Here is a 144,179-nt window from a genome sequence, read left to right on the forward strand (position 1 = left end):
GAGGAACAGCAGATAGTGAACAATTTGTATTCATTTATTTTGTTTTAATACAATAAGGTGGTGTTTGTAACATAGATGAGGAAATTTGGTCTTGCCCTTGCTCCTACTGAATTCAATGGGAGAAAAGTCAGGCCCTTAGTGTATGGTTTCTAAATTATTTTAACCTAATAGTATCATTTTAGACTATTTCATCCCTTCCATTTAACTCTCTTTAAAACCGCCTACTATCAGATTTGGTGTACAAAGACACAGAGATCCTGTTTAGAAAGGGCATCTCTTGAAAGCAGATTGCAGTAGCTCTTGTTCTTGTCAGATAACATCCACGACCTGGTTTGTTTACAGCTATTCTAACAAACGTGTTGCTGTCTCGCGTTCTTGCCCGTCCGGCACTAGGGGCTAGCTGTGAGGGCTCTTCTCTTGGGCCAGCAGGTGCCGCTAGCGAGCTGTGTGCGCGGCTGGGTTTGGGGATGGTTAATAACCGACCCAGGTTAAGTGAAACGACCAGCTGAAGAATTGCATGGCGGTGGTTGTTGATTTTTCCCAAACAAGCGGCACTTTCCGTGTCTGTCTGGACCTGGAGAGCGGGGGATGCATGAAATCCCGGGGGGGGGGGGTGAAGTGATTCCGATCCATGCTGCTTCCTTTAGCAGATGAGAGCCCCCTCCCCAATCCGCAGGCAGCGGAGGCAGGAGCAGCAGCGAGGAGCGAAGTGAGTAGCTTGGGCGGAAGGACGCCCTGTCCTCCAGCTCCCTTCCATTGACTCCTCCCCGAGAGAGGGCCCCGCCGATCGGCCCCCGAGGCTTGGCCGGGCCCACCCGCGCAGCTGATGCCCAGCTGCGAACCAGGCAAAGCCGCTAACCTCCCAGCCGGGCAGTTCGCACTGCAGCCCGCAAGCGCCCCAGCTGGCTCTGCCCCGTCCTGCTGCTCCTTAGGCGGGGCCCGAGAGGCGATCTCCCTCCCTCCCGAGCGCTGTGAGTGTCTGAGCCGGGCCGGGGAGGGAGCCGGCTGTGGTGGCGGGGATGGGTCCGGCTAACCGGCGGCGGGCTCATTGTACGATCCCGCCAGGCGTCTCCGCTCGCCTCTCCCCCCGCCCCCGGTCCACCGAGAAAGTTGTGGGTGCGCGGCAGAGACACCTCGGCTCCCCCGGCCTCGTGCCACACCGCGGCAGCGGCGGGTCCCTCGAGCCGGCCTCCCGCCCCCGGCCGCGGGCAAGTTGCCGCTCTCGGTGGGTTTTGTGGCGCTGGCTCTCTGCGCCTGGCTTGGTGAACGGGTGCTCAGTCAGTGGGGCAGACGCTGTTCTCCTGCCGCCTATAAATGACCCCTGAGCTGAGTCCGAGCCTCACGCTTTTGGGAGGAGTTGGCCGTCACTGGCACCCCACCCCCACCCCCCGAGGCGCACACCTCGGCTCAGTTACGTCCCGCTGGCCGTTGGGCGTTCGGTTGTGTGAGGAGACGTGGTCGAGGGTCTGGCAGTGCGTGTTGTGAACGGGGAAACCCGCTGCTTAGACGGGTGCCCAGGCAGCCCCCTGCCTGTGAGGTGGCGCAGAGGGCTCAGGCTGTGCGGGCAGGCGGGCAAGCCCGGGTTGGGGGCTGCAGTAAACGTCAGCCGCAGTTCGTTGCAGACCCCTCAGGACATTGCTTTGTGCTGGAAACGGGCTGGCAGGATTGTGGCCTCAGCAACGTACGGGGGTTGTGGGGAGGAGGAGGTGAATCTAGAGATGTGAGTAAAATGTGATGTTCCCCAAGTTGGGACAGGCTTCTCAGGCTCCTGGCTCAAACGTTTTCCTTGTTCTGAAGGTCTGACAGGGCCTTGCACATAGACTTAATGATGCAGTGGTGTCTGGGCTGCATGTATAAAGGGCTTTGGGGAAATATTTAGGCTTTAATGTAAAAATATCCTTTGATATAATCTTCCTATTCAGCTACAGAGAATGACTTTATGCACAATAGCTACAAAATAAGGCCCTGATTCTGCAAGTTGCTTTGTGCAGATGGACCCCTGCCTACCTGTGTCCTTCCATGCAGATCAGTTTACAGGATCAGGGCCCAAGTAGTCAAATGAAAAATAGGGTTTATGCCTTTAAAAAAACAAAACAAAACAAAAACCCCCTGTAGACATGGCACTTCCTTGCTCATCAGATGTGCTCCCTATATGGATCTAGAATCTTATCTTTTTTACTCTGGTGACAAAGTTCAGCAATATTTTTGTTTTTTTATTTTTTGTTAGCACTGTGCTAATGAGGAGTGAAATGGGTTCTGTTCCTTTTTGTGCATTATTAATATAACTGTTTACTAGCCCCAGTGGCAGGGTCAATGACTCTCCCCCTCCCCCCGCAATGTCTTCAGCACAGGTGAGGTTGCACAGGTGTAGCTGAAGACATAAGTTGACCTAAAGAACCTTTTATTATAGTTGATAATGAACAAAAAGAAGAAGATTCACAGCTCCTAAGGTATCAGAGGGGTAGCCATGTTAGTCTGTATCCACAAAAACAACGAGGAGTCCGGTGGCACCTTAAAGACTAACAGATTTATTTGGGCTGCATCTGAAGAAGTGGGTTATTTACCCACAAAAGCTTATGCTGAAATAAATCTGTTAGTCTTTAAGGTGCCACCAGACTCCTCGTAGCTTCTAAGGTGGAGTTTTCAGAGCAGACATCTAGAAATCCTCCTTCCTCACCTTTTTAACTTATTAATGAGGTCCAATGTGATTGGCATATAATTACTCATTTTCAGGCTAATAGACTGGCAACACCATAAATGTAGAGTTTTGCTAAACCTCCTGAATTTTTTTTTAAATGTTAAATCTAGTTCCAGTTAAGTCCCAGTCTCTCTCTCTCTCACACTATATTTTCCCAGATTTTTAAAAATGAAATATCCACAAAATTCCATAGAAACTCTCTACGTCAAAATCCTGGTAAATACACAAAGTAATCACACTGGAGGAATGAAGAAATAAGTTTTTTTTTTCTCTATTATAATAATCTTTGGTGTTTTCTAATACTAGATTTTTTTTTTTAATTCTGCTTCTGACTTAAAAAAAAAAAGTTGACTGGATTCATATTTAAAACACAGTTTGAAAAAACCTTTCAATTCCAATTAAGCAAAACATTATCTTTAGAGTGACTAAAAAAAATCTCTCTCAATTTGTATAGTCACATGTCACCCCTAAAACAAACTAATTCCCTAGTGTTGAACTGAATTCGGAGCAGGGTCCTCTGGGATTTGGGCCTGATCCTACAACTGTATCCATGTGTGTGGATCCTTGTGAAAGGAGGCTAAATGGTATGTGTTGATATTTTCCCGAAACCATTTCTTCCATGAGAAATAAACTGAAGGTAGCATATGCACTGGCCAAGTCTATGTGAAGTTGCCTTGTAACGCTTCATTTCTGAAAAATCTTTTACTGCTTTATTACAAACCTGTTAAAGAAAAGTTTGTATCCTTTATTTAGCATATTTTTACATGTATGCCCATTAGTTAATACTACCAGATATGCAAGTTAAAGTAATTTCCATCCTATAAATTAAAACTGAAAAAATGTAAGTGTGACACTGCACCCCATATTCTTCAGTGATATTATTGATATGATAGCATAATGTATTTTATGCAAGATAAATCATGTGAGGTGTAATTGGAAAAGTTATGATTTGCTGAATATGATTATCCTATTTGTATGCATGGATCATTTTTGGATCTGAAGTTATGAATATTGGCTCTGTAGCTGTGTTTCAAATGTAGTTACACCTGGGTAACGCCCACTAGACGGTGGGTGGGGAAGGGCCTATTCTGGGCAGTGGGCCATTAGGAAAAACAATAGGCCTTAGGAGAAGCTTATCTCCCATCTGGTGAGCCGTCCTACAAAGCTACAAACAGCCTCCAAATAATGGCTGCTATGACTCTATAAGCACATGTGATGAAACCACATGTCTCTAGACTCCATCTTGGGATGTCAGTATTTTTCCACAGACTGGTCTGGGAATCAAGCTTTGGGAACATAAACTATATAAGGCAGGGAGTGACATCATCTGGTGCTCTTCACTCCCCACCCAAGAAGACTCCTGGAAACACGTGAGGAACAAAGACTGAACTGGGGGAAGTGCTGGACCCAGGCTAAAGGGGTTTTTAGCCTGTGAGTGAAACACCTGGGAATTCCAAGCTGTAAAGCAAGTTCAGCTTGCCCCTTAAGAATCTGCAGCCTGCTTGTATCATCTCTTAGGGTGGGAATCTGTTGTTCATATCCAATCCATTTAATATATTAAGCTTAGTTTGCGTTTTTTGTTTATTTGCTAGGTAATCTGCTTTGATCTGTTTGCTATCTATCATTTGTAGCTAATAAACTTGGTTTTGCTTTTTCTAAACCAGAGAGTTGGAGTGAAGTGTATGGGGCGGAGTGAAATGTATGGGACAAAGGGTGTTGCATATTTCCCTCCACATTGAGTATTAGGGGGTGAATTTTATAAGTTTATGCTGTACAGTTTCCTGTGCCGCACAAGACAGTATAGTTTTGGATTTATACTCCGGAGAGGGTGTGTACCTGAGGAGCTGGGAGGTGCCTTAGCTGTAGCCTTACATGCAGGCTCTCTGACTAGCCCCTGCATAGAACTGCAGCTGGTGTGATCCCTACCTGTATGTATGCTGGTGAAAATGCAGGCTGGAGGGCTTTGCAGCTTGTCACAGTAGTACAGTGTGAGAGGGAGCCCAGGCTGGTGGGTCAGGGGGCTCAGGGGTACCCCAGTTCCAGGTGGCACCCTACGGGGAACCCATCACAGTAACATTTTTATAAGCTTTATGGCAGGGGGTCGATTGACTGATTTAAATCAAAGTGCTTTAAATCATTGACTTAAATAATGATTTTAATTGATTTTATTTTATGGTAGTGGTTTTTTTGTTTGATTTCCCCCCCCCCACCACCCCCCATGGATTGGTAACCATTTTAACTTGCTGATTTGCAGCTAAAAGTAGCCTTTACACAAAATTTGGTACCTCTTTTTGCTAACTAGAAAGATCCAGTATACCTATACACGTTTATTTAAGAAATTATGTAGCTTAACACAGTTATTCAGATTCTTAATTTTTACATTTTATTATGTTATAAAATGGTGAATGATGCATTTCTTATTTACTAGATTAATTTTTCATTTGTGACTTGCATCAAGCTGCGTTTGGATGGAAATTGGAATTCAGTTAATGCACAATCGGCATTTTAAAATAAATTAAACTTAAATGTGCTGGATACGTAAGACAAAAACTTTAAACTTATCAAAATATGGTTTTGCATTTAAAAGTAGCTGGTTTATTAAACAAAGGCAGTATTATCTGTAGTAGATGAATTGAACCTATTGTTTGTGATCACCATCTCCAAGATTTTAGAACTAGTATATCTCCTCTCTCACACCTAGATTGGAAGGGGAAAACAAGCTTCCTGCTTTTTCAAGACTCTGCTTTTCCCACCTTTCAATGAACTAGTCATTGAAGTGCAAAAGTTGAATAAATTGCAATGAAAAAAAGTCAGAAGAGGCTATAACAACTGATATGGTTTAGCACATCAACGGCTCCAGGTCCAGGGGCATAGCCAGTGACTTCCCGCAGCGCAGTGGTCTAACTGCACTGAAAACTTAAGCATTAAACATGAACTGCTTGAAGATCATTTTATTTTAAAATATTTTAACATAGGTTGTTGTAATTTCAAATTTAATTTAAAAAAATTATTTTTAAACACAAATATATTAAATTTAAATGTCTGTTTTTATTTTTAAAAAGTAACTGCTTTTTTTTTTTTTTTACCCACCCTGGTTCATGGTGTTTTAGAAAGTGGGGGTCCAAATTAAATTCCTCAAGATAATTATTTCTTAAAATGCAGAATGGGATTTGTACTATAATCTCTTAAAGATTCTCTACCTTCAAAGTAAAACAAAACTGATCTCTTTGAACACAATATTTTGTCAATTATTTTCTTTAAAAGTTATTTTTTAGATTTTAAATCTGTCATACGATGAGACTGGGGATTGTTGCAAGGCAACTAAATAATACTCATACTCCTAGTAAGGGCGAAGTTAGAATTAAAGATGGTAAATTCTTTGGGGCAAGGAGCATCTCTTTGTTTATTTGTACAGAGCCTAGCATGTGGTGTTGAGTCCTTTAGATGCTGTTTCAATACTACTATTACTACCACTAAAAAGGAAGACCATGACATCAACCCATGCTGAAGTTATAAACATGTTAAAATTATGTGGAAACAAGTATTTGGTTATATACAGTAGTTAGCATATTTCAGTCTAATTATTAAGAGCCTTACTTAGAAAATATGCAGAGCTCATAGAAACTAGAGTTGGACAAAGACCTGCTAGGTTATCCAATCCACACCTTGCAAATGCAGGATTGCACCTTGTGGTACATTTCTTCCATAGAAGCTGAGAAGACTTTGTGTTTCTATTTCTTGACTGTTACTGTTTAATTCAGAGTCAGGAACCAAATTTTTTTCATTCTTTTTATTCAGGGAAGTTGGGTTCCTTGCTTGGGTTTTATCATCACCTTCTTCCTGAAGGAAGATGAGGCTGTAATTCCTGTTTTTCCATATAGAAAACTGGCATACCTGGAAGTCAGATAAATTTACCTTGAGCCAACAGAACAAATACAGCTCTGAAGCTATCTACTTACCATGCTTCAGCAATTACTTGTACTGTAATCCTGGTCAAGATTCTACCAACAAGAGTGTCCCAGTCCTAAACTTGTGTTGGACTGTGCTCTTTCTGCTAGGTCAATTTCTAGAGTTCTCTCCAGAACATGACTGTGGCTTAAAATCATGGTCCTATGGATTTTTACCCATTCTTGTGTGGGATACTGAGTACGATGGATCTTGTGTTGAAGCTGTAAGCTTAAAGCCTCATTGTGTGATTGGCTTGTGTACAAGAACCTTAAGTGACATAGTAAGGGATCAAGTGGGCTGGCTGTCCATTTTTCAGGTTGATTATATGTACACATCCTTGGAATTCCATCTTCCTCATTCCATTCTGCTTGAGTTAGTTCCATGGGCCCCATCTTCCAAGGGCTTACCCTGGCAGCACAAAGCACCAGCAGCCATATCATATCTGATTTATAATGTTGTATGTTCATAATTGGTTTTCCTATCAAACATGACTGTTCATCAGCATCAAGTATATTGCTTTTCTTTTCTTTTGACCACTTCTCAGCTATTCTAAATTGTCACAGTACTCAGATTATGAAGAAGCAAGTGGCATCATTGATAGAATGCCTCTTAATAAAGGAAAATACTTTCATTATTATTAACTGTTTATCTAAACCAGGGGTGGGCAAACTTCTTGGCCCGAGGGCCACATCGGGGTGTGAAACTGTATGGAGGGCCGGGTAGGAAAGGCTCTGCCCCCCCCAACAGCCTGGCCCCCACCCCCTATTTGCCCCCCCCCCACTTCCCACCCCCTGACTGTCTTCCTCAACTCCCCCGACCCATCCAACCCACCCTCCCCTCCTGGGACCCCCTCTTGACTGCCCCGACCTATCCACACCCCTGCCAGGTCCCCCCGGAATCCCACACCCTATCCAACCCCCCCTGTTCCCTGACCTCCCCAGAACCTCCGCCCCATCCAACCACCCCCTGACTGCCCCCTGGGACCCCCTACCCAACCCCCTCATTGCCACACGTGCCGCCGCCGCCCCCTACCATGCTGCTCAGAGCGACAGGAGCTCGCAGCCTTGCTGCCCGTGCGGCAGCACGGCTGCGGGGGAGAGGGAACAGCAGGGGAGGGGCCGGAGGTGACCCTCCCAGGCCAGGAGTTCATGGGCTGGGCAGGACAGTCCCGCGGGCCGGATGTGGCCTGTGGGCCGTAGTTTGCCCACCTCTTATCTAAAACTATCTTTGTTTGGCACTTGTACCTAGGTGAAGTACCGCAATACCATCTTGTAGACAAGGCAGAGCCATCCTAATGCATTGGCACAAGTATAAGAAGCCAAAAGTCATGTATTTGCATCAATATGGGCTGTTAATAGGCAGGATGGAACTCCACCTGGAAAAGCAGATAACAGCCATTTGAACTGAACTACACCCATAACTAAGAAAATAAATATCCCTTTTTTCACCAGTTCAGAACTGTCTTTGTTTTGGAAACAAAGCATCTACAGTTGCGTGGACAAGGTTTTGGGAGAGTAGTGAATCAAAATTAGTCCACTAGTCCTGGGCAGCAGTCATACTTCACGTTTCCTACATCTGACCTCCTCAGTACTAGCACTTCTATCTCAATTCAATGTTAAGCAATGAAACAATTGACATCCTGAGCCAAGAGTACAGGTGCCTTTTGTTCTTCAGCATCTTAAATTGTGGCTGAAGAAACACTTTGATGTAGTACCGTCGAAATATCTATATCTTCAACAGTTGTCATGAGCAGCCAAATGCTGGGATTGGCACTGTTCTTAGTATAAATCTAAATACATACATTTTAATCCTCCTTTCCCGATGATTAAACTAAGTCTAAACTAAGTAGTGAGTATTACTAGATATACTAGGGCTACACAACATATTGTAAATACTACATATGCTTTGCAGAACTTGCAAAGTATTGGGTGAACTTTAGATAGGAGCTGAAAACTCAAATGTACTGAGAAGTCAGTCTAGCTGCTGTACACCGGGTATATTTATAAGGGATAGCCTTATAAATATTGGAGGGAGTACTATAATTGAAGGGGGAAAATTTAATTCCTTTAGGATTTGTATACCATAACTCTGTTTAAAATATACATAAAGAACATAAGCACAATAATATATACGCTGACTAAGTGTTTGTATGGATAATATACACACATAGATACATTTCCTTCCTCGACACAGATGAGAAGGTACAGACGTGGCTGTCCTTATTCTGTGTCTGTATCTACTGAGAGTCCCTGGCAGAAGTTCACTAGACAGTATTCGAATTCATTTTGGCTCTTCATATGAACTCCCTTACCATGTGACTGTCTTTTGTATTCTCCATATTTTTAAAACTAATAAATCCTTATCTCCATGGAGCCTTAGCCAAGATAGCATTTATCTTTCATTTTTTACAAACCAGATCTCTTTCTAGAAGAAAACAAATTACCATAATTTCTCACTCTTAAATGACAAACTCTCTCATATTGACAGGTTTCAGAGTAACAGCCGTGTTAGTCTGCATTCGCAAAAAGAAAAGGAGTACTTGTGGCACCTTAGAGACTAACCAATTTATTTGAGCATAAGCTTTCGTGAGCTACAGCTCACTTCGTCGGATGCATACTGTGGAAACTGCAGAAGACATTATATACACAGAGAGCATGAAACAATACCTCCTCCCACCCCACTCTCGTGCTGGTAATAGCTTATCTAAAGTGATCACTCTCCTTACAATGTGTATGATAATCAAGTTGGGCCATTTCCAGCACAAATCCAGGTTCTCTCACCCTCTGCCCCCCCCCCGCAAACTCACTCTCCTGCTGGTAATAGCTTATCCAAAGTGACCACTCTCCTTACAATGTGTATGAAAATCAAGGTGGGCCATTTCCAGCACAAATCCAGGTTCTCTCACCCTCTGCCCCCCACCCCCCAAACTCACTCTCCTGCTGGTAATAGCTCATCCAAACTGACCACTCTCCTTACAATGCGTATGATAATCAAGGTGGGCCATTTCCAGCATAAATCCAAGTTTAACCAGAACGTCTGGGGGAGGTGGGTAGGAAAAAACAAGGGGAAATAGGCTACCTTGCAAAATGACTTAGCCACTCCCAGTCTCTATTTAAGCCTAAATTAATAGTATCCAATTTGCAAATGAATTCTAATTCAACAGTTTCTCGCTGGAGTCTGGATTTGAAGTTTTTTTGTTGTAAGATAGCGACCTTCATGTCTGTAATTGCGTGACCAGAGAGATTGAAGTGTTTGTTCTCCGACTGGTTTATGAATGTTATAATTCTTGACATCTGATTTGTGTCCATTTATTCTTTTACGTAGAGACTGTCCAGTTTGACCAATGTACATGGCAGAGGGGCATTGCTGGCACATGATGGCATATATCACATTGGTGGATGTGCAGATGAACGAGCCTCTGATAGTGTGGCTGATGTTATTAGGCCCTGTGATGGTGTCCCCTGAATAGATATGTGGGCACAGTTGGCAACGGGCTTTGTTGCAAGGATAGGGTCCTGGGTTAGTGGTTCTGTTGTGTGGTATGTGGTTGTTGGTGAGTATTTGCTTCAGGTTGGGGGTCTGTCTGTAGGCAAGGACTGGCCTGTCTCCCAAGATTTGTGAGAGTGTTGGGTCATCCATCAGGATAGGTTGTAGATCCTTAATAATGCATTGGAGGGGTTTTAGTTGGGGGCTGAAGGTGACGGCTAGTGGCGTTCTGTTATTTTCTTTGTTAGGCCTGTCCTGTAGTAGGTGACTTCTGGGAACTCTTCTGGCTCTATCAATCTGTTTCTTCACTTCTGCAGGTGGGTATTGTAGTTGTAAGAATGCTTGATAAAGCACAAGATCAAATCCGCACAGACACACCCCTGGAACCCCGACCTGGGATATTCTATCTACTACCTAAGATCCATAAACCTGGAAATCCTGGGCGCCCCATCATCTCAGGCATTGGCACCCTGACAGCAGGATTGTCTGGCTATGTAGACTCCCTCCTCAGGCCCTACGCTACCAGCACTCCCAGCTACCTTCGAGACACCACTGACTTCCTGAGGAAACTACAATCCATCGGTGATCTTCCTGATAACACCATCCTGGCCACTATGGATGTAGAAGCTCTCTACACCAACATTCCACACAAAGATGGATTACAAGCCGTCAAGAACACTATCCCCGATAATGTCACGGCTAACCTGGTGGCTGAACTTTGTGACTTTGTCCTTACCCATAGCTATTTTACATTTGGGGACAATGTATACCTTCAGATCAGCGGCACTGCTATGGGTACCCGCATGGCCCCACAGTATGCCAACATTTTTATGGCTGATTTAGAACAACGCTTCCTCAGCTCTCGTCCCCTAACGCCCCTACTCTACTTGTGCTATATTGATGACATCTTCATCATCTGGACCCATGGAAAAGAAGCCCTTGAGGAATTCCACCATGATTTCAACAATTTCCATCCCACCATCAACCTCAGCCTGGTCCAGTCCACACAAGAGATCCACTTCCTGGACACTACAGTGCAAATAAACAATGGTCACATAAACACGACCCTATACCGGAAACCTACTGACTGCTATTCCTACCTACATGCCTCCAGCTTTCACCCTGACCACACCACACGATCCATCGTCTACAGCCAAGCTCTGCGATACAACCGCATTTGCTCCAACCCCTCAGACAGAGACAAACACCTACAAGATCTCTATCAAGCATTCTTACAACTACAATACCCACCTGCGGAAGTGAAGAAACAGATTGATAGAGCCAGAAGAGTTCCCAGAAGTCACCTACTACAAGACAGGCCTAACAAAGAAAATAACAGAACGCCACTAGCGGTCACCTTCAGCCTCCAACTAAAACCCCTCCAACGCATTATTAAGGATCTACAACCTATCCTGAAGGATGACCCAACACTTTCACAAATCTTGGGAGACAGGCCAGTCCTTGCCTACAGACAGACCCCCAACCTGAAGCAAATACTCACCAACAACCACATACCACACAACAGAACCACTAACCCAGGACCCTATCCTTGCAACAAAGCCCGTTACCAACTGTGCCCACATATCTATTCGGGGACACCATCACAGGGCCTAATAACATCAGCCACACTATCAGAGGCTCGTTCATCTGCACATCCACCAATGTGATATATGCCATCATGTGCCAGCAATGCCCCTCTGCCATGTACATTGGTCAAACTGGACAGTTTCTACGTAAAAGAATAAATGGACACAAATCAGATGTCAAGAATTATAACATTCATAAATCAGTCGGAGAACACTTCAATCTCTCTGGTCACGCAATTACAGACATGAAGGTCGCTATCTTAAAACAAAAAAACTTCAAATCCAGACTCCAGCGAGAAACTGCTGAATTGGAATTCATTTGCAAATTGGATACTATTAATTTAGGCTTAAATAGAGACTGGGAGTGGCTAAGTCATTATGCAAGGTAGCCTATTTCCCCTTGTTTTTTCCTACCCACCTCCCCCAGACGTTCTGGTTAAACTTGGATTTATGCTGGAAATGGCCCACCTTGATTATCATACGCATTGTAAGGAGAGTGGTCAGTTTGGATGAGCTATTACCAGCAGGAGAGTGAGTTTGGGGGGTGGGGGGCAGAGGGTGAGAGAACCTGGATTTGTGCTGGAAATGGCCCACCTTGATTTTCATACACATTGTAAGGAGAGTGGTCACTTTGGATAAGCTATTACCAGCAGGAGAGTGAGTTTGCGGGGGGGGGGGCAGAGGGTGAGAGAACCTGGATTTGTGCTGGAAATGGCCCAACTTGATTATCATACACATTGTAAGGAGAGTGATCACTTTAGATAAGCTATTACCAGCAGGAGAGTGGGGTGGGAGGAGGTATTTTTTCATGCTTTGTGTGTATATAAAAAGATCTTCTGCAGTTTCCACAGTATGCATCCGACGAAGTGAGCTGTAGCTCACGAAAGCTTATGCTCAAATAAATTGGTTAGTCTCTAAGGTGTCACAAGTACTCCTTTTCTCTCATATTGTAAATTCACATCTTAGAATGAGTATGGAAGACATCTTGTTAAATCCTTACACTATGTATTTATAATGTAATACAGTAACTTGCGACTACCAAAAGCTTTGGCTCTTTTACTGCCAAATTTGCCACAAGGGTCACTGGGAAGAATGTTTGTATCAGTGGTGCAAGTAGGGTGGTACGGTCCAGTAAGCCATACCAGTAAGCTATTTATGGCCGGTATGGCGTACCGGAAAGACACAGGAAGAGCAGAACATGGGGTCACCTGGCGGCCCACATGCCAGCAGCTCCTCCGGCATGGCTGTATTGCCCCCGGCCTTCCACGCTGTTGCGTGCCTGCGTCTCCTATCCGAGGTCTGTACAGCTGCCCCACTGGAGGACAGGACTGGGGGCAGTACAGTCGCAATAGAGGAGCTGCCAGCATGGGGCCAGCTGGCAGTCCCAAGTTCTGCTCCTTTCGGTGCTTCAATTCCCAGGAGAGCCCTGCGGTTCAAGGCTCTCCCGGGAAGCATAGTGATGAAAGGAGCAGAACCCCATGCTGGCAGCTCCTCCAGCACAGCTGTAATGCCCCCAGCCTCACCCCCACCCCCAGCCCTGTCCTCTGGTGGGGCTGCTGTGCAGACCCCCCAGACAGGACTCAGACGCAGCTGCGTGGAAGGGCAGTGGGGGGGGGGGGGGGGTACCAGTAAATGAATTCTACTTGCACCACTGGTTTGTATACATCTTGTTACAAAAGTTCCATTTCCCTCTCCAGTGTCATCTGCTCTTATACCAACTTGTAAACAAAATGCTTTTTTCCATCAGCCTTTGGGAGAATCCATGCTCTTGCAATTGTGAGGTAGTGTGACCGGATGGCTCATGGATTTGCTATTTAGGAACCTCTCTGGGAAGACTGAACAGATCCTTTGTTTTTCCTCTTCTCTACATTTGCTTTTGATTTAGTTTGTTCTATACAGTATATCTGTGTCAGTTGGCTGCTCTTACCTCTCATTGTTAGTCTCTGAAGAGCTAGGATTTATTTGAATGCTAATATCCTTGATCACTTTATTCACAGCTTGGCCTTGGAGATATCTCTGACTCTAAAGGTAAACATGAAAGCTTGATGAGACTCTTAAAATCACTGAGTGGAAAATCAGGAAACTGTGTGTGAAATTGGAAGGTGACCAAGGTAGGAAAATCACTTTCCAGGCAGATGCTGTTTCTTTAATTGCTGCTTTTGAGAAGTGCAGCAAGTTCTTTAACTGCTTGGAGGGCAGATTGATATTTTTTCCAAAGACCATCTTGAGCTGCTGTACACTACAAAGCTAGGTTGACGTAAGCGTGTGCATGTGTCTACACTTAAATTTGTCTCCCACCAATGTAAGTGCCCTGTTATGGTGACACAGTAGCACCACCTGTGTGCAGCGTTGAGCCATGGTCAATGTACTCAGGTCAATGCAGAGTGAGTGTAGACACTGTTACCTATGTTGCCCCAACAGTGCTCCATCAGCTGACTCACAATGCCTGACACTGACCATTCTGGTCACAATTGTGAACTGCATTGTCCATGGGTAATCTGGAAGCCCTTCGCCCCCACCCCCACCCCATACACTTTAAAACCCCGCAGATTTTGAAATGCTCTTTCCTGATTGTCCAGTTTGGTGAGCACACTTAGTAGCTCTCCATTGTTGTGTGCAACTGCCCAGCTGACTATGCCAGCTACACTCTCCAGACGTGCTCCAGCCTAGCGTAGACAGGAGATATTGGATCTCCTGGGCCTGCAGGGAGAAGAGGCTGTGCAGGCACAGCTACGGACCAGCTGTAGAAATGTGAACGTCTATGAGCAGATTGCACAAGGGATGCAGAAGGGGTACGGCAGGAATCAGAAGCAGCGCCACACGAAAGCAAAGGAATTGTGGTAGGCATATCAGAAGGCAAGGGAGGCCAACGATTGATCCAGCACAAAGCTGCAGAGCTGCCACTTTTACAAAGAGCTGCATGTCATAGTTGGTGGAAACCCCACCACCACCCCTTGGATCATTTTGGATACCTTTTGAGGAGCCTGAGTTGCAGGCCCCTGACGTGAACAGAGAGGAGGATAGGGGACATGTGACTGGAGGCTCCAGCTATGCTGCAAACCATGACCTGTTTGAAATTCCACCACAGTCCAGTTAGTCCTGGGAGTTGAACATGGATGACCCTGATGCAGGAGACGGAACCTCAGGTAAGTGTGTACATGTATTTCCCATTACAATTGATTACTGATGGCACGCCCAACTTAACAGGACACAGCTGTTGACTTTTTGTTAATTTACTCGTACTAGGAGAGGTGGTAATTCTACCTCTCTGCTGCACCACTATCGGTTTTCATTCCCAGGGTACAAAGCAGTTTATGAGCTCAGGGGTATCCCTTGAATCATCCTGAGAGATGACAGTAAACCATTCCTGGAGGTACTCTGCAATCCTTTCCCTAAGGTTTCTAGGGATGGCAGCCTTATTTCTCCCTCCGTAGTAGGACACTTTTCCCATGCCAATCGGCAATTACTTTGTGGTAAACAGGCTAGCAGCATATGGGCCCATGCGGCTTTGGGATGCCATCGGCAGCAGTGCTGGCTGTGCCTTTGTCACCTTCAGCTAAAATCACCACTGCCTGTGGAAAATGATGCCATGATTCGGTGCCAGTGCCCTGAACTCACAGTTTCATGCAACTGAGCAATTTCTTCATTTTCCTCATCCCTGGAGGGCCGTACTCACCATGATTGGTGCTGTGAGTGATACCATGCACAAGCACTCTGAAGCAGAAGTATCCAATAAGCGTGTCTTGTTTACAACGTTAGGGGAGCAAGGGAAGTGAGTTCTGAATCTTAACTCTTGCTTTCTGTTGTGACTATATTGAAAACGGTACTTCTGTGTTGTGTTATCTGCAGCTCTTGCTGTTGCAGCCTTGGAAATTCCCCCTTCACACCCTCAGAACACCCAAGCCAGATGAGGAGGAGGAGGAGAAGAGGACTTGGAATGACATGTTCAGTGAGATCCTGTAAGCCAAAGCGACATCAGACCGTGAGCGGAGGGCCTGGAGGGTGAGTGTTGCAAACTGTATGGAAAAGGAAAGCGTGGACAGGAGAAAAGCCCAGAAGTCCTAGAAGGAGAAGGAGATGCACCAAGCTATAATGGGGCTTCTCTGGCAGCAAAGACAGATGCTACAGACTCTTGTGGACCTACAGATTTGACAATCTTGGGCTTGGCTCCCTTTGCAGTTAATGGAGAACTCCATTAAAACACCCCCCTGTACCCCTCTTCCCATAGCCCATGTGGCATCGAGGGGGTGCATCCCAGCCACTCCACACTGAGGACATTAAGTACACCCACAGGTCAGTGTTTATGTACTTAATTGGCCATGAATGCTCTCTCCCATTCTTAAGCTCTGTTCCAGAAACTTAAATTTTTAATGTATTTGCTTTTAACTTGCACAGATTTGTATTTGTCCCGTGTTTTTGTTACAAAATAAAATTCTGTTGTTTGGAAAATCATCTTTACTAGTTCCAACATATGCTGCAGAATGCCTACCGGTACTAAAAGCCCCACTTCTTCTTTGTTCAGTGTGACACAATTCATAGAACCAGTGAAGAGAAAACAGTGCAGTAATCATAAATGTTCAGCAAGCACCACAAAATTAATCGGTGCATTGACAGTGTTGTATTCACAGATGTGCCCCAAGAACCACACAGTTCCCAACAGGCCCCAAAACTGCAGGGCCAGGTAGAGCCCACTATACCCCAATGCCTTATTGTAGCTCATTTCAAATTGCTCTTTCAAAGCCTCACTGAGCGTTGAGCTCTTCTAATAGCCCTCATGTCTGAATGTTCCAACTCCGCAAACAGCCGCTCTACCTCTGTCCTCCACCACAGCGGCGACTTTTCTTCCTTTGCTTCACAGACATTATGCAGGACACAGTTGGCAGCTATAGCCATTGGGATGTTTTCTTCACTGAGATCCCATCTTTACTCCTGGGGGGGGCGGGATTCTGCACCTAAAAATTCTGTGCCAAAAAATTAAAAATTCTGTGTATTTTGTCAAAATAATGCAATATAATCACACCAGCTTCAGTTGTTTTGGTAATATATTTAAACTACAATACAGAAAAAAGTCACAATAACTATTCAGCATTTCCTACACACATGAAAGTTAGGTTACAAACACTTGGTAACTAATACCCTGTATTCCAGTTATAATCCTGGGTCTTCATCCAAATGATAATTAAGAACACCAAACGGTGCAAAAAAAAAAAAAAAAAAAGTAGAATGTCATTTTAAATTGCTCAGACTTTCACACATGAAAGTCATACAGTTTTGCTAATCATTGTCGTGGACCTGGCTGGGTACTTTGGGAAGTGCTTGATTCTGATTGTCCTGACATTTTATTGACTACTTGATGATGTTTTATTTGTTCTCAAAGTTTTTGTTTTGTTTTGTTTTTTAATGGGTAAGTAAAATCCTGAGCTGTAATCTAACCCCATTTTGCCACTTTGGCACAGGAAAAAAGTGAAAAAGCACAAAGATGATCTTCCTAGCTGACTCCCTTACGGTCATTTATAAGACTTTACATCACTCTCACAATGTAGGGGCCTTAACTTTTACAGGCTTTATGCTCCTGGGGGAATTGACTGAGAATGTGAACAGTTAACTAACAATAGGAACATTAACAATGTTACTCGCAGGCAGGCTGCTACATTTCTGCCTCCAGGAAAGAACCTTCCTTATGCATAATAAAAAGACCTACCCCTCCACACCCCCGGCGAGTTGCAGTAGCAAGTGAGAGGGACAGAGTCTCTTTCGCTTGTTGGCAGGCACGCATGCCCAGGCCCTCTCCCCCTGCAGTGATTTGCATCTCTGAGGGCTTGTCTACACTCCAAAATTAAGTCGACTTTATCTAATTCGATCTCAAGCCTCCAAATTAATTAAGTCTGCTGTGCGTGGCCACACCAGACTCATTGTCTCGATGGAATACATCCTCACTAGCAGTGCCTGCATCAATGCACAAAGTAGTGCATCGTGGGTAGCTATCCCAAAGTGTAACTTGCCACAGTGTGTTTTGGGAAGTTTGTACAATGCCTCATGGGACCAAAACATTGTCGCAGGGGAGAATGGCAGCATTGCGTTGGCATCCCATGATGCACTGTGCTCCCTCGCTGATATCAACGGCAAACAATCGAGTGGTTTTTCGCGCCTTAAAATCTCCGTACGTACACCATAACCCCAGAAGCATGGAGCCTGCTCAGTTGTACACTCTTGCTGTGAGCATCTCAACCACCTCGCACCTTCTCCTGCAGTATTTCCAGAGCCAAAGTAGGGTCCGCCGTGCGGAACATAGGGATGTCTTGGAAGCCGTCCTGCTGCAAGCCATTGAAAAAACAATCCACGGTTGCTGCTGGCAGTCACAGAGCAGCTGCAGTCTGTTGAGTTCCATTTCTGGTCCAGTGAAACAAGCACTGCCTGGTGGGACCGCATCGTTTTGCAGGTATGGGATGATGAGCAGTGGCTGCAGAACTTTCGAATGAGGAAGGCCACCTTCCAGGAACTTTGTTCAGAGCTTTCCCCTGCCGTGCAGTTCAGCAACACAAAAGTGAGATCTGCTCTGACAGTGGAGAAGTGAGTGGCGATCACTATTTGGAAGCTTGCAACACCAGACAGTTACTGGTCAGCGGGGAATCAATTTGCAGTAGGTAAATCAACTGTGGGAGCTGCTGTGCTCTAAGTGTACAGGGCTATTAATCGACTTCTGCTACGAAGGGCAGAGTCTGGGAAATGTGCAAAACATAGTGGATGGTTTTGCTGTGATGGGGTTCCCTAATTGCAGTAGGGCGATAGATGGCACGCATATCCCCATCTTGGCATTAGACTCCCCTGGTTATAGCTGTCTGCTGTGTGCTCCCTAATATCTGTGAAATAAAGGGGGAAATTTTTCCACAGGGGTGGGCAGTTGAGACAGATCGCATGGCAGCCATTTTTGAACAGCCAGACACCAGGGCAATAAGAAGAGCACAACAAGGGGCGCCGCGTATCCGCGAGGCTTTGAAAAGCTGTTTCAATAATGAGTTACAGTAATGTGAGCTGCTTGTCAGTATTGTGCTTTCCCAAACCTTCACCTGGCTTGTGTCACTGTCCCTGTAAAGCCAACCCTCCACCCAAGCCCACTGCTTCTACTCAATAAAGAACATTTATTTCTCAAATCCATTTACTTTAACAAACATAAATAAAGAAGGAGAACAGGAAAAATATAAAAAAAGGTAACCTTGAGGAAAAGGGGTTGTAAAGTTGGAACGGAAGAAACATTTTCAGCTGTGTAATGTAACACCGCATTCCAGACCATCAAAGGTTCCTTGTACCCACCCCCTGAGTTAAGGGAAAAGGATAATGGACTTTTCACCCACGCCTCATGGAACGCTTAGGGGAGGGTGATTCTGCACCAGGCAATGCTGGCTGTCCACCAGGGTCTGCAGAGGGACTCTACTCCTGCTTCTGTTCCTGCAGTTCAACCAGATGCCTCAACGTGTCTGCTTGGTCCCTCATAATCAGAAGCATCTCATCCTGCACCACACGCTCTTGCTCATTGGAAGCTTTCCTACTCTCAATGTCCATGTCTAACTTCTCGGACAGTGAAATCCTCCATGTTCTCAATATTTCCTGGCTCTAGGGGAGAATGGATCCACCGCTCGCTTGTCTCCCATTCTCTTCCTCCTCTATCTCATCCACTATATCATTGTCCTTGTTTTCCCTAGACTCACACACCTGTGAGATGTCCACATTGCTTGTGGAGGTGCTGGTAGTCACCCCCCGAGAATCGTATGCAGCTCGTTGTATAACCGGCATGTGTGGGATTCAGCACCAGAATGACTGTTCACCTTCCTTGCCTTCTGGTATGCTTGGCTAAGTTCTTTTATTTTCACATGGCACTGCTGTGTGTCCCTCGTGTAGCCCTTCTCCCCCATTCCATGAGCGATCTTTGCATAGATGTCAGCCTTTCTTCTGCTGGATCAGAGCTCTGCCTGCACAGACTCTTCTCCCCACACAGCGATGCGATCCACCACCTCCCGTGCAGACCAGGCTGGAGCGCATTTGGGGCGTGTAGTCTCCATGATCAGCTGTGGTCAAGCTGGCATGCTCCCAATGTTGATCAAACAGGAAATGGGAAATCAAAAATTCCTGGGGCTTTAGCAGAGGAGGGGCTGTTTCCTGCGTACCTGGCTGAAGTGCAGCAGAGTTGAGAATCATCTCCAGAGCGGTCACAGATGAGCAGTGTGGGACACCACCTGCAGGCCAATTAAATTGAATTACACAGCGCTGCTTCTGCACTACCTCACGGTTGACCCATGAAAATCAAATTAAGTGCTATGCCTCTCGCAGAGGTGGATTACAGAACTCGACATTAGAGGCGACTTAGATCAGCGTAAAGGATCCGGTAGTGCAGACACATACATTAAATTAACAGGTCGACTTAAGGCGGCTTCCTTCAACCTAACTTTTTAGTGTAGACCAGGCCTCAGGCTCTCCAGGAACACTGTAATAGACGCACTGCCAGGGAAGAGGCATGTATCCTCCTGCAGATTTCTTTTGTATTTTTCTGCGCAGAGGGGCACAGAAATAAGCGGGCCATATGAATTCTGTGCCCCCTGGAGTAAATCTTATGAGTAAACAACACCATCACCCTTTCAATCTACCAAAAACACATTTGATTGTCATACTGCACCTGCTGAGCCTTGGTGCAGTTGAGGAGGCTGGTGCATGTCTTCATGAGCCAGGGGAGTAAGGGGTAGGCTGCGTCTGCCAGAATCACTACTGGCATTTCAATATCGCCAATGGTAATCTCCCAGTCAGGGAAGAAAGCCCAATCCTTTCATGCCTGGAGGGCATGTGAAAGTGCTTTGGCCTTAATTTAAGCAATGCTTCACCACTTCACTAGGAAACAGTCTCTTGAAATTCTGGGGCCAAGGTTAAGGGCTTGTCTAAACAGCAAAATTATACTGGTATAAACTAAGGAGTGAATCTAAACCGATCTAATTAAGCCACGTATCATCCCTCCTGTGTGGACTCCCCTAATTCTGGTATGAGTGGTCTCTTTCAGTGTAGTTGATATTGCTTGGAAAGGGAGTTAAGTTAAATTGGAAAAAAAAACACTTGTCAATTGGAATAAGAATGTCCACCCTGGATTTATACCCATATCTCAGTATAATTAAATACTGTTACAACTAATAAAACTTTCCGGTGAGCACAAGCCCTAAGATTTCTTACTAACCATGTGGCCCATTGTGCTGAGTTCAACTACATTATGGCCTAGGCTTTTTTATAAATATACTTTACACAAAGGTATTGGATACATTTTTTTTTAAAAGCACCTGAATCCCTTCTGAAAATGGGACTTAGGCTCCTAAATTACTTAGGTGTTTTTAAAAATTGTACTCACTGTTCCTTAGCTTCCTCAGGACTAGGCCCGGGTTTGTTTGTTTGTATGACAGTAGTGCCTAGGAGCCCTAGTCATGGACCAGGACTGTGCGGTGCTAGGTGCTGTACAAACACAGAATGAAGATCTTGAATCCCCAGTGATTAAACCTCAGCTGCATTCCAGTCTCTTTCTTTGATGCAAGACATGTTTTTGGATGTTGGCCTTGATGGGGGTGTTGAGGACCGAGTTCTAATCCTGCAGATTAGAAACTAGTTCCTCCCCTTCTCTGAATTTTGCTAGTTTAATTAATTGTTAGGGCAAAGGTTGGAAACTCATGGCTCAGGAGCTGCAAGAACCTAACCTTGTAGCAGGATTGCAGATCTCTATTCTGTGTAAATTAAACCAATTGGGAAAATTTCTTTGCACTCTCTAGAGGACCACAGCTGTGCTTATAAATTCATGGCTGACCCTTTTTGGTGCAGAGTGGAGAACAGTGCTTGTGACTCTTGATTCAAACTCAGCATTTCTGTTTCCTGGGAAACTGAGAGGTATTGTTTTCACTCTACATTGGAACAAAAGTGAATATTTTTGGAATTCCTGGAAAACTTACAAAATGTATTTTTATATTTCATGGCATGTCCACAGTGTAGTGACTGCTACATTATGCACTTCTACTACTGACATATCATTAACTGGAAAAACTTTTCTTCGTTTTTTATATTTTTATAAAAAACATTTAAAAAATCCAACGCACAATTTTCCAGAATGAGGGGATTTTTTTCAAAATATTTTCCCTATTGGAACCTTCATCAAAATCAGTATGACTTCACACAACTTCAGTTTAATTGAAACAGCTTTTTCTGACAAAAAATTATTAACATTTTCCAGCCAGTTGTACTCCCGACTTAGGGAGAGCAAAGAGCATTGCAAAAACTGATCTGACCATTCAGGAAGCACCAGCATGCCCCGATAGGTACTCGGAGATGTTTGGTGATAGAGCAACTCCTGGCTAACACACTGGACCAACCAACTCAAGGGAACAGAGAGAGAATGAAGCTAGAAAGGGAGCTAGAAAACAGAGGCACCTGCTATCTCTTTTTTCTGCCCTCTGAAGTGTGTGGCCTGGAAGTGATGGTGATCAGAGGCTGGTGGCAGAGAACAGTGATCGTGGGGCCATTGGGGGAGTGAGAAATATGAGGAAGGAAGGTAGAGATGGAGGGAAAGACCTACACGTGGAAGAAAGGAAAAAGCTGAGGATGAATCATAATGGAAACTCATTGCTAGTATGCCTAATTCTAATTGTTTTCTATAAAATATGCCATAACATTACAGTAAGCACACACATATCTGGCTTTAGATATTGGGGCATAATAGCATGTGTATTTAAGTGTGGAGAGACCTGATTATACTGAGGAGCTTAGTGTTTCTAAGTAGGAGAGGGCGATAACCAGCTTTGGTTTTATGCTTTTACAGTGTTGATGGAGGTTTGTGTTTAAGAAATAGAAAGATGGGTGGCTTGCAGTGAGTTGATATTTTAACTTTTCTTGCTTCTGACAAATTACACTAGGACAGAATTCTAGATAAACAGATTGGCTTTTCTGTCCTAAAACATTTATTTCATCATCTGCAGTTTACTGCATTTTGACAGTGTGCAAAATATTCCAGTGGTATTCCCACCAGATCTCCCACCAACCAGCCACTTGTTTCCTTTACATCGCTAACATTCATCCTCTTGGCCAAGTCTAAAGATTGTCATGCATGGTCTTGTAATACATTAAATCACAACTGGGAGTGACATGGCAGGGGATGGGGTGTTGCACGTGTGGACACTGCTCATTGTGATGACTTTGTATATCAAGCTGGCTTGGATATAGCTTGCAAACTATCAAGTTCCTGACCCCAAACTTATAAGAACGTAAGAATGGTCTGACCTAGAATGGCCAGTGGTCCATCTAGCCCAGTATCTTGTCTTCCGACTGTGGCCAATGCCAGCTGCTTCAGTGGGAATGAATAGAACAGGACAATTGAGCGATCCATCTCCTGGTGTCCACTCCCAGCTTCTGACAGAGGTTTAGGGACACCCAGAGCCTGTGGTTGCAGCCCTGACTGTCTTGGCTAATAGCCATTGATGGACCTATCTTCCATGAACTTATCTAGTTCTTTTTTCAACCCCTTTATAGTTTTGGCTTTCACAGCATCCCCTAGCCACAAGTTCAACAAGTTGACTATGTTTTGTGTAAAGCAGTACTTCTTTATGTTTGTTTTAAACCTGCTCCTGTTAATTTCATTGGGTGACCCGGGTTCGTGCGTCACGTGAAGGCATAAAGAACACTTCCTTATTCACTTTCTCCATGCCATTCATGATTTTATAGACCTCTATCATACCCCCCCCCTTCATTTTCTCTTTTCTAAGATGAACAGTGCCCAGTCTTTTTAATCTCTCCTTATATGGAAGCTGTTCCATACCCGTAATCCTTGTTGTTGCCCTTCTCTGTACTTTTTCCAGTTTGACCATATATTTTTTTGAGATGGGGTGATCAGAACTGTATGCAGCATTCAAGGTGTGGGCATACCATGGATTTATAGTGGCATTATGAGAACTTGTCTTATTATCAATCACTTTCTTAATGTTTCCTAACATTAACTTTTTTGACTGCTTTGAACATTGAATGGATGTGTTCAGAGAACTATCCACAATTACTTGAAGATCTTTTTTTTTTTTTAATGCTAACAGCTAATTTAGACCCCATCATTTTATGTGTGTGGTTGGGATTATGTTTTCCAATGTGCATTACTTTGCGTTTATCAGCATTGAATTTCATCTGCCATTCTGTTGCCTAGTCACTCAGTTTTCTGAGATCCCTTTGTAACTCTTTGCAGTCAGCTTTGGACTTACCTATCTTGAGTAATTTTTGTATCATCTGCAAACTTTGCCACTTCCCTGTTACCCATTTTTCCAGATCATTTATGACTACATTGAACAGACCTGGTTCCAGTTCAGATCCTTGGGGAACCCCACTATTTACTTCTCTCCACTGTGAAAACTGGCCATTTATTCCAACCAGTTACGTATCCATGAGAGGACCTTCCCTCTTAAGCAAAGTAAGCATTCATGGGATAAGAGCCTGTGGTGAGGGAAAAGGAGTACTAGTAGCATCTTAGAGACTAACCAATTTATTTGAGCATAAGCTCACGAAAGCTTATGCTCAAATAGATTGGTTAGTCTCTAAGGTGCCACTAGTACTCCTTTGCTTTTTGTGGATACAGACTAACATGGCTGCTACTCTGAAACCTGTGGTGAGGGAACTTGTCAAAGGCTTTTGGAAAGTCCCAATATACTGTAGCTAAGGCTGCAATTTAGTCACAGAAGTCACGGAATCTGTGACTTCCAAAGACCGCTCTGACTTCAGCCAGTGTCAGCTGCGAGCTGCAGGGTCCCTGCCCCAGAGCTCCCCTGCTGCCCCCGGCCACCAGGATTGGCAGAGGGAATCCCCGCTGCTCACAGCCGCTGAGGGTGGCAGGGGGGACCCACTGTTTGGGTCAGTCCCCGCTCCTCCCATGCAACGTGGGCCTTGGTAGCTCCCAGGCACAGCAGGGGGCACCCTGGAGCTCCCAGCTGCCTTCCCTCCCCAGCCACCCAGGCTACCCATTTTGTCATGGTTATTTTTAGTCAAGGACAGGTCACGGGCTTCCGTGAATTTTTCATTATTGCTTGTGACCTATTGACTTTTACTAAAAATATCCGTGACAAAAACTTAGCCTTAACTATATCCACTGGATCACCCTTGTTCACATGTTATGTGACCAATGACACTGGATAGTTAAATATTACTTAATTCTCTTTTTCTCTACCATGGTTCAGCTTCAGAAAAACAGTTGCAGATGAAATCATAATATTGGGTATTTTTTATTGTATGGTAGATATTAGAATTTGATGGGTACAAGATATTCTTTCCGAGGCAAAATTAATATTATCCAAGTGTTTGAATGACTTTCTGAAAACAGTAGCCCCAGTAAATCTTGTGTATGAAAGCTGCTTTGCTTATAGCTACTAGGTAGGCTGTGTAAGCATTTTCTGTTTGTTCAGTGCGTGTAGATGAGGGAAATGGGTATAAGTGGCAATTGTATAGACCTATTTAGGGTTGTATGGTTTCTTCTTGTGAAACCAAGGGATCAACTTGTCCTTTTTGGTTTCCTAATAATGAATAAGCTCTGGTAATCAGTGTGTTTTGGAGATCCATAGCTCTTTTCTGAGTTTAGTAAAATTACAAACTTTATGATGGTACGATTTAAGTTTATAGGCTTAGTGACTAGTCTCTAATTCTAAAATATGCTGCCAACAACATGTGTCTTCCGAGAAATTCAACTGCTTGAATTATTGTTAAAATGCCTGTATGGAATAGGCTATAAAAACAATGTCTGCAAGGAATGGCTGGCCTGTCTGGTAAACCTTGAAGAAACTTTTATATGTAATTCTTACTAGAGTAGACAACTCTTCTCTCCTTTTCCTATTTCCGTCATAAAAGTATCTCACCAGAGCTCCAGTCCTGTAATCCGATCCATATGAGTGAACTCTTATGCCCAGACAGAGCCCTAATGACTTAGAAATGGGACTCTGGCTGTAAGGATCTTCCTACAAGGATCAAGTGGCAAGACTGGATCCTCTATTCCAGTATTTTCCAAACTTGGGATGCCGCTTGTTCAGGGAAAGCCCCTGGCGGGCCCGGCTGGTTTGTTTACCTGCCACGTCCACAGGTTCGGCCGACTGCGGCTCCCACTGGCTGCGGTTCGCTGTGCCCGGCCAATGGGGCTGCAGGAAGTGGCGCGGGCTGAGGGACGTACTGGCTGGTGCTTCCCACAGCCCCCATTGGCCGGGCACAGTGAACCGTGGCCAATGGGAGCCGCGATTGGCCAAACCTGCGGACGTGGCAGGTGAACAAACCGGCCCGGTCCACCAAGGGCTTTCCCTGAACAAGCGGCGTCCCAAGTTTGGGAAACACTGCTCTATTTCCTCTGTGCTGGATAAGACAAATGAACAGGGCTTTTTATAAGCCACTGCCATGATTACATGTGGTTTTCTTTTAAGACTAATTACAGAAAAATGTTGAACTTTGGCTGGCCCTAGTCACTGAGATAAGCTGCAGGGACAGCTGGTTTCTATGTTGGGCACTCTTTATTCTTGTTGGCAATTATATCCGTCCTGACAATCAGTAAGTTCATGCCAACTGAAATCAGGCACATGCATGAGATTCTGCACAGGCAAAGCAGAGGAAATGGCCTGAGAAATTGTTTCACATCTTAGTAAACTTATCGGCATACACGAGAATTCACTGAAGTTCTCCTGAGTCTTGGTATCTGTGCTTTCAAAGCCAGGGGCAGACACCCACTAACGAGTCAGATAGAGGGGCAATGCTGTAGTGAGAAGCGCATCTCCCCTTCCTTCCCCCCACCCCAGCCTGCTTTCGAGAGAGGTGCTGGGATTTCTGCCAGAGTGCTCTCTATGAACCTTGCTTGTGGCTGTATTAACTTTTGCCTAGTACAGCACTTCCTCTTTTGAAAGCTGAGCAGCCCCCACCATGGGTTTGCATCTATCCAGCTTGTAGCCCTTGAACATTCTCTGTCCCACACTGGGTAATGCTGGCGTGGGAGGTGTTTGATAGATTTACAGCCCTCTTCTGGATAGTCGGAAAGAAGAGCAACCACTTCCTTCCTCACTTCCCTTTCTGTATCTCCAGCGTTGTCCTGCCTGTTGAGGACAGAAGTCTCCGCTAGTCCTATGCCAGCCTGCTGCGTGCTGCTTCTCTATTTCCCGAAGCTTTTAATTTTACAATGGCCTTCCTTCCCCAGGAATACCTCCCAGTGATCGCCTCTCTACATAGTTTTCTTGAGCAACAGCAAAGTGACACTGATATTGTCAGTGTCCCTCCTGTCCATTGGGCTCTGAAGAGCAGCAGTGAAAACTAGGGTCTTGTTAGCTTTCCTGAGCAGCAGCAGGGCCACTGCAGGTAACTTGTATTTATTTACAGAATCAGGAAAAGAGCACCACATCCATCTGTGTTTGCCAGGCTACCTCTGTAAGGCATCAGGGCTGGGAAATCAATATAAAAACACAAAACAAAACTCTGCAGACACCAGGCAGCCTACAATTCACTTCTCACAACTGGCAATTGAACTTTTCAAGGCCTGCTTGATAAAAGTCCAAAAAAAAACCCAGTTGTATTAACTGTAATCGATGGACCTTACAAATGAAAACCAATATAAATCTCTGTGCTAGTATGTGCAAAATGTTTCTCTTATAACCTGCTATGGTGAATTAAGCTTCCAATTGTAGCTCTGTTGTTCAATATTAAGAATGATGTAATTTCTTAAACTGAAATTATACAAAACATTATTTTGACAGATCTCTATAGATGTGAGGAGGCACAAAAGGGACAGTTTATTCTTTCGAAGTTGCTGGAACTACTTGCAGGAAGAAATAAAAGCTCTGCGTCAATCAAGAAAACGATTTCAATTGTTCAGAACATGCTGCTAAACTAACCTTTGCAGCTACGTTTTTAGACGTACCATGGGATGCATCAAGTCCAAGAACGCTTTTCCAGGCTCAAACACTATCCTGGATGAGAGGAGCAGGGAAGGTGGTGAGGGATGCATTGGGGAGAAATCTTCACTGATTACAGTGAAGCTGGATGAGAGAGGCTCATCAAGTACCATAGTGCTGGATTATGCTCACCGTCTCTCTCGTGAAATTCTTGATCAGGCTGTGAAACAATGGGCAGTGACTGAAAGCAAATATAGTGACATTCCTTTCATCGAAAGTGATGTGCCCTGAATTCCAAGGATTATCTTCTCAATAAGCCTCCATTTGTCTGTTAAACAATTCACGTTTGGTGCTATTGCAAATAAATAAGTTCAAGCAAAAGCAGTTGTGATTTAAGCATAACTCTAACTACAGTACTGTGTCTGGAAGGTCAGGGAGCATAAAATGTCCTTTTATTCACGAGCAACTGGACCACAGCAGAATCCATTAATCCAACATCAGTTGTGATCTGCCATAGGTTGTGTGTGTTCTATCTGCTTTGTATGTGCTGAGTCTGGTCGTAATGAATGTCAGGAAAATGGATGTGCAAAACTGCTGCAACTGTAACCACCCCCCAATGGTTGCAGCAACATCAGCACCAAAGATTCTTAAGGATAAGGTACAAGTTGTCTTTTTTTTTTTTAATGTGCTGCATAAAAGCTATTGTGACAATGGATTACTTTATAAACGTGTAAGCCTTGCATCTGCCTGTGATCTTACGTGAGAAATTGCACGTATGATAAAATGCTCTAACTTCTGTTAAATGGGAATCAGGATTATAGAGCTATAGCATAGATAACTGGAAGGGGTTCAGTCATAAATTTACCTTTGATCTTTTAGGGTGACCTGACTAAATGTGTGAACTGCTAATTGACTGTTAAACCAAGGCAATGTGCTTTGTAACAGTGAAAAGTAGCAAACCAACCATATGGATTATGCTGCCATTAAATCTGCCCTTCTTAAACGCATCAATAGCACCAATAATCTAATTATCCTGATGAACCATTTAACTGATGCCTTGGCCTCTGCAAACTAGGTGAAGGGTATTGACTAATCCCTAAAAGCATAAATTAAGGTTGTTAACAACATTCATTGCTGTAGCAATCAGTTACATGATTACTATACTCAGACCAAAGATACTTAGTTTAGCCAGAAAGGTGAGGGAAAATAAATATGCCTGTGAAGATTCATTTTATTAATCAGTATAACTGTGAATGGCTGAGAACATCTCATCTAAATATTATGCTGCATTGTACTGAAATACCACTGACAGGATGCCATTTGGAGTAGCAGGCCTTTCTCATGCTACTGTGAGGGGCCATCTCTTTTTTCTGTTAATTGAATAGTGAGTCTGACTAAATGATGATTAAATGCCATGGGTCCAAACTATATTGGAGCCAAAGGGGCTAAAGCATTAAGGGAACATTCTTCATTGAGAAAGTGCCCTTCTTCAACAGGATTTGTAGTCTGGCCCGTCCAAGACACAGCTGGGGTCTTGTAGGTTAAGCAAGAGATGCAAGAATGGATTTTGAGGATGGGCGATTGCAATGTTACCTAAAGCCAATGAGCATAGTTTTGCACTCAAACACTATATCCAGCTGCATGCCTCTTAGGAGTTTGGTTTCTTTGCATTTGTTTCCTCCTCCATCAAAATCCATTGTCAATAATAAAAATGCCTAGATAAGGCAGTCAATAAAGTAGGTGCATATTTCCATTCATTCCACTTGTAATTTAACAGGCAAATAATGGGTTTGCAACTTTTTAAATAGAAAACAGCTTCTCCAGGCAAGTTAAAGGCATTTTTGAAAATTTTATTAAATAATACAAAAAATGATAGTTTGAGAAATATTTTTGGGAATTAGAATGGTCATCTCTTGCTGCAGTTTTCTTGCTGCTGCTAAGATTGAGCCACAATCTGTCCATGTAGGAGAGAGAGAGAGAAAATATGGACATTTATGAAGCAAACTGAAAAAGGAGTCAAGTTATTTTGGGTTAGTGTATACAGGTAAATGACAATTTACCAGGAGTAAATTTCATAAAGGAAGAGTATTTCCAATAACGCAGCCCAAGACTGACTTGAAATAAAGGTCTCTTATTCACACTGAAGTTAATTCCATAGATCACACTGTGCTGCTATTTAGAATATTTTCCCAAGCCCTTGAAGAAAAGGAAAAACAATTTGGATCCACTCTATTGAATACTATCATCTTCTCCATCTCTGTATTTAAAATGGGTCATTGTGTTAATAGACGGTCTGTGATACACCACGTCCAACCTAAATCTAACTGAATCTCCCTGAAGTTATAGTGAGTACAGTACATTCAGCCATGCTCTACAGGTGCCCTCACTAAAAAAGGTGATTCCAAACATGAAGTGAATTTAAAAAAGAAATGGAATAATCAGCCAGAAAAAAATGAATCCTGTCTTAATTTACTGTTTGGTTAATCGGTCTAAAAAGGGAATCTCTTCCAATGTAAGAAAGAGAAAAGGTAGGAAAACAAATCTCTCCCTCACCTAGCATCAGATCATGTGTGGTATGGTACAGCAGGAAAATAACTTGTCCCATTGCTGAAGACAGTGATTTTTTTTTTAAATCACTATTAACTGAATGGCATAGACATTGCTTCTGTGCATCTGCTATTCCAATGGCATTTCCCCGTGATTTATTTTTAAAATACACTTAGCTGTAATCTGAAATTAACAGCACTACAGTTTAAGGAGTAGGAGGCTGTGTTTCATATTACACTTCAAATCCAATTCAGGAGGACTAGATGAAGCTTGTGTTGTAGTAAAAGCTTATTCCTATGTCAAAAGAAACCTCTTAACACCATTAGCCGCATGTTAAGCATTGGTTATGAAATGCCAAGGAACGAGCTACTTTAGATATTAAACTGAATCCCATTTGCAGTGCTGTTCCCTTTTTTGCAGAGATGTTGGCAATAAAGTGTCAGTTTAACAAAGTTTGGAAAAAGGCTGCCTATACAGATCTGTAGTTAAGTACATTCTTTTCATTTCCTGCTTAAGTAGCTGCACTATCTGTTACTAAAATGCTCTAGTTAATGATGTCCTCATTTACAAATTAGTATATATTCGTTATTTCTCTTCTTCCGGTGGCCCCCTACTGCTCTGTGTGCCAACAAGGGGGAAGGAGACTACTTTCATGCTTCTGCCTAGCAGCCTGACTGCATGCTATAAGCCACAAAGAGAGAGTTCCAGGCACTTGAATGCTCAGCTGTTTTACTGGGCTCCTTAATCAATAAGCTGATCTATGAAAACAGATAAATTATGTCTACACCCATAACTGGAAAGGCCAAATGGCTTAAGGAGAGAGGTGATGGAAGGAGTAGCTCATGGGCTATTCTGTCTCCAGCCAGTTGGGTCCACCTGATTCTTGGTAACTGTGAACAGGCTTCAGTGAGAAAGGGGTTTTTTGTTTTGTTTTGAAAGGCTGGGAGATGAGGCACCAGTAGGCACAACAGAGTAAGTTGCCAATGCACTCCCACTGCTGAAGGCACTGCTAAAAGGGAGCAGGGAAGGGTGGGCAAGAAGAACACCTCTTCCTGCCTCCTTCCTTTTCTGTACTGGCTTGGGGTCTGGCACTTACCAGCGCTGGGATAGCAGATAAGCAGCTTCTCTGCCAGGAGGATGGTTTAGTTTGGTTAGTTGCTGAATTGCACCTTTCCCTGCACAAGACACCCAGGCATTCGACTTGTAGCTGAATCACAGCACCCACACCCGTCCATCAGAAACCATGTTAAATGCACAAGAACCAAAGGAGAAAATTACCCAGCTGAAGGTAAACAGTGTATGACACAGAGCTAGTGGAATACTTAACTTTACAGATGCTGTGAACTACACTCTACCTACACATACCACTTACAATAGGCCCCCTACTAAAATTGTCTCCTACTGCTAATCCTTTCCATATCTGAATCTCCTACTGTGATTTCCAAACCTGTTCTCCCCCACTACTTCCTGACAATTCACAGCGTTCTCATATAACCCAGAGTGCTACTCTAGCAGTGTCTGACAGGAACACCACTTTCTAAGGGTTTACCCGCTGGATCAGTGCGCAGCAATTGATCCAGCTGGGGTCGATTTATCATGTCTAGTCTAGACATGATTGATCGACCCCCCCGAGCACTCTCCCATCGACTCCTGTACTTCGCCGCTGCGAGGCGCGCAGGCAGAGTCAACAGGGAAGCAGCAGCCATTGACTCACGCAGTGAGTAGATCTAAGTATGTCGACTTCAGCTATGTTATTCACGTAGCAGAAGTTGCGTAACTTAGATCGACACCCCACCCCCCCCACCCCGGGCAGACCAGGCTTAAGACATTATCACTTCAGGCAAGCACAGAGCAGTTGGAAAATAGGCTCAGGAGCACTAAGGACAGCCGTGTACACAGCTGCATAGCAGGAAAACCATTTGACTTTTTATCCATTTAAATTTTCTAGGACGCTGACCTTTGCAAATGATGCCTGTATCCTTAAGACCACAGGACAGTATTCTAAAGTAACCTCCCAGAATTTTGCAGTATTTTTGGTAAGGATATTGCTACAGGACTTTACCTAAATCATATCTTAAATGAAACTACACAATACCCACTCAATATTAGTTTGTTTTTAATGGTAGTATAATTTTTATGATAGAGATGCAACAGTGGCTCTACAACAAAAGTTGCAACTAGCTTTTTCATTTGAGATTGTATACTGAAGGACTCACATGACAGGCGCGCATGTTTTGGAAAAACATTTATGGATTCTTTTTAATTAGAGTTATACTATACTTTATACAATGTCCATGAGACTGTCCATAAAACAGTGACAGTTGTATCTCGCTAATGCATGTTATCTGCCTTGCTTGATGCTCTACTTTTGGTTCAAACCTAACTACAGCACAACTTTGTAAAACTGACATTTCAGCAGCATGACAGAGCTGGATCTAAACTCTAATATGACCATATATTTTTACAATATTTTTGTGAAAACATTTTCTTAACTGAATAAAATTAAGTTGTAATTAATTGCTTGTAAGGTTTTTATTTGATTAAAATACACATTACATCCCGTTCTTAGTATATTAATTTATACATATAAAATCTTGCAATGCCAGCAGTGTGCTATGTACTTTGCAAGCAGAGAAGGCAAGATTCCTGCCTCAAGGAACTCAAACTCTTGGCCTCGTTTATTAAACACATAATGGATGACTATTACATTTTGCACAAGAATAATGGAACAAACAGAATTTTGCTGAGTAAATGAGAACTTACCTCGTTACTTCAGAGCTTATAATCATTTTTGAAGTTTTTTTGTTTAAGAATAAAAGCTTCAAAAGTGCCTTGGTACTCATGCACTTTTGAAAATTTTACCATTAATAACTGGCAGCTGGACTGAAATTTTACCACTGCACGTTAAAGGCGAGACCACTGAGTAGAGGAGATATTAGTGAACAGTCAAGACACCAGTGCTTTTCTCTTTCTCTCCCTTAATTATTTGCACCAAGAGATTACAGGTCAACTAGCTGCCTAAATTACGTACCGTGTAGGGCTAATTGCTGCACGCCTTTGAGCACCTTGTAAACAATTCTGCGGTCTCTTTCTGCTTCGTCATTCTATTTTATTTTGGCGGTGCCAATTACTGAACACATTTGTTTGAATAAAAGCTCTTCCCCTTTCAGCTCATTTTCCTCCTCTTGACTAGAGTCTTCAGAGGAGTCAAAAACTTACATTTGTGATGACCTCTTCTATTGCCATCGAAATAACTGGAAAAAGAGTCGCTGAAGTTTAACCTGTCAAACTAACTAGAAAAAGCAGTCTCCATTTTGAACAAACAGAACATAGACCAGTGGCCATGTACGACCTACAGAATCGTGGAAATGTTAACTGTACATAATAAGGATATAATTACATCCATTGGCTCTTGTTATTTGTGGAACTTCAGGGCATTATTAACATGAGCAGAAGCCTGAGATGGAACAGCTGTCTTTAATGCACATTTGAGGAGGGTTTTTTTATTAGATGGTTTAAAAAAAGTTTCCTGGTCCTTTTTCCCCCTTCCTTCTCCTCTGCACCCATTTTCTATTATCAAGTTGAAATAGTCAAACTAGCTGCAGCTTTAGCAGCACTGACAGGGGCTTTCTAATCAAGCTCTTAAATATGGGAAACTTAAACTCCCGTTTTACTTTTTGTTAAAGTGAAAATTACATACGAGCTCTGGAGCATGAATGTTGCAGCCAGACAGCAGTTTTCAGTCATTTTTAATAATGGTTTGGTTAGAGTCTTTCCAATTTTTACTTTCAGCTTTTTTCCAGTGGCTGTTGCGGACAAGAAGTGCACTAGCCACTGGGCCTGGCCAACAGACTTGGTTTTCCTGCCACTTAGTTTACATTGTATCATTTCCTTTGCATCCAGCCCTGGAAACTGGGCTAAGCAGGGGAGAACTCAGTAGAACCTGTATGTGCAACAGGAGCAGAGCCATTCTACAGCTGATACTTCAGGCTAAGGACTGGAATAGGCTTCTAAGCCTACCCATACATTCCCCACATCCACTAGTTGAGGGAATGGACTAGGTCAGTGGTTTTCAACTTGTGGTCCATGACCCCTGGGGGTCTGCAGACTATGTCTAAGTTTTCCAAAGGGCTCCACACCTCCATTTGAAATTTTGTAGGGGTCTGTAAATGAAAAAAGGTTGAAAACCACTGGACTTGAGGATCCTTGTAGCAATGTATTCTCCAGTCCCTCTGCTCACATGCTCTAAGCATGCACCATTTAGGGGTGTGCACCCCCTTCATAGCCTCCACAAATCCTGCCCTTGCCCCCATGCAATAGATCTTCCTTGTTAGGCTGCATGTGACCCTTCTACACCTGTGAAGTAGTGACAGATTTATTGCTTATTGGTCAGTACAGCTAAACTGCAGACATGCATTGTCAAGTTCATCTGTGCATGACTAAAGTTAACAGAGCTGCAGCTGCTGACACAGTGAATTTGGCCCTCAATGTTCACCACACTTAGAGGCAATTATTCCACCACTGAATTCAACTGTCATCACAAAACCAGGGAAAGTTCACTAGTGATTTATCAAGTTAAGGTAAATTCCTTGTTATGCAGAGTTATCTTTATAGAGATTAAACTGTAAAAATAACCTAAAGTATGGTAAATGGCAGTTGTATTAAAAATACAGTTAAAACTGGTCAGCTCTGTAAAATACTACTCATACGCTAGGTTGGCTGGCAATTTCATCTGTAAAACTGGCTTGCCATTCCAGACAATGAAGTTCTATCAAATACTAGGTCATAATACTGACCTGATGCTAAATCAGTAGCATAGCAACTTCTTGTTGTCAACCCAAGAAGTTATTAGAATTGTCTGTTTACTTTGATATTATTGAAAATACTACCCACTACCAAGCACTTAGAGTGTGTGTGTACACATACACAGCATTTTCAGCTGTAGCTCTGAGTGCTTTATGAAGTTAAATATTTTTATCTACACTTTATAAAGGAGAAACTGAGGCACAGAACCAATGTAGTGGATCAGTGGTAGACCTTGGAATACCCAGATCTCCTGACTCCCAGACCAATACATTATTCACTGAACCAGGCCGCCGCCTCAGCATCGCCCCACTAAACTAACAGATGTCTCCAAAAATCAAAATGTTCTTTATTACATAATAGCAATTACTAAAAGGCTTTTTCTTAAAGTAGTTTATTCCCCTGATTCAGTTTTCTCCTTATGGTACTACAGATGCAGTAAAAGCTACGGACTGTGCATCTCAAGCAGATTAGACACAAGAGTGTTACCATACCTCCTTCATCAAAGTCTCTGCATCATTATTAATTTTTCTATCCTAGAATTATACAGATGAATACAACCTTGATAGGCTTGTACACCATCATTATAATTTGAGATCGCTGTTTCCCAGTGACTTAAAGCAATTTTCCACAAATTCATCTGTTACTTCTTCTAAGGTACCTGGCTTCCACTTTGGAACTTGGTCTTTGTCAATCAGCACTATCAGGTAAAGTAGAAAAAGGTGAAGTTATTAGTGAATTTTCTCAATCAAGAGGTCTTCAGATCACATCAAGACAGTAGATTATACTGTTGCTATATTTAGTATATATTAGGAGTAAAATCAATATGCAGTACAGTGTATTTGGCTTCAGTAACGGCTTAACTTTTTACCCTTTTATGAATGTTCACTGAACAGTCACACCCTTGAGTTGCATGGCACTGGGAATATTTTATTGCTCCAGAAATCCCCATAATGACCCCATCCAATATAGCATTCACAAACTATGAGTGATGATCGATACTATTATCAAGCAAGCCTCTAACCAGTCATTTATTGTAGACCTGTTGCTCAATCCTAACATATACAGCTCACCTCCTGGAGGTTGGATGTAGGTATAGGGCTCTATGTAGGATGCTTCAGTTAAAAAAAGAATGATTAAATCCTCATGTAGAATCTCAATTTTGAAGACTGTAGAGGGTAGACATTCAGATTCCTATGGGAATGTCATATAAACTAATATAATAATAATGGGGAAAACAATATGGCAGGATATCCTCATAGGAAAATCAACAGTAGTTATATACAGCTATTGAGAGAGAGAGAGAGAGAAGACATATAATTTCTCTGAAGAGAGAGAGAGAGAGAGAGAGAGAGAGAAGACATATAATTTCTCTGAAGAATTACCATTGTAATATGTATATTCTGCACAATACTGGAATATACCCCCAATGCTGTATTTAAAAGTCAGTAATGAATGGGCTATATGCAAAAATATAACACAAGAAAATATGATGCAGAGATCCATTCCCAACAGACCAGGAGAAGAAATGGATCTTAGTTAGGAAAAAAGAGAAGGCAAAATAATAAACTTAAATTCCATGTGGATCTCTTACATGTAGCTGGAGATGAGCTAATCAGAGGCTAATTACTGTTACTGATATGTCAGTAGAAGAGACTTTTACATAACCAGCAAGAGACTGCCCCCATCAGAAAGGAACAATAAACAGTATTATATGGTGTGGAAAAAAATCTGAATGGAATTTCAAGAAGGTCCTTTGATGCCTCTGTATACAATTTCAGGGAACTCTTAAAGGTCTGATTATGTAGCTCAATGATTTGACTAAATATATTATTAAAAAATAAAAGCCCTCCACATTTAAATTTAAAAAATGTATTTCAGATGAAAAGAAAAGATGTTCTTTAGTTTTACTCTGATCATATTGACTTGGGCTTTCTTTATTTTAAGCACCAGTCATGAACGCATTAGATAGTGGGCAGAAAGCCTTTTACCCTTGTTCCTCAAAGGTCAATATTATGGCTACAGGAATTTTAATTTGCATAAGAGGGTAATCTACTGTATGGGTTTGAATGAAGGAGCTATGCTGCTGTTTCTAGGGGAGAAAGACAAATCAATCATTCTGCTGTTAAAATTCAAAGTGTGTGCTGGTTCAGTTTCCACCTCCTGCCTCTAGAACATTCAAGCCAGACTCACAACAACCTGTTCTGTGTGTTGCACAGAAAACTTCCCGTCCTTTACACAACTGTGCAGTTAAACCATTCTCCTTATTTACATCTATGGCCTGTGTTATATTGGAGATCAACATACATAATCATAACGGTCCTGCCTGGACCTCAATCCATGAAGTCTCAGGACATGTAGCTTAATAAGTATTATACACTTTGAGCATCTAGTCATATATTTATTGAAGAGGGGAGGGCTAGTGCCACCCCCAGAGACCCTAGATCTGCCGCTGTAGCAAATATGTTCACTCTCTTGTCCTTTAGGAGGCAGGTTAAGTTAGACCCGAAAGGAATGTGGTAGGTTCAGTGACCACACTTAACGTGGCTGGAATTTTAACAGGGTTACTTATCGACATCTTCAAGCACAGCTGAAACCAAATATGACTTGGCCGGCTAAGGAGTTAGGGTCGCAGAACTTGTTTCCCTACAGCCTCTGCCCTTGGAGATAATGGAGGCTATATGCACAAGATAGGTTTCATCCAGTAAACAGGAGACAAAAACTAGCAGGAAGCTCCTTTTCTTATGCTTAAAACTAGCACTTTCCTTTTCAGGCTAGTTTCAAAACCCTGAGGACTGCCTGACATATCACAACTGACCCTGTTCATCCTAAACATACTTTTTTCTTCCCTTGCTTGTTGATGCAGCTGATTGCCAGTTAGCAATATGCTGTGTTGTTTCATAGGCCAGATTTCTGAAAAACCTTTGACCCCAGGGCTTTGCCTTTCTAAATCTTTGTCCAAGTAGCCACAGTTTGCCTTCTTCAATGGAAGCCAAACATTCCATAATCACAGAATATGGGTTGTTAAAATGTTCTCCAATAGTATCCATTAAAATGACTCAAGAAACAGAAAGTTTTCATCTGGCTTGATATGGGGAGGGAAGTGTTGTTGTCAAACAGGAACAGATGAGAAAGTTGGGAGACTTCCGCAGTTGATTTAAGGCAAGTTCATGACTTGTTATTAAGTTAACATTGATTTAACATGAACTCCACTTTTAATACTAGTAAATATCTGACCTCCAAAGACCAAGTTCTTCCGACTCTCATGCATTTAATTACAGACTGCTGTTAAGAGGTGATTAGCACCTGAAACTTGCATTGGCTTTAATGGGATTTGCACATCTGCTCAGCACTTCTCGGGAGGAGCCCTATGTCAGAAGAATGTCTGTTCTCCAGGATGGAAAGTAGCAGCATTACAACCATTTGCAGTGGCGGAGATGTGAAACCAGTAAAAGCCAGACCTAAACATTGCTTTGAAAATTGCAAACATACATTTCTGCCTAGCTACCTGTGCTATTGCAACTAATCACATTTGCCACCTGATGCCTTCGAATTTTTTTTTCCCATATAGGGCAAAGCTTTGTTATCTATGATACCCCTCTGTGATAACTTGGCAAATGCTGTCTTTTAATGGCAACCACTTAAATATTGTTCTAATTTTTAAATCCACATATTATTAAGGTAGGGCTTGATCCTGTGAGGTGCTGAGCATCTTCATGGGAGTTGAGGGTGCTCAGCACCTTGAAAGATCAAACTGTCAATGATTTGGGTGAGTGTGCGTATATATGAAAAAAATAAAATATTACCGTTCATCTTTAAGGGCCAGTTTCTGCCACCCTTTCTCACATTAAATAAGCACCTTATCTGACAAGTGGTCTTAGTGATTTCAGGGAGATTATTCACAGAGTAAGGTACTAATCAGTGCGAGTAGGGGGCAGCTTGGGGTCAAAAATGATTCAAGAACAACTGATAAAATTGCCAATTATATATTGCACAATGAAATTTGAATATTTTCTATTACCTGTAGGCCTATTCTAATCATATAATCGTGCTATAACACACACAAGAAAGAAATACTATGCAGCCAATGGAAGTTTCCCAGCTGTTGCCTCTTGATGCTTGTTTCTTAATCAGTGGTCTGTTTGATTATCTTGAACAGTATGGCAAGCAATCTGTCTCTGTCCTCTGCCCACTTCCCAGATGATTTTAATGACCTTGTGCATTACAAATGAGAATCACGTCTGCTGCTTGACTCTCTCTCTCGTGGCCTTTGAGTGAGGACTGCCATTTTCCATACAGATATATCTCAGTGATTGTGCATATTTTCCCGTAGATTTAGAACATATTCTAGGAACTGCATCTTTTAAATTGTGCATGTTTCCTTCTCTTGTTTGCTAGCACAATGATGCCATACCTGTTCTTTGATAGATATGGCCTGAGGTTTCTTTATTAATACTTAATACTTAACACTTAACACCCTTAATCCACAGAGCTTAAATTTGCTTTACAAAGGTAGATAAGGATTATTAGAGAAAAGGAAATAATATTTAAATGAATTAAATAGATTCTGAATTAAAATCTCATCTGGGTCTCTCAGTCTTAACTAGATCTGCTGTCTTACACTGTAATCTCTTTAGGAAACCATCTCCATCAGTGTCTCATGCTGTGCTAAGTGCATCAGCTCTTAAATAACCACCGAGTCCCATTTTACAGATGGGGAAATTGAGAGGCTTGCACAAGGTCACATAGTGACTCAATGGTAGAGCTGGGGAGAGAACCTTAGTCTGACTCCCAGATCAATCCAATAGACAAAAGCCCTGCTGTTTGCTGCCACTTCCTTTCCTGCCTACCTAATACTGAGAAATGGTTTAAAAAATTCAAAAGTTTATGTACTGTGACAGGGTCGGGCCAGATGGCTACAGGATAGTCATAGAAAACAGATATATTAGCCCGAGGTTAAGCAGGTCCCTTTCCCCTGGGTAATGTGACAGGGAAGTTTCTAGAACAATCAGGAACCTTCTGGAAACAATTAAGACAGGCTGATTAGAACACCTGCAGCCAATCAAGAAGCTGCAAGAATCAATTAAGGCAGGCTAATCAGGGCACCTGGGTTTAAAAAGGAGCTCACTTCGATTTGTGGTGCGCGTGTGAGGAGCTGGGAGCAAGAGGCGCTAGGAGCTGAGAGTGAGAACGCGGACTGCTGGAGAACTGAGGAGTATAAGCATTATCAGACACCAGGAGGAAGATCCTGTGGTGAGGATAAAGAAGGTGTTGGGAGGAGGCCATGGGGAAGTAGCCCAGGGAGTTGTAGCTGTCGCACAGCTGTTCCAGGAGGCACTCTAGACAGCTACATTCCACAGGGCCCTGGGCTGGAACCCGGAGTAGAGGACGGGCCCGGGTTCCCCCCAAATCCTCCCAACTCCTGGTCAGACACAGGAAAAGCTGACCTGGACGGTGGGTTCACGAAAACGGCCAAACTGAGGGCTGCTGTGAATCTCCAAGGCGAGCAAATCCGCCAATAAGCACAAGACCCACCAAGGTAGAGGAGGAACTTTGCCACAGTACCCAGGAATGTTTTCCATGGTAAGATATAGGTAATGATAATATATGAGACATTTGCCAAAAATAGTTCCTGTGCTAATGAATGTGCTTCCACCCTGAAACAACCAACGTATCTGTTACTAACTTTACCTTTTGATTTTGTGAATCACTTTAGAGCTGTCTGACTGCCTAGCACTCTGGCTGACACCAGAACCGAACTGAATGCATGAGAGATGATAGATCATGCGTCACATCGTCATTGCTCATTATTGCCCACACTGGATATATCTTGTTTCTTTCAGATGACCTGGTACACATGTTTTCATGGTGCTGTACTAGCAGTTAATGGTGCAAGGGGAACATGTCTCCAAAACACTGAAAATACTTTACATTAACAAGAAAGCCTTTTTCTATCGTGTTACAGAATGACAACAGGCCAGTTGGCAATCTATGGCTGCATGGAGGGAATACAATGAGCAGGATAAATTAATGTACTGACCATATTCTCTAAGATGATGATACTGGATATTACTGTAAAAACAAACTGCTGCACGTTTACTTATATCTACAAATGAGCAATAAAGCAATGTGTTTTACCCACTATTAACTTTAAGTGATCTTTCTGGTGTGCATGCTTACCTGCTCGAACACCTTCATAGAAGTCATGGCCACTCTGAAAGACAAAGAAACATGTAAAACAATACATTCCATTTCACCCCCTTTCACTGGGGGCTCCTTGCTTTTGCATCAAGTCCATGCTACCCAAGCCTCTACCCAACTTCCCTTCCACTGCACTCGTCTTTTTCTCTTACTCTTATTACACTGCTCTGAATGTTCTCACCTAACTGCTCCCTTCTCTCTTTCCTTAATTCTGGCTTTTGCACCTTCTTTCATGCTACACCCTATGTTTGGAACAACCTTCTGAGTCAATCCACCAAGTGCTCTCCTCCCATCCAAAATCTTCCTATACTGATCCATCTTACTACCATAGCTCCAAACCTCCTAACATTTGAACTGCTGTCCTGTGCACTGTGGCTGACTGAATTATGGTCACATCATCCTCCCATGGCACATCTCATTGATTTTCCATTGTATGGGAGTTCCACACAATGGGGGCTTACAGGATTGGTCTTTAGACTGTAAACTCCTCAAGGCAGAGCCCTTGTCTTCATTGGTTTTTGATGTACTATGTATGCTTATCACACTTTTCAGTTAAATAATTATGTTCTATCAAATCTTGTTCACATTTTATTAGAAATGGAGTGACAGTACTCATTTGAGGAAAGGAGTAACAATATTTTCAGTATGAATGAGGCATGCCACACATTTCCAAGGTCTATCTTAAACAAAACTATCCATTCAAAAATAATATTTTTATGTCATTTAATATTTTATATGACAAAAAGTGACTAAATGAACAAAGCAGGCTTCCGGTCAGGAATCTTACAGGGTTTCAGTCAGACAACTAGGCTGCTGCGCCAAGCTACGTACTGAACGCGACTTATTGTTTAATTCTCCAGGTTGTAGCTTCACCATATGTTTCTTCGTAAACCACTGTCCCGCCTATAACCTTGTTTTGCTGGCTACCTTTCCTTCCAGTTGCACAAGCAGGCATACAAATGGCAACTGTCATTTTGAACAAAGACACCACTAAGATACTGACAGTTATATATTCGTCAGCTATATTTGTTGATATAATTAGTATGGAATTGCAAAAGTGGGCAACCAGCTTATTATGTCTGGAAGGGGCAAATGTACTGTATTTTTTTCTTACCATGCATGCCTGGCTCAGTCTGTATTCCATAGTTAATACATCTTGCAAGTTCATGGAAGCGCCTTCTCTAAGCTGTCTCAAAGTCATTTTTAAGGACGTAGGTGACATTTTATTAATTGTCTGTGGAAGACATTAAACTTCATTTTTTCTCTATTAGATTTTTGGTTAAATGGTTTTCAAAAATGAAGACAAAAGGTTATTTTATTACAGGTGTAACAATATAAAACAACACTTGGCAATACTCTAGCACTTCCATCCTCCTAAGCTTAACTGCCCGATCCTCTCCACCTCTACGTAACCCACCTCTGCCATGCTGTGATATAAAATCATGTTAATTTGCCCAAAAATCTCTGTTATTCCCCCTTCCCTAAGCTCTTATCTATGGCATATAAAAATAGCACTGAAATCCCATTGATCTCTAGCAGGCTTCCAAGTGGCCTCAAAATTGCCCCTGCTATTTCTTAATCTTTTATTTTTCTCTTGTGCATTGTTTCTCAGTACTACAGCCCCTCTTTCAATGGAGAACAGAAGTCTATCCTGTGAAGACAGGGCTCAGGCACTAAACCAGCAACCTACTCCACACAAGGACCTCTGTGCCCAGGCAGACGCTCATTGTAATCTGAGTTCTATGCAGGCACATATTCCACCCCCAAGGAGTAGTTTGCAGGACTGGGGCTCAAATCTCGACTAATTTGATTTGTCAGTGGACTTCTTGATTCATACTAGGGTAAATTAGAGCAGAATTTGGCCTTTTATATCAGTTCAGTATGAACTATTACACATTTAAGAATTACAGGCACAAGTTAAAAAAACTTCTAAAATTCTGATCATTATTTGCATCATCTACAGCTACAAGAGATCTTGCAGGTAAGCTGTGGATATAGTATTTAAGTTTTGTTTAGTGCAATGATCAGAATAATTTGGGAATATGTGAGTTGGCCCAACATTTGAGTTTAAAAACATGCATTTCTCCTTATACTTATTTGTAAAGACCAGATAATTGGTATGCACTACTGCCACGAAAAAAAAGATAGTGTCTTTTTAATGTAAATAAAAATAATTGCCAGAAGCCTATCACTCATGAATAACTTTCAATTAAAAAAGGAGTACTTGTGGCACCTTAGAGACTAACAAATTTATTTGAGCATAAGCTTTCGTGAGCTACAGCTCACTTCACGAAAGCTTATGCTCAAATAAATTTGTTAGTCTAAGGTGCCACAAGTACTCCTTTTCTTTTTGCGAATACAGACTAACACAGCTGCTACTCTGAAACCTTTCAATTAAAAACAGACCACGTGCCAGATGGATGAAAAAACATAGTTAAGGAATTAGAACTGAGCTCCAAAAATTTCCTTGGAGAAAAGAATGTAAACAAGAATTCTATTTTTTAATTATGACAAATAGGTGATTAATAAGAACATAAGAACGGCCATTCTGGGTCAGACCAATGGTCCATCTAGCCTAGTATTCTGTCTTCCAACAGCGGCCAATGCCAGGTGCTTCAGAGGGAATGAACAGAACAGGTCATCATCAAGCGATCCATCCCCTGTTGCCCATTCCCAGCTTCTGACAAACAGAGGCTAGCGACACCATCCTGGCTAATAACCATTGATGGATCTATCCTCCATTAATTTATCTAGTTCTTTTTTGAACCCTGTTATAATCTTGGCCTTCACAACTTCCTCTGGCAAAGAGTTCCACAGGTTGACTGTATTTTTTTAAATCTTAAAACTGAAGGATTTTATGTAAGCATGAATAAATGATCCACACCATTCATACCACAATAGTGTTCTCTGATTTACAAAAGATTGTTTATTACTACAATGGGAAGTGGCAGATGGTAAGATTTACCTATTCATATTATCAATGAGGATATTAAACTCTTAACCCACAGACTGAAATAGCAGATTTCCAGTCATTAACACCAAGGAATTTTCTGCTCCTCACTGCTCTGATTTCTCATTCTCTCTCCCTCCAGATGATAGCCCCTAGAGAGTAATAACCTTGTTTGCCTGTTTACTTATGTCTATGAACTCAACTGCTGTGCAAGCAGTAGATCCTATAATTGTAACTAGTGATTCAAGTTTTATCACAGTTTTGCATGTATCCATCAGCTGGTTTGAAAATAGAGCTCGGGGAAATAGTTTGGAAAAAATACATCCTGGCTTGAACTGATAACTTTCATAATTCCATTAATTATCACAGACCCGTAGCTGCTTTTTTGTACTTTAGCTCCTCTACCTCCCTCCCTCACCCACCCCGACTGCAATTTGCTGCTCTTCAGACCTGTTCAGCAATTCCTAATAAAGCCGCCTTAATTTCCCTTTTTCCCCTTAATTTCCTTTTCTCTTCCTGGCCCCATTTCCACATAGGGCCCTTTTCCCCTTTGCTCAGTGGCAAACTCTTGTGTGATCTGGAAATCTTTGCTGGGACCAGACCAGATGTTATATTCAAAATTCTGGGCACCTATGAGCTTCCCTGGGTGAAATATGCACAGTGCACCGTGGGGCACCACTGATCAAGGGGAGCACTGAAGCAGGAAAGATTTGAAAACAGCAGTTTACTAAGCTAATGCACACAGAGGCTGCCAAAGAGGCTGGAGGTGGAGAGAGCATTGCTATAAATCGTGCAGGGAATCAAGGAAAGGGAAAGAAAAAGAAGCACAAAAGGTGAGTGTAATGCAGAAAAAAGGAGTCACCAATATATCTATAAATGAACTGATAGTATAAGAGGAAGATCATGTCTGGGGAACAAGATCAAAGAGGAACAAGTTGCATTATGAGGGAGAAATAAGAGAGGCAGATAAGGAAGGGTGTTGCCACTCATTCCATTTTTTAAGGATCATCTTTATTTCAGTGTAGGAGTCCTGCATACTGCAAGTTGGATTTGCAACACCATTAAACATCAGAACTTTATCATCGTACGGTGAGGGAACTAAGGGTAAGGAATGGAGTCCTCCCAAAAATAACAACTGGAATAGCAGCATTGCTCCCTTTCAGTCACACAATATAGGTTGCTAAGAAAGTTTCTCATATGCACCATAGCATCCAGTTTCTGGGAAGAAGAGGGTTGGTTGTTTGTTTGTTTGAGATGAGTGACAGAAGTAGCCCTTTCCCCTCAACTGTAAGGGAGGAAGAAACAAAAGGGTTATTTACAGAGATGAAGAGTTAATTATGTCCTGCAGGGAGAATTGGGAGTGAAAAACCTTACTATATTAAGAGAAACAGGTGACAAAGCTGGGATCCAGAAAGGAACTTAGGCATTGCAACACTGAGGGTCACAGTGCCTAGGAAGTCACAGGAATAACACTGAAATCCACACGGCCAAATTAGGCACTTAGGCTCCCTAGACAATGAATGGGGAGAGACGGGCACCTTAGAATGCACTCCACAAAGCCAGCACACTAGGTGAGGCTCTGCCTAAGCTAGCCAACGAAATGCCAATGAGAAGAGTGTGTGCTCAGCCCCGCCCCTACGTCAGAGAGCTGCTGCAGTCCAGGCTGCAGGGAGGTGCCTATGTCATCTTAGCGATCCACAAATGGGAACCGGCTGTCTGGAATCAGGCACCTAAGCTGTGTTTGAGCAAGAGAATTAGGCGCCTGCCTCCCTACACATAAAACAACCAGAGGAGGTGGTGGAGCGGCTGCTGCTGCCACCTTATAATTTTTAGCCTCCTCTGGCAGAGGGGGAAATTGAACCTGGGTCTCTTACTTCCCAGGCGAGTGCTCTAACCACTTGGCTAAAAGTTGTGGGAGAGCACGCTCCCACACATCAATTCTGAATGGACCTGCTCTAGTAGGCACGTGCAGAGCCCCCCACAAGATGGGCTCTACAGGCAACTCAGCTGCTGAATGGCTGACTTCTCCTGGTTTGTGACTCACTCTGGGCTTAGGCAGGAGATAGGTGTCCAGATACCTACGGGGGGCAACAGTGCATGTGCTCAGCGGCAGAAACGTGGGCATGGAGGGAACTTTTATTCTGAAAAACGTAGGCACCGAGTTTAGGCACCTACAGGGCTTGGCAGGAGTTTTGGATCACAGTGGAGCCACTGGGACTAAGGTGCCTAAACCTGATACTTAGGCACCTAGATCTGGGTATAAATAAATAGGGCCTAAGTACCTTTGTGGATCCCACCCAGAGTGTTTGATTAATCTGAGGTTTCCCGTGTTAACTCATTTTAAGTTTAATTGAGCTCAAGGAATCAAGGCTACTCTCCCCTGTATGAATGAGTAATATGTGGCACTTTCTTTCTTCAAACTATTCAACTTTTTCCAAGCTCTTTCTACCCCCAAGTAGCTAAAGCAGTAAACTCCATACTGCTGTATCAGGAAAACATAATCTTTGCTGGGTCCTAAAAAGCCTAAAGGAAAGTACTGGTGTCTAATGTGGCACTTCTCCTTAGAATAGAGAGGAGACACTCATTACTGGCTTGCTAAAAGAGAGACCAGTCAACTCTATTAATCTGAGATGAACTCATAAGGTTTCTTTTGGTTGAACTAAGAATGATAAGGAAAAAAAACAAAACAAAAGGAAAATGCTGCACTATCCAGCAGAGTAAAGGAAAACAATTTAAAGGGAACTGTATGGCTACAATTTTCTGTTGGCTCATTAGGAACTGCTCTTCTGAAATGCTGACGGGACCTCTGGTAATTTGGGTGCAAGAAGCTTCAAGTTTTGGGGAGGGCTGTGTGTGTTTTCTTTTCTGCTTTTATTATTAGCTTGTTACTGTAATCCAATAGGATCTCGTGATGTGGTATATCTCAATCCTGGCTCTGAAAGGGTTAATGTGGGTCTGAAAGGCCAATTAACTCATCTGGCTGCACCTGCAGGGTGGGTCAGGCACTGGGTGATGACTATATAGAAAGGAAGCACAGATGAGAAGGAGGCTGCAGGGAGAGTGGGAAAGCATACTTCAGTTCCTTGTTTGGTGTGAGAGACTGGAGAGACTGGGTGGGTCACAGACGAAGTTTAGGGGGAGAGTTAGCTCTGGAATCCTCTGCTGAGTAACAAAGGCTGACAAGAGGCAGCAGAGATACAGAGAAGTCAGTGGGGTGGAGCAAGCTCTGGTGGTGAACCCTGATAAGGGGGCAGGACCTGGACTTCCAAGAAGAAAGCCTTGGATGGTGCTCAGCTGAGGAATGGAGATGGATCAAAGGTCAAGTCTGAGGAGGGGAGAAGTGGGTTATGTTTGTACTATTAGTTTAGGATTTTGTTGGGGAATTCCAGAGTAGAGCCCTGTGAGTTCTCGCCCTGAAAAAAGGGTGACCCTAGAGAGGGTGTGAGGAAAAGGCCTGAAAAGAGACTACAAGAGAAAGAAGTCCAGGGAGGCAGTAGAAAGAAGTATGACGAAGCAGCCCTTGGCTTCTAATTATAGGGTCCCTGGACTGGAACCCTGTGTAGCGGGTGGACCTGGGTACCCCAACCAGCTGCCAGTGGAGTTGGTGGTGGGAGGCCACTCATGAGAAGGGAATATGGACAACTGAAAACCTGAGAGAAATGTGTGGGGTCCCTGGGCCTCAAGTCAGGCTGAATTCCTTTGATGCACTTTGTCACCCTGTAAAGGGTAAGACTAAAGCATGATTTGTCCAGAGGGCTGAGTCACAAGAAGAGTCAGTCCACTGGCGGGCCGTAGCCAGCATGAGCAGAGGGTACTATAGAGGACATGAAAGGGTGCACCAACAGAGTCCAGCCTTCACAGATCCATACATTAATGGAGGGAATTCCTGAATCCAGAGCGTTGTGCCTCCTTTATCCCTCTCACACATCTAAGTATCTGAACTTTCACAAGTTGGTGTTTGTCTCCTAACTTGACTTTTTTAAAAAAAGCAATCACCCTAATTTTGACAAGGGGTCCCCATAGCCTGTAAGACAAGTTTATAGGACACTAAAGTGTTTCAAAACATCTTTTAGAGGGAGCAATGTTGGTCGTGAGGTGTTGCTACAGTGCAATACCACTTTATGAACGTCATGACAACACAACACCACTCTCTCATGATGCTGAGGTAAGTTTGTCCTGAAGGACATTTTAAAAAATATCAATTGGCTACAATCAAATGACCGCTCTGACAGTTTTCAGGTTTTGTCATCACTTCTTGATATTGTAGCTCAGTTGCATAGTGGCCTCATTAAGAGTGCCCATTCGACCATATTCTGATTCAGGAAAGCAGCGGTATTGTATGTCAGGACTGCACTGGCAAGAGCTGGATAGCCAGCAGAGCAACTGCCTGCAGTATACCTGGATCACAGCCAGTGCTATTCGTTCCACTTTATTAACACTAAAACAACTCGCATATCAAAGGCCTAATACTTCCAGAATAATATATTCTGCATTTGACTTTCAGTAATGCCTATGGAATAACCATACCCTGCCCACGATACACCATAATAGCTATACATTAATAGATTCTGAGGCCAGAAGGGACCACTGTGATCACGTAATCTGACCTGTCATATAATACAGGCCTTAGAACTCACCCAAAATTATTCCGAGAGCATCTCTCTTAGAAAAACATCCAATCTTGATTTTTAAAATGGTCACTGATGGAGAATCCACCACAACCCTTATTGTTCCAATGGTTATTACTCTCACTATTAAAAATGTGGGGGGAGTTCTACGGCCTTTGATGTTTGAATAAGTTTAATTATATGTTTGCCAGATTAAAGACACCATTATCAAAAATTTGTTCTCCTAGGAGGTACTTACAGACTTTGATCAAGTCACCCTTTAATCTTCTCTTTATTACGCTAATAGTCTCAAGGAACTCAGCCTATCTCTGTAAGGCAGGTTTTCTAATCCTTTAATCATTCTCTTGGCTCTTCTCTGAACCCTCTCCAATTTTTCAATATCTTTCTTGAATTGTGGACACCAGCACTGGACAGAGTATTCCAGCAGTGCCCAATACAAAGGTAAAATAACCTTTAGTCCTACTTGAGATTTTCCTGTTTATGCATCCAAAGATCGAATTAGCCTTTTGGCCATAACGTTGCACTGGGAGGTCACATTCAGCTGACTATCAACCATGACCCCCAAATCTTTTTCAGAGTCATTGCTTCCCAGGATAGAGTCCCCCATCCTGTAAGTATGGCCGACATTCTTTGCTCCTAGAAGTACATTTACATTTGGCTGTATTAAAATGCATATTGTTGGCTTGTCTCCAACTTAAAGTGATCCAGATTACTCTGTAGCGCTGATCTGTCCTCTTTCTTATTTACCATTTTAATTTACCAATATACAAACAACTCACACACAACATTTGTATTTATTCCTGTATACACTGAACAAATTAAAGTTTATCTAAGCTATCTAGACACCAACGGTGAAATCCTGGTTCCACTGAAAAAGATGGCAAAGCCAGGGCAACAGAAATGCACCCAGGGAACTGGAATGACCCTTTGCCAGCTGGGCAAAACTACCAGACAAGGGGCCAAACATCTGCCCCCCCCAGGCCTAGTGTCAGATTCACTTTTCTGCTTCTAATATTTAAAAATGCTATTCTGGGTTAGGAGATTTTTATGGCTCCTTCTGTACCTTGTACAACTAGTCACTTGGGGCCTAATCCAATACCCACTGAAGTCAATGGAAGCTTCTGCTGGATGCAGGATCTGGCCCATGGCAATCTGATGAGGTTCAATAAGGATAAGTGCAGGGTCCTGCACTTAGGACGGAAGAACCCAATGCACAGCTACAGACTAGGGACCGAATGGCTAGGCAGCAGTTCTGCGGAAAAGGACCTAGGGGTGACAGTGGACGAGAAGCTGGATATGAGTCAGCAGTGTGCCCTTGTTGCCAAGAAGGCCAATGGCATTTTGGGATGTATAAGTAGGGGCATAGCGAGCAGATCGAGGGACGTGATCGTTCCCCTCTATTCGACATTGGTGAGGCCTCATCTGGAGTACTGTGTCCAGTTTTGGGCCCCACACTTCAAGAAGGATGTGGATAAATTGGAGAGAGTCCAGCGAAGGGCAACAAAAATGATTAGGGGTCTGGAACACATGAGTTATGAGGAGAGGCTGAGGGAGCTGGGATTGTTTAGCCTGCAGAAGAGAAGAATGAGGGGGGATTTGATAGCTGTTTTCAACTACCTGAAAGGGGGTTCCAAAGAGGATGGCTCTAGACTGTTCTCAATGGTATCAGATGACAGAACGAGGAGTAATGGTCTCAAGCTGCAGTGGGGGAGGTTTAGATTGGATATTAGGAAAAACTTTTTCACTATGAGGGTGGTGAAACACTGGAATGCGTTACCTAGGGAGGTGGTAGAATCTCCTTCCTTAGAGGTTTTTAAGGTCAGGCTTGACAGGGCCCTGGCTGGGATGATTTAACTGGGAATTGGTCCTGCTTTGAGCAGGGGGTTGGACTAGATGACCTTCTGGGGTCCCTTCCAACCCTTATATTCTATGATTCTATGAATCTATGATTAAGGCATGTAGACATACAGGTGGAGTTGTACAAAAAGCAGTGTCAACAGATACGTTTATAATTGCCTAAAACACTTTAAAAATATTTTTCCTATAACATGTAGCACATACAGAATACTTAATATGATGAGGTAGGGTGATGTAAAGGTTTCATCAACAGTCATTTGGGATGACCTTCATAATTCACTCATAAGTAATGTAGCCATCCCAAATTCAGGCCAATAAAACTTATTTAGAATATGTAAACTCCCCTGTAAGTTAATGTCGAGCAGGTTTTTGATCTATATATTTGTACATACTGTGAACTATTTCAACATTTCTGATCCAGTCTGGATGAGCTATGGTTTAAAAAAAGACTGATTTTTCCCATACAAGTAACTATATCCAGCTATGTTTTCCTGTCTTGTCTGCTGTCTTCAGCTGAGTTTAGTAAAAACATTAATTACACAACTCAAGCACAGAAATATCTGGTAAACTTAATACAGATTTTTTCACTTAAAAAAAATCAAACCTGGTTTTGCAGCTTTTTAAAAATACATAGTTTTGGAATTTAAGTCAACAATGACATTATTAAATTATGAAATATTATACAGCTCTTATAAACTATATTGCTCTTTGTACCAGGAACACACTGCCTTGTCTCACTAGATGTTACCCTGTGTTCATATCCTGAATATAAGGTTTCAGCTTTTTCAACTATTTTTGAAGACCACTTGAGTCAATTCCTAGCCCAAAAGAGAGAAGTTTATTGAGCTACCAGTTTAGATCCAGTAAGCATAAGTCATAATGATTAAATGTCTTTTAGGCACATATTTTCAATTAAATACCTATGCTGTTGTGTAGTATTTGACAAAACCATATACTCTATATAGTCAAAATTTCTTAATAGCGAAGATGACCATGACTGACATTTATATAGTCCTTTCATCTAGAGAATCCCAAAGCATTTTACAAACTACGGTACTGTGATAGGGTGCATATCTCACATTGGCACTAAGATTAAGGTTAATGAGAGCTTCAGAACTCCACTAACCTACCTGTTGGCACCTGAACAGATGTTAGAAAGGTTGGTTCGAAGGGTCACCTGGAAAGGAGTCAAGTTTCCTTAAAAAGACAGAATGCTCAGCTAGAGACAGACTCAGAAAAGATGAGGCTGAGAGTTCTTGCACTGTGGGAATGGTTTGATAGAAGTAAGAAGCAAAGTATCTGGGAAGCCTCCAGAAGCACTCACGTTCGAGCCTGGGTAAGGTGGAAGTGGTTTAAGTTTGTACTTTTGGTTTGGGACTTGTTGGAGATCTCCATGGAAGAATCCTGTAAAAGTTATGAAGTATGAAACCTCTGAGGGTATGTCTAACTGCAATTAGACACCCGTGGCTACCTCAGCCTGTCAACAGGCCTTTTCTACAGCTCCTTCCTGGGCCCACTGTGTATCTGTATTTTTCTGAGACTCTCAGGGTACATCTGCACTGCAATTAGACCAGGGCTGATCCATGCCAGCTGACTTGAGCTCAGACTGAAGCAGGGATGTTTAACTGCAGTATAGACTTCTGGGCTCAGGCTGCAGTCTGAGCTCTGGAACCCCCCCCCCCCAACCCCAGGTCCTAGAGCCTGGGCTCCGGCTTGGGCCTGGAAGTCTACACTGCAATTAAACAACGCTGCTGTCGAAGCCCTGTGAGCCTGAGTCAGCTGGCACAGGCCAGCCATGGGTGTCTAATTACAGTATAGACATACCCTGAGAGTCTGAGAAAAAGACAGGTACACAGCAGGCCCAAGAAGGAGCCATCGGAAAGGCCTGTTGACAGGCTGAGGTAGGAAAAAGTGCAGAGAAGGTAGCACAAGGTGGGTCTGAATAGACAAACTTTATCTTTTCACTATAGGGTCCCTGGGCTAATACCCAGAGAAGTGGGAGGACCTAAGTTCCCCTACCAGTCACCAGAGAAGGTGAAGTGAACTTCCCCCTCGTATAAGGGGATGAGAACTCGTGAAAGCCCTGTGGATAAGAGGATGTAAGGACCTGGGGGACAAGAAGATTTAAGGACCCTGGGACCCAGAGTCAAGGGCTGAAAATCTGATGTAAGGTTGTTGGACTTTTGTTACTCTGGAAGGGGCGGACCTAAAATGTGACCTGGCTGGACGGCCAAGTCATGAGAAAAGAGACCCGCACAGGACCAGACTGAACATCGGCAGGAGACACACCATGCCACAGCAGAAAGAGCAGCTACACCACATTCAGCCACGAGGGGAGCACACCAGCAGCGATTCCACCCTTCCACAGGTAGCAGTTCTGCAAACACTTAATACAAGTAAAGTTACTTGTGCGCATAAGTGCTTGCAACACACGGCTCTATTTTATATCATCTGTCCAAAGCGACATATGGGAGAATGAAATGCCATCATGTATAGGGTGAAGTGAGACTACACTGGTTATCAGTTCACAACAGTAGACATAAGAGTTTAGATCAGGAAATGAAGAAGAGTAACATATCCAAATGATACTAAAAGGGCAATCAGAGCTATGCAGAACTGATTACTCAAACTGGAATCTGGCCAGGATACGGGGGTTATGATATTGCTTGGTATTTTTGAAGTATGTGTGCTTTTAACAAGCAAAATGTAAATGAACATCTTCTAAAATATCTGAAATGTTTTTATAAGGGACTTTGAGTCATTTTTGCAGACTAGAAATGAAGTGGGAATTTTGAGAAGCCAGCTCAGGAGAGGGCATCATTGCACCAGCTTTCCAACCACTGTCCCAGCAGCTGACATGTCCATTGTTTCTTCCTTTTGTTTGGCTCTTCTTACCTTTCTAACCTGCCTTTCACTGGTTACCAGGTAACTCTGGCTGAATTGCTGTGAATGTATATTGAGATGTGACTGCTGTCTTAGTTTTTGTTTTTAAAGTATGGTTTCTCCCTGTCCCATTTCCAATATTTTAAAGGAGGAAGGAAAGCAACAACTATTGAAATTTTAAAGTTTCTACAGAACTCATTAACAAGCAGCCAAGAGGGGGCACCAGGGTAAAAATATTACATACAAATAGGATTCAGTTTGCCAAAAGTAATTAATGCATCAGGTAAACTACAGGCATCTATCACTCTGGCTATTGCTGTTGGTGACAATTTCACTCTAAAACCTCTCATCCCTCTACCCTGTAGACAAGCTTTCTATTCTTCAACAACATGGTAGTGGCAACGTAATTTTCCCCACAATGCATCACCACTGTGCCACCATTCTGACCTGGAGATATCACCCTCCTTGAGGAAAAAATGATCATATGCACATTCATTCCTTGGCCTCTGAGCTGCGTCTGCCAGTCAACGTACCAGTTAATGGCAGCAGCAATGGTACTTTAAGATGTCTATAATACTTAGAAATTGACTCATTTCACACAGGCCACCAAACAGCCATCAGATGTTAACGACTTTTGGTCATAATTTTCCTGGGCTGGATTTGAATGACTCTATATTTTATTACCAATTCCCCGAGCTATTCAGTCTTTCAAAATCTCTATTTCTGACCCAGGCGTGACACTGGAATCTCACTGCCTGTAACCTCAGAAGCCCCAAAGCCAGTCATGTTAACAAGAGGCTTTCACACTGGAGTTACTCTAAAACAGTGGAGACCACATACTTCAGTCTTTTTTTTTTTTTTTTTAAACATTGCAGTGAAAAATAAATGGCAGATTGCATGGGATGCCTCCTTAAACCTCTAAGCAGCCCACTAGTTAGTTGATTTTAAAGTGGGTCCAGATAATTTACCCTGGATTCAATCTACAGCCAGGAATTTCTAAATATCAGGAATGTTTTTCAAAAGTATCAAATTAATGTTTTATCTGTGAATCATCTCATCACTCTTCCTTTTGCAACAAATATTTATACTATAATTCTGTTACATCTTTGAATTTTGCAGTTAGTGACACCACAATTGGAATTCTAGTCAATTTAAAAAAAAAAAAAGGTTAAAAGTAGTTTCAGGTAGAATATGGGTCCCATAGTTCCCCCTAGGGAATGTTTGTGGTCTTACCATTTTCCAGTTGTTAAAAATGTTTCTTGTTCCTGTGGCTGTGTGAAAGACTGACAAAAGCAAAAAGGGAAACAAAGGCCCTGATCCTCTGGACACTTACTAGTGGGCACAAGGCTTCTACTGTAATTCAATTGAAATAAAGGGATTATTCACAGTAATAAACACTAAATCTTATAAAGTATTTGCAGGATTCATAGGTTCCAAGGCCAGAAGGGACCATCATAATCACCTACTCTGAACTGCTGTATAACACAGGCTATAGACCATCACCTAGTAATTACTGTATCAAGCCTGAGGAACAAGAATCACCCATTAACCAACCATAGAGGGGAAACAGTATCATCTACTACATACCAAGTGCTATTAAATGCACAAACGAATAGAAGAAACAGATGGGGAAAAAATTCTTTTTAAAGGCACAGGGCCTTTGCTTACTCATACATAGGCTCTTCTTGAAGACACAGATGATACTGCATCAGTTAACCTAAAAGATGTGAAACAAATGTAATCTCCACAACCATAAGGACCAAGAACTTAAATTTTGGCTTTAAATAGGTCAGATTCTGCAGCAAGGGGGTGAATTCTGCAGCAAATCTGGTAGTTATGGGATCGTGGAATATACAGGGCCTGGATAGTGACTATAAACCAATAAGAAAGCACTTCTAGTCTTTATAATGTGAACTGTATTTTGAACGCACAAAACATTGTAACGTCCTTTATACACTATCTTCTCTGTCAAACAATTCCACTAGATTTCATTATTTTTATAGTGCCATAACTATACGCTTAGAAAAAGCCATAGTTAAATAATCTTCGATGGTCTGTCAGCCTCCACAAAAGTTAATTTTATCATCAGCGTGAGGTTAAACATAGTTCTACAATGATATTGTAAAAGGGGTTTACAATATCCCATTGCAGTTCAGCAGATTATAAATACAACTGAGTGGGCTGATCTATTTTAGGTATCTATCTTATATGGCCCTACCACTATAGTATCTAAGCGCCTCGTAATCTTTATTGTATTTATCCTTACAACATACCTGATTGATCTATTTTACTACACAACTTTAAACAAACTTTTTCTTTTAAATACTGAGCATAATGCTTGCTATGCAGGTGGCTTCTAAAATTCCCTTTTTTTGAGATATGTTTATCTTAATTCACATTTCTTTGTGAAGAAGATTGTCAATATAATCTGTGAGAATGCAAAAACATTACCATGGTCAACATTTTGACTGTCCACAAAAACCCTAGATTGGCCAAATGTTTATTGGTTACAACCTGTGAGGCTGCTAAAATATAATTTATAGATTCCAAGGCCAGAAGGGACCATTGTGATCTGCTAGTCTGACCTCAGTGATTACAGATAATTACATCTGTGTTACCTCAGGTACATTCTTTGATAATTTTAAGACATTTATTTCCAGTCTGCCTAGGAAAGTTAATGATACTGTTATGTCTTATACTGTAAGTTCACGGGAGGGTGAGAAGAATACATGTTATACATTTGTACAAGAGCAGCATTTCTTCCCGTAGCTATAATCCTGCATTAGTATCAAAGCTTTCCTTGAGAAATGCATGAATTCAACCCAATATTAAGCAATGTTTTAATAGACCCTGGGAAAATTTTTCACAGGTCAGCAAAGTAAATCTACTTGAGACTAATAAAAAGACAGAAAATTCAAAGATTCCATATGACTAAATACATGAAGAGACATTACTTTTTTCTGAGTACTGGAGTCTGAAATGTGCCACTGAATTAATTTGGAAAACACCGAGTTTGCCACAATTTTTACATATCATTTCAGAGCAACAAAAGTACAAAGAGAACCTCCATTACCACCAAACCTTTGATTATGACGGGAGAGGAGGTGTGTGTGTGTGTGTGGTCAGGAGTAGATATGAAGTAAAATTTGTGCGGTGTAAGACTGTTTTACAATAAATATGAAGACTCAGGTTCTGATCTTACAGTTACGAGTGTGTGTAGTCCTACTGACTAAATCCTAAAGGACTAAGGATTGGATCTGAAGGGCCTGAGCCTGCTATCGCACCAACTTTACACCAGTGTAACTCCACTGACCTTAATGCAGTTGCTCCAGACTTACACAAGTTTCACTGAGACCAGAATCAATCCTTAAGACTTAATTATTAAGGTAAAAATGTATAACTAAACATTACCTCTAGCTGCTTAAGAGCAAAAGGAGAACCATCCTGCTTCAAATTTTGAATGATTTCCTCCATGCAGCTTGCTGAAAACAGACTAAAAAAAACAAGAAAAGCCTCATATGACTAAATGTGTTATCTGATTCCACCCTCCTTCCTGCCTGGAAAGTAATGAGAACTCACAGACATTAAAAACAGAACAGCTTAACTAGACCATCAGCCTGATTCTCTACACTATCTCATCTTAATTACTGCAACATCCTTTTCCCTGGCCTTGACAAATAAAATTTTGCTCTTCTCATATCCATTCAGAATGCAGCAGCAACGGTCATTTTCTTGGGGCATCATTTTGACCATGTCACCCTCTCTTTGCATCCCTCCACGGGCTCCCTCACTTTATCATAACAAATATAAGTTACTTGTCTTCATTTTCAAGGCCCTTTATGATCCATCATCTCTCATTCAGTGCTGAAAGGACAGCTCCCGCCTCTAATCACCCACTTGTAAAATATTCAAATAAGCACCTTTGTGCTTTCTTCTGTGCTCCACTTCACACTTGGGAGAAGCTACCTGTAAACATCCACAAAACTAACTACAGTAGCACCTCAGAGTTACAAACATCTTGGGAATGGAGGTGGTTCGTAACTCTGAAATGTTCATAACTCCGAACAAAATGTTATGGTGGTTTTTTTCAAAAGTTTAAAACTGAATATTGACTTAATACAGCTTTGAAACTTTACTATGCAGGAGAAAAATGCTGCTTTTAACCATCTTAATTTAAATGAAACAAGCACACAAACAGTTTCTTTATCCTGTCAAATCTTTTTTTAAACTTTCTCTTTATTTTTTTAGTAGTTTACGTTTAACACAGTATGGTTCTGTACAATACTTGAGGTGTTTTTTTTGTCTCCACTAACTGATCGTGTACTTCCGGTTCCAAATGAGATATGTGGTTGACTGGTCAGTTCGTAACTCTGAGGTTCTACTGTAATTATCTTCCTTCAAAACCCTCCTTAAACCTCTCCTTTTTTGTGAAGCCTACAAAAAACCTGACAACTGCTATCATGCTGACCAATGCTGGTTCACTGTTTCCTTGTGCTCCCCCATCAGTCTCTCCGTAACCATCTGTTGTCTCTTCTCTTATACTTAGATTGTAAGCTCTTTCGGGCAGGGACTCCCTTTTTTATTCTGTGTTTGTGTCATACCTAGTGCAGTGGGGCCGTGGTCTATGAATGGGGCTCCCAGGTGCCATGGTAGTACAAATAATAAACAACAAAATATTCTCTCCTGCTTTGTTCAAACTACTTTTAAATATACTGATGAGGTTTCCTCCATTTCCCTTTCAAGACTATTTCACATTCAAATAAACCTCAGTTGGGAATACTGATATTAATTCTAAAACTTCTACTTTTGTTTTATGTATGTATTTATAATCCTATGGTATCAATTTCATTCTGACTGCTGTTTGCACTCATAAAATATCTGTAAAGAACTATATCATCTCAGTTATTCAAGATATCCATATATTATTATTTCAGCTTCTCCTCAAATCTATCCTACAAGGCTTAGTTTTTTGTTAGTGGTGTTCCCTGATTTCCATCCATCAACCTCTTTCTGGTACCCAGCTGCACAAAACCGGTCACAGATGTAGCTTCATCTCAATACCCAAAGAATTACATACATATTCTGTCCCTTGCCCCCCAAAACCCTAAATTTCAATTTTCAAGTGTCTTTGTTTTTAGTGTGTTATAGGGCAGTTATGTACAAGAGTGACAAGCTGACAAACAAGGGACTTAATGACTATAGCAACGTTCATCAAAAGTTACTTTTATCACTGAATCAGCCAAGAACACCTGTAATATGTAGAAGACCATGGGTAAGTAATAAGTCTACAAGGTCAAGAACCCTACAAAAACAGACGTTCAGACCAGGCTCTAGCCTTTTCTATTACACAACCTGTTAAATCCAGTAAACATTAATATTAATGCAAATCTTCCACACAAAAGAGGTAAGAGGAAAGAATGATTGCGTACCTGTTAATCTTGTCCATATGTTCATCAAGTACGAACTGCTTCTCTTGATCAATTTTGCACTATTTAAAAGAAAATACATCTTTCACTTGGTTCTGTCTCAGCCTATTTGAAAACTTTAAAAGCCCATCACTGGTACTGAAATACTATATTGATTTGCACTACAGAAAAGCTTACGCAGATAGCTCAGTTAATGCTGATTGCCATGTTTAATCAAACAGTATTTTACAGTACATACAAACTTGTCATTGTGTGTTGAATACTTTTATGTTTTTATCTCATGATGCAGTTAGTTACGAGCTATCAGATAGCTCAAAGATGTTTTGTCAATATTTGTCAGTAACAGATACAGAGAGAGATGATTTAGATACACTTTCAGAGTTCTCTGGGGAACAGTAAGGAAAGGGAAGTAAAGCTGTAATATGAGAGATGTGTAGTTTTCGTAAACATTTTTGTACAATGGTTATTTCCATTTTAATATTAGAGATCCATATCTAACTGGAAGGTATGTACAGATTTTCTTTTAATATATATCCATTTATAAGCGGGGAGGAGGAGGGAAGGAGTAGCAGCTGTTAGCTGAGAGAATTATAATCAAATTATAATATATAATCAATATATATAATTATAATTATATATATAATCAATAATATATAATCAAATTATAATCACAGAGAGAATTATAATCAAATTTGGGTGATTTTTTTTAAAAGAAACTTAGTACGATGGAATTTATTGGCTGATCCCAATTAATTTTATTTTCTCTTTAAGTCTTATAAGAATAAAACTTTTCTCCTCTTTTGTGCTTGCTTCGTTGTTTTGGTTTACAGTATTAATGTTGGGACATCTTCTGAACTTGTAAGATAATCAGGTATGCTTGCATCAATAAATATACAATCTTCTATGAAGATAACACCTTACCAGCAACAATAAAATTATTTATAACCCATCCAATCTTCATAGAAGTACCAGGGCCTCTTTCTAGTCCTTTTGTTTATATTTATAAAATGTTTACACATACACAATTAGAAGACATAACAATTCTGGTTAATTGGTTCACATTAACTGCTGGTATTGACTGACTGCCAGCAGCTGGGACTGCATGATGGGGTGTGTTAGAACTGGAGCTCATGACAAATGTTTTAGACCTGCTAGCACTAGGGGGCTTAGGATACAAACTGATGTTTCACTGACACTAGCTGCAGCTCAAACAGGTTCCTTGTCACTTCTATTCCAATGACTGCCAAAGTGCAGCTTCCATTCCTTTAACTCTCAGCTTGCACTGTACTTTATAGCAACATATTCTATCTCTTGGCTTATAGTTTCCATTTTATCAAAGATATTCAGTGGCGTTAGATACATTAATTTATTCCAATTATTTTTCCACTCAGTGCTTATACAAGAACCTAATAATTCTAACTGGGAAATAGTGGATACGAATCTCATTCTAAAACCAAACAATCTCGGAGGCATACATGGGATGAAGGAACAAAATTAAGCCTCTGTTAACACCAGGGCTTTTTTCTTTTGGAATAAGTACTGTGAAGCTTACTAGAGTGGCTACATTCCTATTGTACAAACTGAGGTGCAAATTATCTAAAACCTTTTGATACATGCATGCAACGTGTTACAAGGAAATCTGACATTTTCTACCTGTTTGATATGAAGTTAAATTCACTGCCAAAGAATTATGAATTCACAGAGAGAATTATGGATTTGTGCTTTGGAAAATAAGTAATCTTTCTCTGAAAATGTAAAACTAGCAATAATTAGTTACTTTAATTTAAAGCATTGCTTTAACGTTCCAAATGCATTTCACTAGAGCCTATCTAGAGCCTGATCCTGTTAACATACACTATGCTTGGTAGTATTTGCCAAATTGGGCCTCAAAAGTTAAAGGGACATCATTAATCGCTGAAGTCTGGGCTCAAAATTTAGACTCTGCCGATGACTTTAAAGGAAATAAGGATGAAATTCATATTAAGCCAGAGTAAAATGGTTTCATGCAGGTAAAGTGGGAATGGCACAGGTGGGAAGGCAAAACCCACCCCAAACTGAGGGATATGTCATGGCATTAAAATGAATGGGAGTCCCTCACAATTCCTAGTTTGGTCTTTAGGCTGTAATAGCAGTTTCGGTGTCACGTGGTGGGATGTCAGAGCCACTGAATCCACATAATTCCAGATTGCGTGGCCACTTCCCCTGCACCCAGTGCCTCCCTCAGTGCTGGTCTCATTCTGTCAGTGGCTGTCCCCAGGCGCTGAACATCAAAACTGAAAAACAATGAATAGTAATAGCTAGCACTTACTTAGAAATTTACATGTTCAGCACCACTGTGCCAGTGGATGAGAACCACCAAATAAAACTGACTAGTCTAACTTCATTGTCCAAATCGAAAGAAATGCAAAAAGTGGTGAAAAGTAAATTAGATTTTTAAAATTCTTTCAATTTTAATCACTTATTTAATGTTAATATATAAATTATTAACATCTTGCAGTAGTGTGTAGAGGCTGGGAATCCATTCTGTAGGGTGCTACACAAACATACAGCAAATGAGTGTTATGTAAATAAGATTATTTAACTTTAAAGTTGCCCCTTTAATAAAGTTTGAGATTGTAGCTAGCCAGCAGATTACCTTCATGTGATATGAGTTCAGTACATCGGCAACATTTTCTTTAGAAGGAGATTTTAGTGCTATCAAATCTTCCTCTAGTGCAGGCAGCTACCAAAAAAAAAAAAAAGGCAAATTAAAATAATAGGGGAATAAAATGTATTTCCAGCTAGATTATTTTCACAGTTATGGATTAAAGACTCTTGACCTGATTTAAAGAGGTGATAAGCAGACAATGGGAGCAGCAGATGCTCAGCACTTCTGAAAACTGAGCAGTCTGGACTGAATGACACCTTTGGAGATCAGTACAGAGGACCTCTTCCTAAGCAGAACCTCTGTGTGGTGGGGCAGAGAGCCACCCATACCCCTACCTATCATGAAAGAGTTAAAGAACTGCTGTGGTCACAATCAGCCCCAAACTGCTGCATCTGTGCAGCTTCTCAGGCCTGGGGATGAGCCCTTAAAAGGGAAGAACTCAGGCCAGCTGGGGGTGGTGCTCTGAAACAATCAGATCTAGAGTTCTCAGACCAGAGTTCTAGGCTATGTGTTAAAGAACAGAACACTACCATCCTGAGACCACTGAGAAAAGAAGATGAGCTGGTTTTGTTGTTGAAACTCCCAGTTCTAACTCTTGACTTTTAGCTGCATAGGAGGATCGGAACTGAGATTTTCTGTGGAGCCTGAAAGTCTGCTTCCCCTCCTCTTCATGAAGAAGAGGGTCTCCTACCTGGAGAGTCTAAAAGCTATTTTCTTCTCTGTATGGACTATTTTACAACCCCCTGGAAGGAGGTGCACTTGCTATGATGTACCATTGGAGGACTATATTTCAGACCACACGACTGCTGTTGCTCACAGAACAACATATAAGGTAAGGGAGGTGTCCACCTCCACCTCATGGGGTGACCTTGAGGCATAATCTTTTATACACTGAGACCTGTGGATGAAGCAGGCAAACAATAACTCACAGAGCTTGAGAGGGTACTGGGAGTCCTGGTGCTGTGCTACACTTCAAAGATAGTGTAGCGTTTCATAGCCTAGGCACCTAGTTAACTCTGATAGCGCAAATGAGAAGGTGGAGTCAAGGCCTTGCACCCTCCTGATACGCTTCAGAAAAGATACTGTCAGTAGCTGAACTAGCCTTATGGGGTCCTTCTTCCTGAGTGCAAAGAGTGTCACTGTGCAGAGGTGGAGAGGAAGAGAGTATAGGGAAAGCTGGTTATTTTCTCTTGCCCACTTAACCCATCCATGCAAGGGATAGGCACAATCTCATGCTATGACTTTACCAAATGAGTTGATGATTTAGATTTCTCCCCAGCCAATTTTTAAGGCCCCCATCCTGTAAACACTCAGGAATCTAACTTGCACATTAGTAATTTCCATTGGCTTCACTGAAATTGTTAATGTGTGAGAAGATAATCAGCATGTAAAGTGTCTGTGGGATCTAGACATACATATGTTACTGGGAAAGAGAGCTAAAGATGCAGTTTTGACTGTGACTTGATTTCTTCCCTGTGTTTTGACCACCTAGCAGCTCATCTCCAAGTGGAATCTGGAGTCAGTGGCTGCCTTAACTGCTATCACCTAGACTCATACTTGGCTCTCATGAGGACTCAGGTGTGGGCTTGGACTAGTTTTTGATCGGCTGCCCATTTGCAAGCATTAGTAGATTCTTTCAATAGATGATTCTAGTAAACTGAAGTTTTCACAACTGGCTACCACAATCCAGTGCTGAACATAACTCAGTTACTTTCAGTAGCAAAATATCAATTTAATGTTTTGTAAATAAGAACAGGTGCCTAATACATGCTGAGCACCCAATTACCACTGGCTTCATTGGGAGCTGGCAATGCTCAGTGCCTCCTGTGAGCCAGGCTGCTTGAGTTGAGTATGTTTCTGGACCATGAGATCTGCCTGAGTCAGAGAGGAGTACAGTTACCGCAGGCAAGACTCCATCTCACTGGAGGCAGGAGGGTAAAATGGTGGTTCATGGTCCTGGACACCCTGAGAAAGTGTAATACTCATATTGCATCAAATGGGGTTGATGCTCGAGAGGCTAAATTTAATTACATAATTAAAAATCAGTTTAATCTGTGATATCTGCACAAAGAAGAAATTCAACTTCAAGTAAATCTAACACTTTGACCTATTATCAAAGGTAGTGATTGACAGATTTACCTTTTCTGATTCTACAAAATGTGTAGCAATTCCTGCTTTTTGCAAATCTCTTCCTTTCAGTCTAAATCCTGTAAGAGCAAGGTAATAGCCAATCTTTCCTGAAAGTCTTGGCAAGAAGTAGCCTCCACCTACATCAGGAAAAAGGCCTGTAATTGAAGAAAACAAGAAATGTGAAGGAAAGGTCGAAAAGAATTTACTATCATAACAGCCATTTAACACACAACTCACTGCACACTTTCAGCCTTCCTCCCACTCTCACCTCCATGTTTCTACATAGCCCGTTAGCCTGTACCAGCCCTCTTTGACTTGGTCTGCCAGACCTCTACCCTCTTATCCAAGCCTCTCCCTAAAGTGCACTTCTTCCACAATGCCCTCAAATTCTAGTCCTCCCTCTGGCAAGTATTCACAACAGATAAGCCAGATATCAGTGCTCATTCCCAAGCTTTTCATGAGAAGAACTTTCTCTTTATATATATCTGTAAAACACTTAGCATCATGTTGCCGAATTAGCACAAAGAAAAAGATAGTAATTTGTTGCAAATCAAAAGTGGAAGCTAATCTTTCTCTCCAACTTCATAGTTCATTGAATCTATTAAAATATATAATAAACTCCCATATAGCAAATAATATTCTTTTTAAGGAAAAGTCATGAATGTTTTGTGACCTCTCTAAAATTTTAGGACCCATCAGCTTTGAGACCCCAAAGACTAGTCCTGGGCACCTTTAGAGAAGACCACAACTAACCTGCATTTGGAGGTGGGAGGGGAGGGGGGAATCTCAGCCTTCATGATTAGTACATTTTGAAAGTTTTGTAAGTTCAAAGGCAATGGGTAGAAACTTATTTATTTTAAAAGTAAACAATGAAAGTCCAAGAATCACATTAATATTAAAGAGTTCCAAAAGGACAGATCCTTGGGCTTGTCAAAGGCAAATATATAAGTTTTGTGGTCCCCAAAAGCAACCCTTAATTTTTTTTACATTTCCCATTACATATTTACACTAATATAATGGTCAAATATTTGATTTTTCTATCCTGTAATGTGTGTGTTTACTTCAAAAATTATATTCACAAAGAAAATTATACTTTTGATTTTTAATTTTTTTTACTTTTACTTTTTTACAAAATCAATTTCCAATGGCAATTGAGACAAAATTGCAGCTGGAAATATTCACAATCATTTTTCTGCTCATTAGCCAACATCACCAACACAAACCCAATGGCACTGCAAAGTTTCCTACCAATAACCCACTGTTAAAGTCCACAAGCTACTGCATTCTTCTTTAGGCAAGGAGAGCAATAATGGAGAGGATTTGCTCCCATTTTGGAACATAATTTTACAGCTGCCATGGGGAGGGGGGAATAAGGACTCTGATAAGATCATCCTTTTCATAATGACTTCACAGTGTAATAGGGTATATTAATAAGAACTCCATGTTACAGACGATAGGCAGAAGCTCTTAAAATCTCTAAAAAATGATTCCCCTTGATTGGCTCAAGTCATGGAATTTTCATTTAATGTGAATGGGGTGCCCACTAGCCTGGTTTTGGATAACCTCCTATTAGAGGATGGTTGGAATACCCTTCCTTTCAAAGATGTGCAGATTGGCTATTAAAATCTGCTTAGACACACTACTTGGCATGTTGTGGACTGGGGGTGTGTGCACACCTACCCACACCCACATCAATTGTGACTTCTTAGTCAACTTATGCATGCTGCTCTCCAGCCCACAGAATGCATAGGCAGAAGAGCATTTACTATAACATACCTTCTTCTGCTGTATTGGAGCACCATAGTGTGAATTAAATATCGCATGAAGAAGCCTTAACTTTGGATTTTTGGGCCTTTGAGGGACTACCAAACTCTTAGCAGTAACACTTTCTGGATTTGTATACTGTACCTCTTCTATCAAGCACAACTGAATTCTAATAACTATAAGAACTTTTTGTACAATGATGAATGGGGGGGAAAAAGGTAAGACTAGATTTTATTTTCTATCTATGGCTCAGTAAATAACCTCTTATAATTGCAAGTGATATACACAATCAAACTCTTTTTAAAACTCTATTGCAAAATGGGTTGTAAGTATTATCCAATAAAACAATTACTAACACCGTAGAAATTCTGCAATTTCCCCAGTTATCAAGACACTAAAATTCAGTAAATGTGAACAGTATTATTTGCAGGTGAAAAAGAAATTCAGATGACCAAATATTTTATTTGTATGAATAGTCTCCCAGTTTCCCTGCAAACTATAAACATATACAATACTGATCAAATGTTGCTATTTTAGGGTGTCAACTGTCACAATAACACTGCATAACATTGTAGGGAGTGGGGGGGTGTCTCTGCCCTGTAATGGCATTGACATTTACAATATTCTGACTCTGTAAACTTTGTTTATAAAGTTTACTGCGTCGCATAAGAATGACTAGTACACAAAATAAATAAAACCAATTTTAATATATGGACATGTCTCTTCCCATTCAATCTATACCCACAATTAAACAACTACTTCCACACAGTACCCTGCTATAGGTCTAGTTTTCCACATTGTTCCATAAAAAAGATGGTATGGCTAGAAAGCACAGAGTGTAAGGATTATGGTCCCAAATATTTTATATTATCTATAAAATAAACAGGTAGGGTCACTCGTTGGGGATGTCTGGTTAGATTCCCAGCTGCTTTTAGATCACATATGAACACTGACCAAGACTGCTTTTTTTTTTTTTCTTCCATCGGTATCCGGCCAGAAGAATGCATCCTCTCCTCTCAAATGTGGACCTTGCCACCAGCATTCATACTATTGTCACCTCTAGAATGGACTATGGTACCTTAAATCCACATTGAAGCAAGCGTAGTATGGAGTAGCTTATTTAAGTGGAGTATCCCACTACGAACACACAATGCTGGTGCTTGGTGAGATGCACTGGCTGCTTATTGTCTTCTGTATAGAATTTAAGGTATTGGTTTTGACACATAAATACCTAAAAGATCCTATTTCACTCATATAACCTTTTTATTCATCTTTAGTTGAGTAACCTCAGGTTGGAGAGACCTTTGAATTCCCAACTTGGAATGTTCTGACCTCAAATCTCCCTTGATACCCTCTTCCCTGCTTATGCCTGTGTGTGAAGATCTCTCACCAACTGGCATCTTATAAATGCCTATGTAGACCAACTCCCACATTACCAAAAACAGATTTAAACCAGATCTGAAAATGGGGTATTTAACACTCCCAGAACCTACATGGCACAGGCCATTTTAAATAAGAGTTCAGTTTCATCTACCTCCCTTCTACTGCCAACATCTACAGCCTAGCCAACCCTGAGATAAGTTCCTCAGCTGCTTTCTCCTTAATGTCACTCATCTCACTATCCTCATACTGGCTCAGCTCTCTCTCTCCCTTCCTCCCTCCAGCCCCTCTTGAGTGCTTCTTCCATCCCATCCTTGGCTCCAGAAATCTCCCTTCATAGTGGCCTCGGAAATGAGATTCACATGTGGTAACCACTGGATACTAAAAAGTCACTAATGGTACCTAACAAATCTGGTAACAGTGATATAGTATCAAACATAACAGACTGTTAATCAAGCCCAAAATAAACACTACAGTAGGGGTTCCCAATCCAATTGAGATGGAGAGAAGGCAGCTTAGACTGCTCAAGAGGAAATTGCAATAATTGCAAGATGTGACGAACACCATCACAGGGTCTACAATGAAGATATAAACAAAGGAAGCTTGTGATATCCTGGGCTGGTCCCCTATATCCAATTGGCTCTCTGTGGAGAGTAAAGGAGATTTACAGCACCACAAGTACTGTCCAGTTGAAGGCAATGCCAGAGGGGATATAGAGAAGTCAGTGGTGTAAGCTGAGCTGCTGACTTATTTTCTATTCATGATCTCAAGGTAGTTTCTTTTCCAGCTGGCTGTGGAAGCAACAAGATGAAAGAAAAGAGAACAAGAAGAAAAACCAACAGAATAAAGGAGACAGTAGTAGCTGCATCAGGGCATGGCAGAAGAAGACTTGACAGTGAAGTAGTACCCAGTCATTACAGGACAACTCCAACCAAAACCAGTTAAGAACCATTGATCTATGGCCAAACACCTGTGTCCCTTCTTGACTTCAGAGTGAACACAGCACAATTATGGTCCAAAAGGAAGCTTGACAGAACCTGGTACCCTGAGCTGCGACGGATGCAGATATAAAAAACTGCCCCAAAAATGGGAAGAGTATTCAAGTGCTCTGCTTCTCACACTACTACTTAGCAACTACATTACTGCATTTTCCAAATACTTGTCAAACATTGTAACACTGCGGCAAGGTAGGTAGATTACATAAATATTTTATTTTAGAAATGGTAAAACAGATGCAGAAATATTAAATGGTTTGTTCAAGACAAAGATCAGAATTGGGATTAGAAATCCTGACCTTTAGGATTTTAATACTGTGCTCAAACTACTTTCTTACTCAGGATGAAGATCTGAGTTTGTCATCTGTCTCCAGCTCCAGACTGGCAGATATACTAATCAGTCTCAGAAGTAAAAAGATGAAGCAAAGTATTACACAAGTTACTGTTGTGAACTAGCACCCTCAGCTCCTCTGTTACCCCTGACTCCCCCAAACCTTTGCACTGCTTCTGAGAGGTGCAGGAAATACGGGTCTATATTGTAGTTTAAATAAATTATTACTCAGTTCTGTTCATTTCCTGAATCTTTTTTGTCATCTGTATTGTTAGACATACTTGCTGACAGGTATTTGGAAATAAAATGACCAAAAATAATTGAAACTGGTGTGATGCTATTGTTTTGACAAATAAAATACAGAATTTTGCAGAATTTTAAAATATTGTATGCAGAATTTTTAATTATTTTGGCACAGAATTCCCCCAGAGTAGGGAATGGAGTTTTCTAGTCTACATTCTTAATACAGAGGAATGTATTAAGGTTTCCATTTGAAAATAGAAGGAAGGATGAAACATTCTACGTAAGTGCAATGTGGTAGAAACATCACTGCCAGAACTTGAACTCAAACAAAATTGTGAATCTTTTTACTTATTTGATTTCACAATTTTAATGTTTCATTAATAGTAGGTTTTTATTTTTGTCTTGCATTTAATTTCCTTGGTTGGAGAGGTTGGTTTAAAGAATTGCAATGAGGCAAAGAGAACTTTGCTCAAACTAAAAACAAACTTCAGGGAGAGACCAAACATGAAAAATCTCGATAAGAGAGCACTGTTCTAGAAAGTATCCACAAATGTGGGTTATGGCAAATTTTTCTGTACCTTAACCACACAGGACAGTACTAAGCACCCTCTATAGTACCCCAATCAAGATTATTGCAATAATTCTGCAAACCAGTTCAGATCTTTTCTCTGTTAATGGCACAATGGGATGCCCCATTAATAAATAGCTACCCTTACAATGTCTATTTTTTTTTAAAAGATCCTATTTATGAAAGGAAAAACTGCTAGAATGTTTTATAAAAGGCTGTGCAAGGAGGGGAATTAAATGCAAGAAAAGGGCTGCAGTGGAAATTGCACATCTTCCATTTAAAGAAAGCCCCTGCCCAATTAAAGTTCACAAAGAAATGGGATCTGTGCAACCCTTATTGTAATCAAGGCACTTAATTTCAAAGCACCAACTTTTCAGAAGAATAGGCAACTTATACCTGAGTAAATACTAAGACAATTCAAATTACCAAGCTATTTTTTGTGATTTTAATTTTTAAAAGATTAAACATAACTTGTCCTCTAACAGTTGTTTTTTTTTTTTTGGCCATGCTTTTTATGAATGGTTTACAAAAGGGTAACAAGTGATATAGACACAAATAGAAAGTATACACCTAACCACATCAGTAGAAGGTTAATAAGCCACTGTTTATAAGCAACCTGTTAGTCCACCAGATCGAGCTATTAGTTAGTTTAAATTGTTAAACAATTTAAACTATCAGTTAACCCTTTATAAAGTCTTCATATTAAAGTTCAATTTATAAAGTCTAATAATTTCATTATGAATTCTGCAATTGTCCTGGCAATAAGCAAAAATGGCTGATAATTGCCAGTGGAAAATATGAACTCTAATTTGTCTTTCTTTTATCCTGCAAGTTAAGTATCCTTAACTACCTTTTGGAATCAATTGGAATTGAAGGCCTTCAGCATCTTGAAGGATTGGGCCCGATTAATTATTTCCTTCAGTTTGAATAAGCTATTAGCTTTAAAATAACTGTCTTTAATAAAGTTTATATTTTTCAGATTTTTTCCTTGGTGTCACAGTATGCATGTAAACACTCCCAAATTCCTTCCACTGACTTTTTTTGTTTTGACCATTAAAAAACTGGTAGCATGTTTTCCATATTATGATTTTTAGTTGCCAATAAGGCACACAGGCTAAAGGAATTTTTTTTTATTTAAAAAAAATGATAGCGTTCCAATTGAAATATTTACTTATCTTCACTGAATAAATACTTAGCAAAATGAACTGGGACAAATTCAGAGCTAATATAAGCGAGTGCAATTTAACTAATATTAATGGAATTACACCTGCTTGCTCTAGATCTGAATCTATCCCAATGACAGATTTAGGCACTGCAGTGGGTTAAGTTCTCCTTAAACCTGTGTTTCTAGCATTGGTTTGCAGATCATCATAAAAGCCTCAGATCAATTAGCCCAGTTAATTCTTGTTTAGAACAGCAACAGAGAATGGGAATGCACTGGCACAATTAGATTGGGAGTCTTCTGTAGTCCCTGCTGCGATAGCCAATGCGATCAGTCCCTCACTTCAATTATCAAAAATATTTTATCCCAGTCTTTTATTTTGATCAATATAGAGAGTAGGTGCTGGTTTGAGTATCATTACCATTAGTCTGTCTATTTAATAGAAAATACTTTTAATGTTACATCTAGTCCCTTTTGAAATTTTCTTTCATGGGTTTCTCTACTTTCAATCAAGTACACTTTCTCTTAGTTACATGAACAAACTTAGTATCATTTGAAACACATTAAAAGATGACATTGTATTCAATCTTTACCTATTGCTGTCTCTGGCATTGCAAAAAGTGTCTTCTCAGTAGCCACTCGAAAGTGTCCATGGACTGACAGACCAACACCCTATCAAGAAAAGTATTAAATACAGAAACTGTAATGTTTAAAACCAACACATACAGCTCCACTTAAAGTATATTTCTTACTAAACAATGTCATTGAATTACTTCTATTTGTATAAATACTATAACACTTAGTCTTATGCATAGACTTTCAACATAGTATCCCAAAATAGTTGATAGCACAAACATTAGGCAATCATCATAACAAATTTGGGACTTGGGGAAAGTATTACTAGTTGCCTAAGATGACTCATACAGAGGTTAAATGACTTGCCCAGTTTCGTGGCAGAATAGGTAGAAATAAAAGCCAGGAATCTAGACACTCGGGACTTGCCTAAATGCCACAGACTAAGTGTACAATCAGGGATGTAAATCTTCCCCACACTAGTTTTTGTGGACCCTTCAGATCACACTGAGGAACTTTTAGTGCATGGTAGATCTACCCCGCTTTGAAACAGGAGTAGATTAAAGCACACTAGGGAACTCAGTGTGCAGTAGCAGGCTCTGCGCAGACACTTAATGCACAGTGGGGTAGATCACACCTAAGCTTACTGTGATGTAAGTGTCCATTTAGAGAAGCCCTCATTCTCCTGCTTTTAAACCACTAAAATACAGTCCTTTTTATGGAAAACAATATTTTTTTAAGTGACTTGCAAAGGAAAAAAATGTTTGTGCCTCATTTGCTTCTGTATAGTGTCATGTGTGTATATATTTTTTTTAATCTCAGAAATCAGAAATGTTGAGTCTTTTTTCTAGTTTTCCTATGAAGAACTAATTGGCAATTCAAACTCAAATTTTCAGCATTTTTGTGAAGTCGTCAGCAATGGAGTGTTGAATTCTTAGAACTTTTCTCCCAAGTGTTTTTAAAAAGGTGTTTAAAACCATAACCAGACTTTTAAACAGTCTTAATGACTATCACTCCTTACAATTTAGATTTCCCTTTCTTAGTACTTCCGATGTCAATAAGACAAGCTTTCTAGATATCCTTCAAGTTTTCCCGTATAGACAAAAGCCTAATTTTAAAGTGTGGTGGGGTTTCTTTTGTTTTGTTTTTAAAGGCACAAACCCATTTTTTCTTTTCCTTTGCAGATCACTTTTAAATAATCCAACATTAAAATAAAATGATAGAAGAATCAGAAGAGCAATGAGTGACTAATTTTAGCATAGGCAAAAGGCTAAAAGTGCTAAACTGACAACCAGCCTAGTTTTTTGTAGGATTACTTCCCTCCCAAATTAATTACTGCAATGCACTCTATAGGAGGTTACCCCTGAAGAAACTTCTGAATCTTCTGAATTTAGACAAATTGGAGGATTGGGCCAAAAGAAATCTGATGAGGTTCAATAAGGATAAGTGCAGGGTCCTGCACTTAGGACGGAAGAACCCAATGCACAGCTACAGACTAGGGACCGAATGGCTAGGCAGCAGTTCTGCGGAAAAGGACCTAGGGGTGACAGTGGACGAGAAGCTGGATATGAGTCAGCAGTGTGCCCTTGTTGCCAAGAAGGCCAATGGCATTTTGGGATGTATAAGTAGGGGCATAGCGAGCAGATCGAGGGACGTGATCGTTCCCCTCTATTCGACATTGGTGAGGCCTCATCTGGAGTACTGTGTCCAGTTTTGGGCCCCACACTTCAAGAAGGATGTGGATAAATTGGAGAGAGTCCAGCGAAGGGCAACAAAAATGATTAGGGGTCTGGAACACATGAGTTATGAGGAGAGGCTGAGGGAGCTGGGATTGTTTAGCCTGCAGAAGAGAAGAATGAGGGGGGATTTGATAGCTGTTTTCAACTACCTGAAAGGGGGTTCCAAAGAGGATGGCTCTAGACTGTTCTCAATGGTATCAGATGACAGAACGAGGAGTAATGGTCTCAAGCTGCAGTGGGGGAGGTTTAGATTGGATATTAGGAAAAACTTTTTCACTAAGAGGGTGGTGAAACACTGGAATGCGTTACCTAGGGAGGTGGTAGAATCTCCTTCCTTAGAGGTTTTTAAGGTCAGGCTTGACAAAGCCCTGGCTGGGATGATTTAACTGGGAATTGGTCCTGCTTCGAGCAGGGGGTTGGACTAGATGACCTTCTGGGGTCCCTTCCAACCCTTATATTCTATGATTCTAATCTCCCACTAGTGCAGAAAACTAGCTGCATGCTTATTTAGGGAACACTCAGTACGCTATCCAAAAGTCTTGCACCACCTCCATCTCTGCTTCTGAATGCAATTCAGAGCGCTCTCTATGTTTACACTGCACTTAAAAACCCATGGGTGTCTCGGGCTTGTGGGCCTCAGGCTGCAGGGCTGTTGAATTACAGTGTAGACTTCTGGGTTCAGGCTGCAGCCTGAGTTCTGAAACTCTCTCACCTTGCAGGTGGATCTATAAAGTCCTGTATAGTTAGTCCTGGCTACCTAGAAGGCTGCTTCTCTCCCTCTGCCGCATCAGAACAGCTGCATGCCAGAGTGCTGTGCTTGAACAGTCCCAATATTCAAACATCTGGGACTGGAGGCAAAATGTTCTCAATGGAATACCCTTTCATCTAGAACTCCGGCCCCTCCTGTTAGATCAAGAGAATGACCTTCAAAATACAATGTAAGGTTAATTTATTTGCTCAGATAGTTCCCTGATGATGATGGGTCTTTGGGGGGAACCAAACTTATTCTGGATAAGACTACTAGCTGTAACAGCGCCAGTACATTCTGGTTTTGGTGGTGATTTATTTTTACAAACTGAAAACAATCTTCATACATCTTCATTCTGCCTTCACTCAAATACTTGAACTCTCTTCTTTTTTAAAAAAATAAATAAATAAAAATTATATGGGTCTCTAACAGGAAATTACTAGAACTGAGTGGTTGGAAAATTTCCTAGGTCAGTTTCATTCTGCTACTGCCTGTCCACTGGGTGCAAATTTCGATTTGCAAACATCTGTGTTGGTGTTTCCGAAACAAATTTTTTTCCTGGAATTTCTAGTTTGCAAGAACTTTTTAGGGGAAAAAAATTATTTCATTCTGATTTGGAACAAAACCAAATTTTGAAATGCGGAACTTTCTTGCAGATTTCATCACAAGTGTGTACAAGGACAAAAAGACAAATCAAACAATTTAGGATTGGATATAAAGATTAGGGACTGCAAAGAGTACAGCTACATTCTGCAACATCCGTAATTCACATTATCTCATATTTAAGGTACAAAATGACAAACTAGTGGACAATGGCTTGATTGTTGGCTCAAGCATAATTTAAAGGGTGAACATAAAATATTTTAACACTTCAGTGGCCACCTAACACTTCTGCTGGCTATGGTTGTAGCACAATGTCATCAGAACTTCAGAGGGTTAGTGAGGATTAGCACTCCATTCCTCACACAGACCACTTGAGTTGAAGAAGGTTCTATCTTCCTCTTAGCATAGTGCCTGTGTTACACACCTGAGCTGTTCTGATTCTGGCCTGAGAAGGGAGTAGGGTACATGTGTGCGTACACACATGCCCACCCATCACAGTATTTAGCATTTATATTATATTTTAGGCTGACAGAGGGGGGTCTTACATTTTTAAAGTGTGAAATTTGGTTTCACCATCCTGCGGCAATGGAGTGTCAGGCTGTGATCAGCAGTAAGGCTGGAAATTTTTATTTGAGAATGCAAGTGTAGATTCTGCTGAAGCTGAAAGCATTCGCCCAGGAAAGCTTCCTCATCATATGGAAGTGGGGCATGTGGTTCTCCCCCCCCACCCCCCAAGCCCTGTATGTTGTGATAACCACGCATAAAAAGGAGAAGGCAGTCAGGCGACACAGAATAGATTTTTTTTTTAAACAAAAAAGGAACCCTCATGTAACTGACTAATTAGGCAATCAGTATTTTACAGCTGAGGTCAGAGAATGAATTAGTATAACAGAATAAATGTAGCTTTTTGCACACATGGTTAATGGTACTGATTCTTGCCCTCCCTCCCCCCAAAATAAAGCAATATCCTGCAACACAGCAGTACTGCACCTGTCTTGTACACTAAGGACTTCTATTTCAAATTGTTTAAAAACACTTAAGTGCAGAAAAATATAATATCAGTCTTGTACCATGAAGAAACAAAATTTCCCAATTCCAAAGCCAATGCTTTCTCTACATGATTGTATAAGCTAACTCTAGAAGCCCAGAGAACTAGCTGAACTTTGTAAATTACATACAAGACTTCCTAAGAAATACCACCTTGTACAATTTTTGTGTAGTGAATGCCATTAATTTCCAGTCTCAATTCCCTACACCCGACCTCATGATGGCTGTAGAGCCTTAGGCTTCTCTATGGGAAGAAACTGAGTAAATGGTTATTGTTATATAGAGGAAAAAAATCATACAGCTACACTTTCCATCAAGGGTTACACTGTAGCATGGCCCGTATGATATTAGCAAGTCTGAGAACCTGTAACGTCCAAAAGAAGATGTTTACAAATTGAGCGTGGATTTAGCAGTGCAGCAGTTAGGAATACTAAGAATGGTGATAATCAAAATGACAAAGATGCTGAATGACTGTTGATATTCACCATATTCTGTTCTGATTGTGTATAAAAAATGGCACTTAGTATCAAGTGGAGCGGATTCCTTAGCTGAATTAATACCCTTGTACATATTTAGTTTACAAGCATAAAATGTCTGTCTCACTACAAAACTGTAAAATACTATCATCTGTTTACTAAGCAATCAGAATCAAGATTTCATGGGAAATTCAGTTTGTTAATGCATACCACATCAAGTAGAAGGAAAAAAGAGTTTTCAGGGATGCAGTGCTATAGAAAGAGTGACTGCAGTAATGTAGCATAGCAAAGAGAAACCTAATTCTAATCTCAACTCACATTCATACCAGTGGATATGATTTTAACTGATCAAATAAAAAATCTGACAATATAACTATTAAAATTTTCTGCATTGAGTGTTCCTTTCCGGGGGTTTTCCTCCAGCAATCAGAAAAATGTACTTAAATGATGCCATTCCGATCTTGAAAAGCTAGGCTCAAAGCCCAAAGGTAATGTAGTGATGAACGCAGACTGGACACGAAATAGTATAATCATTAAATACAGATGCATTAAAAGCAACACAGAACAATCTTTTCCAGCTGACAGATTTTCAGAGGTGTTAGTGGTGAAAGCAAATGAGTGGAATTACTCCAAAAAGCTTCAGAACGCAGAGATTTACAATTACATTAGATCAATAACTTTGTCAATGGACTAAGAGCATTACCCAGGCTTTCAGACAATAGTGAGTCTTAATTTAAGATGTATCAAAACTAATTTGTCCACATAAAATGCAGAACAATTAATCATTCATAATGTTATGGACCAGCCCAAAGAGCATAACTCAGTTTTATCTGGTTTCAGAGTATGCAGTTACTAAAAGACCAGATGGATTGGTTTGCAAGATCAATACGGCATAATAAAGTAAACTGAGCTAAGGCTATCATGTGCTGAATGACCAGAGACAATAAACTAAGTCCATTCAAAACTCAAAACACTTATTGAAACAAGCAATTTCTGCTAGTTTGGCAAGAGCCTTCGTATAAACTTGGACTGCTTAATGGAACACAAATTTTACATTTAAAAAGAAAGTGACTATAAAGGAGGATTGTGGGGTGTCCTACGGACTTAATTACACTAGTTATGATTTATAGCGCTGGGATTTAATTGTTGTAGATATGTTGCTGAGAAATACCTGATCAAGTTAGTATACGCTATTTATGATAATACTGAGAGTGGACTGATTTTAAACCAGTGATTTAAATCACCAATTTTAATCACGATTTACATCAAGCAAGAAACCTTGATTTAAATTGATTTAAATTTGTACTTTTTACTGATTTTTTTTTTCAAAGTTCATTCTCATTGGTGGTATAGACATATGTATCCTCCTAGTTAGCCAAAAAGTGCCAAATTTAGAGCAAAGGCTATAAATAGTTGCAAATCAGCATATTTTAATGGATACCACCAATGGGAAGGACCTTTTTGAAAAACCAGTAAAAAGTACAACTGCAAAACATGATTAAAATCAATTTAAATCAAGGTTTCCTGCTTGTTGATTTAAATCATGATTATATACCTTTTTATTATCTTAACTTAATGCACAAAAACAGCATTTTAACTTGTATTAAGTAAGACTACCTTAAATACAGTGGATACGTAAGTCTCTCAAAACATGTTTTAAATATAAAACTAAGGAAGTATTATCCGTAGTTAAATGAACTGATTGTTTCTGCTCACCCTGTTCTTCAAGATTTTTAGAACCAGTGAATCTCATCCTCTCACACCTCGTTTTTATTCTTGAGCTGGAAGAGGAAAACAAACCTTCCTGCTTTTTCAACTCCCAGTCAATGTCTTAACTTTGAATGAACTGGTCATTGAACTGAACAAGCTAACTAAACTGAAATGAAGAAAATATTCTTTTTGAACCTGCAGAAGATTCTACTGCTGTGAAAAGCTAGTTAGCACTTCAGCAAACTCTGGTTCTAGCTGCTTAGCAAGTGATGTCCACCAGTTTGGTTGTTTGACTTTCTTTTAAAACTTGGCAGCAAACACTTACGCCTTAATATTAAATTTTTTTATTTAATTAAGATTATTTTAATAGATTATAAGTAGCTTAGAATGTCACATAGGCTTTTAATTTTAAATGTTTATTTTTAAAAATAAACCTGTACTTAAAAGCCAAGAATTTCAATTTAAATAAAAAATGTTTTTTAATCAATTTTTTTTATCCATGCCGCTGCTGATGACCCACTTTTCAGTTTTAAATGTTTTCTTTCTTCAAACCCTGTTTCTAACTTCAAAAGACAAAGTTTGTGCCATGCCTGATGCTGGCATTTTTTGGACACACTCTGATTCTTTGTGCTCCAGTTCATTGCCAAAAGCCATCAAGTCCAAGTGTCGCATTTTATTTTTTACTGCTTACTTGTATTGTGTTTTATCTATGGCCAAAATCCACGCCCTACTTAGCAAAATTCCAGTATTTGAATCTTCTTATCTGATGAACTACCAGCCTGGCTTTTTATGTGTAGATTCTCTTCCAATATAGTCCTAGATATTTAAACAAATTTGGTCCCACCAAACCCCCTGTAATCAGTTAGATCGGATTGAGCACAATCTATAACTATAATGTATAATTTAATTGTAATATATTATTCATGTATCCGATATAGTGTGTGTATATTAATTTAACTTTAATCTAATTTATAGGTACAACTATATATAATACAGTTTAAAACTGAATTAGAAATCCATTGATATAGTGAAGCTAGCTGGCAATATATGTATTGCCTTAACACAAAACTTGGCAGTATTTTTATTTTTTAGGTAATAGACTGACAAGATTAACATTTGATTATTCAATTAGAATTATTCTGCAATTTCTTATTTTTAGTAGTAAGGGTAAGAGATTTTTTCTTGCTGCAGCTTCAATGTTGTATGTCACTTTCTACCTCTTATCTCCACCAAGCCTACAAAGCTTCATGGCATCAGCATTCAGATATTTCCTTTATCAAAGAGTCTTCCAAGACACTGGGGGAAACAGAAGATTTGAGACTTCCAATGCCACAGAAAGTAGACCCTATATGGCAGGAAAAGACTTAGATCTGGTCTGAAAAAACTTTTTTTTGTGTTTATACACTAGCTGGTGACACTGATCTAGGGTAGCCAGACAGCAAGTGTGAAAAATCAGGACAGGGGGTGGAGGGTAATAGGAACCTATATAAGAAAAAGACCCAAAAATCGGGACTGTCCCTATAAAATTGGGACATCTGGTCACCCTACACTGATGTCAAATGCTAAATTCACCCATTCTTTTTTCTCTATGCTTACCCAACACTCCACGAATGTTAAGGAAGACATAGTACATGACATTTATATTTTCTTCCAGCAGTCTTCGAGCATGGTCAGGATACTGACAATATAAGGGATCAATAGTAGGGCAAATTTCTTCTTCATCTCTATTCAGGGCTACTCTTCGGCTAATGTTTATTTTAAATGAAACATCTGTGGACTTAAAATAATTGTCTGTGTTTAACAATGGTAATGAAATAGTGTATAAGTAGTGCTCTACTGATTTCTGATTTAAAAAGTCTGGATTCATTCAGTTTGTTTATAGGGTTTTCTGCAGCATCTGATGCTACGAAAGGTCCAGTAAACACCAGCAAATCAGTTTCCTCCATACTGCTACCTAGTGGCCATAGAAATAGTTTAGAAGTCTATAAGATGGCAGCTGGACAGCCATTAAAACCCAGACAGATACCAAGGATCAGGAGAAAAAGTAAAATCAAATCGCTTGGGTGGTTAGCTCCAGCATTGTGATCCTCTGAGCCCCACCCCCACACGTAGCATTCTGGCTCCTGTAGGCACCATGTCTGCACATCTTTCAACCTCAACCCCTCTGAAACAAATGCAAGCACAGAGCTAGCGGCCCCAGTGCAGCAAGGTACAGCAACACGTATTTAACTTTAAGCTTGTGAATCATCCCATTAAAGTTAACAGAAATACGTACATGCTTAAAGTTAGGCATGTGACTAGGTATCTTGCTGCATTGGGGCCACAGTTACTTGGTGAACAAGGAATTAATTGAGGAGTTTGTGTTCCTTGTATTTTTTTTAAAGGAAAAAATAAATGGGGAGGGGTCAGATAAGCAAGGAACAGTGAGAATAAGAACAAGGGAATAATGCTGGGAACAAGATAAATCAAGATACAGGTGTGGATGGGGGGGTCACAGGGACACAGAAAGGTGGCAGGCAAGCAGGGGATTCCATCCCCTTCAGACAGTATCACTTTCCTCCTTAAAAACTGAGGAGATCCTGAGCTAAAAGAGAAGTAGAGGGAGAGAGAGTCTGATAAGCAAATGAAAGGTAGAGATCATTCATCGGGGTTTAGGCATAGATTCAATTAGAGAGAAAGAGGCAAAGGTGTTTAGCAAGGAAGATGGTGGAGTTAAGGAAGGAGGAACAAATGTATAAAAGAGGAAGTGTGCAAGATCTCTGGACTGCCTCCAATAGTGCACAACAGCGCAGGAGTACTGCAGCTTCATATGATAAGCAAAAACCAAAACAAACTTTTCAGTACACCAAAGTTTAACTTAAAAAAAAAAAAAAAAAAAAAAGGCAAACTACAGCATGAGATGTGCCCTCTACTCACAAAGCAGACACTAACTTGCAATGTTACTTTGGCCTCTTTGTGTAGCAATAACCCCAGGACTGAAATGGAAATAATGTTTCTCACATTTTGGAATCCTAATATTTGAAGTGCTACATCATGTTAAAATAAACAGATATTTGTATCAGAGAAACAAGGTGAGTGAGGTAATATCTTTTATTGGACCTACTGTTGGTGAGAGAGAGACAACCTTACAGAGAGCTCTTTTTCAGGTCTGGTATTTGTATTATCAGTGTTCATGAAAGCTTTTTTTTTTTTTCCTTTTATCTAAGTGGAAAATGGCGCTAACAATTCTTTCATATTGTGCACTAGTGAAGTCAGTAATTTTGTTGTTTTTTAATCCACCAAGTACCGTTAGTAATCAGGTCATATTTTTTTAATAAAGTGAGTTGTCATGAGTTCTTCCCTGAAAGTACTGCATATGCTAGCATAAATCCTAGAACACTCAATAGCTTTAAAAAAAAAAAAAAAAAACTCAAGAGCTGCTGATATTCTAGTCAGAGATTAGCTACAGAATGAACTGTACCATTTGTCTCTAGGATCATGAGCAGGAGCTTAGCAGTCACGCCAACATGCCAGATGGTAAATATAGTGCAAGATCAGCAAACAATCTTTTTTTAGTCTTGCTTCTACATTGCTTTCAATGTTCTATATTACTAGTGCTACTCAGTACCCAAGTCGATCTCCTATGGACTTATGACTCAGTATAGGAGATAAGTATCTGCAAACTATTCTGCATATTTCACAATAATAAATACCTTCAGTTGTGAATGCATGAATGCAGTAGATTAGGCAAGAAGCTTCTATTTTGTATGTGTGCACATGTGTTTGTGGAGGGAAAGAGAGGGAGGGGTCAGAAAGCAGCTTATCTAGCTTTAGGATGGCAATAACTTTTGCCTTATGGCAGATTTTCAGAGCAGATACGTGACATTCTCCAGGGGTACTCTGGATTCTGAGGCACCTCACCACAACCTTCCCTTAGTGTGAAGCAGTCTTGTCTGCGCGTGCTCTGGCACAGCTCCCTGAGACAATCCATTTCTGGCCATGCAACCAGTGACTTGCCAGTCTGTGCAGAATTCACCCTTTCTGTGCAGGGTAGTGATAGGCATACACCAACCCCCAAGAGTTATGAGTGCTTCCTGCAGTATCTAGCCCCTGTTACTGGGCTGTCCCCGAAGGAACAGTGTACACATAGGTTGACTGGTACAACTCAGGATCAAGTCCTCTAACATCACAGTACTGCGATACACTTACAGTGTTGATTATCAAAGGGTAAAGATTTAAGAGATATCATCCTTACTGACTAAGTGGAAAGAGAAATAGTTAAATATACAAAACAAAACTTGAAACACCTGAAGACTGATTTGCAGAAGAACGGAGCATTCACAGCTGCAACTGACATCAGTGAAAATCATTCTCTGAACAAATAAAGTGCTATAAAATGCTGAAAAAATGCAGGCCAGAGGCATTTCAAATTGGACAACCAAAATTAGTGGATATTTTTGACACTAATGTCTGTGTCTCAGCTCCCCGTCTGTAAAAAGGGAATAATACCACCCCATTGTCAGAGGGGTTTTGTGAAAATAAATTTAGGTTTGTGGAAGCACTTGGATACTATAGCAATGAATTCCAGAGAAAAATCCAGGAAGAAATTAATAATTTTGTATTCAGAGCAGGGTTTGAGTAGTGTGCAGTAAATAAGGCCTGGGGCCATACATTGAACCAAAGAGGAGAAAATGAAATATTGAATAGCTGCTCATTCTGTGAGCAATATCCATCCTGTGCACTCCATGAGGCAGGAGGTCCTGTGGAAAAATAGCATGTGATGATGTAATTAAAGGCCATATTATAATGCGTAAACACAAGGGGTCTAAACAAAGCTCTAAAATGCAATGTTTATACTAATACTTCTAAATTTCTGAGTGCTTGACTTTGTAGCCTTAATTAAAAGAATATTAATTTTTGTATGTAATGTGTCTGTCTATACACACACTGTAAATAGACAAGCAGATTGATATATTGCAAAAACAAAGATAGTGGTCAGCTGTTATCACAATACTGAGATAGGTATGGGTGCTTCACTCATGATTTTCCCATACAGAACTTTATGTATTTGAGGACCATCACAAAATTCCTAATTGAAAAATAAGTGTTACATACTACCTGCACTGTAACTATATTTCCAGCCTCCTACTTCTGCTGATTGCTTATAAACAGATCATTACCAAAATGAGAGAGGTAAAGTAGCCAATCATCCTTAACCTTTTCCTCCTTGCTTCCTTCCTTTACTCTTCAGTCATTTTACCTAAACTTGTTTACATACTATAATCCCATTACTTAAAATCACTTACAATTCTTTAGTCTTTGTTTTAAATAAAAATAGATGCACACAACTTTCATTCAGATTTTTTTAAACATAAAACAGCAATCAAATGTTAAGTTGCACATATATATCGGAAGGTAAATCATTAGTCTGCAGAGACAATGCATATAGACAATCTGAATTTACTGCAAGGCTGTTTTCTCATAACAGAAGAGCCATCTAGACTAGGAAAGACTGTTGGATTAACCACACCCACTAATGCCATGCCACAGAAACAGCTATTGGATAGAATCCTCTGCTTCTGCCATATAAATCAAGAAATGGTATCAGAGGCTCCAGGTCTGCTGCTTATGCGCCATAGTGTTGCCGGTGAACAGTTTATGGGTGAAGGTGGATTTAGTCTGTGGACCCTGGGGTATTGGTGGCAGACCTTCCTCTTTCGTCTCTCCTGGTTTTTTTTCCCTCTATTTCCTTCTTTCCCTGTCAGCAGTCCAACTCAAACTGTGGCTCAAAGAGTTAGTGGTGGGGCTAAACCCTGCAGCATGGGTACAGGCAATGTTTCACTTCAAACAGTGAGGGAAGTGCCCCTCCCACTGGACATCCTTGCAGTCCAGAGAGGATGAGCCCATCAAGAAACAAATTCATTTTTACAAAAACAAAAAAAGTAGTAATTCAAATTAACCCCTCTGATTTTTATAAACACCTGTTGGAGGAAAAACAAGGAAAACTTTAGACTTACCATTTGATGTCAAAACAGTTAAGCACCTGCTAAGAGCAACAAGAGAAGTTTCACAGAGTGACATCCACACAATGTTGAATAAGTAGGAAGAGAACATCACAATAAATGCAGCTATCACTCAAATTATTTTAAGTTCCTTTGCATAACGAAATTCTATTTGCTACAAGTTACTTCATAATATTTCACACTTTTAACTGATTGTATTTCATGCCTATGAATGATATCACTTCTGAGCAATACATCCTCCTAGTAATACGACTACTACCTGACAGGAATTTTGCTACATCCATTAACACAGTATAACAGAACTGCTGATCAAATTTTGCTAAACAACATGTCTATAACTGTATTGATAAAATTTCCATGCTAGTTATGATGAATCTCAACCACTAGTGAGTAATATCACCTAATATTCTGTGACAGGTTGGGGTCACAGAAACCCCGTTGGGACTGCCACCTGATGTACTAAGACTATCTCTGAGCTCGTTTTCCCTGGCAGCTTGAGACTTCAGTACCCTGTCTTGTTGAGCCAGACACACTAGCCTGCTGCAAACACAGACTCAGGTCTGAACCACGTCCCCCAAGCTGCAGGCTTAACTGAAAATGGCTTAAGAAGTGCTCCTATCTCTAGCACCCAGATACCCAGTTCCCAATGGGATCCAAACCCCAAATAAATCTGTTTTAGTCTGTATAAAGCTTATACACATAAACTCATAAATTGTCTGCCCTCTATAACACTGATGGAAAGATATACACAGCTGTTTGCTCCCCCAGGTATTAATACTTGCTCTGGGTTACTTAATAAGCAAAAAGTGATTTTATTTAATATAAAATTAGGATTTAAGTGGTTCCAAGTAATAACGGGCAGAACAAAGTAAATTACCAAGCAAAATAAAACAAAAACACGCAAGTCTAAGCCAAATACAGTAGGAAACTAAATGCAGGTAAATCTCACCGTCAGAGATGTTCCAATAAGCTTCTTTCACAGATTAAGAAAAGGAGTACTTGTGGCACCTTAGAGACTAACCAATTTATTTGAGCATGAGCTTTCGTGAGCTACAGCTCACTTCATCAGCTCAAATAAATTGGTTAGTCTCTAAGGTGCCACAAGTACTCCTTTTCTTTTTGCGAATACAGACTAACACGGCTGTTCCTCTGAAACCTTTCACAGATTAGACTCCTTTCTAGTCTGGGCCCAATCCGTTCCCCAGTAGAGTCCTTGTTCCAGCTCAGGTGGTAGCTAGGGGATTTCTTATGACTGGAGCCTCCTTTGTTTTGTTCCACCCCTTTATATAGCTTTGGCACAAGGCGGGAATTTTTTTTCTCTTTGGGTCCCCACCCCTCCTTCTAAATGGAAAAGCCCCAGGTTTAAGATGGATTCCAGTACCAGGTGACATGGTTACACGTCCTGTGAGACCCCAACCCTCCATTCTTCCCGACCTGACTCACAAGAAGGCTTGCAAGTAAACAGAGCCATCTACAGTCAATTGTCCTACTTGATGAGAGCCATCAAGATTTTAAACCACCATTAATGGCCCACCCTTTGCATAACTACAATAGGACCTCAGAGTTATATTTTAAATTCCTAGTTTCAGATACAAGAATGATACATTCGTACAAACAGGATGAACAAACTTGGTAGATTATAAGCTTTGTAATGATACCTTACAAGAGACCTTTGTCATGAAGCATATTCCAGTTACATTATATTCACACTCCTTAGTGCATTTTCATAAAATCATATGGAGTGTAACATCACACACTCAACCACTGACACTCAACAGCAACTATTTTCTGTAATTTGCTCACTGTTAGAGTTACACTGACTACAGAAACAAAGGCAAATAACTTCCACATAATACAATGTGTTCTTATATTTGCACTGCACATACAGAACACTCAGTTCTCTTGTGACAATGAGTCAGCAGTAGATAATGGTTATATTTAGCACAGAATCAAGTGTTTAAAAAGCATATAGAGAAAATAACTACATCTACTGGAAGTAAAGGACCTGTAAAACACCACATAAGGTGAACTGTGACTCTCTAAATCAAATTGAGAAGCACAAAAATATGCACAAAACTGTAAGGCTATATAGAAAAAAGAAAGCAATACAGAAATTGAGGTCTGGTTTTTGGTTTGTTTTTTTCCATTACAAAACCTTTAAGAAGCTTTATATGGAAGGAAATTTTGGTATACTAGTAATCTGCACAAATTCTGACCCTTTCCTACATCTTATTTTGACCTTGATGATCACATTCAATTCTGAATTCCACTAGTGTCCAGTAGTTTTGCTACTGCCAGGATTCTGTCAATTCTAAACACCAATTTTAAAGATGCTTATCAAACGTGGCCACTTGAAATTTATTTTCTATAACTGAATGTGAGACACACTGGCCTAATATATGTTCTCTCTAAGAAAGGGAAAATTGCATAAACTAATGTATATTAAACACAAAATGTTAAGACTTAAATTTGCAGAGTCAAGCATCTGTTTATTACATCTGTTACCAAATTATTCCTTTTGAGTATGTAACTCCATATTGCAAATTTTAACTTTTATACCACAAAGGAAGGACTCTACTTTTTTGGTTACTGCAATCTGTGTAACTCTTTGCCAGAGGATGTTGTGAAGGCCAAGACTATAACAGGGTTCAAAAAAGAACTAGATAAATTCATGGAGGATAGATCCATCAATGGCTATTAGCCAGGATGGGTAGGGATTGTGTCCCTAGCTTCTGTTTGCCAGAAGCTGGGAATGGGTGACAGGATATGGATCACTTGATGATTACCTATTCTGTTCATTCCCTCTGGGGCACCTGGCATTGTCAGAAGACAGGATACTGGGCTAGATGGACTTTTGATCTGACACAGTATGGCCGTTCTTATGTTCATTCTATGAACTCACTTTCAAGCTCTTAACAGAAACTTAGATATTCAGTATTAAAGGCTCACCTGGAAGCTTTTTTCTATTAGTATTTTGTACATATTCTTCTCCAGCTTTGGGCCTTTTTTTATTTTTAAACAAAGTACTGATATTTACTCTGTTCAAAGAGTAAGAGATTGGCAAGACAGGGAAAATTTAAAGAGTTCACTTTGTCACAGATTTATTGATGATGCACTATAAGTTTTATGGTTCCTACTAGACAAGCTGACTTTTGATCAACTGATTACTCCAATATTAATTTGATAAGAGTCAATTACACTGAAAAATTATGAGATCTTAAAGATGGTTTGGAGTTACGCATAGTGTGAGTAATTGATGGTACAGTTTCAAGTGAGAAAACATTTCTAGATTATGTTGTTTGTTTGTTTGTTTGATGGATATATAATGAATTAATCCATGGACTAGATCTTTCTTATTGTCAGATTACCTGTGCAGTAATAAATACTTTCAGCCATTCGCATAGAGAACTTGTCCCTAGTCAGATAGAGAAATATGAAAAGTATCAATTACATATAGATGACTTACTATTGTATAGGGAGATTATTATATTCATGTTTTTAAACATTTTGGCAACTAACTGCCCAAAATGGAGACACTGTCCTCATAGCTTGATAAAACATTTCAGAGCAGAAAAAGGAAGAGTTACATCACTATAGCTCTAATGTATAACTGTTAATACCATTACCTCTAAATTATAAGATATATGGATTTGTTAGTTTTATTTTGTTAACAGGTACCAGACTAAGACTTTAAGGCCAATTTTTCAGAGTTAGGTGCTCTATTGCACACCTAATTTATAAGTACAATTATTGCAACTGCACCCTGAAGTGACCAAAATTGACTGTGTATGTACAACCACCTGATTAAGTCTGAAAACTCTGGACCTTAAAGACTAACAATTTTTTCCTTGATGCAGTTAAAGAATGGAAAAGAGAACTGGAATACCAAAGAGTGACCAAACAAATAGCATCTTTAATTGACCGTATTTGTCCAGTGTATATTTGAGTCATATTCACTTACTTTAGTGACAAAAACCAGGTAAATACCATTAATACTTCAGACCCAATAAAGCAATGGGAGAGGGAGTGGAATCTGTTCAGACTCCCAGATTCACAAAACAAAACACAAAAAAAGGCAGTTAAATTCTGATAACACTGGTGAAGATGCAAGAGACAAAAGCCCATCTGACTTTCACAACTCTGGCAGACTGTGTCGTGCTAGGAACTACAAGAGTCATATTGACTTGTAAATTGAACAATTTTACTATGGATGACAGAATGAACATGTCAATGTCAATTTCAACCACAATGTCAATTTTCTGAGTACAACTCCTAGCTTTCAAAACTAAATGCTGCAGTTTTATAGCCTAAAATATAGGCCAAATCTGAGAGCTTCCTCCATTGCCTGGTTAGAATTCTAGGGGACTGTCTACATGGTGGGGTAATGCATGCTACAGGGATCTGATTTCTGAAGCAGACTAATCTGTTGCACTTTAATTGGTCTGTGTGGGTCCTGTGGGTGTGCACTAAAAGTCTGAAACAGTACTACATTTAAGCATATTAGGGAACTTTAGACAACAACAGGTTCTATACAGACTAATTAATGTGCAACACGTTGGTGTGCTTTAGAAATCACACCCCTGTCGTTGGCATTACCCCACTGTAGAAGTGCCCTTGGAAGCAGGATGACAGACACATCCTTTGTGCAGCTTGTACAAATAACGTACTTATTTCTAGCTAGCATAACCATCATTTTTATACAAGGGATGTAATTACTAGAAAAAGAACTTTTTAGCACCAGAGAGCTAAACAACAACATTCATAGCTTCATGTAAAGTGCCATAGAATAATAATTACAATGGACAGGTAGCTGGAGTAAAATATAATTAATGGCAAGAATCATCTGTTTAAAAAAACCATGGTGTTTTCTTTTTTTATAGTTCCAAGATGTCACAAGAGCACTGCTGATTTGTTAGTATTAAAAGCCTTCTTCCATCTCAAATCTTTGATTTTATTAAACCAAAGATTTGAGATGAAAGAAGACTTAAAATATACATACACACATTTTATATCTATGTGCTGTTATGGTTTCTATCCTATTTAGCAGCTACTAGATATGATGGTACTACATTTGACATGAGGCAAGAGGATTTTTTTCAGTTAAAGTCTAATATCCATGGAATGGGACAATATGCTAACAAAGGCTCTTCTATCTTCCTGACTTTGAATGATAATACCCATCAATAATCAACTGCCTCAAATTCTCAGTTTAAGCAGATCAGTTAAATGTATAATAGGACTGATATTTTGGGCATGGCACTGGCAAATATTTCTCAGCTTGGTGTGGTTCTTTTCAATAAGCATCAGAAAAATTATACAACTTAAGTTATATATATGCCCCAAACAAAGCAAAGTGGGCAATAATTTTTGCACTTTTCTAAACTTTGATTTCATCTCTCTAAACCGTCTCCTTATAAGAGATTGCCTTCATTACACACATTTCTTCTCACTTCTATTGTAGATTTCTGTCAGAAATATGGAATCATGAAATATGGTTTATGCAAAAGGAATTCTTATTTCAAACTTGTAGCGCAAATTGTATGTCTGGTTTTTGGGTGTTTATCCCAGTCTTGAACCTTGGCCACTTGAGAAGTATGCTAACCTTTTTTCTCTCTCTCTTTTTTTTTTCTTCTCCATACAGGCTTCCAGTGATTGCCAGCTCCTGTTTGGTGTGAAATGCAAGAACACTTTGTTGGCAAGTGAAACTCACCAACGAACAGCAAGGTGCCTGACAGTGGGTATGAACATTGGACATTGTTTTCATCTAAAATATTAATGATTTTCTGGTTGTTTTTTCCTCTGAACAGTTTTCTATTTTATAGGGTAGAAAATAAAAAAAAATTCTGACACTTAGTGAAATGAATGAAAAAAATTGGCTGTCAGATATTATCTCTTCAGCTCAAGTGCTCTGCTATGGATAAAAATAACTGAACTCTTAACAGCATTTAATTTAGAGCTGGTTGTTAAGACTATGTCAGGAAAAATATGCAAAGCACTGCTTAGCAGACTTTTATCATCTATGAAAATCCTTCTGTATATGATGACGGGAAAGTAAGAATGGGCCTGGCATGAAAAAGTTGGAGAGTATTCTGGAATATATTTTAATTTGAAATTTAATGTGAAAACTTTGACAAGTCTGTATTGCTTACATAGAAAACCCCAAAACAGATTAGAAGTGTTCAACATATTGCTGAAAGGGCTTAGCATACTTATTTTCTCATTCTTCCCAAAAATCAGTCTAAACTCTTCACTATGTAAAAAGGACTTTGAATGACTCAAAAACAGAATAATTCTTGAGCAAAGTTTATCACAGGGACTACGACTGAGCTAGTGTCTGCTAATATGATCTGTGTTTTAGAAAGATATCTGATTTATAATGAAAATGGAAAGAATGACTCCTGCCCCAAAATAGGCCATTATACTCTTTTGTTGAAAGCCAGACGTGTTGCTGACATTTTAATACTGCTTAACTCATTATTAAAAAAGAGTGCTGTCTTTTTCTACCACAACAATTACACCTGAGGTCATAATCCATCTTGAGTATTCACACTTCAAAAAATAGTATACAAGTCATTTAATGAGAAAATAAATGAAAACAGAGTCAATTAAGCCAAACTCAATTAATAGGGTGTTTCTGAAATTCACAAGAAGTGTTCTGATGATATCTCAAGATCTTTGTCTGCTTCAAAGGGAAAAAATATGGAGAGAGAGTGGCAAATGGATTTATTCAAGATTACTCAAAATTATGAGATTTTAAAAGTACAAGTTTTGGGTTATACCTTATAATTACTCAAAGTTCTGTGCAATTACTCTTTGCTATGCCTTGGAAGTATTTAACTCTCACTGTTGAGAACCGGTATTACAGTGCATATGAAATACTAATTAGACTGGAAGTTCTGACCTTATGAAGGCAGGACCAGTAACTGGACTGACCAACATAATTAAGTTCCTGTTGCAGCAAGGCCCAATTGGAAGTACGGGTGCTGCGGAGAGAGCAAAGCTCTTGAAGCAACACCTCCATTCAACTGTCCCGATATCAGGGTTAAAGCAGGGGAAAGGGATTTCTTTTGTTCTAGAAAATTCCAAATTTAAGCCATCCCTACATCTTTAACTCACCCTATTGTTAACAAAAAAAACCCCACCCTGCATATCAGTATTACACCTTGTGGATATTATCTCTGGTGTTCTGTACACAGCACTCTTGTCCATTTGCCTCTTGCGTTCCTTTAAAATAAAACGTCTGGATTTTGGCTGGGCAGAAGTCAACAAATGAAATAACCATTTGAGTAGCTGTCATATTACCATAAGCCACACTAATTTTCTACAGGCCCAGTGTGTGCCTTGCACCCAGAACTTGTCCCACTGATTTTCAGTATAAGGTTTCTTGTCAAATTCACTCCAGTTTTTGTTCTATTTTCATCTTATTGTTATTAGCCACACTTCTGTCAGTTGAGCAGGTTATTCTGAAGCCCTTACACATGCATGAAGATAATAAAAAACAAGCAACTTTACGTGGCACAAAAAATTACAATTCTAGAAGAGTACACGGTAAGCTTCAGAAAATTAATAAGCTCTACAACCCCACCTACTGGCTCATTTAAAGTTCTTACAGAAAAACACATCCATTACAAATGTTGACAGCAATTCAAGATTTATAGATAGTTATCATTCACTGTGTACCCAGTTCCAAATTGAATTGTCACAAAGAATAAAAATATACCTATAGATTAATAAATTTCCCTGCCATTTCCACTGTCATCTGCTTATACGTGTCAGAAACGGGAAAGTGATCTGAATCAGGTGTTTGTCTAATTTTAAAGAAAAACCAATTAAGAGTCAGATTTGGCACTCTTTTATATGTGTAGTACTGTAAAAGATAAAGAGTACCTCAATGTACCTTCAAGCAACATTCATATTTCTACATTCTGTGACTTCAAGTAACCCAAAATCTGTTTACTCACATTTTTATATATTGATAAGTGGTCAAAAATTAATAAAAATATAAATCACAGTATGCAAAAAGAATGTTCCCAACATTTATCATTTTTGATTTATAAAATATGCCGAGCCGAAGCTCTAAAGTTTAGGTGAATTTACAGTATAAACACCAAATTCAAAACTTATAAAATTAACCAATGACTTTAATTCCTCTCCAACTCTCCTTACTAGATGGACCAAAATTTCCAACTTCTTCTCTTTACAATGTCTTCAATAGCCTAAGACCAAATTTTTCATATTTAGATGCCTAACGTTAAGTTCTTACATCCATCTTCGAACAGCTAAGTAAGTGGCTTGTTTTTCGTAAGTTGCAAGCTCTTTTAGCTCCTATTGACCTTCAGGTTATGACTTACAGGTTATGACTCCCTAGAAAACAGACAGACCTTGTAGCATAAGTGAAAGGTCAGACTCCAGCTTGTTCAGACCCAGAGTGGAGGTTACATGGGATGTGGACAAGTGTCCTAGATTTGAATGCCCCAAATACAAAACCAAATGTGTGGCAACATAAAATAAAATAAATTTACTATCAAAATAAACAGGGGTTACTTTGATAATTGTATCCATTTCTGTACTGAATTTATTAAAAGCTTTTTAAAAACTGTAAATTGAACATGCACAATTTCTAGTCTATTGCACCAAACAGCTACAGAATCCAGAGAGATGGCCATAACGGTTAGGTCCAGTTTGCCACAGAGCACACAGACCCGTTATTTGCTGACTAGATACAAGCCCTAAATATCATTATTTAAGAGGAACTACATAAAAACAGTTTATGGTATTTTTGCTCTAGCAAAAGAACAACTAACAATGCTGGGCCGTATTCTGCCATTTATCTGTACATAAAACTTCCCTTGACATCAACAGAAGTTTCAAACACAGGTCAATGACAACGTATGACCCTTTCTAATTACATAATACTTTATACTGTAATCTAATTATGCCATATAGATTCAGTTTATAGCTCAGCATATTGTGCAACTTCTCCGTAAAATACAGTTTGCAAGTGTGGTAAATTGCATGGCACAAATATTCTTCTAAAAAGCTTCATATTATTTTAAAAGTGGAGGCAACATTTGTTTACTAAATCATATTTATCTGTTTTGGTTTATGTGGACACTAGAAAATACCTGCATACTAATCTTTTCCTCAACAGATTTACATGACTGTTTAAAAAGGCAAAAATTTAGAGTTTGAAAAATCGCCTAAACCCTACTGAAGTTTCCATTGCACTAAAAATGACTTTTTGCAAATGACGCACACCTTTCCTAATAAAATCAGAAGGCCTAAATTTTCAGAAGGTGCTAATGACTTTGCCCAACTTGAAATCTGATTTTCACAAATGCTGAGCACATGCTTTCTGAAAATGAGCCCCCTTTCAAAGGTGTGTCAAGTCGGACACACTTAAACTGAAGCACCCAAAATTACGAGTCACTTTCCAGAATTTAAGCCAGGATTTTCAAAGTTATTTGGCTCTAAAGAGGTTTCTGTACTCCCAAAAAGAATTTTTGAACTCAAATTATGGCTTTTCTTACAACACTTCCAACCCCTCTCTGCCTGATCAAACTAATAATTTGCACTCAAAACTGCTTTTGAATTCAGTTTAAATTCTGCACATAAAACAACTGCAGGATTAAGCCCATACTCTCCTACTGCAGCATGCCAAAACTGACACCATTAATATTACTGACAAATATGCTTTAAAAGCAAGTGAACCAAATGAAGAAATCTGAGTTCTGTGTGAGACAGAATGTCAGCCTTACTCCATATATTGCTTATCTGGGTATTCGTCTGGGAAAGAAAAGATGTTCTTTAAAGAACGAAAACTAAGTTCTTTCTGGAAAGTAAATTTTTGGAGCTTGTTCATGATTATGCTGAGGTAATCCGGGTGAAGATCCCTGTAAACCCAGAGCTCCTATGTCCCTATCTTGCTGTAGCTCACTGTGAGAACCATTGTTAAAATTACTGGCAATTTGAGCTTGGCGAAGTTGCAGAATCAAGGCTATAACAGAATTTTCCCACAGAGCTCTAACTGTGGGGAGGGTAGAATATTGGCAAAGCTCCCTCTCTTCCCCCAACTTTCTGCTATGCCTCAATTGTGGAAATTTGATACAATGTTGCTATTTTCACATAAAATTACCCTGTAAACTCTTCAATCAGGAACTATGTTTTGCTCTGTAAAGCAGCTATCTCATTTTTGGTTGCTGTTTAAACAAAGTTATAACAGAACAGACAAAGTTTATCATCTAACAAAGTTTAAAAAATTAATCATCACACTTAATTATGCAAGGCAAAAATCTGTATCTGAACTGTATTTTTTCATACAGGAAACGATGACTGAGAATACAATCGTGAAGTGAAATAGGCACAAGAACCTTCCCTTATTTACAAGGCCACTTTTTTCTCTGCCCTATAAGGCAACTATTGACACGTGCACTTAGCACAATTCTGCCCCTTTTTTATTAGGAGACCGCCACTGCTAAGCAATTTTTTTTTTTAAGTCTCTTCAGTGGTTCCTTAAGACAGGATTCACTGAGCATCATTACAAATGCTCTACACATAGAACGTTACCCCATATAACATGCCGTGTTTAGCAATGCTTCATGGCTATCAATATCTAACTTAATTCAGTTTTAAGCTGATGTTAAGCACAAGGACAGTGGTTAGCATGTAAATAAGCAAAAAATCTAGAGTAACCTACGGAACAGCTTTAGAGTATTTGAGATTAATTTCAGTAGCCACTATTGAGGATGCTAGACTCAAGGGTTTTACATGATATTTTTGTTTCTCAATAACCGCCATTAGAGGACTCACAGGGGGAGTTCCCTTCTATCCAAGACTGCAAATCATACATCTTCTAAGTATTTAATTTAAAATGGCATTTTGCTGGCAAAGATGTGATTATAGAATCATAGAACTGGAAGGGACCTCAAGAGATCATCTAGTCCAGTCCCCTGCACTCAAGGCAGGACTAAGTATTATCTAGTTCTAGACCAAACCTGACAGATGTTTGTCCAACCTGCTCTTAAAAATCCCCAATGATGGAGATTCCACAACCTCCCTAGGCAATTTATTCCAGTGCTTAATCACTCTTGACAGTTAGGAAGTTTTTCCTAATGTCCAACCTACACCACACTTGCTGCAATTTAAGCGCATTGCTTCTTGTCCTATCCTCAGAGGTTAAGAAGAACAATTTTTCTCCCTCCTCCTTGAAACAACCTTTTATGTGCTTGAAAATTGTTATCATGTCCCCTCTTCACGTCTTCTTGTCTCCGGACTAAACAAACCCAATTTTTTCAATCTTCCCTCATAAGTCAGGTTTTCTAAACCTTTAATCATTTTTGTTGCTCTTCTCTGGACTTTCTCCGATTTGTCCACATCTTTCCTGAAATGTGGCGCCCAGAAATGGACACAATACTCCCGTTGAGGCCTAATCAGCACAGAGTAGAGCAGAAGAATTACTTCTCGTGTCTTGCTTACAATACTCCTGCTAATACATCCCAGAATGATGTTTGCTTTTTTTGCAACTGCGTTACACTGTGAACTCATATTTAGCTTGTGATCCACTCTGACCCCCAGATCCCTTTCCGTAGTACTCCTTCCTAGGAAGTCATTTCCCATTTTGTATGTGTGCCACTGATTGTTCCTTCCTAAGTGGAGTACTTTGCATTTGTCCTTATTGAATTGCATAATATTTACTTCGGACCACTTCTCCAGTTTGTCCAGATCATTTTGAATTTTAATCCTATCCTCCAAAGCACTTGCAACCCCTCCCAGCTTGGTATCATCTGCAAACTTCATAAGTGTACTCTCTATGCCGTTATCTAAATCATTGATGAAGATATTGAACAAAACCGGACCCAGAACAAATCCCTGCGGGGCCCCACTCGTTATGCCCTTCCAGCATGACTGTGAACCACTGATAACTACTCTCTGGGAACGATTTTCCAACCAGTTATGCACCCACCTTATAGTAGCTCCATCTAGGTTGTATTTACCTAGTTTGTTTATGAGAAGGTCATGCGAGACAGTATCAAAAGCCTTACTAAGGTCAAGATATAAACACACATTGCTACTTTTTTTGGACATTCTAGCTATATGAAATTTAAGAAAGGTAGCCTGATCACAACTGTTTACTCAGTATCTATGCAAAAAGACATATTAGGCTAACATTCCAAAAACTTCTTATTTAAACCTGTCCATAACATCCTGTATACCTTAACTCTAATAAATAAAATTAGAGTTAGCAATCAGTAGCGTGTGGGTAAAAGGTTCAAGCTGTGGTCTCATGCTGCTACACTTAAGTTGAAATGTATTATTAACACGGTCTGTTTTCATTCCTTTTTCTACCTAACCATATTTTATCTTGACAGATGCTTGCCTCTTCCCTGATCTGTTATTGGTCTGGCAAATGTTGTCAACAGCAACTATAAATACAGAAGGTTTTAAAAACATCAAAAAACCATCCGCAGGACTGATTCGATAAGGAGGGAAAAGAAGATTCAATCATCTAATGTTCCATGATGTACTTTAGAGACTTGAAACACTTAAACATCAGCTTCTTGGAATTAGCAACAATCTGTGATAAATGTTTTGGTAAGGATTAAGTACTGTGATACAGCATGGCCAGAGGGCAGCAGGAGAGTGTTAGAAGGAAGCCTTATTCCCTGTAGAGAGAAGAAAGTTTGCTACAGATTAATTAAAGCACCAGAAGCCAGTCACCCGATAAAACCCCCCTGCTCCATTCAGACAGGGGAAGGAGTTGAAGCAGAGAGCAGTTTGGAGGATTGCTGTGGTGGGCTAAGAAGACCAAGACCCTAGGTAAAGGGACACCTGGTTTGTGCGGAGGGAGGACAGGAAACCGCACAAGCTGAAGGGCAGGAGAGAGAAGTAGACCAGGGGAAGGAACTGCTAGTTCAAGCGGTTTACCGCTATCCCTAGGGCCCATGGGCTGGGATCTGGAGTAGAGGGCGGGCCCGGGTCCCTCCCTCTCCACTCCCCTCCTCTAGGACACTAGTTGGGCAGTTAATACCCCAGTTCAGGGGCGAGAAACAGTGCCCTGAACCCTCCCCAAAAAGAGAGTGAGACCCATCAAAGAAATGCCAGCAACTTGCCACAGTACCTAGTTAAATAAATTATTGTATCGTAGCCTTCATCTAAATTCTGTTTTTTGTTAAGCACTGTGAGAGAGTACAAGCATTAAAAAGTTACAGTAATTGTACAGGCCATTTACAAATGCAATAACTTATCTTAAGCAAAATCATAGCATTCATTAAACTTGTAAAAATCTGCAAACATTTTTATTCATTACCGCTCGGGTAAGCTTTCAAAGGGAGCAGGAGCTCCAACAGTGACACAAACTTCCTTAAATTCAAAGTATCTTTGTGGCAAGAACTAAATGATACTGAAATGAGGAAGATACCATTTAAAATGAATAAACGGGACTACTAATTAGTTAATAGCCAGATTGGTCTTGGTCTGTAGGGCTATTTTAAGATCTTGTATTAACCCTGGAGCTCTGCTTCCCTGCAGCATCTGACAGGTTTCCTGTGCACATTATACATGCTGGAATATAGAATACACTAGATCCTGTCAGTAAAAAAAATTCCATTCAACCCACATGACTACATCTTAAAAGTATGTGGCGCTGATTCTAGGCAATGTTTAATATTTTAAACATCCCTACAAGTTTTCAACTCATATTTTAAAAGTTTCATTGAACAGGTGTCCTTGCACCCCAACCACTCAATGTGAAAAGTAAAGGAAAGGCAAACTCTGATAGCTACCAAACAGCAGATGTAATATACTGTATTGCAGCGGTTCTCAACCAGGGGCCGCAAGCAGGTCTCAGGGGCTCCGCCAAGCATGGCCCACGTTAGACTCACTAGAGCCCAGAGCAGAAAGTCGAAGCCCCACCACACGGAACTGCAACCCAGGGCTAACACCAACGCCTGAACAACTTCGCTTTATGGTGCCCTCTGTGGTGTGGGCCCCAGAAAATTACCCTGCTTGCTACCCCCTAATGCTGACTCTGGCTTTTATATGCAGAAAACAGTTGTTGTATCACAGCTGAGCCATGGAGTTTTTAATAGCATGTTGTGGGAGCCTCAGAAAGAAAAAGTTTGAGAACCCCTGCTATACTGAACAAACTTTTGCACAAGCAATCTCCCCATAAAAGTAACCTCACTACATCAATCGGCCTGCTTACTGTAGGTCAGGCTTGACATGAGTAATTGGACACGGGTGAGGCTTCATTTCTGGGAGACAGGATTAGTACATCATACACAGTAAAACCAGTGGTACGTAATATGGAGCCAAACAGCTTGCTCTTTTTTATCGCCATAGAAATACTGTTGCAAGACAATGGAAGGTCTGGAAAGCCCCAGACTTGTACTGCTGTTTGACCTGGGAGATCCTTACATATGCATGTGTAATGTCTTCCAGGCAGAGTTGCCAGCATGTGGGTTCACTGTGGGAGAACAGACTCCAAATTGCACAGTACAGCTGAGATGCTGGAACATTGGTAAAGTAAAAACTGGTTGTGCTGGTAATAAGAATTGTGTGGTGGCTAAAAAGCACCACTTCTGGTAAGGACCTAGGGAGTATTATTTTAATTGGCCTATGTTCTCTTTCACACCTAAATTTCCCATGCTAGCTAGTGAGAGAGAGAGAGAGAGAATGAATCAGTTTTTTATAATATAGTAAAAGCAAAATTACCAAAAAAAAAAAAAAATGCTTTAAAGGCACAGCAAGCAAATAATGTAAAATTACATCCCAGTGGGATATACCAAACAAAGTGAGCTTGCACCTCCTAGTTCGTATTTTAAGCCTAATATTAATGATGATTCAAATAATTACAACTATTGCGGTCTTGGAAATGTACTGCTGGATAGTAAATTTAAAACAGAAACCACAAAAAACCCTCAAAATAAAATACAAATAAAACAAACGCTAATATATTAAAAAAACCAAAACCAAAAGCAGTGGAATGGAGGCCTGGTTTGAGATGAGTAACTGGACCTGGGTGAGGCCTCATGTCTTGGGAGACAGAATTAAGGTGCTAAATGAATCAGCAGGCTGGAAACAGAATGTCTGTACTAACTAAGATAAGGGAGAACACCCAGAGAAACATTTACAATGAACAACATAACAATGGATAAGATAGTCCTGGAATGTAAGATGAGGTAAAGGGTAAGTTGTACATGGACAGTGTGGGCTGTACAGGGATTGGTTCCTACAAAGTGACCAAGCCAATCCCAAAACATATGATGCAATGTATAGTAAATGCAGTGTAATGTGTAAAGGTATATAAAGTAAGAGGTTTACTGTGTAACTCTGGATGTGTTGTACACCCTACACGCACCTCCTATGCCTCAGTTTGATCAACTCAACATAGCTTTATTGTATGCCAAATAAAGGAACCTGAGTGATGAGACTGGAGTTGAACAGAGTTCTTGGGGACCCAAGTGGAAGAGGTCTGGGGGGAACCCCAACACTTGTCTAAGTGTCTGCAAGATATGGTCCTATTTCTTTTTCTTTTAATATGCTACTTTATACTGCCAATGAAGGGGTGACATCAGACTATACCATATTAATTGGGTAGGCTATATTTTTCCTGGAGGAGAGGAGGAAGAGAAGACATACACGTTTTTAAACTCCATCAAGTTTTTATCTTTGCTATGTATAATTTCTAGCCACACAAAATACTATTTGAATGTTACCATTTTTACAGGTATTTTCAATATTTTAATATGAAATTCTCAAGTGTAACATTTGCTTGATAAATATTGACACTGTTTCTTTCCATCCCCTCCACTTTAAACAAGAGTATGAGTAGATTGATAATGCAAGGCAGAAGGTTTGATTAGCTGAAAGGAAAGTTGGCATGTTTGAGGAAACCACTCAATTTCTTATTCTTTGCAAAGTTCCTCCCTATTGTAAGATATAGGCAGGACACTTCGGAATGAACCTAGAATGCACCAAAACTAGATTTCCTTCAGTGTTTCTACCTTAACCTATATGAAAAAATTGATTCTAAATATCACTGTACTTCAGTAGAAAGAAATACTTACCATACTTTATGAGTAATCACCTGAACTCGCTGAAGATTTTACAATCCAAACAGACAAGACAAAAGATGTAGGAAGAAGTTGGGAAAGGGGTGCAACATACAAGCAAAGTGATCAAGGCAATGGCTGACCAATCATCTTTAACTCACTTTATTCTGTCTAGTCTACTTCGATCATCAGCTTGTCAGAACTGAGCACAAAAAAGGCCCTAATCCAGATTCAGGACTTTGGGTTCCACCAGTATCTGAGTATTAAACAATAGTTGGTGTGTTGGAGAACAGCTGATAGTCAAATGAAACAGGCAATATGGTGATCTGAACATAAATCTTGAGCACTTTACTTGCTTTGCATTGCTCCAGGCTCTGTTATAAGGAGAGGGGTTTGACACCATGAGTCTTTTAGTTGTTTATATTATTAATACCAGAAAGCACCAACCACATTGTTAGACACACCAGCTAAACTGAAAGATTTATCATTTTGCAGGACAGGAAAAAATGCAAGAATTTAAACTGCTCTGTAAAGGGGTAAACCTCTGTTTTAGCACAATTTTTTTTAAAAGTACTTTAAACCTCCCTGTAACAGTTTGCTGAATTTGGCCTAATGTTTGGCAAATATCACGTTAATTGTCACATTTTGAATTTAATATCTAAAAATAGGGGATAGGATGAGAGTGGATGGGTTAACAAAAACAGGGGAATAAGAAAAAGTAGAAAGGGACACAAGATATCTAAAGGGTGGGAGGGTTAATCTGTCCCTTTAGAGGTAGTAGCGGTTAGGGGACAGCACACCATGGCATGGCCCCTTAGGAGTTTGGGAGGTCTGATGTATACAAAGACCAAAAGAAATACGAAATACTGGTAGATAGGAAGTAGCCCCAAGAAAATGTAGTGCTTGAGTGGGGAAAACCTGTTACTGTTTCCTTAAGGACCTGGGACTAGGAGCCTTGCAGAGCGGGGAGGGCAAGGCTCCCCTCTTGCCCAGCCAATTGGGATGAACTTCAGGAAGGAAGCCCAGCATATATGCTGCCTCCTGCCTCATAGCAGAGGAGACACTAACAGGAGAAGTCTGGCTTGCTGAGCTCTCCAAGTTGGAGGACTAATTGGGGAAAAAAGGGGCCAGCTGAAGGAAAAGCTAGCTAAGGCCCTACAGTTGGCCTAAATCACAATCACAGATCTAATGAGGAGAGCTGTGAAAAATCCTGTCTTAAGGAAGGCATTACTGACTACCTGAACCATAATCCCAGCTCCAAGATGAGGGCGGTTATGGGGACTCCTGCCTTAAGGAGGAAGACCAGAGAGATTGCTTGAAATATAACCCCAAATCTAGGAAGAGACTGGCAGGGAACTCCTGTCTTAAGGAAAGAGAGACTGCCTCCAGTATAACCCAAGAAGACTAAGAAGGACCTTGAGAACGCACTCAGTAGCTGTCTGGGAAGAAGCCACACAAGGAGAAAACTCCAGAATGGGACTAGCGGAGTCCATGTTCCTGTGAGGGATGCTGACAAACAGGGAAAAGGTAGGAGCAGCCTAGGGAAACAACAAGGGATTAGAAGGTGTGGTTGTTAGTTGCCCAACACAGGGCCCCTGGGCTGGAACCCAAAGGAGAGGATATGGCTAGTTTCCCTTATCTGCACAGTAGAAGGCTACAAGCCTCAAACCCTAGAATCAGATAGATGAGTCCAAAACGGGGGCCAAAGGCCCGGTATAAAAATTACTAGACTTTGTCTGTACTTTTTCTTCCCCCCTGGATGGGGAATAAACTGAGAAGTGACCTGACGGCAGGGTGTGCCCTGTTACAGGTGGGAAGGAAAGGAGCCTGGAGGGCAGGGAGAGCAAGGCTGGTAACAGAAACAGTAAATGAAAGGGGTGAAAAGAGCTCAGGACAACTGTATAACCACAACATGAGCTTATCTCCCTCAACGAGATACCATGTATTTGTGTTTAGTTAGATGTGAGGGTTTGTAAATGGAAAGTTTCCCTTTTTTTAGTTTAACTTAACTCTGGAAAAACTACCTACATACTGGTAGGCACTGGTATAGTAAGCTATGTATATTAGAAGGGATGAAAAGAAGAAGGTAGATAAAACTAGTCAAGCAAGGAACAAACAAAAAAAACTTGCTTTCATCCAGGGACTCTATTAGCCCTATCATCTGCCAAGCAACAAATGCTATCCTCTTTCGGCTGCTAGCAGATTTTTATATATATATGCAAAACTAAGAAATTGATAGTCAATTCAGTCAGTTACTGCCTTCCCACGGCTTATTTCCACAGCTTGCTGTAGTCAGACACGACTTTTACTGTTGGTACTACTTCTGTCAGTGTTGCTGTTCACTCAAACACCACCAGTAAAATTGTTTAAGGCAATGCTATCTCCACGGATAGTTTTAAGATGCTTTATCACTGGGTTGAAAACAAAGATCTTCCAGTGATCACACAGATATTCTTACCTAAAAATGAAAACTCAGCCCATACAGACACACTCCACTACCAAACAAATCACTCAAAGACCCAGGTCTAACCATTTCCAAATTTTATACCACAAACATACAAACTTTATTTTCTATCATGTGATGTGCTCTGCTAGGATTTGAATTATCAGTGAAATCTAAAAAGCCAAATTTAAAGAGAAATGACCACAATATATCTTTCTTAGAGTACTCTGTTCACGGTATTGCATATAATATGGTATCATTAAGAAACAAAATGGGACTAACGTGTGCAGCTAATCAGTAGCTAATCAGTTATAACTAATATTTATATTTCAGACTTCTAACCTTTAAGAAAGTAAGTTAACTATGGTTAGTGTCAAATAACAACAAACTGACCAGAGCTGGAAGAAATTTCTGCAGATTCTGCATGCTAGTGTCCGCACTCTTTCACGGTTCTTATACCAAAATTTCAGCCTCCTTAATAAACTGCAAGGTCCTCTGCTGCCTTCAAAGCTACTACCAAATCCTCAGAGAAAAGCACAGGTTTATCGTTAACAGTAACAGAATCATTAAATATAGCAGTCTGCTCTGCTGTGGCAGAACTCTCTTATATATGATGATATCTCCTTCCCTCTGATTACACTTACCAAATGTGAATGCTATAAAGAGGATAAGGCAAACACACCTTCAAAGAATTTGCAGTGAATATTTGGCCCATGAAGTTATTCTGAGTCACTGATGCATACAATTTCCCTTTAGCCCATTCACTTTGCCTAGTTAGAAGTATTTTTCCCTCCTGTTCCATGTGAAAGAGCAGCTCATTAACAATATGTGCATATAATTCCAATCAGAAAATAAATGTCAACTAGTCTTAACCATATAACTTTTAGAACATACAACTTATTGCTTAGTTTTAGCAAAACAGTAAAACCATCTCTTAAATTCATTTTGGGGCTGCAATGTATCAAGAACTAGATTCTTGGAGTTGTCATGAGCATGCCATAGGTTTGGATGGTATTTTACAGATGAAAAGCAAGTTCCAGAGTTAATGTTCATTATATATGGATTCACATCAGTTTTTTCTATTTTCTGCAATGGTCACTTGAGAGACAGGAACAAAAAGCTGCATTACCTCTTCAGTATATTAATGGGTTATGTCAAAGAGAGACGTTACATTTGAAAATTAACTACTTTCTAAATGATTTGGGCCAAGCATCACCCAATAATATCTGAAAATGACTTATGTTAAATGACTGTTATACTGTAACTCCTCACTTAACATCGTCCCGGTTAATGTTGTTTCGTTGTTATGTCGCTGATCAGTTAGGGAACATGCTCATTTAAAGTTGCACAATCCTCCCTTATAACGTTGTTTGGCAGCCACCTGCTTTGTCCACTGCTTGCAGGAAGAGTAGCCCATTGGAGCTAGCTGCTGGGGCTTGGAACCAGGGTGGACTGGTAGCCCCCCTAAGTTCCCTGTGTGGCAGCCACCCAGCAGGCTATCAATTGCCGGGCAGTTCAAGGGTCCCTCCCCCCACTGCTGTGTGCTGCTCCCGCCCTCTGCCTTGGAGCTGCTCCTGGGAGCCTCCTACTTGCTGTGCGGAGGGGGTCGGGAGGACAGGGGTGCTGATGTCTGGGTATCCCTCTGCCCTGCACCCGATCTCCACAGAGCAGGGGAGGACAGGACAGGGCCCAGGATGGAGGGAGCTTGCTGCCAGCAGCTGTTGTCTCAACTTGCTGATCTACTTAAAAGGGTAGTGTACTTAGAGTGGAGTCAGCGTACTTAAAGGGGCAATGCGCATCTCTCTCTCACATACACGGTGTGTGTGTGTGTCTGTCTCTCTCTCACACATGCACCCCCCCCCATCAGCACTTTGGAAAGTGGAAGGGAGTGGTGCACTTCAGTGGGATAGCGGGGGTTCATCATCACATTCAGTTCCCACAGGGAATGTTTGCAGCCATTGCCATGCATCTTTGTGTCTCCTCCCTCCATTCCTGCTGTCCTGTAGAGTGTGAGGCTACATTAACAACGTGTTAACCCTTGAGTGCTCGGCCAAGTGTTAGTTCATCATTTAGCAGCAAGGCATTCCCTGGAAAATATCCCACCCTCTGACTCCACCACCTCAACCAAGCTTCACAATCATCATAGCTGTGTACAGTATTAAACTGTTTGTTTAAAACTTATACTGTGTATTTGTGTGTGTGTACATATATATGGTCTTTTGTCTGGCAAAAAAAATTCGCTGGAACATAACCCCCCCCATTTACATTAATTCTTATAGGGAAACTAGATTCACTTAACATCGCTTAGCTTAAAGTAGCATTTTTTCAGGAACATAACTACAACGTTAAGCGAGGCGTTACGGTACATACTTCTGTAAATTTTGCTTCACGCAATGTTTTTAATCAAATATTACATTAACATAGACAAGCCATCTCAACTGTCTCACTTATAAAGATATTTTACTTACACCTCCCATTGTAATCCCATCAATAAGTGCCACGTACGGCTTCTGGCAGGTACCTAACAGAAATGTAACAATTAGGCATATGTAATATATTTTTGTACACTTAACCCCAGCCTAGAAGAAAATACCTCTGACACACAGATATTTCACTTAACTGGCTGTAGTTTTAACAAATTACTTTATACAATAAAGAGATAAAAGGATAAAATGTTAAATTCATAATGAATAAAGTTATTTTATGTCACCACCCAACAATACAGGTACTTGAAGTAGTTCATAAATTATATAAAACTTCAGTATGATTTGTCAGTTAATTCTCTAGGGGGCAAGTTCTAGAAACACTTCTACCATCCTTAAGAATGCATTTAAAAAGCAACCAGTGAACAAACCTACATTATTTTTAAGACTGTAAGTGTGTCAATACCTAAACATCCAGGCTAACTTAGGAGGAGCAAAACCAAGGTCCCAGCTTCTTCGAGGACAGCTTTTTTTTTTTTTTGAATGAAGCTATGCTTTTTAGTCAGTATTTTAAATTAAATCTAAGAAACTGCAAAATCCCAACTCATGCAGTTATAGCAACTAGCACACAAAATGCAAGAAAATGTAGAGTTATAGTTCCCACATCAATTTTAACTCTCTCTTTCTGTATATGTGTATATATAAGAGGGTCTTTCACTACAAGATCCCCACGCTGAGTAGTGGGAAATAGTATTTAGCAAATATAACAAAGGACGTGCACTTTAACCCCATCACCCCAGATGAAAATGCAATATTACTACCTGGATTGCTAAACCGATTTTTGTACTACATGTCTACTTTGACTGCATAAATAAGATGCATTATTTGCTGACAACTTTAGATACCCACTAGAGATGCTTTCAATACATAATACAAAATCTCACTCATAGGAATGCTATCAGATCAAAAATATACATTTACTTTATATATGCTTTAATAAAGCCATGATCAATAGAAAAACTTGTATGTGCTTTAAAGGCAATGGAAAAGGTTTACATAAAGTCCTGTGTGTTCTTACTGTACAAACATTGTAGGATTCTGCAAAAGCATGAGAACAAGAAAGTAAAATGATAAAACTGATTTGTGCACCTTTTATAATCAAAGGAGAGATAACAGAAGTTAGATTCGAGAACAACATAAGTTGGATGTTATATTCTCAGGACTTGTTACACTTGAAATGCTAGAGAGATGCCACTGTAACACATCAGTGTAGACCAGTGTTTCCCAAACTTGGGATGCCGCTTGTTCAAGGAAAGCCCCTGGTGGGCCAGACCAGTTTGTTTACCTGCAGCATCCGCAGGTTCGGCCGATCGGCTCCCACGGGCCGCGGTGCGCTGTGCCCAGCCAACGGGGGCTGCGGGAAGTGGTGCGGGCCAAGGGACTTTCTGGCCTCCGCTTCCCACAGCCCCCATTGGCCAGGCACAGCGAACTGCGGCCAGTGGGAGCCGCGATCGGCCAAACCTGCGGACACGGCAGGTAAACAAACCGGCCCGGCCCATCAGGGGCTTTCCCTGAACAGTGGCATCCCAAGTTTGGGAAACACTGGTGTAGGCACTATCTATGCCAACAGAAGTTCTCCCATTGGCATAGATACCCAGAGGCGGTAGGTAGGTCAATGAAGAATTCTTCCATTGACCTAGCATTGCCTATAGGCAAGGTTAGGTCAGCTTAACCACACCCCGCAGAGGTGTGGATTTTTCACAACCATGAGCGACATGACAAGTCAACCTATTTCTTTAGTGTAGACCAGGCCTGTTTTAATAATCTAAGGGTGTTGTACGATAACACACTAACTTTTCAGAAATATGAATTTTTAATCTGAAAACATCTTTTAGCTACACCTGAATTGCCATACAGCATCAAAACAATGGTCCCTCTAGTCAGTATCTTGTGTCTCTGGCTGTAAATAGATTATTCACATAAAGGTCCAATCTTTTTCGGACTCCGACTAAGCTCCTTGCCACAGTAATAATCAGTGGAACTCCTGCTACAAATTGTTATGCAATGAGTAAAGCAGTATTGCCTTCTAATTTCATTGAGTGCTGCCACATTCTTACATTATTAGACAGTAAATATAGGAGTGCCCATTTTATGTATCTTGTCACATCTTCTTTGTGTCTTCTCTAAACTAAACAAATAATACTTCACAATTATCTAAAATACTTCATCTGCAAATCTAGGAATCACTTTCCCCATCACTGAAATATAGTTACTGACAACCCCCGAGATGAAATGGAGAAGCTGTTTAACAGTTTAAAATGGGAAATGAATACCATACTTAGCCGCACCCCTAAAACTATAAGGGATTCCCCACTGCCAAATTAGTGATGGGTTACCAAAACTGGCATTTAGTCAGAAATTAATACCTTCGGATTTAATCTTTACCTGTGTTACCAGTTCTATAAAATTAAATGTTGAATTTATGCTTTAGAGCCACCACTGTGAAAAATCAAAACCACAAATATTCTACAGGTATTTTAGATTTGGAAATTGCTTTGTACACACATACCAACAGCATTGTTCAGGATGTATTCTTCTCTGAAGAAATCTTGTGCTAGCCTATCTCCAACTTTTCCTGCATCTGTGATAGCTAGTAAAATAAGACAAAATTAAAACTAAAAATTGCTTTAAAAATTTGGTCAAATTTAACCAGCACAACAAAAATGACTTTGTAATATTAAATACTGACAATAAGCAAGGTCTTGTGTACTCTGCAAAATGGACTTAAATTCTATAGGAGGGGCCCCTGTTTTCTGCAGCACTCCAGTGCAGCAAATGGAAGTGTGACAATTACCAGTAGACTTCAAAATGTATTTTAATTACTTAAATACAATCAGTATCATCTTCCTTGAGTTATTTTCATTATCATGCATATTTTTCCCCACTAATTTCTTGTCATAATATATCTGATAATCTAAGTCCAGCTCTCATAAATTATGCCTGCAGCATTCATGAGCCTTTCCTACTGGTTGGCAGCTTCACAGTTTGGTTTCACTGGAATGATCACAGGAGGTCATGATCACAGAGGGAAAGCCAATTTCCCAGATAGCTAAAAACATTCCTATGAAAGATTCTGAATATTGGAAAATGAGGACCCAGTGCTGAGAGGACACTAGTTTACAATGAGCAGACAGGCTGTTGCATTTTCAGCCTCTGGAGCATTTTCAGGGTATATAGTTCTTAAATTAGCTAAAGTAATCTAGTAGGGAGTACACAAATGCATTGATCACTGTGGTCAGATCTGTCTAATAGGGTACAATCTTTATAGCAAGTCATAAATATAAGCAGGTGTTTTTTGCTGTCATGACTCTTTGGGTCTTTAATATCAGTGGGTTGTCTAACCGGGCCACCAGACTGCCAGGACAGATGCCCTCAGTAGCAAGGGATATTTTTGAGAAGGCAAGTTCTTCAAAGTGCTTCCCTCTTCCTACCACATTCACTTCAGTCACGCCTATTTTAAGTTTTAGCCAGCTACTCATAAAGAGTTATTTTTCAACCATTATAACAAAATTTAGCTGTCCTAGGGCAAATACAGTTTTGCTTTATCTCTGTATTATCTACTTACACTGAAAAGGAACTCATTTAAGATACATAAATGTTTTGCAGTGGCCACATTAAAACCTTGATGATTCTTGCACAACAGTATCTATTTACCTCTATCTCACTAATTCACATATGCCCTGTACTTAGAATGGGGGATATGAATATTGAAGTAACTGATCACTGAAAGTTGTATGTCACAATTGTAAAACAGTGACCAGGGTGAATTCAGCACATTCTCAAGTCCTTACCTCTGATATCACCCCCTGCACAGAAAGCCTTTCCTCCAGTTCCCTTTATAATTATTAGAAAGGTTTCAGGGTCTTTCTCCCATGTCTAAGAGGAAGGACAAAAGAAATATTATTCCCCAATATATAAAAATTCATTTAAAACCACTTTTCCCAAATGCTGTCTTTGGTCATTCTTCTTACTCCTTCCAGAAAATGAGCCATATCCTCCTTAAACTTCAACTGAGCCCTAAAAACATACAAAAAGCAGGACTTTGAAAATCCACAAATGCAGCTGAGTAGAAATTTCTCCTGGGTCAGTGCCATCAACCTCTGCCGAATCTATTATTTCACTCTTAAAAAAACAAGTTTGTATCCCCTGAAGAAACATTTAGTTCATGCTTGGAAGGTTAATTGATGTAGATAGGTCTTCCTGAATCTTCCAACAGACAGCTTCAGTGTCAATACCATCAGAAGAGAAACGGGAAGCAGCTGGGAAGCACTTGCTGCTATTAGAAGTATGTGCCCTGTGAGGACTATTGTCCTCATTCCTGGTAGGAGTTGCCACACCCTAGAGCAGTCAGCCTGCGAGGAGCTCCTACCAGTACTACCCACAGAAGATTCTGTGATTGAGATGGTATTAACTGGGGCTCAAAGTTCAGCCAGTAGGAGACCAGGGTGTTAAAGGCCCAAACAGACTGGGCAGGAAGTACATGACTTGTAGCACTAATGGATTTCAGCCAAATGAATTGACTAAAGCCTGGTCTACGCACAGCGTGTTGTACCAGTATAACTACATCAGTGTAGCATGTTTTTGTTTTTAACTGAAATAATTATAGTCGAACAGCCTCCCAGTGTTGATGCAGTTTTTAAAAGTGCATTATATTCATCTATTTTAATCCCTTTCCCATATGGTAATAAGCTATATCAATATAAACATTTATACCAATATAACTGCATCTGCACTAAAGAAGGGAGTTGAACCACTTTATGCCAGTATAGTTAAAGTGGTATGATTTCTACAATTGAGGATTTGGAGTAGTTCAAGTACTCCCCACCCCCAGCCCAGCTTACATAACCTCTGGAGAAAGGAACCCATATCACTACATATGCAACACTGTTCAGCATTTCACTAAAATGTAGGAAGTTAGTTGGGGAACCAAACTACCATGCAAATGTGGATTCTTCAACCTAATCTGTAGGTCAGGATGGTATTTAAGGACATGCCTTACTTTAAAACTGTGAGTAGTCTCACTGAATTCAATGGATCTACTCACACGTTTAGTTAGGTGCAAGTTTAAGTACCGGTTGAAGCAGGGTCTTAATGATTGGGTCAGTGACTCCATACAAGAAGTTACAGATTGATTAGAAAGAACAAAGAAGTGGCAGCTTTATATTTAAAACTGCCAGTAGATGTATGAATTTAGGCTGAGTTAAAATAAAGCCACTAACCTTTAACTGTGGATAAATCTGTCGAATCATGGAAAGATTTAATGCATTTAGAGCCTTTGGTCGATTCATAGTTATGACTCCAGCACATCCTTTCTTTTCCAATAACACTTCAGCTGCAGAATCTGTGTGTTTGGACATATTCTGTACATGCAAAAATAGGGAGACTAAGTAAAACAATGTATTTCCATGTTGAATAACCATACGGTATAGAGTATAATTCCATAAACATTCTCAAAACTCACCGTAACTGTGATTCAGGTCATTGTGAGTATTTTGACAGAATTCTAGACTAACATTTTCCAACACAACTCTCAAATTATTTAAAGATTGATTTATTTCAGCTACTCTTTAATATTGCTCCGAAAGCCATACTAAGTATATTATACTAGCTTTGCGCTTATTAATTTGCAGGAATATTTGGAAATATTTTGTGTTGTACATTCTGAAATACATTATGTTCCTCAATGTCTTTATTTAGGACATATGGTTGTGATCTTGTTTCACTGAGACTACCACGTTGAAAACACTTGCATCAGTTATGATGATAGATGTACAAGACTATTCTCCTACTCACCATCTAACACAGTACACATGGGATCATGGCAAATGGCCTTGTCTGATCATGTTTGACAATATTATACAAAAAAGTTACTCAAATGATTCATAAGCAAACTCAATTTAAAACTCAAAACTAAAATGTAAAGTCAGCAAACTAAAATATTCAGAAGACAATTTAGCATACTAGAAAACATTGTGTTTGAATCTACTGAGAAAAACAGAATAATCACTCAAAATATGTGGGGTGCCAAAAACTAATAAATCTATATTATTATTGTAAAAGGAATTTGTAGTAAACTCCAGCTGAAGTGTAACTGGAAACATTAGACCTAAACATTAAAAAGCTGAATTTACAGTATAATACTGCCATGATTGGATAAACTAAAGAACTATACACTTATTCTCTATCACACAAGGGGGAGAAGTTACAAAATCGGCTTTTAACACGACCAGATAGAACCCTATACTTACCAAGTGCTGTAGTATTATTTGTAATCTGTTGAATGGCTTTAATCTGAAACAAGAAAGCCAAGTTCAATGGTAGCTAAAGCATTTCAAAAATTAAATGCTCTGAGTGAGTTGCACTAAGCTTTGATAGAAGTTTCTCGCTGTACATGTCAAGTCAGTGGCAGGTTTTCTTAACGTATACAACTTTGCACAATTCAACTTCTAAATTATGGTTAGTATGAATAGTGTACAAGCAATCACCCTGTAAAGTCATAAACAACAGACTTGTCGTAAATCACTAAAATGGGTTTTTTTACGTGTGTTTCTAGCATTCTAAATAGTTGTTGGTTTTAAAGGAACAGGAAAAAAAGAACAAATAAATAGCATTTGTCAACACGTACAAACCACTGCCAGTTCTGAAGTGCCTAGAAGTTTCAAAGGAAGTTTGTACACATACAGAAGGAAGTCCTGACTATAATCAGCAGCTTGGCTCAATGTCCAATATTTAGTAGGCATATTACAAAAATATCAGTGCATGTTTCAGTGCTTCAGGAATATTTTCTAGCCCTGGCATTTCTGCAATTTTTTTCAGTTTCCCCTATCATAACCTCTAGAGACAATTATATAAATTAGTTATTTGGGGACAAAATGTGCTCTAGTTTATCTGGTGCGCATTGAGAATAACTCAAATGAAATCTAATGAGTTATGCACAATTTACATCAATGTATCTGAGAGCAGATTTTGGCATATAGTCCTACTTTGTTGGATCTATAAACTATTTTGTTTTGAGAATATTGCATAGTTACTTCCTCTTTGCTATCCTGCCCCATTCTTGGGAGCAGACTGAATGATGCTTGCCAGAGTTCTATGAGACCAGATTTTTTTCAGTTTATCAAGACCTATGGCAGTTTGACTATAAAAGATGTCTTATATAACTTTTATACATGTACATGAATTGCCAGTGTGCAATCAACCACATTATCAGTGTCCTAGTTTATATCACTTTCCTCATTTTATTCCCAATATTATCCTATTGTTGGCTTTTCCATACCTGAAGTTCATTAACAGAATATATTTAAAAGCATGCTGCCAACTACTTTTAGGCCTGAATTACATTTTGCAACAAGTGGGAATGTACAAAACCTAACATGAACGAGCTGCAGGAGGTGCTGCATGGCCTGGAGGAACAGATACCTTGAGCTCCAGAGCCATCCGCTAATATCTATTTCCATCTGTAGTACAGAGCCCCTGACCAACACCCCCAGCCTTAGTAAAGGAAAAGGTACCCCCAAATCTCTTGAAAATCAGCAGTCATATATTTGTCTGTTGTGGGCTCTACAACTAGCTAAAAGACAAAGAGAACAGAGACTCTAGCCCCTTGGACAAAATGGTTAATTAGGGCACTGTGTCTGTGTTGGCCCTGCTGGAGAAAGTTGCTGCAGATACAATTGTATTGTGGCCTTGATATCTTCTTGATGACTTATCTCATTTTACTCTCTCTGCAAGGGCTGACAGGATAGGTGAATGAAGGAGAAGCAAGAATATCAACTCTGGAAGATCAGGTACAAGGGGTCTCTACCCAGGTGCAGAGAAGCCGAACAGACTTATCTTCTCTTAAATCTAAAGTGGCAGACCAATGGAAGGTCACCACAATACTTTGAGAATTAAAGGAGTACCTGAAATAGCAGAAAGTGAAACCCCCTAGAATTTGTTCCCAGGCTCTTTTCAGAAGTGCTCAACCTAATGGATTATTTTAAATTTGACTTAGAGCACGCAGTTCCCTAATTCTTAAAGCCAGCCTCAAATGCCAAATCTCATGTACTGGTAATCAAACTTCTAATACTTACTGTAAAAGAGGGAAAAATGCAGCTAGCTCAAAGGGGAGGACGACAGTTTGAGGGATACCAAGAAAATGATTTTGCAAAAGATGTGGCTGAAGAGACCAGACTTTAGAAGAGCTAGGGAACTTGCCAAGTAATGAAGTTTCAAATATTTTATGAAGTTTCCCACTCAGTTCCATGTCAAGACATTGAAAAAGTGCCTCTGTTCCCAAAGCCATAAGAAGCAGAAAGTTCACTGCAGATTATTTAAAACAGTGGCTCTCAACCTTTCCAGACTACTGTCCCCCTTTCAGGAGTCTGATTTGTCTTGTGTACCTCAAGTTTCACCTCACTTAAACTACCTGCTTACAAAATCAGACATAAATACAAAAGTGTCACTGCACACTATTACTGAAAAATTACTTGCTTTCTCATTTTTACCATATAATTTTAAAATAAATCAACTGGAATATAAAGATTGTATTTACATTTCAGTGTATAAAGCAGTATAAACAAATCACTGTCTGTATGAAATTTTAGTTTTTACTGACTTCACTGGTGCTTTTTATGTGGCCTGTTGAAAAACTAGGCAAATATCTAGATGCATTGATATACCCCCTGGAAGACCTCTACATATCACCAGAGGTACACATACCCCTGACAAATCAATACATACTATTTGTTTGTGATTATACAAAGTGTGTGTGTAAGCTCAGCAGTGAAGTACATCAAAGAGATGACCGGGGGTAGTGCAGATCCCTGTTGCTCAGCAGGAACTTGAGGGCTCCCATTCCATCTTTTAAAATAGTTGCCAATGGGAGACACTGGTGCATTGCCACACCCTACTGCTGGGGGTCCTCAAAGCCTAGCAGCTTGACATCATCGGTGAAAGATGGCTCTCCTCCCTGCAAGGCATCAGACAAAGGCACACAGGACCTGAGGGATATAGCTTCACCCCTTATAGGCAAACGCAACAGAAAAGACGACAAACGCTGATTGTGGAGCTACATCAACCAGTAATTTCTGCCTTCCCTATCACCACCTACTTCCTCCCTCTCACCCTGTCCCTTTCCCCACCTCCCCTGCCTCCAGCCCCTGCTCCCTTCCTCTTCCACTTCTCCATTTCTTCCCCCATCCTAACACGTTCTACAATATCAGGCCCTGAGTACATGAACATAGACTTATATAGAAGAATCATGAGCTTAATCTGATAGCTATGCCCTTTGGTACAGACACTTGCAATCAGCAGGATCAGTCAGACTTGTCCCCTGTCAGTTATGCTCATTTAATATGAGGAAGGGAAACTGAATGTTTGGTTGTAAACCAAAGGAACAGGGGCATGCAGCGTGGGGAAAATAATCACCAGAGCATCTCACTCAGAACACCACACTATATTACCAATACCCTGGTGTTTACTTTGGCAAACTGAAAAGATTATAGTTAAGAGATTAATACACAGGAATAACCTTGACATACCAGTTAAGAAATATCATGTTGGCAGAGTGCATACTTCCTTTCTATCGCCTTATAATGTGGTTACTACCTTGTATTCTAGGAAATATAGAGTGCCTGTTAAAAATATAGTTTAAATAGTGGCTATCAGCAGAGCTCCGGGCCTGGATGGCATCTCCCTGGCCTACCCTCTCCAGAACTGACTACTTGGGTTAGTTTAGTTTATAGTGTTAAGTGTTTCACAATGGCTGCTTTTTCACTGTGATTTGCTTTTTAAGTGGTGAATGGAGAGATACCACTCAGGACAGAGTGGGACCGCGATGCCCTATACCAGAGGTTCTCAAACTGGGGGTCGGGGACGCCTCAGGTGGTCGCAAGTTTATTACATGGGGGGTCGGATCACGAGCTGTCAGCCTCCACCCCAAACCACACTTTTCATCCAGCATTTATAATGATGTTAAATATATTAAAAAGTGTGTTAAATTTATAAGGGGTGGGGGAGGTCACACTCAGAGGCTTACTACGTGAAAGGGGTCACCAGTACGAAAGTTGGAGAACCACTGCCCTATACTAATATCTAAGACAACCGGTCACAGTTGATAATAGGCCAAGTTATATATGTTATGTGGTTTTATGTTTTTGCTTTAACCTGGCTGTGTTCTTCCCTCTCCTAAGCCTCTCAGATCCCCTTACTACCGCTACTCTTCCCACCTCTCTCTTCACCAGAAACATGCAGGAAAATTACACCCTACATGACTGACTTGCATCAAGCCTCTGGAGGCGGTTGCAACTAATGCTGATGTATCTACCCCATTCCCTGAAGCATCTGGCAAGGTAATCCAAAAATCTGTGGAATAAGTGTCTGAGGCATTTCATCTGTAGACTCTCCCACCTCATGGAATTCTGTGTAGGGCATAGGTTGAAGTGCAGTAGAGCACATGACACAAGCACTGTCATCCTTGTTTGTAAGGCCACACGTGACAAAAATAATTAACATCACCAAATGGTCCTCCAGCTCAGTTTTATTTCCTAGAATGTAAAGGAACTCAACACGCCAATTAAAAGAAAGTATACTCATTATTAAAGAAAGCAAAGGTAGATATGTGGTGTTTTTGCTGCAGAAGAGACACTTGATGTTGGATATTAAAAAAGTCCTGTATTAAAATCACAAATGAGTTTGATTCCCCATAGTTTAAATTCCAGGGTATTATTAATTAAGAGGTCTCTTGGTTTTTGGTACTGTTTCTCTCCCTCTATGTGTGGAACTTGCAAGCTGCTAATTGTGTTAGTACAGATTTAATAATTTTATTAAGATAATGTTCTAAGACAGAGTCTGTTCTCAAAGCAATTCTTTGTAACAACAACTACTCACACAGAGAGAGACTCAAAGCAATACTCTGTAGCAACAGGAACAGTACCCAGAGACTCCCCGCCCTTTTGTTATATTCATCTCGCTTTGTTAACAATTGTGATTAAAATAGAGATAGAGGATGTATGTGGATGGATGCTTGGTGTGGATAATAACTGAATGATCAGGGAGGTGCCAGCCTAAGAATCCAGTGTCCATCGGCTGAAGAAGGCATCAAGTGGAAATAACCAGAGGACCCCCAGAGGGCAGACTGGAATCCACCCAACAGCCTCAAGAATGGGAGAACCAAAGAACAAGATAACATCTGGCAGCACTCAGGCGTCAGGAATGTGCCATCTGCTGATTGATTCAGCAACAGCATGACGAAGCAATTCCCATAGACTGGCATAGGAAGAAATTCCTATAAAAATGGACTCTAGAAAGTGAGAACTTTGGGGTCTGATTCTGTAAACCAACTTCCAAGAGCATCAGATGAGCATCTGACAAGGCCCTGCTCCCTCCTCATGTCCAGACCACCTGGCCAGTGGCTTGGCATGAGCAACTCTAAGGTTGGTAACTATAACAACAACCCTGCAGAACGTGTGTGTGTATATAAATGAATGTGTGAATAAATATGAAATTGAATGGAATGTTATAGCTGTAACTAACTGCTTACTATGATTTTCTGTATTCACAATAAATGTGGCATTTTGCCTTTTCCCCTTTAATAAGATCCTGCTGGTTTTTATTTTATTGGTATAACATTGACACTGATTAGAATGAGTGCAATGCCTTGATGTTTCTCATTCAAATCCAGAGGAGAATCCATACACTTCCATAAAGTAATGGCAGTAACAGTCTGAGTCACTTTCACTAGATCAGGGCAGATTTTTAATCTGTAAAACACCATAAATGGATCTGAACTAATCATTGCTTATATGCAATCTTCTATAGGTCTTTCTCTAAAATATATAGAGAACTCTCTCTCTCTACTCCGTTTCCTGGGGATTTTAATCAAATGCTTGATCCTCTTGTGAACAAATCTCACTCTCAGGGAGAGTACCCCACCAAAACTAGAATGACCCTAGAATTGCACATTGAAGACATGAATATATAATCACCAAATATCACAGTCTCAATGGGTAGGGACTATACATATTTTCCCTGCCACATGGGTCCTATTCCCATATAGATTTCTTTTTGACCTCCAGGGGCTTGGTTAATTCTCTAATTAACTCCTCCATTAATTGCTTTTTCTGATCTTGCCCCTATAATTCTTCAGACAACAGCCCCAGGTTGGAAACAGCCCCATAGATGGAGATTTTTTCACTTTTATCAGATCCCCACTTCAAAATTTTTATTTTATTGTTGTCTATTTTAAGGGTATTAATTTCTGCCATGAAATATTTGGCAAGTGTCCCAAAATGCAGGTTGAGTTTTAAAATTAAATGTTGCAGGTTGCTGCCCACACCCCAGGATAATTTTAATCATAGATATGTAGGACTAAAAGTGACCTTACGAAGTCATCTAGTCCATCTGTCAAAACCAAGGAGGGATTAAGTATACCTAGACCATCCCTGACCGGGGTTTTACTACTTTAGACAAGGATTCCCCATCCTCCCAAAGTAGCCTGTTCCAGTGCTTAACTATACTTATAGTAAGTTTTTCCTAATATCCAACCTAAATCTCCCTTGTTGCAAACTAAGCCAGTTACTACCTGTCTTATGCTCAGTGAACATGGAAAACAATTGATCAATGTCCTCTTTATAGCAACCTTTTCCATGTTTGAAGACTTAAGTTTCCCCTTCAGTCTTTTTTCTTAGATTAAACATGCTCAATTCTTTCAACTTTTCCTCAGAGCGCATGTTTTCCAAGCCATTTGTTTGTTGCTCTACAGTGGACTCTCCAGAACTTATCCACATCTTTCTTAAAGTGTGGTGCCCCAAAATGGACAGAATATTCCACCTTTGAAGCCTCACCAGCGCCAAGTAGAGCAGAACAATACAACTACCTCTTATGTGTTGCATGCGATAACCTGTTAATAGTTCCCAGAATGACATTTACCTATTTAGCTACAGCATGACATTGCTGGCTGACTCCTTCAATTTATGATCCATTATAACCTCCAAGTCCTCTTTTGCAGTACCACTGCCTAGCCAGTTATTCTCCATTTTGTATTTGTGTATTGGATTTTTTCCCCCTTCTTAAGCAAAATACTCTGCATTTATCTCTATTGTATTTGATCTTGTTGATTGCAGACCAATTCTCCAATTTATCAACATTTTAAATTCTAATCCTGTCCTACAAAGTGCTTACAACACCTCTCAAGATGGTAATATTTACAAATGTTAAAAGTACAGCTCTACTCTGTAATCCAAATCATTGTGAAAATATTGAATAGAACTAGACCCAGGGAATCCACGTGCTATGTCCATCCAATTTGACAGCAAACTATTCATTATTATGGCTACAGTGTTGCAACTAGTTATGCACTCATATAGCAATTTAATCTAGACTGCATTTCCCTAGTTTGCTTATGAGATTGTCACACAGGACTGTGTCAAAAACGTTAAAGTCAAGAGATCACCTCTACTGCTTCTCATATCCACTGGGCCAATTACGCTGTCAAAGAAAGAAAAGGAGGACTTGTGGCACCTTAGAGACTAACCAATTTATCTGAGCAGAAGCTTTCGTGAGCTACAGCTCACTTCATCGGAGGCAGGTGCCACAAGTCCTCAGTTTCTTTTTGTGAATACAGACTAACACGGCTGCTACTCTGAAACCTGTCAAAGCAGCAAATTAAACTGTTTCAACATGATTGTTCTTGACAAATCTTTGTTGGCTATTACTAATTACCCTCCATGTGCTTACAAACTGATTGCTTAATAAGTTTTTTTCTATTCTCTTTCCAGGTATTGAAGTTACATGGCCTATTATTCCCTGGGTCCTTTGTTAACCATTTTTTAAAGAAAGGTGCTATGTTTGCCATTCTCCAGGAATACTGCAAGAACTCAAAGGTGTGGCCTACAACACCTAATTGTAACTGACCAAAATTTGCACAGCATAAAAAGAAAAGTTATCTTCTACGAACTCCTCATTATTAAGTAGTGGGAAGATCTTTTGTGGCTGATTCTTTTAAATAGCACTTCCCTAAAACAAGAGCGACTGCTAAGGGCCAACTGTAAGATTATGTGCCCTGGCACTGACATAAACTGGCAACACTTTTCCATGTCAGACTGGGCAGGGTGGCTTCATCCCTGAAGGAGCCAGACCCACAGGTGTCCTCTCCTTGCCCTAGGGAGGAGGCGGGGACTCACCAGGGGGCAGTGCCTCGGACTGGGCAGGGGCGGGAGGGCTCTCTGGGCAGCTGTAGGAGGCCACCTCCCGCTCTGGTCCCGGGGCGGGTCAGTGACAACGGGACGAGAGGGACGCTCTGCACCCACTTATCTAGGGCCCATGGGTGACCCTCACATGACCAGGGACAGGCACCCAAGGGAGCTGGGGGGCGGCGTGACCGTGACACACCCAGCCCCCGGGCAGGGCCAGAACGGCTGACCACTCCCGCGCCCCTCCCTGTCCGTTTCCCGCTCGCTTTACCTGGGGAGCTGCCTCACCACCAGACCCCAATGCGGCCCCATCCCCAGTAAGCAGTGAGAGACCGCGACCTCCCCGCGCACGCCACACGCCGGCCAGGACGGCGCAGCCAACGGGCGTCAGCCAGCCGCGCCACCACGGCACAGACCGGAAACAAGAAATCACCACCCTCCGCCGAAGCCACAGAAAGCGGAAGTGACGTACAGGCTTGTGACATTAGCATGGCCTGGACACGTATCGGCGGAGGGGAGTGCGCCCCCTACCGCTGCTGCCCGCTCTCCGCCCTGGGCATCCACGTGATCCCGTAGCCAGCTCTGCTCCGCCCACCACCCCGACCTAGCCACGCCCAGCCCTGGTGTGTCCCTCCCCCAACACCCCGACCCAGCCCTAGTGTGCCATTCCCCCGACACCCCGACCCAGCCTCGCCCAGCCCTGGTGTGTCCCTCCCCCAACACCCCGACCCAGCCGTAGTGTGCCATTCCCCCGACACCCCGACCCAGCCTCGCCCAGCCCTGGTGTGTCCCTCCCCCAAAACCCCGACCCAGCCCCCCAGCCCTAGTGTTCCCCCCAACACCCCAACCCAGCCCTAGTGTGCCATTCCCCCAACACCCTGACCCAGCCACGCCCAGCCCTAGTGTTCCCCCCAACACCCCGACCCAGCCGTAGTGTGCCATTCCTCCAACACCCCGACCCAGCCACGCCCAGCCCTGGTGTGTCCCTCCCCCAACACCCCGACCCAGCCGTAGTGTGCCATTCCCCCGACACCCCGACCCAGCCTCGCCCAGCCCTGGTGTGTCCCTCCCCCAACACCCCGACCCAGCCCCCCAGCCCTAGTGTTCCCCCCAACACCCCAACCCAGCCCTAGTGTGCCATTCCCCCAACACCCCACCCAGCCGTAGTGTGCCATTCCCCCGACACCCCGACCCAGCCACGCCCAGCCCTGGTGTGTCCCTCCCCCAACACCCCGACCCAGCCCCCCAGCCCTAGTGTTCCCCCCAACACCCCAACCCAGCCCTAGTGTGCCATTCCCCCAACACCCTGACCCAGCCACGCCCAGCCCTAGTGTTCCCCCCAACACCCTGACCCAGCCGTAGTGTGCCATTCCCCCAACACCCCGACCCAGCCTCGCCCAGCCCTGGTGTGTCCCTCCCCCAACACCCCGACCCAGCCCCCCAGCCCTAGTGTTCCCCCCAACACCCCAACCCAGCCCTAGTGTGCCATTCCCCCAACACTCTGACCCAGCCACGCCCAGCCCTAGTGTTCCCCCCAACACCCCGACCCAGCCGTAGTGTGCCATTCCTCCAACACCCCGACCCAGCCACGCCCAGCCCTGGTGTGTCCCTCCCCCAACACCCCGACCCAGCCGTAGTGTGCCATTCCCCCAACACCCTGACCCAGCCTCGCCCAGCCCTGGTGTGTCCCTCCCCCAACACCCCGACCCAGCCCCCCAGCCCTAGTGTTCCCCCCAACACCCCAACCCAGCCCTAGTGTGCCATTCCCCCAACACCCCACCCAGCCGTAGTGTGCCATTCCCCCGACACCCCGACCCAGCCACGCCCAGCCCTGGTGTGTCCCTCCCCCAAAACCCCGACCCAGCCCCCCAGCCCTAGTGTTCCCCCCAACACCCCAACCCAGCCCTAGTGTGCCATTCCCCCGACACCCCGACCCAGCCTCGCCCAGCCCTGGTGTGTCCCTCCCCCAACACCCCGACCCAGCCCCCCAGCCCTAGTGTTCACCCCAACACCCCAACCCAGCCCTAGTGTGCCATTCCCCCAACACCCTGACCCAGCCACGCCCAGCCCTAGTGTTCCCCCCAACACCCTGACCCAGCCGTAGTGTGCCATTCCCCCAACACCCCGACCCAGCCTCGCCCAGCCCTGGTGTGTCCCTCCCCCAACACCCCGACCCAGCCCCCCAGCCCTAGTGTTCCCCCCAACACCCCAACCCAGCCCTAGTGTGCCATTCCCCCAACACTCTGACCCAGCCACGCCCAGCCCTAGTGTTCCCCCCAACACCCCAACCCAGCCCTAGTGTGCCATTCCCCCAACACCCCACCCAGCCGTAGTGTGCCATTCCCCCGACACCCCGACCCAGCCACGCCCAGCCCTGGTGTGTCCCTCCCCCAACACCCCGACCCAGCCCCCCAGCCCTAGTGTTCCCCCCAACACCCCAACCCAGCCCTAGTGTGCCATTCCCCCAACACCCTGACCCAGCCACGCCCAGCCCTAGTGTTCCCCCCAACACCCTGACCCAGCCGTAGTGTGCCATTCCCCCAACACCCCGACCCAGCCTCGCCCAGCCCTGGTGTGTCCCTCCCCCAACACCCCGACCCAGCCCCCCAGCCCTAGTGTTCCCCCCAACACCCCAACCCAGCCCTAGTGTGCCATTCCCCCAACACTCTGACCCAGCCACGCCCAGCCCTAGTGTTCCCCCCAACACCCCGACCCAGCCGTAGTGTGCCATTCCTCCAACACCCCGACCCAGCCACGCCCAGCCCTGGTGTGTCCCTCCCCCAACACCCCGACCCAGCCGTAGTGTGCCATTCCCCCAACACCCTGACCCAGCCTCGCCCAGCCCTGGTGTGTCCCTCCCCCAACACCCCGACCCAGCCCCCCAGCCCTAGTGTTCCCCCCAACACCCCAACCCAGCCCTAGTGTGCCATTCCCCCAACACCCCACCCAGCCGTAGTGTGCCATTCCCCCGACACCCCGACCCAGCCACGCCCAGCCCTGGTGTGTCCCTCCCCCAACACCCCGACCCAGCCCCCCAGCCCTAGTGTTCCCCCCAACACCCCAACCCAGCCCTAGTGTGCCATTCCCCCGACACCCCGACCCAGCCTCGCCCAGCCCTGGTGTGTCCCTCCCCCAACACCCCGACCCAGCCCCCCAGCCCTAGTGTTCACCCCAACACCCCAACCCAGCCCTAGTGTGCCATTCCCCCAACACCCTGACCCAGCCACGCCCAGCCCTAGTGTTCCCCCCAACACCCTGACCCAGCCGTAGTGTGCCATTCCCCCAACACCCCGACCCAGCCTCGCCCAGCCCTGGTGTGTCCCTCCCCCAACACCCCGACCCAGCCCCCCAGCCCTAGTGTTCACCCCAACACCCCAACCCAGCCCTAGTGTGCCATTCCCCCAACACCCTGACCCAGCCACGCCCAGCCCTAGTGTTCCCCCCAACACCCTGACCCAGCCGTAGTGTGCCATTCCCCCAACACCCCGACCCAGCCTCGCCCAGCCCTGGTGTGTCCCTCCCCCAACACCCCGACCCAGCCCCCCAGCCCTAGTGTTCCCCCCAACACCCCAACCCAGCCCTAGTGTGCCATTCCCCCAACACTCTGACCCAGCCACGCCCAGCCCTAGTGTTCCCCCCAACACCCCAACCCAGCCCTAGTGTGCCATTCCCCCAACACCCCACCCAGCCGTAGTGTGCCATTCCCCCGACACCCCGACCCAGCCACGCCCAGCCCTGGTGTGTCCCTCCCCCAACACCCCGACCCAGCCCCCCAGCCCTAGTGTTCCCCCCAACACCCCAACCCAGCCCTAGTGTGCCATTCCCCCAACACCCTGACCCAGCCACGCCCAGCCCTAGTGTTCCCCCCAACACCCTGACCCAGCCGTAGTGTGCCATTCCCCCAACACCCCGACCCAGCCTCGCCCAGCCCTGGTGTGTCCCTCCCCCAACACCCCGACCCAGCCCCCCAGCCCTAGTGTTCCCCCCAACACCCCAACCCAGCCCTAGTGTGCCATTCCCCCAACACTCTGACCCAGCCACGCCCAGCCCTAGTGTTCCCCCCAACACCCCGACCCAGCCGTAGTGTGCCATTCCTCCAACACCCCGACCCAGCCACGCCCAGCCCTGGTGTGTCCCTCCCCCAACACCCCGACCCAGCCGTAGTGTGCCATTCCCCCAACACCCTGACCCAGCCTCGCCCAGCCCTGGTGTGTCCCTCCCCCAACACCCCGACCCAGCCCCCCAGCCCTAGTGTTCCCCCCAACACCCCAACCCAGCCCTAGTGTGCCATTCCCCCAACACCCCACCCAGCCGTAGTGTGCCATTCCCCCGACACCCCGACCCAGCCACGCCCAGCCCTGGTGTGTCCCTCCCCCAACACCCCGACCCAGCCCCCCAGCCCTAGTGTTCCCCCCAACACCCCAACCCAGCCCTAGTGTGCCATTCCCCCGACACCCCGACCCAGCCTCGCCCAGCCCTGGTGTGTCCCTCCCCCAACACCCCGACCCAGCCCCCCAGCCCTAGTGTTCACCCCAACACCCCAACCCAGCCCTAGTGTGCCATTCCCCCAACACCCTGACCCAGCCACGCCCAGCCCTAGTGTTCCCCCCAACACCCTGACCCAGCCGTAGTGTGCCATTCCCCCAACACCCCGACCCAGCCTCGCCCAGCCCTGGTGTGTCCCTCCCCCAACACCCCGACCCAGCCCCCCAGCCCTAGTGTTCCCCCCAACACCCCAACCCAGCCCTAGTGTGCCATTCCCCCAACACTCTGACCCAGCCACGCCCAGCCCTAGTGTTCCCCCCAACACCCTGACCCAGCCGTAGTGTGCCATTCCCCCAACACCCCGACCCAGCCTCGCCCAGCCCTGGTGTGTCCCTCCCCCAACACCCCGACCCAGCCCTAGTGTTCCCCCCAACACCCCAACCCAGCCCTAGTGTGCCATTCCCCCAACACCCCGACCCAGCCTCGCCCAGCCCTGGTGTGTGTGTCCCCCAACACCCCGACCCAGCCGTAGTGTCCACCCCAACACCGCGACCCAGCTCCCCAGCCCTAGTGTTCCCCCCAACACCCCAACCCAGCCCTAGTGTGCCATTCCTCCAACACCCTGACCCAGCCACGCCCAGCCCTGGTGTGTCCCTCCCCCAACACCCCGACCCAGCCTCGCCCAGCCCTGGTGTGTCCCTCCCCCAACACCCCGACCCAGCCGTAGTGTCCACCCCAACACCGCGACCCAGCTCCCCAGCCCTAGTGTTCCCCCCAACACCCCAACCCAGCCCTAGTGTGCCATTCCCCCAACACCCCGACCCAGCCTCGCCCAGCCCTGGTGTGTGTGTCCCCCAACACCCCGACCCAGCCTCACCCAGCCCTGGTGTGTCCCTCCCCCAACACCCTGACCCAGCCGTAGTGTCCACTCCAACACCGCGACCCAGCCCCCCAGCCCTAGTGTTCCCCCCAACACCCCAACCCAGCCCTAGTGTGCCATTCCCCCAACACCCTGACCCAGCCACGCCCAGCCCTAGTGTTCCCCCCAACACCCCGACCCAGCCGTAGTGTGCCATTCCCCCAACACCCTCACCCAGCCTCGCCAAGCCCTGGTGTGTCCCTCCCCCAACACCCCGACCCAGCCCTAGTGTTCCCCCCAACACCCCGACCCAGCCCTAGTGTGCCATTCCCCCAACACCCCGACCCAGCCTCGCCCAGCCCTGGTGTGTGTGTCCCCCAACACCCCGACCCAGCCTCGCCCAGCCCTGGTGTGTCCCTCCCCCAACACCCTGACCCAACCGTAGTGTCCACCCCAACACCGTGACCCAGCCCCCCAGCCCTAGTGTGCCCCCCAACACTCCGACCCAGTCACACCCAGCCCTAGTGTTCCCCCCAACACCCCGACCCAGCCGTAGTGTGCCATTCCCCCAACACCCTGACCCAGCCACGCCCAGCCCTAGTGTTCCCCCCAACACCCCGACCCAGCCTCGCCCAGCTCTGGTGTCCTCCCCAACACCCCACCCAGCCACGCCCAGCCCTAGTGTCCCCCCTCCAACACCTCGACCCAGCCACGCCCAGCCCTGGTGTGTCCCTCCCCCAACACCCCGACCCAGCCACGCCCAGCCCTGGTGTGTGTGTGTCCCAACACCCCGACCCAGCCACGCCCAGCCCTAGTGTGTGTGTCCCCCAACACCCCGACCCAGCCACACCCAGCCCTGGTGTGTGTGTCCCCCAACACCCCGACCCAGCCACGCCCAGCCCTGGTGTGTGTGTGTGTGTGTGTGTGTGTCCCCACAACACCCCGACCCAGCCACGCCCAGCCCTGGTGTGTGTGTCCCCCAACACCCCGACCCAGCCACGCCCAGCCCTAATGTCGTCCCCCTCCACCAACAGACTGACCCAGCCCTATTGTGCCGTCCCCCACCAACACGCTGAGCTAGCCACACCCAGCCCTAGTGTCGTCCCCCCAGAACCCCGACCCAGCCACGCCCAGCCCTGGTGTCATCCCTCACCAACACCCCAACCCAGCCACGCCCAGCCCTAGTGTCCCCCCCCACAACACACCGACCCAGCCCTAGTGTGCCATCCCCCCCAACACCCCAAACCCAGCCACGCCCAGTCCTGGTGTCATCCCCCCCACCAACACCCTGACCCAGCCCAACCAAGCCCTGCTCCCACCAGCACCCTGACCCAGCCACACCCAGCCCCCCAACACCCTGACCCAGCCACACTCAGCTCTCTTCCCACCAACACTCTGATCCAGCCCCTCTGCCCCCAGGACCCTGACCCAGCCACAGCCAGTCTTGTTCCCAACACTCTGACCCAGTCCCGCTGCCCCAACACCCCACCCCAACCAAGCCCTGCTCCCTTCAACACCCTGACCCAGCCACAGCCAGTCCTGCTGCCCCCAACACTCTGACCCAGCCCTACTCCCACCAGCACCCTGACCCAGCCACACCCAGTCCTGCTCCCACCAATACCTCACCCCGAGCGAGCCCTGCTTCTGCCAGTGCCATGCTCAACCCTGTTGCTTCCAATTCCCAACCTTACTCACCCCCAGACCCCTCAACACCCAAATTTACTCTCCTCCCCCCACATACTCCAACAACACCCAGCCCTAGTCCCCCTGCACTCAGAATGAGTGATATTCCCAACATACACCCCAGTTCTCAGAGCCAGTGCTGCTCCCACACAGATACCTCACCTAACTACCCACCCATACCTAGTGCTGGTACTTCATCTGCACTCACACTGTCCACTGCTCACCCACACATTTTCACACCAGTGGTGTTTCCTCCCTCCCTCCAGCAGCACACTCTATGCTGCTCCTGTGCACATTCTTACACCCAGCCCTGCTGACTCACACACACATATACCCTGATCTCCTTCTGGTATGTCCCATTACCTGCTTCAGTGCTCCCCATTAAGTTTTGAAACATTTTCTAAAGCTCACCCTGACCTAGCATAGGCATCTAATGTAAAGGGACCAAATTCCTCTATCAACCCTCTGCTTCACATCCACTTCCTTTCTTTTCCTATCTCTGCCAGATTATACTGATCAATATCCCTTATCACACAACCCACTCTGCAGGTGATGTTTCCTTATCAATCACCTTTAGCACTTCCCCATGAGGAATAGGAATATTTGCAACTGTGCGAGAATCCAGTGCCTTCCCCCATGACTTGTTAAGAACAGGCTTTAAGGGTAAGGTTAGAGGGTTCCTCACTGAGCAACATTAATAGGTCCTGATTCCTGCTGCTACTGAACAGCTGGGGAATAATAGGTAGATCTGCTCTCCTGTGTGGAGAATATATTATGGGGAAACAGCAGACAGACAGCCCTGGTTTTCCTAATGGCAAACAGGACTACAAAGGGCCGGGCCTGGTATGTCTCCCACCTCAGTAGAGAAGTCTTGAAGAAGCCCTTCAAATTGGTTGCAATTCAATTTGAGCACATGATGAATGTTAGCTAAGTGTTGGTATACAGGCTCACGGTCACTGAAAATAGACTTAATTGAAGAAGTTTTAGCTACCTAACTATACCATTGTCATCACTGTCACAGCTCAAGGGGGAGTTTGAATGCATTGAAGTCTGCATTTACTAAGAGCACAAACATAGCCCCATCCTCACTGTCATAGGAGTTGTCTCTAAAAGAGGTATAGAGTATGTCTTGTCTTCTACTTAGATTGTAAGTTTTTTGAGCTGGGGACTATCTTTTTCATTCTATGTTTGTACAGGACCTAGCATAATGTGGTCCTGCTCTGTGACAGGCTGCTGCGGTCATACAAATAATGAATGCTACTACTATTATGTAAATAGTTAAAAGAAGATGGTGCTCAAGAGTATGCAGAACTTGTGCTCTGCAAACGGCTTCTCATGTACAGCTTGTTAGCACGATGCAGTTCTTTGCATGAAGTCAAAAGCAAAAGTGTTTTTACTGCTTTTATTCAGCATTACTGTGTTTGAACATTATCTCAAAACACAATTCAAACGGGGATCTCTCTGAACTGGCTTTGAGCGTGAATAGGGCTGTACCAGTTTCCAAAATCATATGAGAGACATGGTAGAGGCTAATAGTGAGTACAGGTTTTTTAAAGTGGTTTTGAACATAGTACTGCCCTGTCTAGAAAAGCCAGCTGCAAATGTTTTAACACGTTTGGGGATGGGAGTCTATTTGAGCAGAGTTTTAAAATGATTTTCAAACATGGTTACATCTTTGGTGAGATTAGGAACTTGGGTGATGATTCTGCAATGAGGTCCATATAGGTGGATCTCTGCTGTCCAGTAGATTCCCATTGATTGCCCGTATGGAGATCACTCCAGGACTGGATTTATCCCTGGTGTGCCACCACTCACCTTAAAATAGAAAAAAAAATAAAGTTTAAGGAAAACTTAGGGGGTGATTTATATCTTTGCTCTCTACAGGATGGAATCAGAACTGTATAAATGGGTTCACAGGCCTTACCCTGCCAACAGCTAACAAAGATTCTACTTTAACTCAAATAATATGGGCCTGTGCTTCCAGTGGAGGAAAATGCACTGTTTTATCCCACTGCCACTACAAAGTTCCAAATAGACATACAGTCCTGTGTAAAAAGAGCTGTGAAGTCCTAGGTGTCCATGTATTGGTTACAATAATATAGTAAAAATAATTTAGTAATCACTTTGAGGTCTCCTCAGTGCTGTTCTCTAACATATAAGTGTGAAGGATATATACCAACGTTATGTTAACACTTTGAGTGAGAATATTAGTATTAGAGTTTAAAAGTGTGTGAGAAAGATTGCGGGGTAGGTGAAACTGCAGTTCATGACGTGGGGACATATCAACATATCTTGGTGTAGCATGTTGCTAACCTTGTTGTCTTGATCCAACTTCATTTTAAAAACTTACAATAAGATTTGTTTTCCTGGATAAAAATCCACCTCAAAAACACTAAGGTTTCAGAGTAACAGCCATGTTAGTCTGTATTCACAAAAAGAAAAGGAGTACTTGTGGCACCTTAGAGACTAAACTAAAAGACTCTAGATGGCAGACTTGCTTTTCGTTTCTGAAAATGTCAGTCCCTACTTGCAGTAGCACCATCTATAATAGCATTTCTGTTGCAATTTATTTCTCTGTATGTTTTAAATTCAGTTGTAAAAAATTGACTAAAACTTGACATAAGAGGATGAAGTAAATTTCTGTAATACGGACAGTTAACAAACTAGGGCCCCACTCCTGCAACTTGTTATGCAAAGACAGAGCACTGCACCAACATGGAACCCCATTTTCATTTTGCAGGCACCAAGGGTACTGCCCACATGGAATCATTTGCAAGATATCAGGGTCTAGATTAGGCCATAAATTATATTATTAAAAATGCAGCCTGTTAATCTATTTTGATGTATAAGACATCAATATTCTGCCTCTCAATACAGTACAATTAGAAATAGGTCCAAATCAAAACACCATAACTGAATGCCCCCAAAGTTTGGAGGAGTTCGAGATCTGAACCCAGATCTCCATCCATGCTTTAAAAATGACTTCTCTGTAAATGGACCAAACTTAAACCTCAAATTGAAATATACCTGAATTATGAGGAGTTTGATATCCAGGTAATATTTTGCACTTATATGACACCTTCCATCTGAGACTCTGTATAATTTACAGACATGTATTTAGCCTTACAATATCTCTTTGAGATAGGTAAATGCTATCTGTTGTTATTCCCATTGTACAACTGAGGAAATACAGACTCAGAGATTGCCTCAAAATTATAGAAATGTGCTGGAGGGGACTTTTGGGAGCTCTCGGAAGCCCATTATTAAAGCAAAGGGGAGGATTGTGTTCAATACAAGGTCACGCAGGATGTCTCTGTTAGATCCAGGAGTAGAAGCCCAGGATCTGATTCTTTTCTAACTTACACTGATTTTTACACTAGTGTGACCCGATTGGCTTCAGTACAGTTGAGATTAATACTAGTGTAAATTATGGGATTTTGAGCCCCTGGTCTCCTATCTCTTAATCCTGTAAACTGCTCACAGCTCCACATCGGAATTTTGCACCTTGAACCAGACTGGGTGGTAGGCTATGCAAACAGTGAGGTTCCACAAAGCATTTTCTTATGCATGGTTTCCATTACATTCCATGTAGGTAAAATCCCATGGGAAGCAAGTCCAAGGGGAAAAACAATTGACGACAGTTGGCAGTTTTTCAAAGAGACATTATTAAGGGCACAAGAGCAAACTATCCCACTACATAGGAAAGATAGGAAGTATGGCAAGAGACCACCCTGGCTTAACCAGGAGGTCTTCAATGATCTAAAACTCAAAAAAGAGACCTACAAAAAGTGGAAACTTGGTCAAATTACAAGGATGACTATAAACAAATAACACAAGTATGTAGGGACAAAATTAGAAAAGCCAAGACACAAAATGAGATCAAACTAGCTAGGGACATAAAAGGAAACAAGAAAACATTCTACAAATACATCGGAAACAAGAGGAAGACCAAGGACAGAGTAGGCCCATTACTCAATGACGGGGGAAAGACAATAACAGAAAATGTGGAAAGGGCAAAGGTGCTTAATGACTTCTTTGTTTCGGTTTTCACCAAGAAAGTTGGTGGCAATTGGACGTCGAACATAGTGAATGACAGTGAAAATGAGGTAGGATCAGAGTCTAAAATACAGAAAGAACAAGTCAAAAATTACTTAGACAAGTTAGGTTTCAGAGTAACAGCTGTGTTAGTCTGTATTCGCAAAAAGAAAAGGAGTACTTGTGGCGCCTTAGAGACTAACCAATTTATTTGAGCATAAGCTTTCGTGAGCTACAGCTCACTTCATCGGATGCATAAAGTGGAAAATACAGTGAGGATGTTTTTATACACACAGACCATGAAAAAACGAGTGTTTATCACTACAAAAGGTTTTCTCTCCCCCTTTTCTTTTTAGACAAGTTAGATGTCTTCAAATCACCAGGACCTGATGAAATGCATCCTAGAATACTCAAAAAGTTGACTGAGGAGATATCTGAGCCATTAGCAATTATCTTTGAAGAGTCATGGAAGACAGGAGACATTCCAGAAGACTGGAAAAGGGCAAATATAGTGCCCATATATAAAAGGGGAAATAAGAACAACCCGGGGAATTGCAGACCAGTCAGCTTAACTTCTGTACCTGGAAAGATAATGAAGCAAATAGTTAAGCAATCAATTTGCAAACACCTAGAACAGTGGTTCCCAAACTTGTTCTGCCGCTTGTGCAGGGAAAGCCCCTCCTGGGCCAAGCCAATTTGTTTACCTGCATGTCCACAGGTTTGGCCGATTGCGGCTCCTAGTGGCTGCAGTTCACTGCTCCGGGCCGATGGGAGCTGCTGGAACTGGCGCAGGCCGAGGGACGTGCTGGCCACCACTTCCAGCAGCTCCCATTGGCCTGGAGCAGCGAACCGCGGCCAGTGGGACCCGCGATTGGCCGAACCTGTGGACACGGCAGATAAACAAACTGGCCTGGTCTGGCAGGGACTTTCCCTGCACAAGTGGCGGAACAAGTCTGGGAACCACTGACCGAGAAGATAATAAGGTGATAAATAACAGTCAGCATGGATTTGTCAAGAACAAATCATGTCAAACCAACCTGATAGCTTTCTTTGACAAGTTAACAAGCCTTGTAGATGTGGGGAAGTGATAGATGTGGTATATCTTGACTTTAGTAAGGCTTTTGATACTGTCTCACATGACCTTCTCATAACTAAAATAGGGAAATACAACCTAGATGGAGCTACTATAAGGTGGGTGCATAACTGGTTGGAAAATCGTTCCCAAAGAGTAGTTATCAGTGGTTCACAGTCATGCTGGAAGGGTATAAATAGTGGGGCCCCGTAGGGATTGGTTCTGGGTCTGGTTCACTTCAATATCTTCATCAATGATTTAGATAACGGCATAGAGAGTACACTTATGAAGTTTGCAGATGATACCAAGCTGGGAGGGGTTGCAAGTGATTTGGAGGATAGGATTAAAATTCAAAATGATATTGAGAAATGGTCCGAAGTAAATATAATGCAATTCAATAAGGACAAATGCAAAGTACTCCACTTAGGAAGGAACAATCAGTGGCACACATACAAAATGGGAAATGACTTCCTAGGAAGGAGTACTACGGAAAGGGATCTGGGGGTCAGAGTGGATCACAAGCTAAATATGAGTTCACAGTGTAACGCAGTTGCAAAAAAAGCAAACATCATTCTGGGATGTATTAGCAGGAATACTGTAAGCAATCATGAGAAGTAATTCTTCCGCTCTACTCCGCGATGATTAGGCCTCAACGGGAGTATTGTGTCCATTTCTGGGCGCCGCATTTCAGGAAAGATGTGGACAAATTGGAGAAAGTCCAGAGAAGAGCAACAAAAATGATTAAAGGTTTAGAAAACCTGACTTATGAGGGAAAATTGAAAAAATTGGGTTTGTTTAGTCCAGAGACGAGAAGACGTGAAGAGGGGACATGATAACAATTTTCAAGCACATAAAAGGTTGTTTCAAGGAGGAGGGAGAAAAATTGTTCTTCTTAACCTCTGAGGATAGGACAAGAAGCAATGCGCTTAAATTGCAGCAAGTGTGGTGTAGGTTGGACATTAGGAAAAACTTCCTAGCTGTCAGAGTGATTAAGCACTGGAATAAATTGCCTAGGGAGGTTGTGGAATCTCCATCATTGGGGATTTTTAAGAGCAGGTTGAACAAACACTTGTCAGGGATGGTCTAGATCAGTGGTCTCCAAACTGGGGTGCGCACACCCCAGGGGTGTGCGAGATGATCCCAGGGGGTGTGTGGCAGCAGGAGCGCCACCGGACGGCACCCCGCTGTTTTTTTTTCCTTTGGCGGCAGCTCTGCACGTCCACAGCTGGTGTTCCTCTCCAGCGGCGCATCTGCAGCAGGTCTTCCGGTCTTCTTCCGTCGGTGGCACATCTGCGGCAGGTCTTCCGGTCTTCACCCTGGGGGTGCCTGAGCCAAAAAGTTTGGAGACCACTGGTTTAGATAATACTTAGTCCTGCCTTGAGTGCAGGGGACTGGACTAGATGACCTCTCGAGGTCCCTTCCAGTTCTATGATTCTGTGTCTGAGATGCTGGGACTTGGAGCAGAGAATATGCAGCATGTTTTTCTTGTTTTTACATTGGAAGAAGGTGGAGACAGCAACACCATCAAGGGGACAGGTGTGTGTGTGTGCAAGGAAAGCCTCTGTGAGGGCAGAGTGACTGAAGAAGCTGGTCTTTGTGAGGCTGTTCTTACATTTTCTCAAAAAAATGTGTTATACCAATACTGGCTTCAGCCCATCTCTAAACACATATAATTGTTCCAGTAGTCTTCCTCCAAAAACACTTTGCAGAGAGGAATGTCAGAGAGAAAATACTTTACAGAGCTGGGTCCACTGACTCTTACAAGCAGAAATAGGAAAAAATACAATGGGGAGGATGGAGTTGTACAAGAAGGAATACATTGTACTGTAACCCTTTCACCTCTGAATTTATGGGCCAGGTGATACTGTCAGTGGAAGGGGTGTGGGAGAGCCTTAGCAACTGGGAAAAAGGACTGCTGAGGAGGAAGAGTACCCCTAGTAGCCAGGTCAGGTATTTACAGTGGGTGGATATTTGGTGAGGGGGAGAGCCATGGCAACCAGAAGGAAGGGCAAGCTGTATTTATCCCACTGAGATGAGGGTTCTGAGAGTCTCATCAGGGTTCTCAAAGTTTGGGAGAAAATGCAATTCTGGGAGGACTCATGTGTAACTGTTTTTCTGCAGAGAAGAATACAGTTCCAGCAGCTAAATATAACTCCCGGGATTTAGCAGGAGGGCTCCAGCAGCAGCTGGATTCCTGGTATGTCACCTACATACTAATGATTAATAACATACACCTATATATTACCTATATATCCCTATATATTACCTATATATAACATACACCTATATTTTACTAGCAGTGCTGACCGGAGCCACCAAGATCCGTTTTCGACTGGGTGTTCCAGTTGAAAACTGAACTCCTGGCAATCCTACTTGGTAACCTCAACAGAGAGGCCAAGGACTAAAGGCCCAATTCTGCTCCACTGAAGTCAATGGCAAATCGCCCACTGACTTCAGTGGGAGCAGGAACAGGTCCTAAGTGGACTGTGGAAACTGAACTATTACATTCCCTAAAAGTGACCCTCACCCAGGGAAGAGTTAAGGGACATTGGGAGACTAGTATGGTAGGGGGAAGCCTTTGCCTGTACTTTAGTAATCCTGTGGCCAGGGAACTGCAGTCTCCAGAGCTTTTAGTCTAACACCTTTCACAAATGTTAAATTCACTTCAATTTTGAAGTCATAGTTGCTTTATTCTGTTTTGGGGTATGGCCTGCAGCAATGAGGAAGCAGTGACTTCTGTCCCGCAGCAAGAATGCGTGAGAGAGAAATAAGTGTGTTTCTCCAAATGTAATCTTCATCCTGTTAGTGGGGAAGGATGGAAGCAAAGGCATTATGAAACTGTTTCTAGTGAAGCAGTTTCCATTGTAGGGCCTCAGAGGAAGCCTCGGGAAATGAGGGGGCGGCTGCATTCTGCAGCGGCTGCAGCTGCTATTATGATTCTGCTGGGATGGAGGCCCAGCAGCAAGGATCTCAGCCCAGTAACATCCATCACTGCACATGCTTCCTCCCACCACCCTGGTGTTACAGGCAGCAATACCCCCCATTGTACCAATCTCTCCATTATTCCCTAGGTTAGATGACATCCTCATCAAACTTTCTCCCACATCACCTAGGGGGTAGGGGTAGTAGCATCTCCCTTGTCGCCTTCTCCACCATCTCTCTCTCTCATCTATATATTGGGATAAGCAGCACCTTCCATAGCACATCTTCCCTCTTAAGCAGCAGGCAAATGACCTTTCCCAAGAGATCTGGCCAGAGGCTGGATCCTGCAAAGTGCTGAGTAGCTCCTGAAGTTGGTTTCAGTGGGAGTTGACTGTTCAGCACCGTGAAGGATCAGGCCCTAGGAGAATAGGTTGGGCAGATGTGTGTGCAGTGCAATAGCTTTGTGCGGATGAGTGCATGTGCATGTGGGGTGGGCGGTGTTTGCCCTGATGTCTTCCCTTGCTAGAGGATTCCACTCCAACACCCCACCCCACCCCCAGCCTCCAATTCAACCTTAGCAGTGAGCAATGCTGCAGCAGGCTGACCATCTAAGCCACCCACTGGAGGAAGAGCACCAGCAGCAATCCTTCTCACCCTTTCTATTCTTTAACCACAGCAAGAAAGAGCTGAAGTGTGGGTGAAAATAGCTGTAAGGGGTTGAGGGGGAGCTTGAGGGGAATGAACTTTCTTAGTCACTAATGAGGCTTATTTTTGGTATTTCTGAAGGGAACGTCCTGTCCTCTTGTTATTTTGTGTGTCCTCAGGTAAGTGAGTAGCTCTATATGGATGACATGATTATATTGCTTTTCCCCTCATAGCTCTAGTGAGGGCACTTTGGCAGCCCAGCAGCTATCACTTAGGTTTGTATGCATGACCACTTATGTTGGTATAACATTCAGAGGTGTGAATAAGCCACTCCCCGATCAAGGACCTAAGCACCAGTGTGGACAGGAGAGCTTCTCCCACTGACATAGCTACCGCTTCTCGCGGAGGTGGTTGTATTATGCCAATGGGAGAGCATAGAGCCTCTTCACCAGACATGCTACAGTTGTGTAGCTCCGCCACTGTACTGCTTCAATAGACTAGCCCTTAGAGAAGCTTATCCTTAAGAGGGGCCTTCAGGAATCTAGATTGAAAAATACTGAGTTTATTTTGGAGAGTCTGGGTGAGACAAAATGTATCCCTTTATGTCACCTTTATGTATCCCTTTATGTGATCCGTTGTCACTGTGTGAGATTCAGGGTGATCTCCATATGTGCATATGGAAGGGGAGAAGGTTGCTTGTTTTTGATATATTGTGGGTTGGTTATTTATATTACAGAATATCAGTCCTGACATTCTCCTTCACGTATGCCCACTTTACACTAATGTAACTCCACTGGCTTCAGATTTACTGCTGATTTACACTGGCATATGAGAGGTGGAAATCCAGTTCATCAGCTTTACATAGGCTGTTGCCCAAGATTTTGTTGTTGTTGTTTTCCCTAGGATGGAAATGTTTATGCAGTATTGGTATGTGCAAGTAGAATCTGTAAAACTAACAACCAGATTCATGCTGTGAAGTAATATCACAAGACCTTCACCACTTCACAGATAGCACTTCAAAGTCAAAGGGGAAATAGTCTGAGGTAGACTAGACTAGATCTTTTAAAATATCCCAGATGTTGGAATATGTGTGAGCTCAGTTAGGGCCTGATCCAAACCCACTGAAGTCAAAGGGAGTTGACTTTAATGAATTTTCGATTAGGTCCTCTGCACCTTCTGGGTCCTCGAGACTTTATAAAAAGTATTAGAGTGTATAGAACAGCATATGTACATAGTTAATCCTGCTAAGTTCAGCAAATGTTTAGCTTAACATTGAGCAGTTAAATAGAAATACATTTTTTAAATCTTAGATTAAAGTTTGTACCAAACTGTGAAAAATGTAAGGCACTATTTTACTCTGAAGAAATACCTTTAAAAGATTATATTATTTTTATCACTTATTATAGTTTTTGTTCTTAAAAGTCTGATACAAAAAAGAATGCTATTTAGAAACTGATATAGTTAAAGCAGTAGAACCCATAGTGTGGATGGGATTATCCTGGAATAAAGGTTACTTTATTAGTATAGTTTATTTCTGCATATTTATAGAAATAAACTATACCGATAAGGAACATTTACACGGCATAGCTGCATCCAGACTAAGGGGGTTGTGCTGCTTAAATTATATTGTTTTCTAAACCAATATAGTTAAATCCTCCTACAAAACCCTCCTTAAAATTCTCATTTTCCATGATGCTGACAAATAACTTGACAATGGTTAGGCTGCTAGTGTGCTGAGACCATTGCCTGTCATGCTGACCAGTATAGTCTCATTGTTTTTTAATACTTCCATATCAGTCTGTCTGAATCTATTTGTTGTTTTAGTCTTGGATTGTAAACTCTTTGGGGCAGGGACTGTCTTTTGTTTGCTGTTTATAGAACATGGAGTCCTGGTCCATTACTCGAGCTCCCAAGCTCTACATGAATACAAATACTATATAATAATAAAATGATATGAAAGCTATGTAAACAGCACAAAAATACCTTAAAGCCAGTGTAGTCAGCTATTGGAAGATTCCTCAATGCTAGAGGAATCTTTAGGTGGCATAAAGACTCTGTAATAGCTCCTGTGCCATCTCTTCTTGGCCAATGGAATGTGACCATATCACTTTAGGAGCTGTCAGAAAATATTAAAGAGACACAGTAGGGGGCAAGGCAACAGGTTTATTAAGTGTGTTCATCCCCTTCAGGGGAGTCATTGCCTGCAGCAGTCCCAGTCAGACCAGAAGCAGGTTCTAGATAGAACAGTAAACACAATAACCCTGGGTCAAAAATGGACCACAATAGCCCGGGGTAACAAAGTAAACACAATAGTGGTAGGCCAGACCTACTTTCCTTCAGGGTGGCTCTGGCATCTAGCAGTCCTGGTTGTACCGCAACCCCAACCAGGCTATCCTTGAGGAGGCTAGCACTAGAGAACTTCTCTTCCTCCTCACTGAGATGGACCTTTTCTTTTAACCATTCCCTCCAAGCCTGACAGCACATGCAGGTGAACCAGGGTGGGACTGATTGAGCTCACAGCAACTCGTTACAAGAAGGGATGGCCACGGCTCTCTTATGCCCTGCTGATTTGTGACTGCCATAATGGCTTCTTAGCGCTTTTGGCAACCAGCATACAATAGAGTTGTCTTCAGATTGCTTTAATTTACCCTGGGGACCGCACCAGTACTAACATGGCTCTAGAATAAGGAATGTAAAGCTGTCTTAAAACCCCTCTTTTGCATCCTCCACTCTTGTGCTGCACCAAGCACTCTTCAGGATATATCCCACAACTTAGTTTTGTATGATTTAGACTATAGGGCTGGCAATTCAAATTTTTGTACAAAAAGTGTTTGCAGCCATTGTGATCCATGAGAAAAATGTGTGCAAAGCAGAGAATGTTATCTAGGTTTTCATGAAGCAGCAAATAATTGATAATACACAAGCTTTCAGACATGGATGCTTATGAATTACAAATGATTTGCTGATCCATGAACATCACAGGATACCTTTTGTATACCTTATTTTCTAACAAAGGGCTCCGTTCTGGAAGGTGCTGAGTGCCTTATGCAAGACACTGAGCATCTTGTGTGAGATCTGAGGGTGCACACCAGCTTGCAGAATCAGGCGCAATTTAATTTTATCTATATGGGATATATGGCAGTCTACAAAATTTTATAATATAAATTTACAATAATGCCTTGAATTTGGTGCACCTCAAATTACTGAGTTCAGTGCATCCCTCTGAACCCAGAATTCAATCAATATTTATATTGTTTGCATACTTTCAAATTATTTTGTCATCTCAGTTTAAGACATTGCATTAACAACATTTTAGGAACAGTGCTTATTTGGAGCAAACACCAAAAGTAACATAACAGGCAAATATTGAGTTCTGGGGCATTTGGCTCTGATAAAGCATACAAAATCTAATGATTAAAAATCTTGTTAAGCTTTATTCTCCATTGCCTTGTACTTTGTGCAGTGATTTATGAAGGTGGAAAAATTAGTGGAAAGTGGGTTTTAAATGCTATCAAATTGCAGTGGTTTACACCCACAATAGTAGTATTTTATATCCACTTTGCACAGGTCTTAAAGGCAGTGGAGAATCATGTTCATTAACTTCAATAGGAGCAATATCTGACCCTGCTTTACCACTGTCTGCCTATATTAACGTGAATCGTCTTAAAGGAGGAATGGGAAGAATGAGAGATTTGGAGCAGAATCCTCATAATGCTTATCTGTGATTAATTCCTTCCATTGACTAGCCCAGAAACAAAGGAAATGATGTATAAATCTAATTAACATGTTTGCGTATAATGCAGCAGAAGTATCAATGAATGGGATTCCATTAGCAAAAGTTAAACAAAGAAAGTAGAAACAAGATCTGAAAAGAAACTAATTGCCTTAAGACTTAAAAAAAATCTTTTGAATGACTTTAGTGTTTAATATTTTAAATATATGCCTCTTATAACTATCCATTAATTCACATGTAACTCATAATTATAATCTGCTGGAGTTACAGGCCCACACTGAGGAAAGAGAAATATTCCTAATGTTAAACACATGTAAGTTGATTGACTTCCTTTAGACTATTGCAGATATTTCCCTTTGTCAGTTGTTTTTCTGCAGTATTAAAGGTCTTACTTGTAATTCCATACCACATTTACCACTGGATTAATTCATTTTAAAGGTGTTGTTCATGGCAATCTTTACATACAGAATTTTCAAGCTAAAATTAATCTTACAATATAGCCTTCTCTTGCCAACTACGGTCATTCTGAACTTTTCTTCATATAAAATGAACCAGGACAGGATTGGATGGCTCTGGGGATATATAATGAGCTCCGCAAGCCCAAGTCAGCTGGCATGAACCAGCCATGTGTTTTTCTTTGCTGTGTAGACATACCCTTAGATGCCTAAGGTGCCTGACTCCAGAAGGTTTCCAGCTGTGGATTGCAAGCCGAGCTAAGTACCTCCCTGCAGCCTGGACTTAGGCCTTGCCTACACTACAAAATTAAGTTGACCTAAGTTAGGTCGACATACAGCCATGGCAGTAATTACTGCAGTGGTTCATATAAACACTACGCCCCCTCTGCTGGCAGTGCGCATCCCCACTAGGAGCTCTTCCATCGACTTAACTGTGTTGGGCATTGTGGGGCACTGACAGCTAGAGTCCCCGAACCCCCTCCGACCTGGGGCTGAAAGCCCGAGCTGCCAGCCCCACACAAAGCTCACAGCAACAGGCAATATAAGAAAAGCAGTGTCTATGCTGACACTATGTTGCCCTAACTACATCAACCTCCATAGAGGTGGAGTTATTAGGTCAGTGTAGTGGGCGACTTACACCGGCGAGAGCAATGTTGTAATGTAGATACTTACAGAGTTAGGTTGATGTAAGCTACCTTATGTCAACCTAACTCTGTAGTGAGACCAAGCCTGTGGAACCTAACAGTGAGAGGGGACACTTAGGACACATCCCTCTCCTCAGCATCTCCCATGGGCTAGCTTAAGGGGCTCCCTGCCTAGCATGATGTCTTTTTTTGCATATCATATTCTTAGATGTCTATCTCTCCCCATGGATTGTATAGGAAATCTAGGCATCTAAATGAGGGTTTGTGGAGCCCAATTATTTTTCTAGGCACCTGGAAGTTAGGCATTGCGACCCTGAGTATTGCAATATCTAAGTCCCTTTGTGGCTCCATGCTGATGTTTTTACTTCAATTGGAGTTCCATGCACCCAGGTGTTAAAAGATTTGGCCCTAGATTATTATTACCTGAAAGCTTTTTCAATTTGATGGTTGTTCGTCGGTGAAATTAGTGGGTGGTCTCAGTCTAGTTCCTAATGAACTGATCACAAAAGTACTGGCAGTAATTAGTATCCTTTTTGATGGTTTCAACAGGCCAAGGATGTAATTAACATAGAAATGGAACAATCCTCTCAGCCCAAGAGATGGTCCTTCTAGATATGGCATGGCAGTTTGGCTAAATTTGGCAATTAACCTTGTAAAGAAAAATTTTCTATATATGTTCAAAATAGGCATTATAAATTTGGCACATTACACAGGTACTAATGTCACTTAAAATATTTCCATTTGGATTAAACAGGAGTCAGTGCTTGGATCTTTTTCAAAGTCTCTTTGCTTTGCTTTTTTCAATTTTAGAGTACAACTGGAACTGTTTCTTCAAAGAATGTTGCTTAAGGGGAAATATCTTGCTAAATGCCACAAATGATGCAAAGGGCAGGACAGAACAAATTGAAGAATTTAAAAATGATGAAGAAAATAGGTCAGCAGAATAAATAGCACAGTAGAAGCCATTAGAAAGTAAATCTTTACTATCCTTTATCACAGATATCTTCTGTTGTAAGCATAGGGATAAACTGTAGTAATCTCAGCTGTGTGGTAAAAGTAGACAAATATTGACTTTTTAATGGCAACCACTCCATTTACCAACTGTCCACAACTCTGTGTAACATGTAACTAGTAACCTTACGGAAAGGATATTTAATGAATTTTGTTACAGAGGAAAAAGCATTCTGTTTAAGCAACACAACCCCTATAGACCAAATCATAACTTCCTACAATCAAACTAATAGGAGGAGGACAGCTTTGAGAGTTTCTGTTGTATATACTATTCAGGGAGGACAGACTTGGGAGCCATTGAAGAGACAAATAATAAATAAATAAAGGAATGAACACACGTCTGAGGGTTATGAACACCTGTGTTCTAATGCCAGCTCTGCTAGTCATTCACTGTCTGTGCATAGGAATGTCACTTTACCACTGTCTTTAGTTTCCACGTTTACGATATGGGGAGAAGGATTTCTATCTACATAACAGGGGTGTTGCAAGAATTAATAAGCATTGGTTGAAAGTGTAATGTGCTATGTAAGTGGTTACAGTTGTCCATTTCATCATGCAAATTAGGTACCATATTTATTATTGAACTAAAAAGTGAAGTATTGTTATAACACGTACGTTCACAATGGACACAAAGAAAATGTCTATTTCAGTAGATAGTTTCTTTACAGGTGTGACTGGTAACCCCATCTATTATTAAGGTTGCCTAACATTTCCCATTATAAGACTGTTTTCAGTTTTTATAACTGCCAAACTAATAGTTTGGGATGAAATTTCCATGATAGGTATCTGCCTCAGGCTGAGCTTTTTTTTGCAATTTCAACCAAAACAGTTCAGTCATTTCTTAGAATAAGGCTAAGGGGAAATACATTGTTTTTCAATGTAAAAAAAAAAGAATTCTGTCAATTTTTTTTTTTGAAAGCTCGTGTGCTCCCATACTTTGGTGCCGGGACTTGAAATTTGGTAGGAAGTTGGTGTTTATGTCAAGGATGTGCCTTTTGCTGTCCCTATGAACATCTGCCCAGATTTGGTCAAATTACGAGCCTCTGAAAAGTCACAGTTTGTACATGCTCAGTAGAGACTTGCTGGACATTCTAGCAGCTAAAATCTCCAAAGATTCCATCCTCACTGAACATGCTTGAGTGTCAGAGCTCCTTGTGCTGAGCAGACATTTTGAACGTGCTCCATCCCATCAAAACTCCTATGTGTGACAGAACTGCATGTATGCTATCCCCACAGAGCAATGGAGCATACACCAGCACAGGCTACAAGGATGAAGCTGTCTTTTTTCCTGTAATGACTGCTCCAAGGCGGGGTAAGGTCAGACACTAGAACTGAGAACAGGGAGCCTGTCTCACCTGTGCTGTCAGTGACATCCTCCCTTTCTCTCTCTCCTCCCACTCCACAACGGCACCCAGGCAGCGTGGAGGAGGAAGTCATCCGATTAAAATGCAGAGGGGACAAGTGCCAGACCTAGGCATCGTGGTGGAGGGCTGGGAGTTGACTGGGCCAAGAAGCCTGGGAGGTGGAGACTGGGACTCAAGTCTGGCACGGGGGTGTAGACTTGGATGCGGACTAGCTGGACAAAGAGACTGGGACAAGGAGCCAGAGAAAATGAGGAAACTGAGACTGAATGAGAAGTCCAAGGAACCTTAATTCTGGCATTTTCTAACTTTTAAGTGCTTCACTTTTAACATAGTTTTTTTAGACGTGGTTGGATGTTGGGTTCCAGAGAAGGTGTAAAAACCACATGATGTAGACCTTTACACTATACTGTGATACACTGGGGAAATATTTTGACCAAACCTAGTATATAAATAATTACAAAACAAACATGTACATAACACTGTTGGGTCACGAGAATGTTTCAAAGGATCATGGGGCAGCTCCTGTCTCACAGGGCTGGTTGGGCTTACCTGCCTGCTCCAGGCAATGCAACCTGTGGAGTCCCAGTGCCACTCAGTTTGGCCCAGCCGTCATGATGATGGGAGTCCGAGTAGGCCAGACTTGAGTGAGTAGCACTGCAATCCCATGAGCCAGGCCACAACTCCACTCTCACAAATTTGTCCAGTCAGGAGGGTGGGGCCAAACTTCAGCGGTGCTACAGTCCTGGAGGTTGCAATGCCCAGCCAGACCTGAGAGGTCAGTGCAGCGAGCCCCACAGCACAGGAGTTGCAGGAGCTGCCATTGTGGCTGCCCAGCACTACGTGTGCTGGGCAGGACCCAACTCCTTCGAGGAAGGAGTGGGGCAGGTTCAGGTTCAGACCAAAACAACCCCAGGGCTTCCAACCCCAGACTATTTACTGGGTCACCACAGGCCATAAATATTTTCAAATGGATCCTGAGCCCAGAAAGGTTGAGAACTGCTGGTTTAGATTATTCAGCATTGCTCTTATCTCCTGGACCTCCAGTTCCACTGCAGTGACTATCAGGATGAATGGAACTGGACGGTCTGGTAAACAGACAAAACCAGAAGAGAGGGGAAAAATGGAGGGAACACCCTCTCTGGGTTCTGCTCTTAGATGTTATTTATCACCTACATCTTCTCTCTGAATAGTTGACAGGTGTGTATGACTATCAGCCTGATTCAAAGCCCATTGAAGTCAATGCCAAGACTTCCACTGATTTCAGTGGACTTTGGATTTTAAACTGTTATCATTCCTAGGACAAGAAACTAATTCTCTGATATGACTAATCACCAACCAAGTTTATGCTTTGTTGGCAAAGTCTGGAGAAGAAAGTTCTGTGGCAGAAAAAAAAGTGGTTACTTTGCTTCCTGATTCATTTTGGTCCCATGGTTCTTTGTCTTGGGAGCCATGAGAAGCAAATACAGTATAAACCATGAATCTCTGAATTTCTGCAGAGTACAGTACTACATTATTAGTTTTGGACCTGGTCTTCTAAGGTGCTCTGTGTTCTCAGTTCCCACGGGCTTCAATAGAAGTTGAGGACATTTAGCACTTTGCAGAATTGGGCCCTTCAAAGCTAAATTAAAATTTTGTTCAAAACTAAACATATGTTGTTTTTCTTCACACTCAATTTAGTTTCCAGGTTTGGAAAAAAACATTGCTGGGGAGGAATCCAATGAATTCACTAATGAGCTGGGTAAGTATGGGGTTATTATTATCTTCTTCTTGTAACTTTATTCCTGTGTTATTTTGATCCTCATCTTGACACTCTGAAACAAACAGATGTTTTGAAGCTTTCCACTGTAAATACTACAATATGTTAAGTCCCATTACAGATACCTTGTGAACATGGTATATTTTAGGAAACAGGAATGTCAGTGATACAAAATTGCTTTAGAAATGCTGCACACATGAATAATTGATCTCAGATTGGACTGATAGCACTAAAAAGCAAGTATCTCAGGTTTATCATCTATTATTAGTGAATTTAATTTCCAGCTGAAAATGTGAGTAGAGACAAAAATAGTATGGTAAACGTATATTGTAGTATTTATATCAATTATACATAGACGTTCACATTATCAACTCTTGTTATGACTGGCATATGATAGTCTATACATTCTAAGTGTATAGAAATCTTTAATGAGAATAATTAAATATTAATGTTTCTATCCATCTTCAAAGGTTATATAAGCATCGCAATCTGTCCATACGTCTTTACCTGGGATGTTTCTTTAAAACTTGAAGAATAACATGGTGTATTTGGGCCTGATTCTATGCTGATTGAAATTAATGGCAATGCTCCTATTGACTATAATGGTGTAGGATCAAGACAGTATTTCCTAATACAGAGCATGGGGTAGTCTAGGCATGCCCTCATGAGAATGTGTTTCATCAGCGCATCAATGACTTGCCTATTATTTTAATACTAAAATGAAAACTGAATTCAACTTCTAGTGTTGTCCAGATTCTAAAATATTAACACACACAAAATATAGATTACATTAAGGTTAAGATGCTCGCTGCAAAATAAAAGCAAATAAACTCAGGGCTAACTGTTAAAGCTCTGACTTACACTATCTGACTCACTTTTCTGTGTTGAGGAATTATAGGGTCCTAACATCACTGCATGCTGTCATGTATAATGGGGCAAATTCAGCCCTGGTGTAAGGGGGGCATGGCCAAAAAATGAAAAATTTGAGTGCGTATACGTAAGCACCTAAATCCATGTTTGGGCACCTAAATGGCCTGACTTTCAAAGATGCTGAACACCTGCAACTCTTATTCAAGTCACAGAGTTCAGTGAATTCCTATGGAAATCACTCTAAAAAAATGGCTGGGACCAAGATTTTCAAAAGTAGGAGTCTAAAGTTAAGTTCCAAACTCCATATTTAGTCATGTAAGAAACTGGCCTGACTTTCAAAAGTGCTGAGTTCTTAGAAGCTCTGAATGACTTCAGGGAGAGCTACTTGAAAATCAAGCAACACTTTTAAGTATTTGGTGCCTAACGTTAGACTTTCTAATTTGCAAATATTGGTCATTCTTTTTCT

General features: G+C 41.9%; 2 protein-coding genes and 1 long non-coding RNA gene across 3 annotated transcripts in view; 1 reads left to right on the plus strand and 2 right to left on the minus strand.

The window, feature by feature from the left end:
- Positions 1 to 29,446: 29,446 nt before the first annotated feature.
- LOC142068565 (uncharacterized) lies at positions 29,447 to 31,955 on the minus strand. The gene is made up of 2 exons (XR_012664417.1): positions 31,261 to 31,955; positions 29,447 to 29,571 (listed from the first exon to the last, which is right to left on the minus strand). It is a non-coding gene; the product is annotated as an uncharacterized LOC142068565 (long non-coding RNA).
- Positions 31,956 to 32,394: 439 nt separating this feature from the next.
- HIBCH (3-hydroxyisobutyryl-CoA hydrolase) lies at positions 32,395 to 118,622 on the minus strand. The gene is made up of 14 exons (XM_075118024.1): positions 118,451 to 118,622; positions 110,257 to 110,299; positions 109,228 to 109,368; positions 107,800 to 107,884; positions 106,518 to 106,598; positions 103,994 to 104,046; positions 70,726 to 70,804; positions 63,699 to 63,844; positions 61,548 to 61,634; positions 58,916 to 58,974; positions 56,898 to 56,979; positions 42,283 to 42,402; positions 41,148 to 41,181; positions 32,395 to 35,667 (listed from the first exon to the last, which is right to left on the minus strand). Exons 1-14 carry the CDS (start codon positions 118,489 to 118,491, stop codon positions 35,552 to 35,554), a joined length of 1,167 nt encoding a protein of 388 aa, XP_074974125.1. The 5' UTR covers positions 118,492 to 118,622; the 3' UTR covers positions 32,395 to 35,551.
- A 23,076-nt stretch (positions 118,623 to 141,698) lies between these two features.
- The window catches only part of INPP1 (inositol polyphosphate-1-phosphatase), a 5,821-nt gene continuing 3,340 nt past the window's right edge, over positions 141,699 to 144,179 (plus strand). The window contains 2 exon segments of the mRNA XM_048869961.1: positions 141,699 to 141,716; positions 142,765 to 142,825. Of these exon segments, the coding sequence (XP_048725918.1) occupies positions 141,699 to 141,716; positions 142,765 to 142,825 (79 nt within the window).

This window comes from Caretta caretta, chromosome 11 (assembly GCF_965140235.1).
Source record: "Caretta caretta isolate rCarCar2 chromosome 11, rCarCar1.hap1, whole genome shotgun sequence".
NCBI classification, from domain to species: domain Eukaryota; kingdom Metazoa; phylum Chordata; order Testudines; family Cheloniidae; genus Caretta; species Caretta caretta.

Coding starts and splice junctions, on each gene's coding strand:
- HIBCH (XM_075118024.1), bottom strand. CDS start 118,491: ATGGGGCCGCATTGGGGTCTGGTGGTGAGGCAGCTCCCCAG. Junction 109,369..110,256: donor AAATAATACTACAGCACTTG/GTAAGTATAGGG, acceptor TTGCATGTACAG/AATATGTCCAAACACACAGA. Junction 70,805..103,993: donor ATGGGATTACAATGGGAGGT/GTAAGTAAAATA, acceptor TTTTCTTGATAG/GGTGTTGGTCTGTCAGTCCA.